Source organism: Gastrolobium bilobum, unplaced genomic scaffold (genome assembly GCF_033153095.1).
Source record: "Gastrolobium bilobum isolate Gb01-03AN ecotype WA unplaced genomic scaffold, APGP_CSIRO_Gbil_v1 utg1421, whole genome shotgun sequence".
In the NCBI taxonomy this organism is placed as follows: Eukaryota; Viridiplantae; Streptophyta; class Magnoliopsida; order Fabales; family Fabaceae; genus Gastrolobium; species Gastrolobium bilobum.
In genome coordinates this window covers 92,917-237,095 of record NW_026897280.1, presented here as the reverse complement: position 1 = coordinate 237,095, position 144,179 = coordinate 92,917, and the positions used below count along the sequence as shown (strand labels likewise).

At 34.8% G+C, this 144,179-nt stretch overlaps 13 protein-coding genes and 1 long non-coding RNA gene across 18 annotated transcripts; 7 read left to right on the top strand and 7 right to left on the bottom strand.

Annotated features, from left to right (window-relative positions):
• Window positions 1-925: 925 nt before the first annotated feature.
• Window positions 926-1,389, top strand: LOC133305694 (uncharacterized). The gene has a single exon (XM_061505934.1). It carries the CDS (start codon window positions 942-944, stop codon window positions 1,305-1,307), a length of 366 nt encoding a protein of 121 aa, XP_061361918.1. The 5' UTR covers window positions 926-941; the 3' UTR covers window positions 1,308-1,389.
• A 13,984-nt stretch (window positions 1,390-15,373) lies between these two features.
• LOC133305700 (uncharacterized) lies at window positions 15,374-16,759 on the bottom strand. Its single transcript, XM_061505940.1, has one exon. The coding sequence runs from the start codon at window positions 16,757-16,759 to the stop codon at window positions 15,374-15,376; it is 1,386 nt and encodes a 461-aa protein (XP_061361924.1).
• A 15,874-nt stretch (window positions 16,760-32,633) lies between these two features.
• LOC133305702 (uncharacterized) lies at window positions 32,634-37,407 on the top strand. Its single transcript, XM_061505942.1, has 5 exons — window positions 32,634-32,913; window positions 34,027-34,289; window positions 34,382-34,593; window positions 34,791-35,055; window positions 36,841-37,407. The coding sequence occupies exons 1-5, from the start codon at window positions 32,820-32,822 to the stop codon at window positions 37,132-37,134; spliced, it is 1,128 nt and encodes a 375-aa protein (XP_061361926.1). The 5' UTR covers window positions 32,634-32,819; the 3' UTR covers window positions 37,135-37,407.
• A 2,195-nt stretch (window positions 37,408-39,602) lies between these two features.
• LOC133305714 (germin-like protein subfamily 3 member 2) lies at window positions 39,603-40,284 on the bottom strand. Its single transcript, XM_061505955.1, has one exon. It carries the CDS (start codon window positions 40,278-40,280, stop codon window positions 39,603-39,605), a length of 678 nt encoding a protein of 225 aa, XP_061361939.1. The 5' UTR covers window positions 40,281-40,284.
• A 10,425-nt stretch (window positions 40,285-50,709) lies between these two features.
• Window positions 50,710-54,047, top strand: LOC133305713 (protein ABSCISIC ACID-INSENSITIVE 5). Its single transcript, XM_061505954.1, has 4 exons — window positions 50,710-51,825; window positions 52,748-52,819; window positions 52,924-52,953; window positions 53,952-54,047. The coding sequence occupies exons 1-4, from the start codon at window positions 50,710-50,712 to the stop codon at window positions 54,045-54,047; spliced, it is 1,314 nt and encodes a 437-aa protein (XP_061361938.1).
• Window positions 54,048-64,246: 10,199 nt separating this feature from the next.
• LOC133305706 (F-box/LRR-repeat protein At1g67190-like) lies at window positions 64,247-66,147 on the bottom strand. The gene is made up of 2 exons (XM_061505947.1): window positions 66,025-66,147; window positions 64,247-65,777 (listed from the first exon to the last, which is right to left on the bottom strand). The coding sequence occupies exon 2, from the start codon at window positions 65,688-65,690 to the stop codon at window positions 64,431-64,433; it is 1,260 nt and encodes a 419-aa protein (XP_061361931.1). The 5' UTR covers window positions 65,691-65,777; window positions 66,025-66,147; the 3' UTR covers window positions 64,247-64,430.
• A 2,492-nt stretch (window positions 66,148-68,639) lies between these two features.
• On the bottom strand, window positions 68,640-70,815 carry LOC133305707 (iron-sulfur assembly protein IscA-like 1, mitochondrial). 2 transcript variants are annotated; one of them, XM_061505948.1, is made up of 3 exons: window positions 70,601-70,815; window positions 70,329-70,466; window positions 68,640-69,080 (listed from the first exon to the last, which is right to left on the bottom strand). In XM_061505948.1, exons 1-3 carry the CDS (start codon window positions 70,792-70,794, stop codon window positions 68,987-68,989), a joined length of 426 nt encoding a protein of 141 aa, XP_061361932.1. In that variant the 5' UTR covers window positions 70,795-70,815; the 3' UTR covers window positions 68,640-68,986. The 2 variants fall into 2 exon arrangements, with proteins under 2 accessions (XP_061361932.1, XP_061361933.1); XM_061505949.1 differs by having other exon boundaries at window positions 70,329-70,446; window positions 70,605-70,815.
• A 1,131-nt stretch (window positions 70,816-71,946) lies between these two features.
• On the top strand, window positions 71,947-72,811 carry LOC133305699 (transmembrane 9 superfamily member 5-like). The gene is made up of 2 exons (XM_061505938.1): window positions 71,947-72,590; window positions 72,745-72,811. Exons 1-2 carry the CDS (start codon window positions 71,947-71,949, stop codon window positions 72,809-72,811), a joined length of 711 nt encoding a protein of 236 aa, XP_061361922.1.
• A 27-nt stretch (window positions 72,812-72,838) lies between these two features.
• LOC133305698 (transmembrane 9 superfamily member 5-like) lies at window positions 72,839-75,647 on the top strand. The gene is made up of 4 exons (XM_061505937.1): window positions 72,839-72,921; window positions 74,602-74,758; window positions 74,844-75,331; window positions 75,428-75,647. The coding sequence occupies exons 1-4, from the start codon at window positions 72,839-72,841 to the stop codon at window positions 75,645-75,647; spliced, it is 948 nt and encodes a 315-aa protein (XP_061361921.1).
• A 232-nt stretch (window positions 75,648-75,879) lies between these two features.
• On the bottom strand, window positions 75,880-76,703 carry LOC133305712 (protein BIC2-like). The gene has a single exon (XM_061505953.1). It carries the CDS (start codon window positions 76,575-76,577, stop codon window positions 76,047-76,049), a length of 531 nt encoding a protein of 176 aa, XP_061361937.1. The 5' UTR covers window positions 76,578-76,703; the 3' UTR covers window positions 75,880-76,046.
• A 14,743-nt stretch (window positions 76,704-91,446) lies between these two features.
• LOC133305701 (cell division protein FtsZ homolog 2-1, chloroplastic-like) lies at window positions 91,447-97,503 on the bottom strand. Its single transcript, XM_061505941.1, has 8 exons — window positions 97,387-97,503; window positions 96,319-97,087; window positions 95,289-95,588; window positions 94,751-94,841; window positions 93,385-93,509; window positions 92,548-92,640; window positions 91,961-92,026; window positions 91,447-91,881 (listed from the first exon to the last, which is right to left on the bottom strand). Exons 2-8 carry the CDS (start codon window positions 96,967-96,969, stop codon window positions 91,750-91,752), a joined length of 1,458 nt encoding a protein of 485 aa, XP_061361925.1. The 5' UTR covers window positions 96,970-97,087; window positions 97,387-97,503; the 3' UTR covers window positions 91,447-91,749.
• A 12,025-nt stretch (window positions 97,504-109,528) lies between these two features.
• LOC133305704 (1-(5-phosphoribosyl)-5-[(5-phosphoribosylamino)methylideneamino] imidazole-4-carboxamide isomerase, chloroplastic-like) lies at window positions 109,529-115,313 on the top strand. Of its 2 annotated transcripts, none has more exons than XM_061505944.1 (9): window positions 109,529-109,842; window positions 110,506-110,629; window positions 110,716-110,777; window positions 111,036-111,249; window positions 112,081-112,166; window positions 112,531-112,632; window positions 113,528-113,661; window positions 114,451-114,499; window positions 114,914-115,313. In XM_061505944.1, exons 2-9 carry the CDS (start codon window positions 110,521-110,523, stop codon window positions 115,088-115,090), a joined length of 933 nt encoding a protein of 310 aa, XP_061361928.1. In that variant the 5' UTR covers window positions 109,529-109,842; window positions 110,506-110,520; the 3' UTR covers window positions 115,091-115,313. The 2 variants fall into 2 exon arrangements, with proteins under 2 accessions (XP_061361928.1, XP_061361927.1); XM_061505943.1 differs by having other exon boundaries at window positions 110,713-110,777.
• Window positions 115,314-121,211: 5,898 nt separating this feature from the next.
• LOC133305715 (uncharacterized) lies at window positions 121,212-121,751 on the bottom strand. Its single transcript, XM_061505957.1, has one exon. It carries the CDS (start codon window positions 121,695-121,697, stop codon window positions 121,212-121,214), a length of 486 nt encoding a protein of 161 aa, XP_061361941.1. The 5' UTR covers window positions 121,698-121,751.
• A 7,671-nt stretch (window positions 121,752-129,422) lies between these two features.
• On the top strand, window positions 129,423-142,625 carry LOC133305703 (uncharacterized). Of its 3 annotated transcripts, XR_009750802.1 has the most exons (4): window positions 129,423-129,607; window positions 129,681-129,766; window positions 133,261-133,845; window positions 141,959-142,625. It is a non-coding gene; the product is annotated as an uncharacterized LOC133305703 (long non-coding RNA). The 3 variants fall into 3 exon arrangements; XR_009750801.1 differs by having other exon boundaries at window positions 129,423-129,766; XR_009750800.1 differs by having other exon boundaries at window positions 129,423-129,766; window positions 141,910-142,625.
• The last annotated feature ends 1,554 nt before the right edge of the window (window positions 142,626-144,179 follow it).

The window sequence follows — 144,179 nt, the reverse complement described above, 5'->3', positions numbered from 1 at the left end:
CTGAGCTAATAAATCAATTAATGTCTAAGAAATGAATTGTTTTTCCAATTCAGTTTGGTTTTTCCAACACCCTTAATTTAACTCTATTTTGACTAGTATGATAATGATTATTTATTAGTGAGTGGTGGATAATATGTGCCGTAAATATCCTTTTTGCTTTTGTATTTATTTTTATTAGGTATTTGAAGCCCTCCTCCTCCTCCAAATTGAAATATCTATGCTATATATAAGGAATTCCGTTCTAGTTTGTGAAGGAACTGTTTTACCTTTTTAGAAATATAATAAATTTAAGAGGGTATTTAGTTTACTTTTATTTGGTCCAGCTTTCAGACCAATTGAAGTTTGTTCTTACATTGTTTAGTCCATGTGGCGTGTTTCAACTTTTTATGAAATTCCCACTTAACCATAAGCCATAAATGCGAATTAATTTTAGGCTATGACAAGCTTAAAGGCAAGTTTGTTGGTTGTTGTTAGGCCCAAATGCAAAGCATAATGACTTTTACATTCTTTAATCTTATAATGTCCCAGTTATGTACGCTTTCTGAAAGAAAATTCGTGACTCTAGCTACTATTATTTTATTATCTAACTGAGATGATGGCAACATTTTTCGATTCTGTTGGGCAGGTAGCTCTACGTTTGACTTCATGTTATGATTTTGGTGAAAGTGAACCGTATGTTACTCATTTTGATTTGACATTTGAAACAAAAAAATAATAATTAAGCAAATGTCAGCAGCACGAGCGTTGAATTATGGTGGAGCAGCTAAGAGGAGTTGCTGCTATTAAAAACTATCACCCCTTCATCATGTTCTTCTACCTATGCATATTTGTTGAGGAGCGTTCTACTTGCCACCATCCACCTTAACATCCATATTATATATCACTATATATATATATATATATATTACATTCCCTTTGATGAATATACCACAAGAGAAACCATGACTTCTTCAATTAAAGGTTCAACAGAGCACAGAGAAGTTTCCAAAGACTTTGGAATGGAAGAGGATGAAGACCTTTTTGAGATTGATCTTGAGGCAGTGAACTGCATTCCACCACCCCATTACTGGGAAAGTTACTACACTTCCACAGGGAATGCACTTCTGGCCAATTGTTTGATGCCAATATCTGAAATCTCTTGTGCTGTTCCAGCTTGTAATGCAGTGTCTTTTGCAGGGAAGAGCAATGTTCTCTTTATGACAGAGGCAATGTCATTGGGGGAATATCTTAGGCTACCGTTCTTGGGGCCTCTTGGACTATTAGATGAGAAAATGGGAGCACCATTTCATTTTCAGTTTCAGCATTAGAGACTTGTAATATATCAACTTGCTGTGTGGTTGATGATATGTTCTGCAACTTAGCAACTAGTAACATAGCACACTTATCTTTTTTCGGTACATTTTATACAATGTTGTATACTCTTAGTTGGAAGAACACGCAAGTCACATGATTAATTAGCCTTTCGCAGTTTCAATTCTGATGCTCTTAATATTACTTTCTGTTCTGATGAGAATACGTCAAGTCCTTCGAAATCATGATCCCTTATAAAAACTATGAAATTAACATGTTAACCAAAGTTATTTATAAACTTTACCATTTGCTCTTTAAATGAGTTATTTGTTGGTTAAGTGGGTTACAAAGAAAGAATTTAGGCACAATCCAGTACAAAAATTGAAAATTGAAAAACCAATTTAGATAGTTTTGGATTATATCAGTTCTAAATTTGAACCAAACCCATCAAATGATAACATGAGAAAATTGAATTAGATAGGATCAACTATTTTTTTCTTAAAGAAAAATACCTGTCCAATCAACCCTAAGCTGTAACGGATCCATCTTTGGAGATAAGTCCAATTCAAGCTTCAGAGGAGAAGGCTAAATGAGCCCGCAAGCAGCCCAGCTATTTAAAAGACTATGAGACTAGTTAAGTGATATTGGGCTCTAGTAACTACCAGCATTACTATGTCTTTTTAAGTTTTTAATGAATTACTGTAGTATGTATTGGAATTGGTGGCCCAATAGGAATAAGGCACTATATGATGACTTGGATTTAGTGGAATAATAAGTAGAATTTGGTTCATCTTTCTCTTTCTCCTTATTCTCTCTGTCATCACGTTCTCTCTTCTCTTCTCATCTACCTCATCTTCTCTGGAGATCTGAAATTGCCATTACATTTGGTGCTCTCATTGCTTATTCAACTTCCTATACCATGGCTGAAAATACCCGGATGCGGGATGTAACTCAACGACTGGAGACATTGGAACAACAAACCCATCGCTTAGACATACTGGAACAGCAACTGCGTTCAGCTGAATTAGTACGTGAACAACAACATTTGGACCTACAAGAGTCCAACGCTCAGTTACAGGAGCCTCAGACTCAAATCAAGCAAGCATTGCAACGTATACTTGATGGGCAACCCTCTGGTGGTTACTTTTATTCTGGTATACTTGGTTCTGGACCGGGTTCAAAATCTAACGCTAGCAACCCAGATCTGGGTAAACAACGTCCATTTAAACTCATTTTTCCCAGATTTTCTTCTAGTGACCTAACCTCTTGCTATTTGTTGTAGACAAATATTGTCAATATTATCAAATTGGTGATGAAGAACGATTACTGACTGTGTCATTCCATTTGGACGACCCGCGGCTTGCCAGTTTAGGGGTCTTAGTGATGAGGGTTTACTCCCAACTTGGGCTTCGTTTATCATAGCGTTACACAGACAATTTGGACCTTCTGAATTTGATGAACCCATTGGTGCCCTAACTAAGTTACAACAACAAGGTTTAGTTATTGATTACCAATCTACATTTGAAGCTGCTGCTAGTAAGGTTCCTGGTTTATCAGCCACCACCTACAAGTGTGGATTAGAATCCAGAAGTTCAGCACTTATTGGGCCAATATAGGGATGTCTTTGCAACTCCATCTTCCTTACCCCCTAATCGGCCCAACAATCACAAAATTCAATTAATCCCTGATGCAAAGCCTGTCCAAGTTAGACCATACAAATATCCTCACTTCTATAAAAATGAAATAGAAAAATTGGTTTATGAGATGTCGCATAATGGGTTACTCTGACCTAGTCACTCAGCTTTTAGTTCCCCGGTTCTGTTGGTCAAGAAGAAAGATGGGACATGGCGATTCTATGTTGATTATCATGCCCAAATACTGTAACTGTGAGTGATAAATTTCCAATTCCCACAATTGATGAATTGATGGATGAATTACACGGTGCAACCATATTCTCAAAGCTGGATCTACGCTTAGGATATCACCAAATTAAGATGCATCCTACAGACATATATAAAACAGCATTCCGCATATATCACGACCATTAGGAATTTTTGGTCATGCCCTTTGGATTGCCAAATGCACCATTGACTTTTCAGGCTACCATGAATCAGGTCTTCTCTGAATTTTTACGCAGATTTGTAGTAATTGTTTTTGATGATATTTTGGTGTATAGTTCATGTCTCCAAGAACACATTAACCATCTACAACAGGTCCTACTAATTTTAAGGGAAAATTCCTTGTTCGCAAAGTTGTTCAAATGTCTGTTTGCCCAACCATCAATTCAATTTTTAGGACATATTATTTCTGGTGAAGGCATAGCACCTGATCCCAGCAAAACATAAGCTATTCAGGAGTGGCCTATTCCCCAATCTGCAACTCAAGTACGAGCTTCTTAGGCCTCTCCAGGTATTATCGTCAGTTTATCCGACATTATGCTTCCATTGCAGCCCCGTTAACAGACCTTCTAACAAAAGATGGGTTCCGTTGGTCATCAGCATGATCAGATGCCTTTGTCAAGCTCAAGGCTTCTATGATTGCCATGCCAATATTAGCATTGCCCAATTTTAAGAACCCTTTATTGTGGATACAAACACTTCAAGATTGGGGTAGGTGCGATTTTGTTACAAAACAATCACCTAAGTGCACTCTATAGCAGGAAATTGGCACCCTCTATGCGCACCAAATCCACATACATACGTGAGATGTTTACAATCACTTCTGCCGTGGCCAAATGGAGACAATACTTGTTAGGAGTACCGTTCACCATTCACACAGATCACAAAAGCTTGCATAAACTTATGAATCAGGTTATCCAAATCCCGGAACAACAATTGTTCCTATCAAAGCTATTGGGCTTTGATTACTCTATTGTATACAACTCAGGTAAAGCCAACATTGTTGCTGACGCCTTATCTAGACATCCAGAAGGGATTTCTGATTCTACAACACCTCATCTGGCTGCTTTTAATGGTCCAATTAGTGATTACAAGTCCTTACTGCTACAAGAATTACAACAAGACCCATATTGTGCTACAATATTAACATAGTTACAAACGGAGCCAGCAAAATGGAATCATTGGAAAAATAAAGAGGGGTTGTTGTTCTTCCGCAATAGAATTGTCATGTCTGCTGCATCTTCCATTATCCCTCATTTATTATATGATCTCCATACTTCGGTGCCAGGGGGTCATTATGGCCTTACTGGTACTCTGCAGAGGATTGTCCAAAATTTCACCTGGAAGGGAATGAGAAAAACCATACGTGAGTATGTGCCCAACTATGAAATCTGTCAAAAAATCAAACCTCTCAACCATTCTCCATATGGTTTGTTAACACCCATAAAACCACAAGAAGAGACCTGGACATATTTGAGTGTGGATTTTATTACTCACTTACCACCTTCACATTTCTTTACAGCAATTTTGGTCGTTGTGGATAGATTTTCCAAAGGAGCACACTTTGCAGCTTTGCCCCTTTGCTACACAGCTACAAAAATCGCACAAGTGTTTTGAGACACAGTGGGGAAAATACATGGTCTACCTCGGTCTATTATCTCGCATCGTGATCCTCTGTTTCTTAGTAAATTATGGACTACACTCTTCACCCTACAAGGAACCACATTGTGTTTCAGTTTAACCTATCATCCTCAATCGGATGGTCAAACCAAAAGAGTGAATAAATGCGTTGAACAGTTTTTGAGAGCATTTACCTTTGACTATCCTTCTTCTTGGTCTAGATATTTGGCTTGGGCAGAGTATCACCATAATACAGCTTTCAATAGTTTGACGGGCATGACTTCATATGAGATAACATTTGGCCAACCACCACGAAACCTCTTATCCTACACTTTGGGCTCTTCTTCCAACGAGGCAGTAGATGACGTTTTGGTTTCACTTGAGGATGCTTGGTCGAGTCACAGATCATCAGGAATCTGTTTATGAACCTATGAGGGTCTTCATCAACTTCTCCACCAAACTGAGCTCTCTCCACCAGTCGAATATTATCAGACTTGAGCTCCCAATTATTGTTGCCAACTTCAGGATGGACAATACTTGAATTGGGCCTATTGAATAGTGGCGTTAGAATGGTATCCATGAGCGGATTGTCCGCATCATTGTTGTCTGCCATCTTGTGTGCTTCTTCGGACAGAACTCTTAACTCGTTGAATGCAAGCTTCTTCCGAGCAAGTTTTCTGTTCCTCTTTTCTGTTTTTGTAATCTCCAAATCTAGTAGAAATTCTGCCTCTTTATCTCGCATACAACTCAGAAAAGGAATTAGTAGCACTGTTCAAGAATCGCAGAGAAATAAAAAAAAATAATATAAAATAAAATCCAGTCTTAAAAATCAAAATCAATTGATATAAGAAACGCCAATCCCCGGCAACGGCGCCAAAAACTTGATGCTCACTGGCAAGTGTACCGATCGCACAAGTAATATAATAGTAAGTAAAGTATTGTCTCCACAGGGATTGGGTCGAATATCAATTATCGTTCCTTTCAAGAATGGAAGAGTTCAAAAGGGTTTTGACAAATATTGTCAATTTGTGTAAAATTGAGAACTGAAAATAATGACTTGTTTTTGTATTTTTAATTATGAGAAAAAGAATAATAAAAAGAATTGATGTTTTGAAAATATGAGAAAAACATTGTAGCTAGAGCGCACTCACCTTATGATCCCAACTTCTTACTTTGGATTGATTCACAATATTCATTTATAAAACTACTCGGATAAATTATTATCTAAAATAATTAGTTAAATCTCAATCCCTTGGAAATTTAACCTTTTAATCTCAATTGGAATCCTAATCCCTTAGCAACCCCTCATGAAAATTAAGCAATGAACTCTATAATTTAGGAATCCGCAATTCAATACACATCTATTCCTAGCATGCATACGAACCGTTATCCTACCCCCTTTCATGATGAAAACTCCAATATCCCTATCTAGGATTCTAACCCTCAGACTATTATCAACTATTAGAGTGATCAATTCTAATAAAGAAAATATAAAATACGCGCAAGATAGAGATAAAGACAATTTATATAAACGAGTAAAAGTAAACCAATCCGTCGTAACAAGGGTTCACATAGGGTTTGTGACCCTACTACAATAAATGGTACTAGCCAAGCATAATCATGGCTAAAAATAATCCAATATTCAAAAGCATAAAATTTAAGGAGAAAGGAGAAGAAGAACTTGATCCCAGGAATCCTCTCTGAGCACCGCCGTCGTCTCTCTTCAGAAGAATAGGTCTAAATCCCTAATTCTGTCATAAGGATCCTATTTATAAGACTATTTTCTTTCTTCCAAAATTACCCTTCGCGCAGCACGGTCAAATTTCCCGCAAACTGGCGCCAGTTGGCGCCGGTGTGGGGCCGGTTCGCGCCACGCTTCTGTCCAATTCAGAAAAGTCGGACCTGATTGCACGTAAACTAGCGCCAGTTGGCGCCATTCTTCACCTTTTTGGGCGCCACTTTCTCTTGTATTTGGGGCGCCTAGTGGCGCCATTCTTCTTATGTTTTGGGCGCCTATTGGCGCCATGATTTTGGTGATGAATGTGGCGCCAGTTGGCGCCATTTTGGTGCCACTGAGCGCCACTCAAAAACCTCCGCTGCAAAGTTCGCAATCCGGCGCTAGTTGGCGCCTGTGTGGCGCCAGTCTGCGCCATTATGCTGGCATTTGTACTGTGATACATCCGTGCGTGTGGAGTTGCGTTGAGAGGATTTTTATAATTTGTAATTTTCACTTCTCTTTTCCCTGTAAAAACACAACCAAAAGGTGAATATTATTGACATAGAAAGAATTAATATAAATAGCAAATATTTATTTAAATTGCTCTCTTATGACTCAATTCTTATCAATTTTAACACAGAAAAACCACACTTGCCAGAGGCACATCAAATCATTCCCAGATTTAAACGTTGTTGTCCCCAGCAATGTGCAAGACTCAATCCCGGAAATATTCAATTAATCCAACATAACATTCCAGAGATACTCTCAGACACAATATGCTATGCATGCCTGACTCAACATCATAAATCCCAATAATGTCATCAGCTTCTTAAAGATGCACGTCTACATTGATTACCCCTCACACAGATAATAATAATATTCACTCAACACTCAGTGTTTAAGGGTATCATAAGCACTCAATTACTCAAAGCTATAACACTACCATAGGCTTGATCATATTCTAAAAAATTCTTAAAAATGAAGAATCAAACACATGCATCAATTGATCAAAAGGACTTCACAGGTTGTAACTTGGCCGGGGTAACAGGTATGAAAATATGGATAGTAGCTCAAACAACAATAAGATTGAAAAACTAAATTTATTTCACTTTAACACATTCAACTCAATGATTTTGCTCCATTGACATTCCCACAGAATTTCAGGAATTAATTCCTTCCAGCCACCTTTTACCTTTTTCCTTTTTCTTGCTTTCTTTTCTTTTTCTCCTTTTTTTTTCCTTTTTTTTTTTGTAAGGGCATAGATGAATTTTTCATCCCTTAATTACTTGAACTTGTAGAGCTTACCTCAATTTCTTTATTTTATTTTTAACACATTCAGTGATTCAATCTCAATCAAAGTAAGTCACATGGACATAGGCTAAGCCATAATATCAGGCACAGGTCATTTATCAACAAATAAGTTCAGGCTCAAAGGGGCTAGCAAGGGAAAATTTCATACAGGTGGGCTATTTTGGCCATAAGCTAATAAGAACAAAATGCCTTTATCATATCAATCAATGCATGCATAACAGAGAAACAGATCAAGTTCTAGAGTATTACAACAGTGAGGCCTCTCAACAAAAATTTCAGTGTTTAGGCTCAAACCTCACAGTTATGGTATCAATGCAGACTCAAGAAAATTGACCTCAGACATTATCAGAATTTCACAATATTAATTCAGACAAACGAGCAATCATGCAATCCAATTATGCCTATGCAATGTCATGCAAGAAAGTCATACAATATATTCCAAGAATTCAGTCAAGCACATTAACTATATAAGCACATTTAAACCTGAGAATTGCTTGAAAATTTTTTTTAAATAAAAATAAAGAGCACACAAAATACTAAAAAAAAATAACTAAGAAATTTAAAAGAGTTAGAATATCTCCCCTGATAGAAGAATTGCAGCAGTTCTAAGATGCAAGCCTACCATTCCCAGATTTAGAGAATTGCTGTCCTCAGCAATAATTAAACCACAAGAAAGAAGAAAAACCTGCACAATGGAACAAACAGTGGCATATAGGATAAACTATAATGCGAACATTAAAACATCAGAGAAAAATATACCAACACAAAGTAACTAAAAAATACAAAACAGAAAAATAAACTAATATACGAAATCTCCGTCAGCAAGGAGATATAATCAACCCTCCATGTCATCCCCCTCAGCAGCGTGGGATGACTCAGCAAATGAAAGATCTGGTGGTACTGGATGCCTTGATGTATGAGACCACCATTCCTAGATTTGTTCCAAACTATGAAGCCATGTTAAGAACTCTTTGAAGCTTTGATTTTTCCGAGAGATAGAGTCTCGGTGTCTCTTGTCAAACTTCAGCTCCTGGTGTCTCTTCCAACTCGTATCAAAGAGTTTCACCACTTCCTTTCTCATTGCCTTCTTCTTGGTTGGATTACGCCTCCTTTGAGGCATCTTCACCTCTTTGACATCATCTTTTAGAGTTTGAGGAAGCTCTTTCAATTCCACTTTTGACGTACCATCGTCTTTGTAATCTTCAACTTTTTCAGGAACCTCAACCGTTACATTTTTGTCTTCTTCCTTAAAGACTTCAAGACTAAAACAATCCTCTTTGTGATAAGACTGTTTTAAAGAATCAAAGACATGAATAGTAACGGTTTCATCATTCATTCTTAGCTCGAGCTTCCCGCTTTCAACATCAATCAGTGCACGAGATGTGGCTAAGAAAGGTCTACCCAGCAAAAGAGGCATCTCAGCTCCCCCTTCCATGTCCAGCACCACAAAATCAGCAGGAAAGATGAACTTGTCCACCTTCACAAGAACATCTTCCACTATTCCACTAGGCTTCCTTATAAACTTATCAGCAAGTTGAAGAGATGCCAAAGTAGGCCTCAACTCGGTGATCCCCAAGGATTTACAAATAGAAAGGGGCATCAAATTAATGCTAGCCCCAAGATCACATAATGCCCTGCCAATTTTTGTTTTGCCAATTTCAATTTGAATATTGAAGCTCCCTGGATCACTAAGCTTGGGTGGAAACTTCTTCTGTATTATGGCGCTACACTCCTCAGTGAGTGTTACTGTTTGGCACTCTTGCAGCTTATGCTTTCTTGATAACAAGTCCTTCATAAACTTGGCATAATTGGGCATATTAGCCAAGGCTTCAACAAATGGAAGATTGATATGAAGCTTTTTGAATATATCAAGGAACCTGGCATACTGTTGCTTCTGAGCATCCTTCTTGAACCTTTCAAGATAGGGTGCCATGGCTCTCACATATTCAGGACTTGTTGGGTAGTAATTTTCGAAAGAAAGAGTTATCGTTCTCAGGGAACGGTTTGTTTAGTTTTCTTTTGTAATTCCTATTTCTAATTTCTTGAATTTAAGTAATCAATCTTTTAAAACTAAGAAAAGACTAAATGAAGCAAGGTATTTATCAGACTTGTATTAAACAAAATTAACAGAGGAATATCTAATCACAAATGTAACAATTATACGGTACTGGAATTCTTGAATCATGGATGAAGGAAAAATTTCGCATTCCTGCGTTTTATAACTGCTACGGCACTTTAAGATCAGAATTTGAACTACTATGGCTATTTTAACTGAAACTTCCCAGTTCCAGTTTTAATCTTTAGAAGGATCTTTTCCCAAAGTCTTCTAAATCTTTAAAAATTATATCAAAGACCTCCTTGGGTTATCCCTAACCTCAAGGTTTCAATTAACAAGGAACATAATCTGATTTCCCAATCACAATTATGCAAAAATATTCAAGATCCATTCCCATGGTGTTCTTGAACTTAAATCAAAATCTTGCTAATCAAATGAATCTAAAGCGAACCATCACAGTATTCAGAAAAATAAAAGATCACCCAATCATCATGAATCCCAGAAAAAGAAACTTAGAAATTCATATTAACAAATGAAAAGCTTAGAAAAGGAAAATGAAGAACCAAAGCTTGCATGTAGCTGAGTCTTGGATCCCTCCAGGAAAGAAGTTTCACGCTTGCTCTTGATGTGAGAATTTGAAGAACAAAGACTCGAACTTAACAAAAAGTAAAGAACAGAAAAGAAATTCTGGAATTGAAAAACTAAAACTTTACAGGAGAGTGCTTAGTCTATATCTCTGTATCTAAGACTCCTATTTAAAACTAAAAATAACCATTGATCCAAAGTTTCATTGCTGTTCATCCATGCATGTCCTCATCCAACGGTCCAGCTCTTTTTTTTTTCACTTCCAAAAAGTAACTCATATGGTTCTCTAACTGCAGTAAAAATAGTAAAAGAGGATAGTAAATCATCAAATTATCTCTTTCTCTCTCTTTTACCTTATTGGGCTGATTGGTACTCATTTGGCCCATTACTTTGCACTTATAACTAGTCTTTAGCTCAAATATTGTAAAAACAAAGCCATTAAAATAATCATAATTTATAGCTAACAAAATACCCCAAACTTAGAGTTTTGCTTGTCCTCAAGCAATCAAGAAAATATTAATTCAGTAAGCACATTGTTAGCTATTGTCTTTTTTAGCATTCAAATCATCATTCAAGCAATGTAATGGCTTTACAGTTCAATCCTCCATTTATCACATTACATGTCATCCATTAACATCAATCAATTATATTGTCTTTTAATATCAATACCAAACAGCAGTCTAGTCCAAACTAAGTTTTAAATTAAACAAACAGCACACTATGTCACAATGCATATCAAACAGTCACTATACATATTCCATATTAGTTCAATGTCATACACTGAGTTCCTCACAAGGCATTTTCTACTCATCTCTCTTATTTTTCATTAAGGATAATCACCCATCATCAACTCTACATTGTTGTGCCTAACATACAATATTGTCTAGACACTTGATGTCTAATGTGGCATTTCCATCAAAGGGGCTTTTAGGCTTATAATGGGGCTGTGTTTGGATATTTGTTTTTCTAGACACTTGGCTAATTTAGGCTAACCTTAAGTGTCTAATTAATCAACATCTAGCCTTGCAAAATATTGTCTAAGTAAGTTAAAGGGAAGCTGCTTGCTCTCTTCTTTTTTTTACTTTTTTTTTTTATTTTCAGCCTCAACTTTTCACATTCATTCTCACCTTCCTTTTTTTATATACAGGGAATTTTCTATTTTTCTTTCTCCCTTTTTATATCCTTTTTTTCCTTCTAATCTCTTCTTGATCACCTTCTATATTTTTCTTCCTTTTATAACCACTCTCTTCAAGCTAGCTTCCCTTTTCCTTACTTATTTTCTTGCATTGCAGCCTAGTGAGAATTAATCAACGACTAAGGCTTGCCTATAAGGATGGATTGGGGGAATTGGCTCTTGATATCATGGTTATGTAAACATAAAAGAAAAGGTTCAAGCTCAAATAAGGGATCAAGGGATTAAAATTAATTAAAAAGGTAAAGCTTTTTGGCTCTAGGCTAAACAATTTGAAACAAGTGCCCTTATCATGTGGAAATAAACACACTAGTCGCCTAGGTGTAATGTAGGTTAAGGACCCCAATGTAGAGTGACCACTCAACAAGAAAGTATATGTGTTTGGGTCCAAATCCTCACTAAGGTTTTTACTCAGTGATATAACATGAACTAAGCTGAGTTATGTTAGGACTGCTCTCATGAAGTGTAACATAGATGATGCATGGCTAATTAACTAACTTAGAATGAAATAGACATAGAGTTAATAAGATATGTAAGATCAACATAGTTGAGTTCATGCTGATGGATGTCATATGTATAGATAAACAGGAAATTGTTGTTCAAGTTCAATAAAAAAATTAATTTTTTTTATTTTCTCAGTATACAAACCAATCAATTCAGCTTGTATACCTTGTATACCCCACCCCAAACTTAAAAGGTAATTGTGTCCTCACAACAAATGGCAGTAAACATTTTTAACAACAGAAAACACAACATTGAAGACAATAATATACATGTTGAGGAGGATAAACAGCTATGGACAGATGTAGAAAAGATAAAACCTGGGAGACCATTAATATGGTGCTCCTAAGTGTGTGTGGCTGATGTGTTTCACATGTTTACCTATCTTTGGAGCCATAGCTGTAACTTAAAGAGATACCCAGAGAATTAGTGAAATGAAGATTATATGTGAATAAGGAAAAAGAACCCAAAGAGTGTAGCAGGTAAGTGTCAAAGTGATAGGAAAAAATGCAACGACAGAGCACACTCAATTGTGTTTTAGTTGGCAATAGAGAAGAGCAGAAATAAATCACAAACTCAAGTAACAGTCCTCAGCTAAGATAATAATAACAATATTCAGCTAGCTAAGCCACAAACACTTCAGACTACATACTCATCCAAAATTACACAACCACGACACAACCAACCAATACCCAGTAAAATTATGAAACTATTTTGGTCATTTCAACCACAAACTATCTTTTTTCTTGAATTCAACCAGGGATTATCAAATGGTGGTCAACCAAACAAACAGAGAAGAACTACCATAAGCACTAAGACTCAATATGCATATCAACCAACAGGAGGAAATTCATAGCAATAAAAGAAGAGTATGAGTGAGACTGTCTGTGGAGACCCAAAGATAGTTTACAATATTTTCATTACAAGTGAAGTCCAAAGCACAATCAAGCTATATAATTTTATTTAATTTTTTTAAAAAAATATATATATATATATATATATATATATATATATATATATATATAAAATAAAACCTGACTTCCTTGCTCAGCAGTATGGGTGCAGTTGACCGGTGAGGAACCAGGTCGTTCTTAAGACTGATGACACATCCAAGGCTTAGTGAGAATAAAGGCTTTGTGGGTCACAATGAAGAGGGGCTGCCGGTGGAGACGGTCAAGCTTGGTTTTTTTCGGTCTTGATACCAGATCAGCAGCGAGGAAGCTTGACAGTGGTGTAGATCGGCCAACTCTTCGAAGATGGGGTTGTGCTTGTGTGAGTCAGTTTGTGTCGAGACTTGAGAGAGAGAGAGAGAGAGAGAGAGAGAGAGAGAAACACAGTATGTTAATGGAGAAGAAAGGGTTTGAATAGAGAGGTGCCAAACCATGATGTTGGTGCATGTGATTTAGAGGAGAGAGTTTTTGATCAAGCTTGATAAGTGGTATAGGGCTGAAATACATGACCAAAATATATGTGGGTCGCAGCGTGGTGGTTCCATGAAGAAGTGTTTTTTTTAGATGATTTGAGAATGAGGTTTAGGTGAAGGAGAGCTACTGCACTCAGAGTAATTAGTGACTTGTCTTGTCACTGTGATATGGGGCAGGTTACTAGTCATAGGGTGCTCAAGAGAGATACAATTAATGGCTGAAAACACCTTATTTTAAACCACTCAAGCATAAGGAAAAATTATGCACAATAGTTGCACTGTAACAATTCACCTCCATAGCACGTATCAAGTAACTGGTAATTGAAAGCACCAATTTGAGGGAAGAAGGAGAACTGCAATTGTCAAATTCAATACCTAGTTGGGCATAATGCTATGTATAGCACTATATGCCAAATAGGTCAGAGAAATAACTTGGGCCACTGTAGAGAAATACATCATGGGCCATACTCTATTATTTATATTCAAAACAGCCTAAATATTTTTTATTTTTTTTAGAGTAAACACCCTTTTTAGTTCCTGGCAATATCTACAAAGTCCTTTTCAGTCCCTGGCAATAAAAAAGGACCAAATTGGTCCCTAAAAGTACAAGAAAAAGGCCACTCTACATATTTGGGAGTTGACATAAGGACTAACATGGCCCCCCTTTTTTTGTAATTTCAGGGACCAATTTGGTCCTTTTTTATTGCCAGGGACTAAAAAAGACTTCGTAGATATTGACAGGGACTAAAAAGGGTGTTTACTCTTTTTTTTTATAAAAAGCATTCCTTCCTTATGTTATTGTTATTGGGTTGTTATTATGTACAGTAGCCAATTAATCCCTTGTAATAAAAATTTATTTTTGTTTTTTTTAAGCCCAATAAAACCCATAGATATATATCACAACCAAGATGAATATGCAGGTTTAAACTAACATATCTTTACTCAATTACAATTTGGATCACAAATTGAATGATTTGGATTTACGTACCTTAACTTTTTTTTTTCTTTTTTAGCTACTCATCACATGTCCACTCAAACCTGGTCAAGCTTTCATCATATCAATTGCTAAAATATTCCACATAGTAGTCTCTCACTCTTAACTGCTATCCATTGTCCTTAACCACCTAAGCTGTTGTTTATCACTCAAATACCAGGAAAGCATACCCAGTATTGCTCCATCTCTGTGCTACCCCAAACTTAATGACTTCGTTAATTCTCATAAGGTTCACTTGGCAGAATAGTACCACTTTAATTCAATACTCTCAGTCAACCAATTTTTTATCTCAGCACAAATTCTCATCCCCTTTTTTTTACGAAGACAACAATGACACTAGAATAATAACAAAAACAGAAAAATGCCACTACCTACTACGAAAAAATTGAAAAATAATTTTTTTCTACACACATTTGACAAGTTAAAAACTACTTAGAAAATTAAACTAAACAAGACAAGAGTTACACATGCTAAACTAGCCTAAGCTCTATTGACACAATTACATATACTAACTAACTAATCAACTAAACTCCTTTTTTATTTTCATCCAGCATCTAGTAAAGAAACAAAATTCTTTTCTTTATCCACATGCCTGCTCCAGCAACGTTTTAACCATCTAAACTTTTTTTTTTTTTGTAAATAAAGAGGGGCACAACCCCATTAACCATCTAAACTTGATTGGAAATAATTTGATTGTTATCTTCAAATTTAGAATAATTTGCCCTGTATCTAACCATTTGATTATTTTCTTTTGCATTATTTCCTTCATGGTTAGACTAAGTCTTCTCAGTTGATATAAGAAGCTGTGCTCAGATTTTTCTCAAGAAATTTTAATGGTTCAAATTTCTTGTCTCCAAAGAATTTGGGTGGTGGGGACACAAAGGCTGACACAAGTTCGCTTTCATTTTGCTTTTCCTCCACATGTTTGAGGCTGCCCATTTCTAAATTGCTAATTTCACTATTTAAAAGCAAGTTGTGAGCAACCAAATGATCATAAAATGAAATAGCAGAATAGTCATTAACATCTTCATCAATGACATTTATTGTATTTAAAACATTAAAAGTCATTTTTTCCTCATTAACTCCCATGGTCAATTTTCCTGTTTCAACATCAATTATAGCATCCTCTTTAACTAAAAATGGCCTATCCAATATAATGGGCACATCCTTGTCAGCTTCAAAATCAACTATCATGAAATCTGTTGGAAAAATAAACCTATAAACTTTCACTAATTTGTTCTCTATTTTTCCATCAGGGACAATATTCCTTTCTTCTAGTGCACATGAAATTAAAGAAGAACCTGTATTTTTCGGCTTGGATGAAAAATTGTTGGAGAGATAGTGCTCTTGTTGCTGCTCTTGGAGTCTCTGAGGAAATGGGATCTGTATTGCCTTTGATATAGGTTGATGAGTTTCAATGTTTTGCATTAGCTTGTCTAATTCGTTTGATTTCAATGCTGCCCATACTGGTTCAGCTGTAGTTTCCTTCTCATCATCTTTGTCTTGAGGTGAGGATTGAGTGGTTGATGGTTGGGCTGTAACAATGTTATCCACTTGCTGCCCATTCCTCAAGTGGAGGGCTTTGCACACTTCTTTTCCATCCCTTTTAGGTATTTCTGTGTCACTTGGTAGTGTCTCCAAAGGTCTACTACTAAGGGAAGAAGCAATCTGCCCCATTTGTATCTCAAGGCTGTTCAAGATAGCTCCATGACTTTGAAGCATAACTTCATGGTTTTCTAGCATTTGATTCATCCACTGCTCATTTGGAGGTTGAGCTTCTGCAACATGTTGTTCTAGCTGTTCAACAAAAGGTGGAAGCATAAAACAAGGTGAAAAAGGCTCTTCTGCTTCAAATGACTGATGCCATCCATGATAAGGCTGCTGGTATTGGTAATTTTGACCTTGATTTTGGGCAAAATTATATTCTTGGTTTTGCCATCCTTGCTGATCAAATTGGTTGTGGTTGATATAATTGTAGTTGAAGTCTCCCACATAAAGAATAGATGTTGGATTGCTGGGGCATTCTTCAAAAGCATGAGCACCATAGCAAAGTGAGCATATAGGTGTTATAGCAACTATTGGAGTAGGTGCTGGCTGCTTAGATTCTTCCATAACCATGATCAAATCCTTCATTGTGTTATGCAAAGCTGCGAGTTGAGCTGCCAATGCCATTGTGATCCCCCTGTAAAGTGTTTAACAACAAATTTTATTTTATTTTTTTAGATTTGGCAGAATGCTAAGTGTATCAATTTGTTTTCACAGTAAAAATTATTGATCTGCAAAATCTACAAGGAAAACGTAAGTTCAAGAAAAATTAAAAATGAAAATGAAAGAAAACCAACTCAAGAACTAAATGACAGAATTTTCAAAAAGAAACTAAATCAAACACCGTTCCCCGGCAACGGCGCCATTTTGTTGGGTAGTAATTTTCGAAAGAAAGAGTTATCGTTCTCAGGGAATGGTTTGTTTAGTTTTCTTTTGTAATTCCTATTTCTAATTTCTTGAATTTAAGTAATCAATCTTTTAAAACTAAGAAAAGACTAAATGAAGCAAGGTATTTATCAGACTTGTATTAAACAAAATTAACAGAGGAATATCTAATCACAAATGTAACAATTATACGGTACTGGAATTCTTGAATCATGAATGAAGGAAAAACTTCGCATTCCTGCGTTTTATAACTGCTACGGCACTTTAAAATCAGAATTTGAACTACTATGGCTATTTTAACTGAAACTTCCCAGTTCCAGTTTTAATCTTTATAAGGATCTTTTCCCAAAGTCTTCTAAATCTTTAAAAATTATATCAAAGACCTCCTTGGGTTATCCCTAACCTCAAGGGTTCAATTAACAAGGAACATAATCTGATTTCCCAATCACAATTATGCAAAAATATTCAAGATCCATTCCCATGGTGTTCTTGAACTTAAATCAAAATCTTGCTAATCAAATGAATCTAAAGCGAACCATCACAGTATTCAGAAAAATAAAAGATCACCCAATCATCATGAATCCCAGAAAAAGAAACTTAGAAATTCATATTAACAAATGAAAAGCTTAGAAAAGGAAAATGAAGAACCAAAGCTTGCATGTAGCTGAGTCTTGGATCCCTCCAGGAAAGAAGTTTCACGCTTGCTCTTGATGTGAGAATTTGAAGAACAAAGACTCGAACTTAACAAAAAGTAAAGAACAGAAAAGAAATTCTGGAACTGAAAAACTAAAACTTTACAGGAGAGTGCTTAGTCTATATCTCTGTATCTAAGACTCCTATTTAAAACTAAAAATAACCATTGATCCAAAGTTTCATTGCTGTTCATCCATGCCTGTCCTCATCTAACGGTCCAGCTCTCTTTTTTTTCACTTCCAAAAAGTAACTCATATGGTTCTCTAACTGCAGTAAAAATAGTAAAAGAGGATAGTAAATCATCAAATTATCTCTTTCTCTCTCTTTTAACTTATTGGGCTGATTGGTACTCATTTGGCCCATTACTTTGCACTTATAACTAGTCTTTAGCTCAAATATTGTAAAAACAAAGCCATTAAAATAATCATAATTTATAGCTAACAGGACTCAGCTCAAACTTCTTCTTTTCAACTGGCTTCTCCACTTCAGCAGATTTTTTAATTTCTTTTTCTTTTTCGGGCTCACCTGCAGTATCTAGCTTCTTCTCAGCTTCCACATTTCTGCTCGGCTTTTCTGGAGCTGCCACCACTTTGCCACTTCTAGTTGTGACAAACATACAATCCTCCTTGGGATTTGTAACTGTGTTACTAGGGAAAGTGCCTGGAGTTCTATCAGCAACTTGCTTAGCCAGCTGGCCAATTTGATTCTCCAAATTCCTGATAGAAGCACTCATGTTTTTAGTATTGGCCCTAGTCTCTTCCATGAAGGCATTGGAGTGTTGAACCATTTGTCCCACTAGCCTCTCCAAATCAGAAGGTTCCTTGGTTTGGACTGGTGGAGGCTGCAAGTAGTTGTTTGAATTGTAATCAAGGCTTGTGCCTTGGATCTTCCGTTGATAATTATTTCCTCCAGGAGCAAAATTCTGACCTCTTTGAACATTTTGCTGTTGAGGTCTTTGATCATACCAGATGCCATTCACTTGTACTTGCCGAGGTGAATCAGAAGGCATCTCAGGACATTCATTAGACTCATGATTGCCCTGGCAATATTCACACACAACAACAGCTTTAGTCTGAACACTAGCAAGATGCATCTTGTCAAGCCTTGAGGTCAGGTTTGCTACCTGCTGAGATAGCAAACTATTTTCAGCCAGCACTGCATTATTACCTTCCAGTTGAAGGATACCGCTTTTAGGTTTGGATGACAACACTTCATGTTCATTTGCAGCCATCCTCTCAATCAACTCAAGAGTCTCATTTGCTCTCAGAGTTTTAATAGTGCCACCTGCTGCACCATTCAACACCATCCGAATTTCCGGTTTACAATCGTTGAAGAAGATCCGGACCTGATCACCATTGGTCATGGGGTAATGAGGACACCTCCTCATTAGATCTTTGAACTGGTTCCAGGCTGCACACATAGTTTCACCCTCAGCTTGAGTGAAATTGGTGATATGATTCACCATTTGATTGTATCTTTCCATTGAGAAGAATATAGCAAAGAATTTATTTGATAAGGTTTCCCATGAAGGAATACTTCTCGCAGGCTGCCTCTCCAACCAATTCAACGCTTTTCCTTTAAGAACAAAAGGAAACAGTCTCAGCCGGACTGCATTATTGGACACTTGAGGATGCTTGGTCGAGTCACAGATCATTAGGAATCTGTTTATGAACCTATGAGGGTCTTCATCAACCTCTCCACCAAACTGAGCTCTCTCCACCAGTCGAATATTATCAGACTTGAGCTCCCAATTTATGTTGCCAACTTCAGGATGGACAATACTTGAATTGGGCCTATTGAATAGTGGCGTCAGAAAGGTATCCATGAGCGGATTGTCCGCATCATTGTTGTCTGCCATCTTGTGTGCTTCTTCGGACAGAACTCTTAACTCGTTGAATGCAAGCTTCTTCCGAGCAAGTTTTCTGTTCCTCTTTTCTGTTTTTGTAATCTCCAAATCTAGTAGAAATTTTGCCTCTTTATCTCGCATACAACTCAGAAAAGGGATTAGTAGCACTGTTCAAGAATCGCAGAGAAATCAAAAAAAAAATAATAATATAAAATAAAAATCCAGTCTTAAAAATCAAAATCAATTGATATAAGAAACGCCAATCCCCGGCAACGGCGCCAAAAACTTGATGCTCACCGGCAAGTGTACCGATCGCACAAGTAATATAATAGTAAGTAAAGTATCGTCTCCACAGGGATTGGGTCGAATATCAATTAATCGTTCCTTTCAAGAATGGAAGAGTTCAAATGGGTTTTGACAAATATTGTCAATTTGTGTAAAATTGAGAACTGAAAATAATGACTTGTTTTTGTATTTTTAATTATGAGAAAAAGAATAATAAAAAGAATTGATGTTTTGAAAATATGAGAAAAACATTGTAGCTAGAGCGCACTCACCTTATGATCCTCACTTCTTACTTTGGATTGATTTACAATATTCATTTATAAAACTACTCGGATAAATTATTATCTAAAATAATTAGTTAAATCCCAATCCCTTGGCAATTTAACCCTTTAATCTCAATTGGAATCCTAATCCCTTAGCAACCCCTCATGAAAATTAAGCGATGAACTCTATAATTTAGGCATCCGCAATTCAATACACATCTATTCCTAGCATGCATACGAACCGTTATCCTACCCCCTTTCAGGATGAAAACCCCAATATCCCTATCTAGGATTCTAACCCTCAGACTATTATCAACTATTAGAGTGATCAATTCTAATAAAGAAAATATAAAATACGCGCAGGATAGAGATAAAGACAATTTATATAAACGAGTAAAAGTAAACCAATCCGTCGTAACAAGGGTTCACATAGGGTTTGTGACCCTAACTACAATAAATGGTACTAGCCAAGCATAATCATGGCTAAAAATAATCCAATATTCAAAAGCATAAAATTTAAGGAGAAAGGAGAAGAAGAACTTGATCCCAGGAATCCTCTCTGAGCACCGCCGTCGTCTCTCTTCAGAAGAATAGGTCTAAATCCCTAATTTTGTCATAAGGATCCTATTTATAAGCCTATTTTCTTTCTTCCAAAATTACCCTTCGCGCAACACGGTCAAATTTCCCGCAAACCGGCGCCAGTTCGCGCCACGCTTCTGTCTAATTCAGAAAAGTCGGACCTGATTGCACGTAAACTGGCGCCAGTTGGCGCCATTCTTCACCTTATTGGGCGCCACTTGGCGCCACTTTCTCTTGTATTTTGGGCGCCTAGAGGCGCCATTCTTCTTATGTTTTGGGCGCCTATTGGCGCCATGATTTTGGTGATGAATGTGGCGCCAGTTGGCGCCATTTTGGTGCCACTGAGCGCCACTCAAAAACCTCCGCTGCAAAGTTCGCAATCCGGCGCTAGTTGGCGCCGGTGTGGCGCCAGTCTGCGCCATTATGCTGGCATTTGTACTGTGATACATCCGTGCGTGTGGAGTTGCGTTAAGAGGATTTTTATAATTTGTAATTTTCACTTCTCTTTTCCCTGTAAAAACACATTCAAAAGGTGAATATTATTGACATAGAAAGAATCAATATAAATAGCAAATATTTATTTAAATTGCTCTCTTATGACTCAATTCTTATCAATTTTAACACAGAAAACCACACTTGCCAGAGGCACATCAACTCTGCAGAGGATTGTCCAAAATTTCACCTGGAAGGGAATGAGAAAAACCATACGTGAGTATGTGCCCAACTATGAAATCTGTCAAATAATCAAACCTCTCAACCATTCTCCATATGTTTTGTTAACACCCATAAAACCACAAGAAGAGACCTGGACATATTTGAGTATGGATTTTAGTACTCACTTACCACCTTCACATTTCTTTACAGCAATTTTGGTCATTGTGGATAGATTTTCCAAAGGAGCACACTTTGCAGCTTTTCCCCTTTGCTACACAGCTACAAAAATCGCACAAGTGTTTTGGGACACAGTGGGGAAAATACATGGTCTACCTCGGTCTATTATCTCGCATTGTGATCCTCTGTTTCTTAGTAAATTATGGACTACACTCTTCACCCTGCAAGGAACCACATTGTGTTTCAGTTTAACCTATCATCCTCAATCGGATGGTCAAACCAAAAGAGTGAATAAATGCGTTGAACAGTTTTTGAGAGCATTTACCTTTGACTATCCTTCTTCTTGGTCTAGATATTTGGCTTGGGCAGAGTATCACCATAATACAGCTTTCAATAGTTTGACGGGCATGACTTCATATGAGATAACATTTGGCCAACCACCACGAAACCTCTTATCCTACACTTTGGGCTCTTCTTCCAACGAGGCGGTAGATGACGTTTTGGCTTCACGAGCGTCCATCCTCGCAACAGTCAAAGAAAATTTGCTCAGAGCCCAAACACATATGAAAAATCAAGCCGATAAGAAAGAAAAGACAGAATTTTTACCGTTAGGGAACAAGTCTTACTCCGACTCCAGCCTTATCGTCAGCTATCCGTGCAGCACAGATCTTCCCAAAAACTTGCCTTAAGGTTTTATGGACCATTTGAAGTAGCTGAACATCTGGGTCTGGTGGCTTACCGTCTAAAGTTACCACATTTCGCTCGGATTCACCCTGTTTTCCATGTCTCGCTTTTAAGACCCTTCAGATCTGACTGGCGGTATCAGATCGATGATCTGCTTGAGTCCTCACGAGATATGCCATTGAATATACCCCAGCAGCAGTTGTAGGCAAACGGGAAATATGGCGTAAAGGAACACGGGTCACCCAAGTCCTCATTCAGTGGCAAGGGTTTCCACCTGAAGACAGCTTATGGGAAGATGAGGACTTGATTTTTACAGAAGGAATTCAAGCTAACTAAGCACACTTAGAACACGATGACTCAAGCAAATTGAAGGAAGATTCGGGTACGGTGAGGGATTTCACCAATCTTAAGAATCCTACCTTCTCTTTAGAACCAAAGACTACACAGGGACACAACCAAACTGAAGACCAGAGACTGATTAAACCCAACCCTCTTCAGACTCTTTCGGCTACCAACTGCCCAATAAATGACCTTCTGCCCAATCCCTTTTCCCGAGACCACTTTTGCGTGTCCCAACCACAGCCTTGCCAGATACATCACATCACCACTTTAAGTGACTTCCCCATCTGTTCCCACAATATCATTGAACCGCCTCTCCATCCCTCACATCCCATTAGATCGCAAGCAGCTCACATCCTTGAGGATGAGGATAATTTTGAGCAAAAGGGGATTGTAACAGATCCATATTTGGAGATAAGTCCAATTCAAGCTTTAGAGGAGAAGGCTAAACGGGCCCGCAAGCAGCCCAACTATTTCAAAGACTATGAGACTAGTTAAGTGATACTGGGCTCTAGTAACTACCAGCATTACTATGTTGTTTTAAGTTTTTAATGAATTACTGTAGTCTGTATTGGAATTAGTGGCCCAATAGGAATAGGGCACTATATGATGACTTGGATTTAGTGGAATAGTAAGCAGAATTTGCTTCATCTTTCTCTATCTCCTTATTCTCTCTCTCATCATGTTCTCCCTTCTCTTCTCATGTACCTCTTCTTCTCTAGAGATCTGAAATTACCATTACATAATCACTCATGCTTATTGATTTATGTATTTAGTGGGTAGTGCGTCTAATCATTTCTTAGAAGGATTAACAACTTGCTTTGTTCAAGTTAACACCTTATTGATTTGTTTTAATTTAGACATCGACCATTGTACCACCTTTTTAAATAAAATGCCTGAATGCAACGACGGTCAAAAATTTTGCCAAAGTACCACGTTGTAGAATTAGCTACAACTGCCAGCAATTATAGTATAGCCACGTGGCATGTTAAAACAGGCCACGAAACTTGCTACTGGTTGTAGCGAGTTCAATGATCAAATTGGTCAATTTGATTTTTGCTTTTCAATGACAAGCAAAGAAGAGAGACAGACTTGGTGATGGTGTAACAAGTAAAGTCTCAACAGTAAAAAAAAAAATTGCAAGTGTGCAGAACTCGCTGCATGTATTGCAACAAAAAATTTGTGTTTTCCTTTGCTTTATTTGAATTTGATTTCCCCCCTTTTCTGTATTCTGCAGTGGAGACCTTGAACGATTATGTTTGCTATAATGGCTTTTTACTGATGGTACACTTTTGTTAGGCTAAGATGGAAACTTCTTTAATACCGCTAAGGGCTGTGTAGCTTGGTGTTGCCTTGCCAACGTTTATGCAAGTAGCGCGCAAGTATACGCAACGACAAGTAATATGAGGCGTATTTGAGACTCCAATAACGTTCCCACAAGGATCTTGGTATTTTTGCTTTGAATGAAAATTGTAATTGCTACTCAGAACAAAAAATAAAATTAAATAAAATTAAACAAACTGCTATTCTAAGCTAAGTGTGAGGAAAATATTTTTTGGAAGATTTTCTTTTTAAAATAGAGATTCAGTTGATGCAGGAAGTTGAAATAACTGGAAATTAATTAAATGAGAGCATTTATATTTTTTATGATTTTCTCTTAACTTTTAGAATAGAAAATTAGAATTTCTGATTCGAATAAAAATAAGAAGCAACAACAAGGGTTGATTAAAAACAGTATTTGAAAATAAGTTGGATTTCGATTTCCCCTTCCCTCATTTGTTATTAAGTTGCTTGAAAGAAAAGAGTTGCTATTTTTTCAACAGTTCCAACTTAACGAAAATACAAAATCAATCATTGTTTCCCAACAACAATTTTTCCTATAAATAACTAGAGGTGGCAATATGGGTTGAGCCCGGCGGGTCAACCCGCCAAAATGGGGCGAGTTGGGTTGAGGTTTTCAACCCACCAATCCACCTCAACCCGCTACGCCTAGAAGTAGGTCAAAACGGGTTCAACCCGCTGTGGGGCGGGTTGACCCGCCGGGTTATAATTTTTACTTTTTTTTACAATTAGGTAGTATTTCATTAGTCCTTAAATTTTTGTGATATCCAATTGTTTTTTATCTTAGTACTTCCTAGAAAAAATAAAGAATAACAATTTTATTTATGACAAATGTTATCTATATATAAATTCCTAAAGATGTTTGACAAATATTAGTATACATTTAAGATTGAGACTAAAAATATATAGAGAAGTGTGAAATAAAATAAAATAATATTAGAAAAATTCATAAAATATAATTTATTTTTGAATTTTAATTAATTTTTTTTAACTGGCGGGTTGGTGGGTTGACCCGCCAACCCACCATAAAACGGGGTGGGTTCATTTTTCTAGCCCATATTTTTTGGCGGGTCAACCCGCCCCGCCCTGTTTTTGGCAGGTTGGTGGCGGGGCGGGACGGGTCGGGGCGGATCAATCCAAATTGCCACCCCTATAAATAACAGATGACACATTCTTGTGCATCCATTAATACAAGACCTTGAAGCACCATTTCCTTAAGTTACTTGGGGTAACTTTAAGTCTGGAGCCATACCCATTGAAAGATATTTCACTCAACTTTCCATGTGCTTAATATGAGGTCTAATGTGGGTTACTTCCCAATAATTCCACACCACTAAGTGTTGTCTATGTGTGACCATCACATATCAAACTCAGAATGAAAAACACAATATTAAGCAAGCTAAAAATAAACATTTAAGTTTTAGAACAACAACTGATAACAAATGAGTTCTGGGAACTCTTCCAACCCAACTCTAAAAAAGTTTAGCTCATAACCATGGGGTTATGAGCATAAAAATAGTAACATAAACTTAAAATTACAAATAAAGAAAACAATAACTAATTCCTAAGGCAGCAGCAACATCATAAGATGTGCTCTGCACATACCTAAAAACAATGAAATGAAAAAAATTAAAAGTTCCTAAAACAATGAAGGAAAGAAATTCAGAAAAGAAAGACCCCTCAAGCCTTTACCCGTTGCTTCTTTATATCTCTTCTTTATAGCAAGCAGCAGCAACATGATCCCTCAGATCAGTGTCCACGTGTCCTCCCTTTTAACTATTTGCTTAGGACCACCACAACTCAGCACTAAAAATTTGTTGCACACATGCCCTCGTCCTTCATACCAATGAGATCATACCCCTATATATATATATATAGGTGTCGAATTTAAAGTTTGACACTTCATCTGAGAGTCGTTAGATAAAAAAAAAGTCAATGGTGTCACATGTTTACAAATCAGAGTCGTTGATCTTTTTTGATCTAACGGCTCTCAGATGAGGTGTCAAATTTCAAATTTGACACTGTTGTCAAAGGATCATACCCCATATATATATATATGGGAAAAGTTATATTGACAAAAAAAATTCTTACAAACTACACTAAGTCTGACTAGTCATACACTCTTGATTGAAGTCTAACCAATCAGACTTAGTGTAGTTTGTAAGAAAAAAGTTTGTCAATATAACCCCTCCCTATATATATAGGTTATATTTATCTCATTTCACATGAGACAGGCCAAGTTCCTACACACACAAAAATAGAGGTGTATCTCTCTATTTTTTTCTATTCTCTTGCATATGGGTCCCGCTTGTGATATTGTCTCTGCTATATGAGATAATTCTTCTCATGTAATATGAAAAAATAATTTACATATATATATGTGTGTGTGTGTGTGGGTGTGTGTGTATAACATGACATTTCTTGTTCTTAAAGAGAAAGAATTCATATTCTTGAACTTCCACCATAATCAAACTTACGTGGGCTAAAAGAAGGTAGTTTGTGGGGCCGCGACCCATTAATAATCACCAAATTTTCTCTAAAGATTTTGCTTTAAACTTTTGAGAATTTTTAAAATATTTTCATGTAATGTTGTATTTGCTAGCGTAATAAAATGAAAATTAATTCTTGATTTTTCCCTTTGTCAAAACAATAGTGCCATATTATGAATATTTATGCATGTTTTTCTTCCTCTACTGGGATAATTATATACATAAATGAGGACTCTAGGTCCATTACAAATTAGCTATCAATCAGCTATGAATAAGGAAATGAAATAACCTGTTACTATTTCTATTTAATACAAAACTCCTATGATTATGTCAATCAACTGCAAATAAGAAAATTAATCTATTTAATACAAATCTCCTGTGATTATGTAATTGTGTAATCAATGATTAAAATTCCAACAACTGTACAACTCAGCAAATATTATCTCATTTCAACACTCCCCTCAAGTTGGTGCATAGATATCAATCATGCCCAACTTGCTAATTGCTTCTTCAAACAATTTTCCTGATACAACATTTGTCAAGATGTCGACTAACTAATCTTCAGATTTGATGGAGGGAAATTGAATAATTTTTTGATCAAGCTTTTCCTTGATAAAGTGCCTATCCACTTCTACATGCTTGGTTTTATCATGTTGAACTGGTTTATGGGCAATTTCAATAGCAGCTTTATTATCACAATGTAACTCCATAGGCTGATTGTAGCAGATTCCTAAGTCTTGTAGGATGCTCTTAATCCACAACAATTCCCATGTGCCATTCCTCTAACCTTACTGAGAACTGGTTGGGTAAACCTACCTAATTATGAACATAATTCAGTAGTAAAAAGAATACCACCTTAAAGTTACCTCTTCCATAGTGATTGGAAATAATCTACAGTTAATGACATCTGAGATGTCTTGAGCCATCATATTAGTTTGGAATTGTTCTGAGTATTCTTGTGGGTCGCATTTTCCTCCAAACTTATTAGTGAAGATTTTGATATCTTTCAAAATGAGAGTATTCATAATATCTAAGATAAATGAGTGAGCTACTTTAAAAGCATATTTTTGGATAGGATGAGAGTTTTGATCTCACAAATGTAAGGAGATTTGGCTATGATGTGGAGGAAGAATTTTAGATTCTTTCTATTTTGGGTTGAGTTGTTTGCGAGATAGAGCTTTCTCTTTACTGTGAAGAGATTGCTAGATATCTACATCGGAAAGTTCAACCAGAAGTGATTGACGTTCATCAGCGACTTACTGTTGGAGTTTCTTAAACTCCAACTACTCACGTTCTTGGTTCTCTAGCCTAAGGTTTTGTTGCTTGAGGGTATCAAGAATTTGGATGTTAGTGGCCATTAGTTGTTGGTAGGGAGCTTGGCCGTTTGAGGTGGTGAGGATGAGGTTACAAACACTCTTCTTTGGCTTAGAAGGCAGTTTTGGGATCTATTTAGGGATTTGGACATCTAGCTCCTTGTATCAACCATGCTTTTAAATTCTTTGGAGTGAGAATAAAAGTTTATATTCCCCACAGACGACGCCAATGACCAGTCAAAGAGATGTTGGGTTTGACCACACACGGTTGAGTCTGTTCCAGTTGAAATCTAGCATGAATTTGCAACGAGATGGACTTTGATGACTACTATGGGATGATTTAACTAGTACTTGAGGTTTTTGCTTGACAAGGACAAATGAAGGATGTATCTGCAAGGCACTCTAATGCTCAAGTCAATATTTGATCAATAAGCTTAAGTTATAATGGAGAAGATAATCATACTTGGGTTTTAAATCTTCTTTATATAGTGATAAGATGACCTGCTTAAGTCGTCTTAGTATGGCGACATTAATCTTATTGATGGATTCAAGTGGCTTTTACGACCTATCTTATTTGCAAGATGCCTATTTATGGGCTATACCTCTTAGGCATAGCTGAAATCATGTGTCTATCCTTTAGCCATTGGTTGTTGAGGAGGCTTAGGAGCTTTGAGTTGTGTTGTTATAGTTATATGCTTACATGATGGCGTATATGCAGGATGAATGGGTTATCTTACTCTTTAAGTTTTGTTATTGGGCATCTTGGGCTATAAATGGGTTGGACCCTTTATCCCGCTTAGTATGGGTCCAGATCAAGAACTATTTTTTGTAGGATTTAATTGAGCTTCTAACTTGCTAGGATTTTGGAGGTTTCATGTGATGGAAGATATAAGTACTAGCTGAATAATGTGGCTTCTAGTTGATTATGGATTTTAATTTGAGTGCACTTAAAGATCTTGATTTAAGTCAATTTAGGGTTTTATTAAAGATTTGTGTTTTAGAAAATTTTCAAAGGAAATATTTTTACAAATTATTATAATTGCTAGTCATTGACCAATAAATAAATAATTGAAATTTTTCATGTGATATATGTAGATACGAGGTATGTTTTGATGGCAAACAAAAAGAGAAGAGCATTAATCAAGAGCAATAAACATCAACCATGTGTGAAGATTGAAGATACATGATTGGATCAAGAGATATTAAAGTGGCAAGAACATAGATGAGCTATGAAGAAAGATAGAAATGGATCAAGAGAAAGAAGGAAGAATAAGAAGAGCAAAATCAATAACAAAGGCAACAAAACAATGGACAATCTTGAAGAAAAGAAAAGGATCAAAACCAACAAGTCAAGTACCAAGTTCTAGTGAGGATCAAGATCCAAGAATCAACATAAGAAGCTAAGTCCTTGTTCCTATTAGATTACACTTTTAGGACTTAGATATGATTGTAAAGGTATATGGTAGATTGCATTGCATGAACTCAAAATTTTTCTCAAAATAAACGTGTTAGTCAAATTACATAATTCATAACTTTTATAAAAACCCATGGAAAAGATCATTGACATGTTTTATAACTTCAAAACATATTTATCAAGTCAATATCTTTCACGAAAAATGGTTGGAAGCAAGTTAGAACATATTTGAACTTAAAATTTGTTGCATAATTTGATTATTGTCTTTCGAACAATTTTTCATACCAAATATGATGGATTTGGATCTTGTGTTCTTCATAGAAGTTGTAGATATTTCTTTTGTCTTTATAGAGAGACCAAGATCACATCAATACGACAAAACTAACCCAAGTTATGCCCAAAATACAAAACTTGTTTCTGTCTTGCTGCATAATTTTGCTATTATCTTCCAGACAACCTTTCATATTGAAGATTATGGATTTTGATCTTGTGTTCTTCATATAAGTTGTAGATCTCTCTTTTATCTTTCCAACGAGACTAAGATCGCATCAATCCGAAAAGTATAACTCAAGTTATGCCAAAATACGTCTTGTTATTAGGGGAGGATTCGAATCCTTCACAAAGAGATTCGAATCCCTTGTTCCTAGAAGCAAGGATTCGAATCCCTTACGAAATGATTCGAATCCTTACTGTCCAGAATGCACATAATGACTATAAATGGCTAGTTTTCAATGGAAACAATATATATGCATTCCCAATAGCTCTAAAACATTTAAGGCATCATTTTTACACATCTTAAGCATGTTTCGAGAGTCTCTACACTATCATTTGCATATTCTTTCGTATCTTTCAAAGATCAAACATATTTGAACTCATATTATGAAAATCCATATACCCATAGTGCTTCAAGTTGTATATCCACACTTTGAGAGTGTATATTTATTTTCAAACACTTCCTCCTTTGTATTCTTGAGTTGAGAAGGTTGTGAGACCCATTGTATTTGAGAGGTACCAAAATACCTAAGTAAATTTGGAGTGAAAGGCATTCAAGAGCCCAAAGTCTTGGAAGGTTATAGAGGTTTGTCAAGCACCTGAGAAGCTTGACGAATAGTGAAAGAATTGATCGATCGACTTTAGTCTGGACGTAGGTCACAAGTGGTAGTGACCGAACCAGGATATATTGAGTTTGGATTTTTTTAAACCCTCTCTCTTTATTTCTAGCACTTTAATTGCTTCTTTTATAACTTGTATGTGCTAGCATAGGCTTTATAATTATGATATATTATATGTTATGGATTGTTTGAATGTATTGATTAACTTTTCATATATTAAAGTTTACTTGAAATGATAACTTAAAAACTCGAAAGGGGAATTTTGCGAAAATTTTGTAATACTCAATTCACCTTCTTCTTGAGTATGGAAGCCACATTCCCAACAATATAGTCATATTTATTGTCCATTTAACACTTTTTTTATCTTAGTCGATTTAATCAAGTTTAAGCACTATTTAGTACCTATTTGCCGGGTCTTCTTTTTAACTTATTTTTTCCTTAAAAGATTAAGCATAGCCAACATATTTCTTTAAAAACTATTATCATAAAAGAGTTTTTTTTCTTCTTGTAATGAATAAAAAATGAAAAAGCTAGAAGCTTAATTTTTTCGGAGTCCTTATATTTATATTTCAATTATATCCTTATTCTCTAAATTTCTATTAACAAATTTTACCGTCTACCTTGATGACAAATCATTTCATCTTCTTATCTCCTCCAAAACACTAAGAATCCAAGAGAGTGTTTTTCCCAAAAGGAGATTTTGCACGCTAGGTTGTAGTTAATTCATCTCAAGTTAGTATGTCAGGTCATAATTTGTATTAAATAAAAAAAAATAAGTAGAGGGTTCAAAACCTCATATACGCCAAAGAATACAAGTTTAACCAGTGTTATGAAACCCGACCTGACCTGAAATCCAGAAAATCAGTAATCGGATTGGCCATGCATCAGACCCGGTCAAAACCTGGCCAAACCAGCCCAAAATCGGTGAACCGGTAGGGTTATGCATTTTTATAATTAAAAAAATCAAAATTATTTCATCTTGTTAGAAAAAATGTAGAACTCATTTTAAATTTTTTTGTAATTGTATTTGTAGTAGTATACTCTTCTACAATGACCTCAAATTTCAGCTTTCAATACTGAAACAATTTGTGAAACAATAAATTAAGAGAATGTGACATATGTCATTTCAATGTAGATGAATTTAAAAAATATGAGTTCACAACATCTGGCCTTTTGAATGTCATTGAGAGGTATGCTTATGGAGATTCTAAGTTGTAATTTAAATTGACATAGTAATAGTGTGCATTTTAATTTATATGTATTTTATGAACTTATAAAAGTGTGATTGGGTAATTTTTGAGCTTATGTAGTAAACCTTGTTTAACTCATTTTAGATATAAGAATATAATTAAATTTATATGTTCATATTTATACCCACCAGTCTGACCAGTTATCCAATACCCCGGTCGGGTCGGGTTTAATAACACTGGGTTTTACATTTTTCGCATAATAGCGGTTGACAACAAAATCTAATAAAGGATAATAATTATTTTTTTATGCCATGCATGTTCTTACTAATTATAAGTTTTTTGAGTAAAATTCTTTTTGGATGAAGCTCTCTCGTAATAACAATTTTTTTTCATTATCGAATCTATTTTCTTCTTTAAAATCTATTTTTTTTTATCATATTAATGCTTATCTAAATAATAGAGGTTTCTAATATTTTTTATTATAATTTTAATTAGAAACATAGCTTATCGAAGTTAATTTAACATTAACTTATCTTTAAACTTTTTGTGTGTGGTAAGCTTTAGCTAGATCTTTAAAATAACTTTCAAGTTAAAAAGTTTATATAATCACAAAAATCTTTTGATTTATTTTTTAACCTCTTTTTTTTTTGAGTAATCTCAAGGGTATCCTCCGGCCGTAATCGAAGATTAATCTCCATCGAGCATTGTCCTTCTAGGAGCGGCTTTCCCAAATTCTTTTTTTTTAATTCTTAGAGCTCGAACGGGAGACCTCTAGTTAAGAAATTTGATTTTTAAGTACTTCTTTAACTTAAACTTAAAAGTAACTTCCAAATTTTAAAAAAATTGAATCAAGCAAGCTCTTAGTATTGAAATAAACTTTCCCAATACCATTTTCTTCTATTTGTAGAATTTAAACCCTCTAATTATAAAGAACAATCTCTTACCACTTCAATTAGTGATAATGAAATGACAAATTATATAGGATCTAAAAAATCAACAAATAGATCAAGTGTGATGTGAATTTTTATATTTAAAAAGACTAAGCTAAAGTTATCTTTCTTTCCCTTTCACTAATCTTACCCCTTTAGTTTCTTAAAATTATTTTGTCATCACTCGTTAAAGAATACAAAATGTCACTATATGGGTTCATCATAATTACAAGTTATCTAGAGTTTTTCACACGAGAGATTGGAGAAGCTAGAAAACGAGGACGTTTTGACCATGTTATTGGAACAAAGTAATTGCACGCGCGCGTAGTCATTTCTCATCGGCATCGCCATGTTCAAAGTCTACATAGCAGTATCTATCTAATCTACCTCTTACCAGACCCTCCCCCAGTTCTTTAGATCTCTTTCTCTGCTTTCACTTTTCCATAATTCTGTTCTGTTTGTGGGTCTTTTTCTTCTCTTCTCTGACTCTATCAATGGCCACCGGAGTTAACAGAAAAGTTTCTGCTGCATCAGCCAGGGCTCATACAAGGAGGGCAAAGAAAAACAACTCTTTTCAGCTCCCTTCAGGTGGGTCTTCACTTTTCCACTCTCTTTTCATCTTTCTTCATCAAAGTTTCGTTTTTTACATCGTTTTAATCGCATGTCTAGTTATATAATTTTCTGGGTCATGCTGCAACTTTAGAATTGAGGTTATAATCCCCACCCATTTTTGTTTAGTTTTATTAAATGAGAACCAAAGAAACTTGGGGAACTTTTCCCTGAGTTTTTTTATTTTATTTTATATATTTATTTTAATTAGGATGAAGAGTTGTCTAGTAGTGTAGTATAAGACAGATACATGTGTTTTTGTTTGGACTCATAAAATGAACTGTCTTGTATGTTTCAATTCAAGAGTAATGGGAATGGCTTGCACAATCACCATATGTTGGTTAGGAATTATGATATCCCTCTCCCCTTATCTTTATGGCAATTATTATTTGTAGCCTTGTAGGTAGAGTTATCACCTTTTATCTTGTTTGTGTTTTTTCTTCTTTAGAAAGAGATTTATTTATTTATTTATAAGTAAGCAAAAGTTTAGGAGAGGGGAGGTATCCCATTTCAAGACAAAGTACGTGATGGAACCCAATTTTATTTACTGTAAATTGAAGGAAACAGTAATGGAGACAAGCTCTTTACAAACACTAATTGCAAAATAATACACCAAAAGACCCCTAGCTCACCCTTAGAACCAAAACACCTAGGCTCTAAGAGTTCCCCGAGTCCACAATATTCACTCAATTCGTGCATACCCCACTCCACCCATTCCCCCTCCTTTTATCCTATACTCTGAGAATATTCTAGAAAAATCCCCTAACTAACTAACTCTTTTCAGGCCCATCAGTATGCCACAAGTCTCAGAGAGCGCTTATGATGGTATTTACAAATCACCTGCCAAGGGGGATTGATGGTTGAAGGAATCAAACCTAAGCCTTTTAAGTGAATTGCTTTGATCCTTACTAGCTGAGCAACCCCTGTTGGCTTTAATAAGAGATTTATAACTAATCCTTCCTGTGTTGGAGAATACCGTAATTATTAATTTGCATTTTGATGTTTTTATGTTTTACTTATGGACTGCAAGTTGTTATTTATGATTTAACATTATATTGATCTGTTTTTCAATTTGGCATTACAATCCCTCAGGAATACTTAGAACGACACTAGCAGTGGTGTTTATTGGGCTTCTAGCATGGGCTTATCAGGTTATTCAACCTCCTCCACCCAAGATATGTGGCGATCCTGATGGACTGCCTATAACAGCAGCAAGAGTCAAACTAAGAGATGGAAGGCATTTGGCATACAAAGAGCATGGTGTCCCTAGAGATGCAGCCAAGCATAAAATCATCTATGTCCATGGTTTTGATAGTTGCAGGCATGACGCTGTGTTTGCCGAAACCCTATCACCTGTAATTATTTATATTACATTTTTCTTGCTTTCATAGCATTCTCTGATATCTTTTTAGTTTTTATAATTTATATTTAAGGTGTGTCTTTCCAGGATGTTGTTGAGGACTTGGGGGTCTACGTTGTATCTTTTGACAGACCTGGTTATGGGGAAAGTGATCCTGATCCAAATCATACATTAAAGAGCATAGCCCTAGATATAGAAGAGCTTGCTGATAAGCTGGGATTGGGATCAAAATTCTATGTAATTGGTTTCTCCATGGGTGGAGAGGTTGTTTGGAACTGCCTTAAATACATACCTCACAGGTATGATTTATTCAGATTATTTATAGTTTTGTTGACACAATTTACAAAAATAAATAAATCATTAATATTTCTTTTTGCATTATTTGCTCTTTTGTTATGTATGCATCTGCATGCTTGCCTATGCATGTTAGCGGTGTGACACAGTTGTTAACCCCTCTTTGTATCTCTCAGTAATAAATTTTTTTCAATGCTAACAGACTGGCAAGTGCAGTGCTCTTAGCTCCAGTTGTCAACTACTGGTGGCCCGGTCTTCCTGCAAACTTGACTAACGAAGCCTATTTTCAACAAAAACTACAAGATCAATGGGCATTACGTGTTGCTCACTACACACCTTGGCTAACATATTGGTGGAACACTCAAAGATGGTTCCCACCATTGAGTATAATCGCTCATAGTCCAGATATCCTTTCGCGTCAAGACAAAGAGATTTTGTCTAAGAGGTCTGATAGAATGAGTTATGTGGTAAGTATCCAGCCTTTGGGTGGTTACAAAATGGTGAATTTTTTTTCTGAATGCAATACAGTAAAAGGCATTATCTGTGAATGATTAGCTGATAATTTGTATTGGTAAAATTAATAAAATTTGATTTTGAAATTTGATGGTTATTGTTTTGCCAAAGATCAGAACTCACCAACTGCACAAATTCAGTTTGAGGAATATATTCTCTTGGAGTTTGACCATAAAAAAAGTGTTTTTCAGCTTTTTTAACTGTTTAATGCTGTGAGTGGGTGTTTGCATTTTCTGAGGTTGGTCGTGAACAATTCTCACCAACTATTCTTGTGTTTCTGAACTCTTGGTACTCACACTATATCTTGTTGTTTTTGATGTTAGACTAATAAAAAAAAACAAAAAATTCAGTCATAACTATTGAAATTAATATCTACAATAGTTTGTATTTAGTTGTGAATATTAAAATACATTATACACAGAATAGACTGGAGTATTTAAACAATAATCATTAATGCATTTTGTTGGTATCAATATCGGAGTAGATGCAACAATTGTAGGCAAAGATTAGACTTCTTGATAATGCCTGTTTCATAAGTATTTGTTTTGGACCATTTTATTCATTCATGGACAATTGTGGCAAAGAATGCCTGAAAATTCATTGCTAAAGATTTATAAAATTTTAAGTTTGTGTCTTAGTTTTTGACTTAAGGAAGATAGGGCTATTAGCCTTGTACTGTAGTTTAAGGCATGTTTTAATCAATAAAAATTTATATATGATGGAAACTCGTCCTGCTTCCATGGGGAGCACGGAATATGGACTATGGAGTGTTGTTGAAACTTGAAATTTGTTTATAACATCTTCCAATTTAAAGCAGAATCAATGGTTGCATGACAAATATCTTGTGAAGCAAATTTCTATCCGATAAGCAAAATGTTTATGCTCGAGGCCTTTGATGCATTGCTCCTGTCAGTTATTCATTCTCTTTATTTAGAAAAATATTAGAGCACTGCTGTGACTTGGTTAGCTCGGCATAGCAAGTAAATGATTCTTCTTGGTGTTATTGTCTAGTATTTATCAATTTTATCTCCTCATCCCAGGGATAACTGCTTGAGGCTTATTGTTTTCACGAATATTAGTATTAAGGTTTGTTTTGCGAATTGTGATGGATCTTTAAGTAATAAATTGAATTTTAAAGGCTCTATTGGAATGAGGGTTGTGGAAATTCTAAATTTTTATGCATGTTATATTCTTTGTGAAGCACAACACAATGGCCATTCGATTCGACTCATATAACTTACCCCACCTAAAGAGAAAAGGCTTTTGTTGTTGTATATTCTTGTTGAAGCAAGACAGTTTGGTACTTGTGCACACTAATTGATTTGATAATGCTTGGTTAGCATGTCGTTTTGGTAATTGAATTTAAAGTGATCTGACACATGCAAAAGCAGCTCTTCACTTCTATAAGCACCCTTCTAGTAAGGATATCTTACAAATTTCATCCACTAATAAAGAAACAGTTTTTATGAGAACTGGATTCATTTGAGAATTGGTTGATTAATTGAACCATCTGATTTCTGATTAGCCTCATTTTATTAGAGAGTGCGTAAAATTACGAAGTTGTTTTGTCTTCAACTAAATATTTTCTCTCATGATATCTAATAACATGTCTTGTTTCAGTTGGAATATTGTATTGTCATGGAACTCTTTTTGGTCTTCAGGTCCCTAAAACATCAATTTCTTACCTCAATTCTCAGTAGAGATTTATTATTATTGTTTATTTTATGTGACTTCCACAGGCACAGGTCAGACAGCAAGGTGATTATGAAACTGTCCACCGTGACTTAATTGTTGGATTTGGAAACTGGGAATATGATCCTATGGATCTTGAAAACCCTTTTCCAACTAATGAAGGTTCTGTCCATCTTTGGCAAGGAGATGAAGATTTGTTGGTTCCTGTTACACTGCAAAGATACATTGCGCAAAACCTTCCATGGATTCACTATCATGAACTTCAAGGTGCTGGTCACTTGTTCCCTCATGCTGTTGGTATGAGCGATATTATTATTAAGTCACTTTTACATGTGAAGTAGGCTTCTATGTTGGTCACTGGCTATCTCAGGTCAGCTTTGGCATGTAATATCTCTGTTTTGGAGAATTCAAACTGTTGGTGGAGGATTGTTTATCCTGACAGTGTTTGATTTTACTCTCCAGCTTTGGTTATCTAAATAGAAATTTTGATTGACTTAAGGAGCTATTTATTCTTCTTGATATGGTTATTTTGATTTTCTAAAAATGCCGTTGTTGTTCCTTTATGTAGTTATTGTGTAAACAATACTTGAACTATTTGGTCGACTAAATCACATTCCAACCATTTTTAAATTTTGATTTTTTTTTTATTCTTTAGACTTTTTGGTTGAGGGCGAGCTTATAAGCTATGAAGTACCGACACTTCAAAAATCCTGACATGTCGTGTCTGACACTCTCTGACACTCCGACACTCTCCGAGCGTTATAGAATTCAAAAAAAGGTTTAAAGGTTGCGTTGCGTTGAGTTTTTAGTTCCAACTATTAGATTCGTTGGATTTCGATTACCATTTTATTTAGTTTAATATAAATATTTGGGATATCTTATGTTTCTTTACAAAATTGATGAATATTATAAGTTTAGTTTCATTTTTTTGTTAACTCATTGAATACTAAATATAATATACACTATATAAATTAAAAATATTATTTAATATCAAAGCGTGTCCTAACGCGTTGAAATCTAACATTTTTTAGAATTAACGTGTCAGAGTGTTGTGTCGTATTGTGTCACGTGTCAGTATCGGTGCTACATAGCTTATAAGGTTGCTCCTGTGAAACCAGAAGGGAAGCCTTGTACACTGAGATTTGTTTTTAGGTTCAAGGGCTCTCAAGAAATTGAAAGCAAATGCAAAGTTATAGAGAGAAGGGAGATAAAGGGTGATCAAATGCTTTACAAAATAGTGTTTGGAGAGCAGCTTTTATTATGGGTTCGATAGTTCTTAGATTGAATTGGATAAAAAAAATAAATTAATTGCCCTTTTGGCCGGATGAGTTTGTCATAAAAGTTTTCATGAGTTTAGCTACTGCCATTTTAGCAATTTTGTGTATAGTTCATGAAAAAAAGATTGTATAGATAGCAACACTTCGTTTTAGCTGGAGTGAAACCATGCAAGCCCGGGTGTTGACTTATCTTTTATTCTCAGAAGAAATGTTCACAACTATACAATTCTTATCAACGTGTTTAGATTATCAAAATGCCCCTATCCAAAATCCTGTGGTGTATATCTAAACATTAATAAATATGATGGAGGAAGAGAAAAAAAAATTTTTTTTTGAAGGAAACACTAAAATAACAAGTGATACGTTAAGAATATAATGATCTGAATCAAACTGCCATGCAAAGCAAATATGGTAGAACATTTTATTGTCAATAAGCAGTCCCTTGTACCCTTTTTTTAAATGTTATTCAACTCACACCGGTAGTTGATCTAGTTAAAGTATTGAGTTAATAGGTCATTGGTCTAATTAGTGAATTATTGGTTGAACCGGTTGTACTATATCTATATATTAATGTATAATGAATATAATAATAGTTGTACCTTCACAAGAAAATTGCTTTGATGTAGTAGTTAAGCTTACATTCCCTCCTCCAAAAGGTGCATGTTTGACTCCCTTAGCTTGCAAAGTCACATGTAAAGTCAAACATATTGTCATCCATCCGCGGTAAATTTGTAGTATTCGGAAGAAATGAATGTGCGTATAAATTGTGTGTAGCAGGACAATGACATTTTGGAGCGTTGAATATGCATATATTTTTTTACGTGTTGAACATGTGCTGGTTGGTTGGACTCATATAGCTTTGGTTTTTCTCTCTGTGTAATCAAAACCTTGTCCTCCACTTGCCAACAAAAGGTAGGGGGGGAATGGTGGTTCTCATAAATTTATAGATTATGATTCTGAAGCTTAATCATGTCATGTGTTTGCTTTGGCAGTGCAGCTTATAATGTCTTTCACTTGCTTTCTGAATTCTCCCTCTCACATCCTTTCCCCTTTTCTTAATTGGCAAAGCCTAATGATTAACATCATCTCTTGTAAAACGCCTTGATGACTTTTTAAAGTAGTGGGAATAAAAAAAATAGTTTGCCGCACATTAGGTTCCCACGCAGATCTATTCATTGTCATCAATCATCATCATCTGCTTAACATTGAACACAACCTCCAAAGCATCATCACCTCAATCTTAATTATCTTGTTTTCTTTCTTTTTTAATAAATATCATTAAGGGGAGAGGGGAAGTGATTATTTGATGCTTCACAGTTTCAGAGAAAAGTTAATGTAACAAAGTTGCGTTCCGTTCTTCACTTATATAATGATGTAGTTGTACTATTACAGTGACACACACAGAGACATATGCAAACACTAAAAGTGGGTTAAAAACTCTTGAAAACAAAGAAAGAATGAAGAAAAAAACCCCAAGATATGAGTCAAACTCTGAAAGATAATGGACAACAGGACTACCTTAATTAAGTGATCTACCTTGCTGTTTTGGGATCAAATTTTTTTCTCATGGTTCCAATCTGCTTAGAACTAAGTCCAAAAGCCTTCTCTAAAAGCTCCTCATCAATCCCTGAACCGAATACAGCAGAAGGTATCTTCTGGATGCCAGGGTTTTGGCTATTGAAACTTCCAAATAGTGTGACAGGTTCATCACCAACATTCATCAGGAAATGCACTAGACCTCTTGGAAACACCATGATCTCTCCTTGTTCTAGTATCCTAGCAAACACCCTATTGCTAGAATCCACAAAACCTGAATACACTTTTCCTTGTATCACATGAACTAGTTCAGTGGCTCTTGGGTGAAAATGTGGTGGATTGATGCCCCCCACTTCAATATCTGCTCTTGCAAAGGACATGCCTAGTGTGTTGAGGCCAGGAAAATTGGTAGGACTTGCAGCTATCACAGCTAGGCCTGTGTCTGAGAAGTTCCCTGCAACTTTCATACCATGAAAGACAAAGTCATCAATGGTAGCCTCAGAGGAATTCTTGCATGGGAGAATGGTTACCATGCCGTGAGTTGTTCTGATGGAACCAAATCTTGGGTTTGGTATGCAAAAGTCTTGAACTGGATCAGGGTCAGAGGCCAATGTTATTGCAACATTGAGGGAGAAAATTGCACACAAAAGCCAAAGGGTCTTTATTAAAAACATTTTTCTCTTGTCTTGAATAATGGGTGTGAGTTAAGCTGGCTTATATAGAAATGAAATCAGATATGTGATATACTTTTCAGAAGCTCTATTATAAGATCAAAATGAACCACACTATGGTCTTGAAATGATTACATGGTATAAGATGCAAAAGCTTTATTACAGGATCTAAGGCACATATTCTGCAATTAATGGTTCTAAAACATAATTCTAGTAAATAGGGTCCTACTAATAGTCAAACTTTTATTATAAGGACATTGTTTGCTTTATTATAAGTAAGTTACTTTAGATAATTTTGTTTAATGTTTATCGAAATGACATTGTTTTGAAGCAGAAATCACCGTGTATTTATAATTTTAATTTATTTCAGAGTAATAATAATGTTTATCATTTTAATTTTTAAATTTTTTAATCTTAAAATAACGTCATTTTAGTGATTATTAGACAAAATTGTCTAAAAGTCACGTAGATACTTTTTTGCCTTATTATAATATACAAACTTTATATATATTAATTAACAGTGATTAAATCATAAGCTATTCCACGCGTTGTATAAAGCGGTGCTGACAAAAACCATGATTAAATTGATTAATTAAGAATATGTGTTTGATTTAACAAGGAAATATAAACACACTTGGTGCACCACCACTAGCACAAAGGTGTGGTGATGTTGGTTCATTAGTAAAACCATTCATTTCATATGCTCATGCATGCCATGTATTGATCGATTGGATGGTGATGTTCTCATTGCTTTGCTTGTCTGTGAAGGAAGGCATGCGATCGAGTTGGCAAATTCAGAATGATGAATTTTAATCCACGCATTGGTGACGTGATTATTTGTCAGCAATAGCAGAGGTGGTCGTGGTCCTGTTGGAATAGTGAGATTCACCCTAGAGTTTTTTTTTTTTTTTTTTTTTTTTGCGTAAAATGATTCACCCTAAAGTTAAAAGGTTTTATTAGTTTCCTTCCACGTAATATGGGTATCTTATGTTGTAGAGAGAAAATAGGTGGATCCCACCACTATAAGAAAAAAGAAAAAAAAAAGGAAAAAATAGGATGCGAAAATCAAAGTGATAGAACATGAGAGAAGTTATCTTATGTGAAAGGAGAGTAATATTTTCCAAAGTTAAATTGCAGAAAATGAGGGAATTTTTTAATATGTTGGAGGATTATCAAATTTTTTGGTAAAAAAAATGGGGTTTGCATTCATCATGCGAATAAATCTTTGGTACTACTGTTGTACCTAGATTCAGTGCATCTCATAAATGAGAACCTTACATATCAGATGAGAGAAAAAAAAATTGACAGAAAAAAAAATATTTTAGCTGACATGTAATATTTTCATTGGTCGGATGCACTGAATCTTTGGTACAACAGTAGTACCAAAGATTTATTCTCATCATGCAATATGACACAAAAAAATTTTCTACTCACACAACATTTTGTGGGGCCCGCACTTTTTGAAGCAAAAAAAAAAGCTAAGGCACGCAAAACGAATCTCTATAACATTACACAATCACTTTTCCTACAACATAACTCTTATAAAACCCAAAAAAAATTCTCTTAAACCCTTCTATTTTCTTATATTTCTCTCTTAATCCCCTTTTATTTTTCACTTTTGACAGGAAGCACCATGCTCCCTGTAAGAACCTGCACCGTTAATTAAGGAATTTAATTAATAAATTATGAGAAAATAAGAAATGATTTCATAATTGACCCTAATAATTATTATGAGGCTTTAATAATTATAGTAAGTGAGTAATGATGCTGAAAGTCGCTTTTCGGAAGAAAAGTGCAGATACCGGTTCTGCTAGTTGGTATAAATGTGTACCGAAAAAGTATCCTGGAAAATTATAATAAGTGCTTGATAATTACTAGAATGATATGTAGGACTTGTAAAACGAGTTTCAAGTCCAAATAATGAGAACTGGTGCTAGAAACCGGTACTGGCTTGGAAAAGCGCGTACCGGAAAGGTGCTCATAAAAATATAATAAAAATATGATAATTCTTAGAAAATTATGTAGTTTCAGATTCCAAAGTTTGGGATTAAAATGCTAAGCGTAGCAATTAAAGTTAATATTGTGTGTTAATTGGGTAAGTGGCTATAAATACTCTAATCATTGGGCACAAAACCCTAGATCAGATTTACTACGTGCCTCCATTTTCTGAAACACCTCCAGCCACCCTTTGCCACCTTCTCCTCCTTTGTGGTGAGCCAAGGAGCTTCCTTTCTCCTTGGTTTCTTCTCCTAAACACTTGTGTTGAGTGAGAGTGGTCTTCGGGAGTGTGTTGGTGGCATTTTTCTGAGTTGAGGGTGCTGACCTTGGTGGGTGGAGCTGCTGTTTTGGGTTGTTTGTGGGGGTTGGAGTCTTGTTCTTGGCTTGTGAGGCTCCAAGTGGTCATCCTTGTGAAGAAAGGAACCACCTTGTTGTGTATTTTCTGCACTCTTCCAAGTCAGAGTTTGAGAGCTGGTTGTGAGCTCCAAGAGCAACCCTTTGCCTCTGTTTTGAGCCTTGGTGAGTTGTATCTACCTTGAGCTTGTGTTTTAATGGGTTAAAGGTGTGATCTTTGCATGTTTAATGGGTTAATCATGTAACCAACTGGGGTGTGGACCTTAATCAGTATAAAGATACATGCTTTAACGTAATTAAGTGTTAAAAATGGAACCTTGGAAGGATATCTTCACGAAATGCATTTTCTGCATTCTGTCGTGAAATATCCGGATATGTGCCCGAGGAATATCCGGATATGTGATATCCGGATATGGGTTTTGAGTATCCGGATATTAGATATCCGGATATGGGATTCTGGATATCCAGATATTGCATATCCGGATATGTCCAGTGAGATATCCGGATATTAGATATCCGGATATGGTCCCGAGGAATATCCGGATATTCTGAGATTTTGTGGAGCAGTAGCTGTGTTGTGTGCATAGTAGGCTATTGGGGGTTTGTGGACCCCAGTTTGATGAAGTTGAACTTCTGTATGTATTGGACTAAGTCAGAATCGTTGTGATTAAGGACTTATGGCTTGGTATGGAGCCTTAAGACGTAAAACGTAAGGAAAGGCGTTGTCTTTAAGTTATATGCTTGTGGTGCATTATTATTGATATAGTATTGCTCCATAACAGATTGTGAATCTGCTGTGTTTGGACTTTGAGCTGTGGACTCTTGGCTTTGGGAGTTAGCTTGCAAGGTAAGCTTTCGTGTCCTCGGTTTAGCAATGTTGTGGTTCCACCATGTCCCATGGGGGTATGGTTGTATGCATGCTGTGTTACATGCTTTGAATATTTGAAATGTTGTTGAGCTTTATGTGTAATGGCTTTTAATATGCATGTGTTGTTTCATCTTGACGGTAAACCTGAGTATGTGGCGTCATACGAGATGGTGATCCGAGGTGAATGCAAGTAGCGTCTTGCACTAGTGTGGGTATTTAGCGTATGTAAATCCTGCATTTCTCTGGCCAGTAGAATAGAATTGACACACATGGCATGATTATCTGCTGCATTGCACTATTTTAGAACTGATGATGATATCTGCTTTTAAACTTATATTGCACATGTAAGTGAGCTTGGGGTGGAAGATCCTTGAGGACCCCTTGTCTTACTGAGATTTCTTGTTTAGAGATCTCACCCCACGTTTGGGGAATGCTTATTTCAGGTTCCAGTAGTTTGGTGACTGATGCCTCTGGCGGCAGGAGGCCAGAGCTTAGTTGATGATATTATGCTGTTTGCTGCCATGACTGGATATGGATGTTGTTTATGTTTTCCGCTATTTATGTCTATGTTGTTGTTAAGACTGATGTTGGGCGTGTTGCCTTATTTGAGTGAGCATGTCGATTGTCCATGACACTTTATGTTAGTGCTTTTGATTTGGAGTTGTATAAACTGTTAGATGGTCCGGTCTACGTTGTTGTAGTTCCGTGACTAGAGCCACACTTTATTTATCTATGTTAAGAGGTATTTTCAGATAGCTGTTTTGTTGCAATTACATACAGGCGATGTTTTATTAATTGATTAATAAGCAAGTTGGTAATGATAATGACATCATAATTGAAAAGAAAAAGATATTCCGCATTTTTAATTAAGCGCTGCTTAATACGATAGTATGATAACATTACCGGATATATACGGGGTGTTACACTCCCGGACCACGAAAGAAACGCTTGAAAATGAGATACATCCACACAAGCATTGTTGTCAAAAACTAGTGTAAAAACGTAAAAATTTACGTTTTTACATTTTTACTAGAGTGGTGCGTGGTAAAACGCAAGTAAAAATGGTCCTTGATAAAAACTGGTAAAAACGCCGTGTAAAAACGGTCAAAACGGTAAAAACGTTACGTTTTTACCGTTTTGACCGTTTTTACTTAAAACGATATTTTTTTAAAATAAAGATTTACAAAAAAAGAAATTAAAAAAAAAACCCAATTTTCGTTTTCCTCAAATCACATGCACATATCTTCATATCTTTTTGTTTGGTTATATGTCTTTTATAATTATGTCTTATAAAACTGCAATTCTATTATAAGTTATGCTATGAGAATTATTTTGTGTTTTTGAATCATTGTGTGCATTGAAAGAAGTGAAATTATATCCTGATGAGCGATGATCCAAAATTGCAGAGTGTATGAAGCAGTTAGAACAGATTGGTTATCCATTACTTGTTAGTTATCACTGTTTACAATTTTGATATTTGGTTATCAAAAATAATTTTCCTTTTTAGATAGATAAGTGGCTCAACACACATCTTTATTATGTGATATTTTTTTTACATATATATATATATATATAATTTTATATCTTGATCTTAAGTAGTATAATGTAGAAACTTTACGTTTCGTGTCGTTTTTACGTTTTACGTTTCTACCACTCATTTCCGTTTCTACGTAAAAACTCGAGTTTGACAACATTGCACACAAGTATAAAATACTTTTACAAACTTCAGTTGACGCATGAGAGCTGAGCAGATAGTGTGGTGAAAGCATGTGTTTAATCATCCTCAATACCATATTTGGGAGAGTGGTTTAAAATCTTATTCATGGACCAACCCTGAAAAATATTACCTCTCGTAAATGATACTTGTGGTTTATAAAAAAAATACTTTTACAAATTATTTTTTTGGTTAATCTCGTAAAAGTATTTTATTTTATTTTTTTAATCTCCAAAAAAATAAAATACTTTTATGTGATTAACCAATTTGTTTTTACAATTATTAGGATTTGCTTCTCAAAAATGTTTTTTTTAATAGAAGTGATTAGAAATGAAATATTATTTCGTAAGATTTGATTTATTTTTTTGTTTTTAAAAAATCAATTAGTTGCCCAAAAATACAGATTAAAAATATTTATTAAATTTGATAGCTTATTTTATCTATTTTTTTCATGTCTACCTTACATATCATTCTTCAATACCGTTAAATCAGAATATCACGAGGAGAGAAAAATAATAAAGATTAGTTGAGATTCTGATCTAACGGTATTGAATAATGATAGGTAAGTAGACATAAAAAAAAGTATGGTAGAATATGTTATTAGTATTAAATACACATTATTTATTAAAAAAATTATTTACATATTATCTTTATGTATAAAAATAAGTTGTATTATTAAATATATTTATATTTTTTCTCAAAAATATTTCCTAAGGATATAAACAAAAAAAAAAGTTTTTTTTTTCTTTCTAAAAACAATAAAAGCAAAATCGTTGTTATGCACAACCTTAGACATGCGAGAATAACAATCTTGTTTGTGTATTTGCCCGCTGCTCGTCAACATCAATGTCCATTTGATTTTGACCAAAAATGAAACAAACATGCCATATTTCATTGTCAATGTTGGTGTCTCCTTCAAAATGTTATGATTAATTTTTAAAGTTATGGAACGCATTTTTAACGTCTCAATTTTTAAAATAAAAATAAAAATACCAAATGCTTCCAAAGGGGAAAAAAGAGAGGACATAAAGGGGTAATTTTTGAAAAGAAAATGCATTAAAGTGTATATATGATTAATTTGATTTGAGTATTTCACTCTAATTAGCCTCCTAGATGCACAAAAAAATGCGTAAGTAGATTTCTCTTTTATTTTTATTTTTATTTATTAAGTATTATTATTATTTTGAAGGGAGCGTGAGCAGAAGTCTGCTTCCACAAATACGTAGCATGTCTACATGCTTAGTTGGGGGTGAAATTTGGGACCACAAAATGATTGGGCAGTGGGCTTGGGCTCATCAGTGAAAGTCCAGCCCATAATCTTCCAGATTGGGAATAGCTCTTGCCAGAATCTCAGGTTTCTGGAAGCACGTTTTCATGCGTTGGTGCGCAGGGTATATTGCCATGCCCATGCATGTGCATCTTTCCACCAAAGCAAGTGATTCTTGGGTGGATTAGAATAACGGTATGGATTTGACGTGAAATTTATGTGGGTTTCATCATATCTAATGTTATCTCTGTTTCAGTGGGGAAATAGAAAATAAAAAAAATAAAAAAAATCTGAAAGAAAACTTACTTTAGTTTTTTTATATTATAAAAGGAGAGAACGTTGAAAATAAATTACCACACATTGCACAAAATATTTCTATCCTACTCTATTTCATTCTTCCCTTATTTTTAATATATTTAAACAAGCATATCCGAAATTGGTCAAGCTTGCACCTTTTTTTTTGTTACCGTGTATCATTATTATTATTTTTGGTAAACAGTGTATATTATTTTAATCTAATATAAAAATCTCATATAATATTATTATGTAAAATAGGTTTCTTGTAGTAGTGAATTTAATTTTTTTAGTTTCTTATCACTCATAAAATTATCTTATGTATTTTTAGTATAATTAACAATTATCTTATTGCTGATATTTTAATTCCATACATCGCACGTGTGTTAATTTAGTTTTGTATAAGAATTTGCTCAATTTTTATATTAATTAGTACCCACAATATGTAAGAGAATAATGTTACAAATTGAGAAATATTTTTTTGATAAAATTCCGGTAAAATTCAAAGATAGTTATTGAACGAAATATTTATGGCACAGAAGTACAAAGGTTATGTAAACTCTCAACAAATTAAATTACTTCTTTGCGTTCTCGGTGTCACGGCAAGAGATATAAATTACTTATCACCTTCATATCAATATATGTAGTACAGATATCTTTGCAGGGCTTAATTAAGATATAATATTAACGATTGAAGTTTGATTTTCTACTAAGAATTTTTTTTCCCTTTCTTATTTAAGAGTTTTCATTTTTTATTATTTTTTAAAAAAAACCACTTATGTTTACATTTTTACAATGTAAAATGCAGTAAACGAGAAAATGCGAAACAAGTCAATAGCCCAAGAAAATTGCCCGGGCAAAAGAAAAAGATTCATGGATCACAACTACCAAGGTATTGTTGTTCACACAGAATATAAATCCTTTTCGTGATTTGTCGTTGGATCAGATACCTTACAATTAAGTGTTTAGAAAATCTTTTTGAGAGAAAATAAAATTTTTAGAGATGGCAAGCTAAGAGTATACGTGTTGATCTCAAAGCAATGACTGCACCAAAACGAGGCTACATAGATGACACCTGTCCTTTACGTGGCAAGTGATGCATTCAAGCTCGGGAATTTGGTCTATGATTTTTTGCTCTCTGTATACGACAATCTGTTTGTGGCATTTGACAACATTTTTTTTTTTATTGTTTAATAAGGCCAATGTTTTGTGGGGTCACTGTCAAGCCGTAATAGATGATATAAAGCAGTGGTCACTAGTTTGCAGGGCTCTCGTTATACTTATATAAACGCTCTGGAGAGTTTGTATTTCAAGTTTCAACACACAAAGTGTGTAAGTGTTGTCATTGCTAACACTCAAACCAAAAGTCTCTTTCTCTTCTTCACCCCTCTTCTTACCCTAAAATTGTTCTCAGGTACTGAAGGAACGTGTTCCGCTTCATCAATAACTCGCATTTGAGCTTAACATAAGAGTTTCCAGGTATCTATCTTTCTCTACACTTTGTTATTGTGTAATGTAATCATACATGCCAATCCTGCGGTTTCCATCTTGGTTTCTTCTATCTATTGGGTTGGATATGAGACAATAAATTCAAGAACAATTTGATAGTGGCTGCCCTTTTTTTATTAGAGTACTTGCTTTGTTACAAGCAGTGAATCGAAACACTGGTAAAGCCTTTTTTTTTTTTTAACGGGAGTGATTTTTTTTTTACTTGGTTTGTTATCCCTTAATCTCGTCTTTCTTTAAGTTTTTCTTTTTTTTTTATACTTAAGTTATTTTTTACAAAATGTTTTGTAATATTCATATGAATTTGTTCTCATTTCTATACTCAGAGAGAGTTTATGAAAAAATAAATGTTTCATAACTCAACTTTATTTTTATATCTAAATTGAGTATTTAATAAATATTTTTTAATAAATATTATATATTTAATGTTATAATATAACTTTATCAAATTTATTTTTAACTATTTTTATTTTGATGAAAAAAATATTTCTTATATACCCCGAGTGTTTTCCCAATACTTTTGGAAATGTTATTATGTATACCCTAATTGTTTTTCAAATGGTAAACTATTCTTATCTGTTGATATCCAACTCCTACCCTCAAAATATCACTTAATAGGAAAGGTGAACTTGATATATAAGGGACCAGACATTTTCATTCCTTTTTATTATTGTTATTTTCGTAAGGTATGTGAATAAAGACTGATGTTTTTCTCCGGATAAAACTTAGGAAAATTAAAACCTAGTATTCATGATCAAGACAAACGTCTATATTTTTTTACCCTTTTATTGTATCAATCATTATGGAGAATTAATGGTTATGGAGGTCCATATCTAGTGCACTTCAACAGGCCAATAAAACTGGTTGATATTTATAGACAGATGGTAGTGGGGCTAGTTTTCAACTTTCCGTGCTAGATGATACTGATTGATAACAGTCTGGGTTTTTTTTTTTTTGATAACAACAGAATTCAGTGAAGAAAAAGGATTTCTCTTCAGTGGAATAAAGAATCAAGATCATCATATATATCCCGATCTAGTTTTGGATAATATTGAATAATACACAAAACATTTTGTTGCACCCAAATAAAGGAAGATTACAGGAGCTGATTTCTGATGGAAAGGCACGTAACCCAAATCATATTTTTAGGAAAACTATTTCTTTTATTTCTAAGATTTTTTTAAAAAAACTAAATATTTCATTTCTAATAGATGATGTTCCTCATTTGCATGTAGTGCAGTTTTGATTCTTGAAAGTGTTAATTAAAGATACTATAGGAAATCCAGAAAAATAAATAAGTCAGAATAGCTGTTAAATAGAAAACCATCCTCATAAATTAAGATTCAATTTGTCATTAACTAATTGTTTGATCATGGTGGATTATAATTTATATGGGATCCATGTATGGAAAAGATAGTGGCAAAGAGGTGACAGATTATCGGAGAAAAGAATTTTCATGTTGATAGAGAATTTTTTTTTCTATTAGTGAGACATCGAATTGTGTGTAATAATTTTTTTATTATTTATTTTTAATGGGTGGCGGGCTTATTATATCTGATGTTTATAGTAGAACTTTTTTTCCCTACAATATGATAAAAAAACCCTAAATTATTATGCATAGAGAATAAGTAAAAAAGTCAAAAGTGTGTCCGTGCGCACAATGACAGAAAATAATAATAGAATTTAATCCTTTATTTATAAAAGAATTTAACTGGGTTTATGTGACAAGTAATTAGATTTATTCTCCAACATTGATAAACCCTCACAAGACTAATACATGTTCAACAATTGTCATTACTCCGAGATCTTGTGCTAGTGCCAAGAGTTGGAGCATATCTCGTGCATGGCATAAGTAAAAGGACTCCGTTGTTTTCAAGTAGCCCACTATTTTATGTGTTGACCTCTTATATTTGTTAAAGTTCTTGGATGTCTATCAATATCATGAACATGACAAACAACTAAATAAAAATTCAAAGTAGTTTTATATTTTTTTTATTGATGTGTCGTTCTCACGTTTCAAACAAATTCGTGTGGTTTGTCAGCTAAAAGAACAAAGAAAAAAATAGGAAATCCCTCTTTATGTTTAATCATAAAAATAAAATAAAAAACAAAAATAATATTTACATATTAAAATTGTTTAATTATTTTTACATTTTACTTATTTAGAAAAATAAAAATAAAGAAAATGTGTTAAAATGTGTATTTTTTTTCTTCATTTTATTATCTAAAAAATAAAAATACTATAAATTTATAAGATCACCTGATAAAGCTTTTATTTATCTACTTATATTTTTCTGCTTTATCTGTTTTTTTTGTAATATATTTTTCTGCTTTTTCTTCTCTTGAGCTTTAACAAATAACACTTGGGTTGCGTTTGACTACAGTCTCTTAACATCTGTTGCATTCTACAGAACATAGTTAAGAAGAAAAAATGGTGGTGCCAGAGCAACAAGGCGAGATAGGATCACCATTACATTTCGAGCAACAACTCAACAAGAACCATCCATTCTCATCGCTTGGAAGACAATCCTCAATATACTCTCTGACCCTTGATGAGTTCCAGCACACTCTATGTGAGAGTGGCAAGAATTTTGGATCCATGAACATGGACGAGTTTCTCAGCAGCATATGGAGCGCAGAAGAGAACCAAGCCATAAATTCCAACAACAATAACAATAATAACTATAACAACAACAACATCAATAACTTGTCTCTAAGCGAAACTTCCACAGAGAAAGGAATAAGGAAACAACCAAGCCTTTCTCGACAGGGATCACTAACTATTCCTGCACCTCTGTGTAGGAAAACAGTGGATGAAGTCTGGTCTGAGATACACAAAGGACAACAATCTCAGCAGCAACAACAGCAACAGCAGAATCAGAACAGCAACAACAATGGTGCCAATGGTGCCAATGCAAATGACAATGGTCAGAGTCAGAATACCGAATCTGCCCCTCGCCAACCAACTTTTGGAGAGATGACTTTGGAGGATTTCTTGATTAAAGCTGGGGTAGTTAGGGAACCATGTGCAATGACTGTCCAAGCTTCTCATAATTATGCAATGTACCCAAATAACAACTCTACAATGGGACCCTCTTTTGTTGGAGGTAATAGGCCTGTGATGGGGATTGCTGGCGGTGCAGGAGGGAATGTTGTTGTGCCGCCTTACGCGGTGGCTCAAGGAGGAGGTGGTGGTGGTGTAATTGGGGAGTCTTCTATGTATGCTGGGAATGTGAAAAGGGATAGTGGATATGCGCCACAACCGCAGCCGCCGCCGGGGGTTGGTTTTGGAGGGAGGGTTGTTAATGGAGGAGGTGGTTATGCGGCCGTTGCGCCGACTATAGGAATGGCGGCGCCGGTGAGCCCGGCTTCATCAGATGGGATAGGTACTAGTGAAAACTCTGCTGGTCAATTTGGGATGGAGATGGGTGTGTTTAGAGGAAGAAAGAGGATGTTAGATGGTCCTGTGGAAAAGGTGGTGGAGAGAAGGCAGAGGAGGATGATCAAGAACAGAGAATCAGCAGCCAGATCCAGAGCCAGAAAACAGGTACCTCTTTGATTTCAAGGTTGTAATATATAACTAAATGCTTTAAATTTATACATCTCATGAAATGTCCTTGTTGCTTACCTGGTTCTTAGAGATTTTATAGTATGCATTGCAGCTTGTATATATAGTTAGGATATTATACTCTTGTGTGATTGCACTAGCCACTAGCATAGTTTTCCTTTCTATCTCATCCCTAAACAAGACACTAGGATTAACTTTTCTTTTTTCCATAAATTAGAAGTAGAGGTAATTGATTCAAATGATAAAGAGTCCTCTTGATCTCTACGAGCCTTGGGAATGGAAAAAAAAAATTTATTGGAAGGACCATCCCATGTACGGGTAAGACAAAGCTCGAACCCAATTATCTTATCAAGATTGTGATTCTTATTAGAATGCAGATTGATTTAGTTTTTTTAAGTAGCTTGGTGTGTAAAGATGTCAGTAAGTGTCATCGAGTGCATTTTGTGGTTTTCACTTGGAGAGTTCCAACATGCATAGATGATGATTTGGTCTGGTGGGAGCATGAGACGGAAAAGTGGTTTGCAAAACTTGTACAATACTATTTAGGCAAGTTGGGATCACTTTTGAGAGCTTTTACGTTATTTTGTCCTTTGAGAAAGGAATAAAATTACACGAGAGGGATGACACATTTTAAACTTCAAATAAACAAAAATGTTGCATTAACAGATTTTTCATAATAGCTATATCAATCATTAGATATAGGAAAAAAAGCTGAAGATAGAGGAGTTCTAAAGATGAAACATTGTGAGGAATTTGTATTTAAACTTTTTGTGCTTCTAACATTTCCCTTTAATAAATGATTAGATTTTGTAATCTTGTAGTATAAATATTTGACAAAATATTGTTAATGAGTAATGACCTTTCTTGTGTAACATAACCTTTTCTATTTTTGACTTGGCAGGCATACACAGTTGAATTAGAAGCAGAACTGAACCAATTAAAAGAAGAGAATGCCCAGCTTAAACAGGCTCTGGTACTGCCAAATAATTTGTAAAATGTTGAAAGTTTTTCTTTTTCTTTATTGTCCTATATTTTATTTACTCAGTTTCTGACGTGCATCATACTTCTATTCTCCAGGCTGAGCAGGAGAGGAGAAGAAAGCAACAGGTAACTAATGCTAAATTATTTACAATTTACAAACCTTTATATTTGTAGTTTCGGATTTAAGGTAGAAAAACTTGAATGTATGATTGTCTTTTCAATTTTCATAAACCCCGTGACTAGGGGTGTAAATGGGTTGGAATGGACTAGATTTTGGCTCAAATAGGTCATGTTTATATAAAATACTTTAGCCATGACCTAATCTGTTAGCCTTGTATAAATCTAAATTATAAATAGTCTAATTTATATTTAAATAAATAAAAGCATTGACCAAGGCCTGCTTAAGCCTATTAGACATTTAATAATTAAAATAATATTATTTTATTATTTAAAATCATTAAAATAATAATTTTATTTATTATATTTAAAAATAATAATGATATAGACTAGTCTATAAGCTTATAGGTCCGATATGTAAAAGAAAACATATGACATGTTTTCTAAATAAGTTTTTTTTAGGTCTGAGACTACTCTATTTGACTATATGTAATAGGCTGATATGTAATAGGCCGAGTTTGACCTGACGTAGTCAAGCCGTAGGTTCCTGTTAAGTCGGTTGACTCATTTACACCTTTACGACAGCTGTGACGGAAAGGTGCAGGTTCGAAATTAAGAAATAATCTCTTTTGCAAAAATATAAGAACAAAGTTACATGTAAAGATTGTACTCACCCCTATCTTTATTAATTAGGGTTTAACCAGAAGTGATTTTTATTTAATATTTATACCGCAGGGTATGCACAAGCTGCACGCAAATAGCTGATATACTGTGCAACTTAACGTGGTTAATTTATTTCTCATAAGCATATGCTATAGAAAAACTTATGTCTTCAATTTAACTAACCAGCTATGGTTGTGTGAAAATTTATCATGGCACTGAGTTAAATTGGAAGCAAAAAATTATCATCTTTTATCTTTTCATTGTCTTTTGTTTCCACCCTTTCTTCAAACCAAATAATGTAAAAGCACATTTAAATTCTGATCTTCCGTTTTCATGTGCTGCAGTATTTAGAGGAAATGAACGGGAGAGTTCAAACCAATGCTCAGAAGACCAGAAAGAAATTGAGATCATTGAGAAGGAACCTAAGTTGCCCTTTATGAATAAACTATCCACATGTGCAACCACTAACGTTCTTGAATTTTAGTATGCGGAGGAGTTGGCTATGGTGCATCTTCTTGTGTATTTGCATAAAGAAAACTCTATGATGCAAAGCAAGAAAAAATGAGAAAACTCATACTAATGACGAAACCAGCCAAACAGAGACACCGGGAAACAAGTGGAGTGTTGTGAACTTTAGAACAAAATTCTGCTATAGTAAGTTTGTGATCAATTAAGGATTAGATGACTCTTTTTCAAATGATAAGTAGTTAGTCAAATGTATAAAATATAGCTGTCTGTGTTATTAATGACATTCTTAATGTTGTAATTACCTTGAGTGTAGTGTTTAATCTTGGTTTGCGCTAACCATGCCCTTGTTGAGTTTCTAATATGATCAATCATCAGCGGGCACGAGTGTCTGTTATACATATTAGTGATGGAAGAATATATTCAAAAAGAAAGTAAAAGAGGAAGATGATTTTCTTATTTTCGAGATAAATATATCTGAATTGTTTTATGATTATTAAGAGAGAAATAATGCTAAATTAATTATGTGGGAAGGGTGATAATTTTCAATACAACCCGATGTCTACACAAACATTTTCAAATTCATGTTGTGTTTTGTGTTGCCAAAAATTTACATATAAAATTTCGTGTTATGTTACGTGTCAACTCGTGAATTTAAAATTGACTTATTTTAATCATTTTATAGGTTATTTATGTCATGTCATAAATAAGTTATTTATATTTTTTTTTGTCATGTCAACTCGTATAATAAACAATACACTTTGAAGTTAACATGTTATTCGTGTCATGTTGTGTAATGTCAATAATAAGTGACACTTTATGATTGTGGGTTATTCATATTGTGTGAATAATTTGTGTCGAAAGTTTTAAACTGATTTTATATTTTCATTGTATTTATATTAAGTGTATTTGTATTCGTATCAAATTCGTGTCATGTTAATTCGAATTGTCACCCACCCTAGATGTAATCTATCATGTATATAATACTTCTGTTTAGTTTTGAAATTTAATTTTAATACATTTAAAATTTCATTTGACTATCATAATTAATACTTAGGAAGTTAAGTCTTTAATAATGTGGAAGTACAGAATACCAATATAAAAAAAAACTCTTTTCTAATAAAATTTTAAAAATATTTAACGTAATTTTTAAACTTTTTAATGTGTGTTTTTTTTTTTACTCTTGTTTGATTTTTGTTGAATTCAATAGAGATTGATACATTGAAATCACATTTTTGAAGTTCTAAAACTAAAACTAAAAACACACAATCCTACCCTAATGGAAACATTTTCCTTGAAAATGAACTTTGGATTTTATGGTCATGAAATATTCAAAACATAAATATTTGATTCATACAAGTTTCTGCTAAATTTACCGCAAAATGTGAAACATGCCAAATATTTTGTGGAAAGTATGCCATTCACATGGTAATTATGATACATACAAATATGTAGTTATGTACACAAGTCCGCCTTCTAGACTAGAGAAAATTTAGAGAGAACGAAGCATAATCTGGGAAAAAACCTACAAGGGCATGGCCAATGTGTTCCACAGAATGCCCAGGTTGCAGTAAAGTAAATTTTTATTAATCTCTTCAACTTCTCTTGCATGACCCTTAAAAATATTATCAAAATTCAATTTATGAAGCTTAAGTTTTAATATAGAATCTCCCGGTTGAAAATTATAAGAGCCCGAAACAAACTGTAAATAAAGACAAGGCCATAAAACTCAGATTGAATAAGCTGCTTTTGGTTTCTTTTTTAGGCTATTCCAAAACTGAAATAAGTATAGTTCAATATTGCTTTAGTAGTCATGTTTGCTTGTTTGTGACGTTAGATTTGAGTTTCTTAGATCACTATGTTAGATCACTCACCCCTTTTGCTATTTTGTTAGAGGGAGTTAACGGGAAAGTTGAAACCAATGCTCACAAGGCCAAAAAGAAATTGAGATTACTGAGAAGGAATCTCCCTTTATGAATAAACCATCCACATGTGCAACCAGTGATTTCAGGATACAGTGAAACACAATAGTCTTTTGTAACTGTATGCTCAATCTGGGTACACTCAATGTATCTCCACTAGTTTAACCTTTATATATATACTTGTCAAATTCTTACTATAGATTACAAGAAAAACATAAACTAATGGCATTTCCATTTTATCCATCATTATAATTTTCTTGATCTAATCAATTATCACTTTGATCTTTCATCTACTCTGTGAATTTATGAAAAATTAATGTACAACTGTATATTTTTACACAAAATTATGCAGCAATTTAATTGCAGAGACAAATGTAACCTTCTGAAGTCACGGGAAAGTGGCCCAATATTTTCTTTTACATAATTATGATTCTCCTTATTAGTCTCATTTTTACCTTCATCTTTTTGCTTTCCTACTGGCAAACAACAAAACAATAGAAAGACAAACATTTTGAAAATGGCAACACCAACTTTCCGGAACAACAAAAGGGAGAGGGAGAGTGCCGAATATTGCAGAGTTACACCCAACCAATCTCAATTCTTACCAAAATGCTTCAGATATTATGAAAATAATGAAATTGTAAATATCACTTAGCCCCCAAAAATATATTATTTTATTTCTTCCCTCCTTTTGCCTTAATCTGTGATGAGGTACCTGATTCGGTCAGGAATTTTGGATTGGTCACACACGGTTAAATTTGGGCTGGACTTATAGTGGCTGAGAAGACTCTTCTAGTGGTGCTGCAATGATGTTTCTTCACAATTCTTAGGAAATAGGTATGGTTAGAATACCTGAAAAACACTCCGACGTTCATGTCAGTTATTGGTATAAGTTTAAGTGTTAAGGAATGAGTTATGTATCTTTCATAGGAGCATGTTTAAATGTTAAGGAATGAGTTATGTATGTTTCATGTGAAAAGATATTGTAACAACCAATTAGTGTTACTATCAATCAATTTCACCATTAGATCGATTATGTTGATCTAACGATTATATTTATTTCCATCTTTGTATGGTTATGATTCCCCATATTTAATACTTTATATTTATTTTCACCTTTGTATAGTTATGATTTTTTATATTTAATGTTTTCACATTAAATATGAGTAATCATAACCATACAAAAGTGGAAATAAATATAACCGTTGGATCAACAGAATTGATCTAACGATGAAATTGATTGGTAATAACACTAATTGGTTGTTATAATATCCTATCTCATGTTTCATAGGAGCATTTATATTTATAGTGTATGAAGAGATCGTGTCACCGCCTCTAAGTGAGTAGGTGTCAGAATCTTTGTGGCTTTGTCCTTCTCTTGGCTCCCTATGTGGTGGCCGGGATGCTGGTACTATGACCAGGATGTCTATTATGGGTTACCGTTGTAGATTGAGCTAGAATAACCTTTCACGTAGTGTTGTCATGGCTACTGAGGTGCTGATTTTGTCCTTTATACGAGATGGCACTGCCGTGAAATGATTCTAAATCTTCATGTTTCTACAGTATATTTGATGATATGTTTGACACGAGTGAAAGATGAATTGGTCAATAATCATACGATATCGAAGCATTTGCAGTACTTAATCATTTTTTTTTAATCCTTTTGTTTTCACTCCTTGAGCAGCATGCTTTGAGGGTTCACACTTAACGCTTTCGCATCAAACAATGCATAGCATTATATTATGTCCACATTGAAAAGAACTACAAGAATCCAACCTTTGATGAATGTACTAAATGAACTAATGGCTGAATAGCTTTTGAGTTGAGCATAAACTAAAATCAAGGGTCAATATAGTTGTATCCGGCCTTTGATTTCTTCTGTTCTTGGGGATTTGGAAAAATTCAAATTAAACAACTTCAAGCCTATAAAAAAAATAAAAAATAATCTTTATATTGGCCTAAATTCCCACAAGTAACCGCAGTTTTCCACTCTTACTAACATACATACTAAATTCCCAAAAAAAAACAAAAAAAACGAGAGAAGGGGGGGGGGGGGGGGGGGGGGGGGGGGGGGGGGGATTAATCCCAAGGCTTTCGATTTGGTAATAAGGGAGTTTAAACACTTTAAGCTGCCAGCAAGGGGTAACCATAGGATATCTACGGATCTTTGATCCTTGCCTCTGTATTAGAAAAAGTGGAAGGGTGGTATGCATGTGCAAACAAGCGAGCCTGTGAAGGAGAAAAGTATCCTTTCCAGGCCTACTACATCTATCACTATCCAAAGCATAGTTCACCAAACATGATTCATACAAAAAGTGTTGGAAATATAATAGTAAAAGACAAATTAATGGAGACTGAATAACACTTTCTTATTGAAAAACAACACTCAAAGTTACAAAGACTTTTCTGCACTTTCTTTTCTCAACAGTGCTGTGGCTCTCTTCTTTTTTTTCACTTGATTTTTTTCACATATTGAATACATATAACACCAATCTATTTATAACTTCAATTCAGCCAACGTAATGCTTCTCCAACCGCTTCACCGATTGACCGATTTAACACATGGATAACACCACACATTACTTAGTCTTAATACATAACACCTGACATCATGACTATTAACTAACCGATTACAACATGCACGGCTATTACATTTACTTAATACAAGGACAGCAATAAAACAACTTGACGCCTATTAATTTTACAAACGGTGCAAAGATGAGTTTGGTATTTCTAACACTCCCCTTCAAACTCCATCTTTCATGCCAATCATCTCTTTGAATTTTTGGAATACATTCACCTTCAATGGTTTTGTAAAAATATCTGCTACCTGTTCTTCAGTTTTGCAGTAGATTAACTCCACAACTCTATTTTTGATTTGCTCCCGAATAAAATGATACTTCATGTCAATATGTTTGCTTCGGCTATGGGAGACTGGATTCTTTGCAAGTGATATAGCCGACTTATTGTCCACAAATATAGTGATTGGACCTTCTTGTTCCTGATGCAACTCATTCAAAATATTCTTCAACCAAATTGCTTGACACGTACATGCTGCTGCGGCCATATATTCTGCTTCACATGATGAAAGAGCTACCGTCTGTTGCTTCTTTGATGACCACGAAAATATTGCCGAGCCAATATGAAACGCATAACCAGAAGTACTTTTGCGATCAATCGTATCTCCACCATAATCACTATCTGAATAGCCAATCAACTTTAATTCTTCAGAATGCGTGTAAAATAGGCCATGATCTACAGTTCCTTTAATGTATCTCAAAATTCTCTTTGCCGCACTGAAACGATCCTGCCTTGGCTGCTCCATATATCTGCTAATTAAGCCAACTGCAAACATAATGTCAGGTCGAGTAAAAGTCAAATACCTTAAACTCCCGACCAAGCTTTTGTATAGTGTAGGATTTATTGACTTTCTATCTGAATCAACTTTCATCTTCATTCCTGTTTCTATTGGCGTGGAGACCGACTTGCAATCTTTCATTTTGAACTTACTCAACATTTCCTCTGCATATTTCTTTTGTGAAATAAAAATTCCTTCTCCCATTTGCTTCACCTCTACTCCAAGAAAATAAGATATCTCTCCAATATCTGTCATTTCAAATTCTTTAGTCATTGCTTTCTTAAAATCATAAATCATACCTGGATTATTACCAGTGAATATCATATCATCCACATATAGGCACACAATCATCACATCTCCATCTTTATTTTTCTTTGTATACAACGCATGCTCGTATGGACTCTTCACAAATCCACTCTTCTGAAAATACTCATCTATTCTTGTATTCCAGGCTCTCGGAGCTTGCTTCAACCCATATAGTGCCTTCTTCAATCTATAGACTTTATCTTCTTCTCCTTTTTTAATGTATCCTGGCGGTTGCTCAACATAAACTTCTTCTTCCAGGTAACCGTTGAGGAATGCTGATTTCACATCCATCTGGTATATTTTCCACTTTTGTTGTGCTGCAACTGCTGTGAATAACCTGATAGTATCTATCCGTGCTACTGGTGCAAAAACCTCTTCATAGTCAATACCATATTTCTGCTTATAACCTTTGGCCACCAATCTTGCCTTATATTTCTCTACCTTTCCTTCTTGGTTGGTCTTTGTCTTGTACACCCACTTCACTCCAATTGACTTGTGATCTTTTGGCAAAGTTGTAAGCTCCCACGTGTCATTTCTTTTGATTGCAGCAATTTCATCATTCATTGCTTTCTTCCATTTTTCATCTTTTTCAGCTTCTTCATACATCACTGGATCACATTCTGTCATTAAACAAAATAATGAATAATCAAATGGTATTTGTACCTCATTATAAATTTCATTTAGACTTCTCATCTTTACTGGTGCTCCCCCTGAATTACTGCTACCACTCCCTGATGTTGATGGTGTAGTTACTGGGGTTGTTGGAACAGGACTTGGTGGAGGAGTTTGATCATCTCCTTCTTGAACTGTCTGCTCTTCTGAGTCATCATCATCTTTAAAAAATAAACCTTCAACTTTCTTTTCTTCTTTACTCCATCTCCAGTAATCTGCTTCATCAAATTCTACATCTCTTGAAATTATCACCTTTCTGGTTAGAGGATTGTAGAGTCTGTAAGCTTTGCTCCTATGCTCATAGCCAATGAAAATACATTTTTCCCCTTTGTCATCTAGCTTTTTTCTCCTTTGATTTGGAATATGAGCATATGCTATACAACCAAAGATTTTTAAATGACTTACCTCTGGTTTATAGTCGCTCCATGCTTCGTTTGGAGTCTTAAACTTCACACTCTTGGTTGGACATCGATTCAGCAAATAGGCAGCACACTGAACAGCTTCAGCCCACAACGTTCTTGGTAAGTGCTTTTCTTTGAGCATACTCCTTGCCATATCAAGAATTGTGCGATTCTTTCTTTCTGCAATTCCATTTTGCTGCGGAGTGTAGGCCGTTGTCAACTGATGAATTATCCCATATTGCCTGCAAAATTCTTCAAATATCTTGGAAGTATATTCACCCCCTCTATCTGTTCTGAGTGTCTTCAAATACTGACCACTTTGCTTTTCTGCCATTGCTTTGAACTCTTTGAATTTTTCAAAAGCTTCTGATTTTTCTTTAAGAATATACACCCAAGCTTTTCTACTGAAATCATCAATAAAAGTAATGTAATATCTGTTTCCACCAAGTGATGGAATATCAATTGGGCCAGCAATATCTGAGTGAACCAACTGCAATAGTCTTCTAGCTCTCCATGATTTGCCAACTTCAAAACTTTGTCTGTGTTGCTTTCCTCTCATACAGCTTTCACACAGCTGATCTGGATGATCTATCTGTGGCAATCCGCTCACCATTTTTGCTTTGGATAACAGCTTCAGGCCAGTGAAACCAAGATGACCAAATCTGTGATGCCACAACCACGAACTATCTTCTGTGATGGATTTCATGCACCTTATTGCTTCTGTCTGGATATTCAGCTTGAAAAGACGATTTCTTGACATATCAACTTTTGCAATCAGCTCTCCTTTTTGATTTCGTATGACAAGAGTGTTGTTTTTCAAGTGTATATCATATCCCTTTTCTAAAAACTGGCCAATACTGAGGAGATTGCTTTTCAGAGATGGAATATAATAAACATCTGAGATATATGTCTTACCTCCATTCTTTGTGAAAATCATAATCTTACCCATGCCTTTGACTGGAGTCTTTGATGAATCTCCAAATGTAACCTCTCCTTGAACTTCCTCATTCAGCTCCGTGAACAACTCCTTTCTTCCACACATATGATTGCTTGCTCCAGTATCAAGATACCACACGTTTCTGCTACTATCTTCTTCACCTCCGTAGGTGAATAAAATAGTTGATTCATTAACTCTTTCTTCATTTGATGTAAACTGACTCCTCTCTTCAACTGGAGGCGTGTCTTTACATTCATAGCTGAGGTGACCAAATTTATTGCAATTATAACATTGTATCTGAGATTTGTCACCTCTTTGTTGAAATCTACCTCCTCCTCGAATCATAAATCCTCGGCTTCTGCCACGACCTCTACCTCGTTCACGATTATAATTTCCTTGTCCACGTCCATATGCTTCAGTATCATTTGCAAATCCTCTACCTATTTGACCACGTCCACCGCGTCCGCCATGACCACCACGAGTGTTGAATCCACCTCGGGTGTTGAAGCCTCCTCTGTATCCACCACGATTTCCTCTACCACGTACAAAGCTGTTACTGGCTTGGTTTTCATCAAGAGACATCTTGGTCTGCATAGCTTGCTCTATATTACTAGAGCCTTCATTCAACTTCATTCTTTGCTCATGAGCTTGAAGTGAACCCACAAGCTCATCAATTGACATCTCCGTCAAATCTTTGGCTTCTTCAATAGCTGTGACAACATAATCAAATCTTATTGTTAGAGATCGAAGAACTTTCTCCATGAGTCTAACATCATCCAAGACTTCTCCATTTCTTTTCATCTCCTTAGCCACCTTTTGCACTCGAGAGACATAATCTGTAACTTGCTCTTCACTTTGCATTTTCATGTTTTCAAACTCGGCTCTAAGTGATTGGAGCCGCACCTTTTTAGCTTTGTCAGCACCTTGACAGGATTTCTGTAACGTCTCCCATGCCTCCTTTGATGATTTTGCATCTGATATTTTCTCAAAGGTTGATTCATCAACACCTTGAAAAATTAAGAATAGAGCCTTCTTGTCCTTCTTTCGTGAATCTTTCAGCGTCTTCTTTTGTGCTTCTGATAAAGCTGCTTCAGCGGCAGCATCAGCGGGCTCCGTGTATCCATCTTCTACAAGGTCCCATATATCTTGAGAACCTAGTAGAGTCTTCATCTGGATGCTCCAATTTCCATAATTTGTTTTTGACAACTTTGGAATTTGTGGCTGCATCATATCCGTCATTGTTGGATCGAAAGTGGCTCTGATACCACTTGTTGGAAATATAATAGTAATAGACAAATTAATGGAGACTGAATAACACTTTCTTATTGAAAAACAACACTCAAAGTTACAAAGACTTTTCTGCACTTTCTTTTCTCAACAGTGTTGTGGCTCTCTTCTTTTTTTTCACTTGATTTTTTTCACATATTGAATACATATAACACCAATCTATTTATAACTTCAATTCAGCCAACGTAATGCTTCTCCAACCGCTTCACCGATTGACCGATTCCACTTACTCACCCATTTAACACATGGATAACACCACACATTACTTAGTCTTAATACATAACACCTGACATCATGACTATTAACTAACCGATTACAACATGCACGGCTATTACATTTACTTAATACAAGGACAGCAATAAAACAACTTGACACCTATTAATTTTACAAACGGTGCAAAGATGAGTTTGGTATTTCTAACAGTAGGTTCAAATGATGAAGCAAACCCATTCTTCATTTAATAAATAATAAATAAAATAAAATAAGAACTGTTATGTCATTTTTAACACAAGTGTCTGACATAAACATGGCTCATCATCTTAAGTGTCTGTACAGAATAAACATTGCAAAACATGCACACACAAAAAGGTGAAAAGCAACAAAATGATGCAAACTTTTTGAGATTCTATAAAAAAAGACCAGGAACGCAACTCCCAAATCTCAAAAAGAGAGGAGGCAAAAAACTTAAATATACATGATATGAACAGCCATAAAGTAAATATCCATCGCACAGCTTGATTGAGTAAAATTGTATATTTCTTCTGCAACATTTATGATATGATAAACTTCTTTAATATGATGAGGTTAATCATCATTCATCAATGTCCCTCCAGGTATCAAGATTGGTCAAATTATCCCAGCTTCGTGAATATGGAAGCATCAAATCATTTAGTACGATTAATGGAAGCTTTAAATGCATTGCAAATTACTTAAACCTGAAACTGCCATATCAGGAAAAAAACAAAGAAAGAATATGGAGTATGATTTAGATTATCTCAAAGGGATACAGAAAGAACACATATGTTCAGGAAAGAAAGAAAGAATATGGAGTACGATTCAGATTATCCCAAAGGGATACAAAAAACACACACATATGCTCAAGCATGTAAAAGTTACCATATCTCGAATAATGGGATCAGGATAGCAATGTGGTAAAAGGAAAAAGAAAAACCATGAATTCATAGTGCACCCTGCTCCCTGCTCCAGAAAACAATAAATAAATCATAAAAAGAAAGGAGATGTGATAGTAGTATATCCAGGTTTAAGATCTTAGGGTAGAACTGAAGATATGGAAATCAAAATTCTCTCTTTTACACAAAGAATCTGTCACTTTACAATTGGTGCACTCTTATGCTTCAAACTTTAGAAAAATGAACAACAAGTAAAGAAGAAACTCATTGGGTATAGAAGTACCTTCTTGCTGAATGATATTAAACAAAGATTTTGACAGACATGGATGAGTATGGAAGAACTCACTACTCATATTCAAACTCAAACTTTACATGCATATATTTTCTTCCAAGATGAAGAATGATTTCAGTAAATTTGGCCAAAATTTGGCACTCTTCATGTGTTTTGACCTCTGAAACAAAACCATAAATGACCAATTTTTTCAAATTGGGACATCTTTCCAAATGTCCAGCTACCCATGCTGAGAAAAGATCACTGATTGAAGTCCATCCAAGTTCTAACACCACCACATTCGCCAAAGTAGACAAACCCTGCAAGCCATAATTAAGTACACCATCTCGTAAATCATAACTTAAGGACAGGTGCATCAACTGAGGAAAACAAACGGAAATGGTCTCTAAGTCCACAACTTCATCCTCATCATCAAACACAACACCCCACAACCGAAGCCTATGTAACTTTGATGCTTTTGAGATCATATGATAAAATTTTGGCCACATAATTGTGAAGTTGCTGACATCTACGATCTCAAGGTTCTCCGTATTCTCGCCAATATCAAGATGGATGACACTCACGTCATCAACCTTCAACACTTTCAATGTTCCCTTGCCAATTAATTCAAAATCCTCAAAGGTACAGTCTTTAAGATGTAAATTCTCAAGCAAATCTGCCTCTAATACAAATTTGTCTAAACCAAATGACTCAACAGAGAAATTTTTCAAAGTAGAGCTGCTAAGCTCCATGGAAGCCTGCGAATCTGAGACAGCAATTTCTGGACTGAAGAGAGACAAGGTTTCAAGCCTTGGACAAGCAGAAAGTAGAAGGCTCAGATCCAGTGCCGAGATGCTAACAAAACTCAATGAAAGTGACTTCAAGCAAGGAAACTTCTGATAAAAGGGATCCACACCCACGATAGAACTGCGAGCCAATTCCAACACTTCCAGCTTCTGCCTACCGCATTTTTCGATGATGTTGAAATTCGGGGTTGTCCTTACATTATAATGTAACTGGCGCAAGAAATCCCTGGTATACATAAGCCAAGCAATGACAGGAGCAGCAGAAAACTCGTGGACATCATCCATGAAAATTTTTAAACACTGCAGCGCTTTGGTTTGGAAAATTGTTTGAGTGATCAGTATTTCTAACCTATTATTGGTTAATTCATGATAAATGGGCCAATCACAAGAATTGAATGAAAGAGTGTGGAGGTGGCTACGCCAAGCTTCCCTCCATTTCTTGCATGTTGCTGAAGCAATCACAACATCCCGGGCAGACCCAAGATGGGATAGTATATTACCAATCACTTCAACAGGAAGGTTCTCCATAGTTTAAGAGAGAAAAACACCATAAATCACAAATACTTAACGGTCCATTGTATCAATTTCCTGAATTAGACTTAACCTGGATACCAACTGAAGAAAAAAAAAATTAAATTAAAAAAAAAAAAAAAAAAAACTTTAGCAGTGAAATTACAACCCAAGTGGACTAAATAGGGTAACACACACTGATAGTGATGAATCAGTATCTGGGCACACAAAATAGACTAGCAATATTGTTGAATCGAAAAACTGTAGAAATTGACAGTTCTCAAACACAAGCATCTGATGAGAATAGATTAGACAAGAAATAGAGATGATTTGATTAATGAAAGTGGCTTACCAGGAGAATGAAGCTATCATCTACTTGCAATTGAAATTTGGAAACCGATCATCCAAATAGCCAAAGCTCGAACGAAAGGAAGAAAGAGAATTTTGGCAGGGTCAGCTTCGTGATTTCGTCTTGATTCGACGAATATCTTAAAGAAGAAAAAGCCAATCAATAATATCATCTTTTTTTTTATCTCTCTCTCTCTCTCTCTCCGAGGGAATTTTGGTTGTGCTGGAGGTAAAATGCTGTACATGATTGGACTTGATTATTTAAAAAAAAAATTAAATAATTTTTTATTATAAACCATTTTAATCACATTTGTTATAATTTTTTAATTTTATAAATTTTATTATTTTTTTAGTGTGTTATTATAAAAACATAAAATTCACAAAATGAGATGATGGTAATATGTCAAATATTAAAAATAAAAAAATAGTTCCTGGTATAATAAAATTGAAATTTTCTGCACAATGGTTAGGTTTAGAATTTTTGACTATGTGAGTCCCTGAAAGTCCACCTCATAAGTTAAAATTGTAATCAGGCCAAACATAACATGACAAATTCACAAAAGTTCCAACATTACGGACCATGCTTATGATACTACTTTGTCTCAGTTGAAGCTTGTTACTGTTTTGTGAATATTAGAGAATCAGTAAAGTGACAACCTCATTTGTATTTAATCAGAGTACAGTACAGTAGTGGTTTCATCTACCTACTTAAACTTATCAGACTAAAAAAATCATCATCTTATTCATATTCAAGAAATCTTACGAAAATCACTTGTAGCGTGTTTTTTTTAGGTAATTTTATTTATTTGAATCATTTCACAAAATTACTTTTGCCATTGTAGCAGGTCATCATTGCTCTGAGAGCCCCCCTGGCAATATTTTTAAGAGTTAAGGGGGCATTTGGTACGCGTCATTTTCCAAGATTTTCAGAAAACTAAATTTTTTTAAATTTAAAATTTAAAATTTTCGAATATTATCATAAACTGAATGTAAAAATTAAATTTTTGAAAATCGAGATTTTCGGACAAAAAAAAAAATTCTCCTCTACCAAACACCCCCTAAGAGTAATGCACATCTTTCTTGCCAACAGTTCTAATCACTGTTGTCAAACTCGGTCCGACCCGGCCGGGTTGACTCGGAACCCGGTGAACCGGTCATCAGACCGGTTCGGGTTAAGCATTGGATCGGTCATGCATCGACCCGGTCAAACCCGGTCAAAACTCGGACAAACCCGGTGACCCGTCGACCCGGTGACCCGGTCGGGTCATGCATTTAAAAAAAAAAAAAAAACTAAAATTGTTTCATCTTATAAAAAAAATGTAAAACTCATTTTAACAACTTTTTATAATTTTATTTACTAGTATACTCTTCTACAATGACCTCTTAGTTTCCAATACTAAAGCAATTTGTGGAATAATAAATTAGAGAATGTAACATATGTCATTTTAATGTAGTTGAATTTAAAAAATATGAGTTCAATGTCATTGAGAGGTATGCTTATGGGGATTCTGAGTTGCCATTTAAATTGACATAGTAATAGCATGCACTTTTATTTATTTATGCTTCATTTTTTTAACTTATTTAGTGAACCTTGTTTAATTTATTTTAGATATGGAAGATATAATTGAATTTATATATTCATATTTATATATATTTTTATATATCTATATATATCCGGGTCAACCGATCCGACCAGTGACCCACCGGTCCGACCAGTGACCCAATGACCCAGTACCCCGACCGGGTCGATGTCCGGGTCGAGTTTAACGACACTGATTTCTAATTGCCCAGCATGGATATTGTTCCTGCACATTACTTACTCAAGTAGTATAAGAAGTAGTATAAGAAATGCCATAACATAACACAATTCAATCTCGTTACTTGTTACTACCCTCTCAACAGATGCTAGAGGGTGTTGGAATTAATTTTTTAAATTATTATTTTTATTAATAAAAAGTTTGATTTGAAAATGTGAGTCTATTTCGTGTCAAACGGATGTATTAATGTTTCGTCGATGAATATGTACCTTTTGAATCGTGACCTTATGTTTTCTAAATATATATAAAGAGTCAGGATTTTTAAGATAGTTTTTCTATTGGTTTTGTACATGCATTTGTATTCTTCCACTCTAATACAATTGATCAGATAAAGGTTGAGTTCGATGAGACTATTCAAAATATAAAGTGCTGCCACAAGAATAGAAACAATTCATTCTATCCTAAGAGACATTTGTCCACAAATTTTGAACACTATAGAAAGGACAAAATTGTCTTATGAACATAGTATTTAACACTAGGCTCTAATTTTTTTCTTATTACATTTATATATTTCTATAAAGTATGCTTTAACTTTGTATTATTGCATATTTCAATTTTTTGTATGTATTTCATGAAACTTGTATTGTCGAAACAATTTCTTTAACAGATATTATCCTCTCTCTCTGGATGATTTTTAATATCATTTTGGTTAATAGAGGGAAGGTACTGCACCATCCCAACATGATAAAGACAACCAATGTCATTCAACCTTTCATGAGAAGCAATGCTACCATAATCATTAAGAGAAAGTACGATCAAAGTTGGCCAAAAAAAAAAAAAAATTGAAAGAAAAATAGTGCTGAATATGCTGATTGTTATAATAAAGTAAGGGGAAATTATTTCAATGATTTTCTTAATCTACAAACTATACAATTCCCATAATACAAATTTTTTTACATAAAATAAGAATCGTCAGATCAAATGATAAGAGTACAAATTGTTGTCCTAAGCCGTATTAGCATCAGCTTCAGAGAACTCATATCAGTCATTAGTTTGCCCAAGCTTTTATTTTCCTCCGTACTCGCAGGCAAAATTATGGAAATCCATTTATGGTACTTGTATAGTTGTATGTTCATCGAAGAAATCATGAAACAACGACTTCATAAGTGTGGATCAACACCAAGTTGAATAGAAATTCTAACCATTTCCTTACTTAGCAGCTCCAGTACTTGTTGCTGTCATGAAAGATTCACCACAGCCACACTGGCCTTTAGAGTTTGGATTGACAAAAATGAACTCAGATCTGGCAGGAGAAGGGGAAAAAAAAAATTAGTATTTAAAACACAAGCACTGAAAAGTAGAATACAACACCGACTACAAAGCAGCCGTTATTGTCTCACGCATAAAGAAAAAAGCAGTTGAAGCAAGTAGCAGGATCAAGCACAACATATAACTAACACAAATACTCGTGCCACATTTCATCTAACTTCCTTTCTTTTTGTTACAAAGGAGGTCCAAGGCTAAAATAGAGGTAAAGCAGCCTCAGAAGGATTCAATCTGGGATCAAGTAGAGTCACTAAAGGGAATTGGTGCCAATTAAGCTAAGGCTCTTGGGAAAATCTTCTTTTAGTGAAGTAGAATTTTACCCATGTAAAGTTGGGATTGCAAAATCACTTACCATTCCCAAAACCAAGCACGGCATATGGATTATAATATTCATGCAACATTTCATCAAAAGCTTCCGGTTCAGTAATGCAAATTCTCGTCCAAAACCCAGGATTTGGAAAATCTCACAGACTATCCCAAAAGTACAAATTCATGCATGTTAAAAGTGAGGGAGCCAGGGAGGGAGCAAAGTTGCAGACTCAAGCCAGTCAATGCCCAAATATCATGTTTCTATATAGAAGCGTTAAGTTTTCCCATTGAACAAAAGATCAAGTTCATAAGAACTAAAAAACGAGATTAATAAAAAGACAAAAGAATAAGTTATTAACAGTGAGGAAGTGGAAGGGCAGAAGAGGTGGCAAAAATTAACTGTGGCAACATCAAGGGGAAGAATATTAATTGTGAAATTACAATAAAGTGTGTTTAGCATTCTAAGTTCACCTCAACATGAAAATATGAATATTTTTCAATTTCAGACAACACAAGTAAATACAATTAGCGGAGAAACTAAACAGAAGTATGCTTTCCTCCATCCAAAAGCAACATAGAGGATAGTTATATACCTTAATAAGATTCACGAGGGAAGAAAATCAATTACTTATGTGTTTGAATTAGCTTATTTTGAGTTCAAAACAGTTACATCAAAACCTTACTGAAAAAAAAATATATATATTATTTACTAAGAAGATCAAATCCAAACATGATACCCCCTACAAAAATAAAAAAAATAAACACAATAAAATCTTTTGAGATTTGTGTTCCCCAATAAATGTGATTGAATATAATGTTTATAGAGATTTCCTCACCACAACAACCCACCCCCCACAATCCCACACACAACGGAAAATTCAAGAGAAACATAAAGAAGAATAAGTAAAACAGTTACCTGAGTTTGTCATCTACGAAATCCATCTTCGTTCCAATGACATGCATAAGTGCCTTTGGATCAATCAATATCTTAACGCCCTTATCCTCAACCAACTCATCGAATTTCCCTTTTTCATCTGTCAAAGCAACACGAGATCTAAATTGACAAACTTCAAAGCACAATTCATTTCATCATCTCAGATTTGTATCAGTTTCCTTGAAATTTTACTTTCATACTTCAATCTCCCAAAAACTCGTTACTCAAAAAAATTCAAAGAGGGCGCAAATAACATACCTGCATAATTTAGGGTGTAAGATAAGCCGTTACAACCGCGTGCCTTGACGCCGAGCTTCAAGAACGGCCTCTGCCGCTGCTGCAGCAAGCATCGTATTCGGGAGGCAGCGGCGTCGGTTAACGCCACAGCTTGGCGCCGCGCCGCCGTCCCTATCTTCTCCGCTGCCACCGTCATCGCCTTGGAAGCCATCGATAGTTAGTTAATTACGAAATTGCCTGAAACCGAACCGCCCCTGCTCCTTTATAACCATTAGGATAATTACGTCATTTCAACAAGTAAGGACGGTATCTCCGTCATTTCGTTTCCCTCATCAGGCGCGTGGCCACCACACCTTCAACTTATTCGTAAGAAACCCTTACGCTTACGTGGCTTAATCAGAACTGTCGCTGAAAGCAAATATATGGTTTTAAAAAATAAATAAAGATTTAAAAACGATAACTGCGTAACAGAATTTCCCTCCATTTTTTGGGTCTGCAAGTGTAACATCCTCTCTCTCTCACACTCTCTGTGTGCTTGTGTTTGCATATGCATCCATGGCTCCAAAGCAATGGAGGAATATACTACTGGTGATTTTGATAGCTCTGCTACCTCTTGGGATCTCCATTCGACGCATTCCCACTTCATCATGCGTTATTCATGCGCCAGGCGTGCCGTTTGAGCACCAAGACGGAGATTACATCCCTCTCTTCGCCAATAAAATTGCACCTGTCAATGATTCCTGGTGAATAATTTCCTTCTTCTGAATCTCATCTTCATTTTTCTTGTTCACTAAATGTTTATGTCTTAGATACGCATTGGCGTGGCTATATCTCTTCTTGTCTCTTCCTTTCTATGAATGTCACTTTCTGCTTTGAAGCTGAGAAAATAGGAGAGAAAGCAGAGACAGAACTTTTCAGTACGGATGCATAGTTAATTTGCTTTCCTTGTAGCTTTTTCAATCACAGTTACCAAAAAACCGATCATTAAGTTTGCTTCGGAAGTTTTGAAAATCACTTTAACAGATCCACGGCTATGCAAATCAAACCATTTGTTACTTACTGAGTTAGCTTAATTAATTGATGTGCATTTTGATTGGTAAAGCTTGAATGGAGTGTATACATATATGCGTGTGCGCCCGTGCGTGTGCTTAATTAATTAGCTTGATTCCACGCAGTTTCCAATTCTTTTCTTTGAATATGTACTTTGCAGTGAGGCATACTCATATTATGAACTGCCTTTCTGCCCTCCACGAGGTAAGAGATCACTCTCAAAGCATTTGCTTTGTGACGCATGGATATGGCTTAAGAGATTATATATTTATCCTGCATATGCTTTTATAACTGCCATGTGCCTTAACTTATCATGTTGATCTGTGGCGGTCTGCAAATCGCAGATCCTATAAGCAAGAGGAAGATGTCATTCCAAGAGCTTATATTAGGGGGATGTTTTACTGACACTCAGTATGAGCTGAAGTTCAAGGTTAAAGCCGAAGGTAAAATCCTTTGTGAGAAATATCTAACGAAAGATGAAGTTGAAGTTTTCAGATATGCTGTCAGAAAAAAATTTGAATACCAAATGTACTATTCCAACATTCTCGTCAAGGGCCCTTTGGGAAGAGTAGTTGAAGAAAATGGCCACACTCGGTATTATCTTTTCAAGCACATCAACTTTTATCCCCTGTACTCTGGAAAAGAAGTGAAAGCCATAGATATTTCAAGTAAAGACGATGTTGATTCCGCTGTGGATATAACAGAAGATGCTGGAATTTGGGTCAGCTTCACTTACTCAGTCTTCTGGGATGAATTTGAAGAGAATCAGGATATTCAGGGTCAGCAATATTACGTCTACCGGGAAGAATGCAAGTTAGATAGGTTTCGGAGGCGTAAACAAGATCATGGATTCAGGGATGATGTTGACATAGCATTGTATCTCTGCATTATCATTGCTATTTGGTTTGGTTTGCTTCTTGTGGTAACTTGGGCATTACTTAGGAACTCTTTCAAACGGTACCACAAACTTTATTTATTTTATTAGGAACGCCTAATTATATGCCACAGCTTTGTTTCACCAAAAGCGCAAATCTTCCTGCAGGAGAACTCTTCAAATTTCTAACGACACAAATTCTAATTTACACCGAGGAATTCATGGTGATGGATGCAGATGTCCTCCAAATTCGTCCTTACTTGGCGCCTTTCTGGGCAATGGAACTCAGCTATTGATTATGTAAGCAACAGCCAAGATATTTCCGAATTCCATGTCTATTGAATATCTTCCTAGGCCAGTTGGCATCAACCCAAACCCAAATACCCCTCTAATAGCCATCTGGTTTCCCTGTCTGTAAGTGGTGCATTGTTCTCCTTCGCCATTGCATATCGTTAAATTTGCATTATTTCCACGGATTGTCCTCAATTATAACTCGAGCCCTTGAACTTTCTGATCGTTTCTCTTAAGTCTTGCCATTGTAGGCCATTATTTATTTATTTTTACTTTTTTGTGTGAGTCTGTGAAATCTTTAAGGTATAGGAGTTGCCATAAAGGCATGTAACTTGTTCTGATTCTGATTTCTCACTTTGCAAGCGCCATATATGTTAAGCATTCAAAGTCCTCAAACCATGTAGGATTCTAACGATTCTGATTAGATCAGATGATTTATCTTACTTCCGTTGGTCTGTTGTATGATCTGGATCGGTTGCCACAAATCTATGTGGACTTTACTCTCTCCAATAAAGTGATCTTATCTCATTGTACCGAAAATGACAGATAAATTTCGGGAGAAATTATGTGCTTAATCATGTCACTTCTTTGTGCTGTATCGTATATAATATTTTATATTTCCTTTCAAAAGCTAATGTGTTTGACGTATTCTGGATTCCTATCTGAAAATTGTATTTAGCCATTATATAGAAGACATGCTTGGTCTTTACACACTTCCTAGTTAAGCCGAGAATAGTGGAGCTGGAAAATTTGGTGAGGTGAGAGGGGCGGGAAAAGTAAAATCTATACTAATTTAGGGAGAGCAACACGATAATGGGTTAACACACAACCAGATTTAAAGAATTCTCTTCGTATATGAATAATAATAAAGATGAAAAAAAGCTCGAAGACTGGGTTTGAGAGAGCAACTTATGCTACACTACTTTTTTTAGGTCAGAGTCGAGTCTAAAACAAACGTTTCATAAACTTGAGGGGGCGATTCCCTCCTAGCCCCTCACTATCTCCACCAAAGAGTCAAGAAGTAAACAGATGCTAGTCATTTAAACTTGGATTAGGTGAACATTTTGTTGGGGTTTTCCTCATTCAATGCATGACGGTTGAGCATGCGAAGCATTTATTGTTTTATGACTCAATGTTTGAATAATCACCCCAATAAATGCATTAACCCCATTTATGAAGAAGATTCTAGGAGAAGGTGAAGAGTCATTCCCCATTGTATAAAATGGGATAGGAATCATTTCTGTAAAGTTAGACACTTAAGAATAACTACCTGATAGTGAGTGTATTCCTCTAAACAGGAGTTTGACAGAGTGAGCTTTTTAGAGAAAAGCTTCATATATTACCATTAGTCCATTATAAAGTTTGAGTGTGTACCTCTAGTGCTTATTAGGAAAGTACTATTGTAATCTCATTATTGTTATAGTGGAAGATTTTGTTGGACTAGATTCCATGGTTTTTTACTCTTCTACTTTAGAGGATATTTTTCACATTAAAAAGTGTTGTTGTGTTTCTTTCTTTCTCTTCATCTTCCTGTTTTTTGTGTTTTTTTTTTTTTTCTACATATAGGGCCGACCTACTGACTATAAATCGACCTCCAAGTACCAAGCTATAAATTGACTTAGACGATTTGCCAAAACATTTTTCTAAGTTTTAGCTGTCTTTAATTCTGTGCTACAATAGAAAAATAAAGAAATTATTTGAGTACAGAATCTCTTATTCTAGATCTTTCGCAGGTTGATGCTTGCCCTTGTGTCATTGTTTATTGTGGTATAGTAGAATCACTTGAAGTTTGCTTATTTGCAGGATATGCTCCTTTCTCTTTTTGTCGTATCAAGGTGCCCTGTATCCCTGCAATGCTAAGGCGGTTTCTACTTATATTCTTGCAGCATATGGTTTAACATCAGCTGCTGCAGGATATGTGGCCACAGCATTTCACGGTGATTTTTCTCCGATTGGATGGGTAGTTATTGTTTCAAAATTTGCATTATTATTTCTCATCATTCTCCGCTGTTAAGTTTGTCATTTGGCTGCAATTTTTCACGCAGAAAGCATGTATTTTCCAGACTGGGGCACTTTACTCTCTTCCATCAACCTTAACGTTTCTTCTCCTGTACACATTGGAAGGCAACACTTCCGGATTTCCTGATTTGTTATATCCAGGTGCAAGAAACTTCCTTCTCCAAAGTGTACTCTTCGCTATAACTCAACTGGGTACGGGTGGCATAATAGGGCATTTTGTAACACCTAGAGTCGATCAACCACCCTGCGCAATCACTCGATCTCAGAGGCATATTTCTGGACAGCCTTGGTACTCAAGGACAACAGCTCAGATGTTCTTCGGGGGCCTTCTACCATTCACTGCAATCTTTTGGATGATGGATGACATATACGCAAGCTTGTGGAACATAAAAGTCTGTGGTGCATTTAGCACGATGATATCCGCTTTCGTTGTGGTCGTTTCACTCACTGTCCTTTTTGCGATGGCTTTTACTCGCTATCAGCTGTCTAAGCAAGATCATGATTGGAGGTGGAGGTATCTCTTTTGAACACTACCTTCTCCAATTTCTGTAATTCTAAATCCATCTGCCATAAACTGAAATGAATACACTCTCTTTGTCTGTTCTTGCAGATCCTTGTTACGTGGAGGGTCACCGGCCATCTTCATGTTTGTGTATGGAATATATTTCCATGCCAGAATCAGTGGCGACGATTTCATGAACATGGTATTCGTTATGGGCTACAATGCCTGTATATTCTATGCTTTCTTCCTGGTACTGGGAACCATAGGTTACTTTGCCTCGTCAGTTGTGTTCCAACATATGTACCGGGACCAGCAGAAGAACGACTGATTGATTCATCGTTTTCCACTAGTGTAATTCAAAAACAATCTCAATTTTTTTCTGTTTGAAACTTTGACGACTCGCTTACAACTAATAAACAGAACCTTACCACGTTTTTGAGCAAGTATCTCTTCAGGTTAATCTACATTTTGTGCATACTAGCAAGAAAATAAACAATATTTAAAATTATGAATAATCTATAATTAATTCACAAAAATTAAAATTAAAAATAATATGTAGTGTACCACGCTTTAAGAAGAAGAAATTTTTTTTTTTTCCAAAATCAAATTCTTACGGGTGAATATATATACAAAACAAAAAGGATCATATAAATATCTCGATTAACAAACCATCCATAATCAATATATGGTAGTCATTAAACTTAAACTGAATCACAGAAATGAAAATTCAACACCCGAACTCAAATCTAAATCCACCAGTGGTCGTTCTTCTACCCTCTTCAACCAAAGATGCTCGAGCTGTCATGATCCTGCTAGAATTCAAAGGAGCATCAAATGCAGAGCAATCTATCCAATCCTTCAAAAGGTTCTCCTGGCCCCATAAATCAGGAATCCAAACCCTTCCAGCCACTTCAACTCTATGCCTCTTCAACCTCTCGCGTCCACTATCCTCTGCCATGGCCTCAGGCTCAACAACAGTTCCTTCTGCAACATCCAGTACATGAGGTAAAACCAGCTCCTGCAATGCAATTTCCATGTTGTTACAGAAATGGGTTTTTGAAGCAGATGGGGTTTGTCTATGATGTGTATCTTCTTTGTCACTATCATCTTCTTGTTGTTGCTCCATATTCTTGTTGTCTTTGGGTTGGTGAGGTTTTTTCTTCAATTCCAGTGGTTGACAAGGAATCTGGTCATCAGATTCAGCAGAGGATTTGTGAGCCATTAAAGGTGTTTTCTCTTTCATGCAGCAGAGTAGCATAGAAGAGATTGTTGCTGTTTCCGTGTGCTGTGTTGCTTCTATATTGCAAGCTTTTTCTTGCGGAATGCAGATTTGGAGAGTGATGTTATGTGTGGGAGGAAAAATGCCAAGAGATCGGGTGGGGAATTTGGTCACACGTCACCCACAAGAGTACTTTCTATTTTATGGTAAGTGACAAAGGTACGTGTCTTGTTTTAGGTGGGATTCTGATAACATGTGGCTTAGTTCTAAGTATGGAAAATACCAAGTTGCTATTCGCAAATCACGATTTTTAGAAAAAAAAAAAAAATTTATAATGTTATTAAAATGTTATTTAGTAGGTCAAGATATTTTTTTGAAAATATTAGGTTCATTTTCTTGATATTATATTTGGTTGTGTTAAATTTTTTCTTGTTATAAACTCCTAAGATACCACCCCCGAGTGATATTGTATTTACAAAAAAAATTATACATAAAATAAAATCATGTAAAAATTAGATTCCTGTGAAAATTTTAAAATTTCATGATAAATAAAATTATCATACGTAGTTTATGGGAATCCTAACAAAAATCTTCTATCAAACGTCAAAAAAAAAAATCTTGAGAAATTTTGTAAACACCAATAAAAAATCGTGACTTTGTTAGAAAACCCATTCGAACGATTCCTTGGACAGATTTTTTAGAGGAATGTGAGGTTGAAGAACATTTTTTATACCACCTCGTGCGACGGTCATATTTGTTTTATATATTTTTGAAAATATATAATAAAAATAAGGAGAGATTATAGTTATTATTTCTTTTTCTTATTACTTCTTATTATCAAATCTTAATTGTTGATTTCCGTCAATCTAACGATAATAATTTATTATAAATTAATAATTAATTAATAAGTATGACCCAATAAATTACAACCGTTAGATTCACAAAAATCAACGATTAAAATTTAGTAGTAAGAAGTAATAAGAAAAAGAGGTATTAACTATAATTTTTTCTATAAAAATATTAAAAAAAAATTCTCTATATATCAGCCAATAATTTTTTAGCAAAGAAAAAAAATACTTTTAACATTTATATTATATATTCTCGAAAATATATAAACTGAACACACTCATTGCAATGCTAATATACTATTTTTCCATGAGGTTGATGTTGATATGCAATAATGTGTGCAATATAGTTAAAATCGAGTTTCTATGTAAAAATGAAAAGGGTAATAGAAATGTAATTCGTAGAAATAAGATGAAACGTAAAAAATTTTACTACTTGAGGTCAAGATACAAAATTTTATATATATATATATATATGCATGCAAAAAAAATTCACATAAGTCACTGCTCAAAATTTAATAAATAACTTCATATTCAAAAAGATATAAGTCACATAACTATATAAGATATAAGTACAAAAATATTAAAAGAGAAAATTGAATTTAAAAAATGGAAAATAGGTTTTTTTAAAAATAAAAAATAAAAAAATTAAGTTTAAGTAAAAATGATAAAAAAAATATCGTAAAAACTTGTGTTTCTACCGTTTTGATGTTTCTACACGACATTTTTACCTATTTTTATTAAGGACCGTTCTACGTACGTTTTAACATATTTTTACACTCGTTCTTACAATTTTAAACTAATTTTTTACGAATGTGTGTATATTATTATTTTATGGGGAGAGATCTTTTGACTCTAGAGTAAGACTTACAATTCTTACTCCTCATCTCAACCGTTGATTTTCGTTCATCTAATGAATATCTATAACAATTAATTATTTATTTATTTCAAATAAATAATAACCGTTAGATGGACGGAAATCAACGGTTGAGATGAGAAGTAAGAGTTATAAGTCTTACTCTAGAGTCAAAAGATCTATCTCCTTATTTTATTATTGGCTTCTAATTCAACCAACGAGGATCGACGATTTGATTTTTAGATGCGTTCTATTATTATGTTCAACTTAACATTGAAAATTATAAATATGAATAACTTATATATCATGTACTTTAATGAGATGGAGACCTTTTTTAAGATAGCCGAAAAGATACTTTTCCTTTATTTTTTGTACAAATTTTAGGGCACAATAAACTGCTTTGTTAATTTCTTTTCTTATTTCACCCTCTGAAATAATTGCATTTTTTTCCACCTGGCTAGTCCTTCCTCATGATGGTTAAATGTCTATTATGACATTGATGACTACGTTATGTACTTATGTGGTTTTTACTCAACCTCGTATTAAAAAATTGTTCAATTTTTTATATATATTAAATTAAACAAAATTTTGAGTGACTTAATCGCTTAATTTATTTATTTTTTAATACATATCTCTTAATTTATTATTCTACACATGCTATTTCTTATTTTTTAAAATTAATTATACATATCTTTAATAGCTTTGAATATTTATATTTTAAAATTATATATATTTTTAAAGTTTATAAGTTATAAATTTTATTCAAATTTAAAAATATTTATTTAGTGCATAAGATATTTACTTATATAAAAAAAAAACTATAATTAAGGTTTCGAGAGGAAACAAATAAAAGAAAAATTGTGGAATAAAAAATAACATTTGCATGATCTTATGTCTGATCAGACCAAATACAATATGGGCTGGCCAAAGTGTACTGGACCATATCACACACGGTTGAAGTGAGAAGGTTTTTGGGTAATCTGTCTTTTGGGCTGGTGGTTGTTAATGAAGATGAAAGGACTTTGTTCTTATGTATTTGGGCCTTTGATGGGCCTATCATATTTTATCCAAATCAGTTGCCCCCTAGCTCGCAGTTTAGGTATTTTGGCAAAGTTGGGAGATACATATATCCTTTTATGCGCGGTATGTTGTTCTGGCGCGTTCATTTGATGTCGCTCATGTTAGGCTGAAGAGTCATCATTACTTAGCCGCTTAGAACGGTTGATTAGATGTTTTAACTGTAAGACGCATTTAATGTCACCGTAATTACGTGGGTGCTTAATGACAATCGTGGGCTATTTTAAAATTTAAACGTTTTACATTCCCTCCACGTGTCCCTCTTTTTTATCCATTTTATTCAACACGTTTTAACCTTTTGGGTTTTCATGCTGTATCTTTTCATATTTGCATTGAGCTATTTTTTTTTTTGTTAACAGTACTGAGTTTGGTTTGGAGGGAAAGCACACTAAGCACTCACTGTTACTGTGAAAGATCTCTCTTCCTCAACATTCGATCTCTACTTTTTCTCTTCTGGTGTTGACATGTCCTGCTCTTCTTCCGTTCATCCGAAGTATATATCTCAGGTATGTTCTTTCTTCGATTTTTATCCTTTGTGTTCTGCTATGTCTGATAATCGCAAATTTGTGAATTTCATCAGAATTGCCGAACGGTCTGGCTCTTCTCGTCCTCCACCCAGGTCCTTACCTAGGTCGAGGTCTTTAAGAACTGGGGAATCGTGGCTTACTGGTAAATGTGCTACCCCCTGGAAGAAAGTGATTTTGAACGATAACAGTGCGTCTTCTGTTCGACGGTTTGAAATAGGTTCTTCCTCTCAAGAACCTAACTGCGGGATAACTAGAACTTTGTTGCAACAAAGTTCGTCCCTTTTTCCCAAAAGTTCCCTTTAAAATGACCAGTCCTATTTTCATATCGAGCGATTCTACCTCAAATTCTGGTTGTAGTCATAAGTATGTTAATACCCTAAACTCCAACTCTTCCCTTTCAATTTCATCGCGCGATACTTCTCCTTCCATTGTGCAAGATCAACCTGGCCAAAGGAGTCCAAGCCCCTTGCCTTTAAATGTTATTTACCCAGCTGGGTACCCATATAAGAAAAGGAATTTTGACAACTTTAAATCTGCATTTGTTGTCTCTTCTTCTTCTGACTCTTCTGCCTCTACTAATTCTTCCTCTCCTGAATCAGATTTTATCTCGCCTAAAATTAAAGAAATCATGGCCAAGCGCGGTGCTAGTGATGCAAAGAAAAAGCAAAAGCTTAACCCGGACGCAAAGAAAAAACAAAAGCTTGATCCCGAAGCAACTAGACCGGTCAAGCGTGGTATTCGGGATGAAGAAGCTCTGAACTGGGTATCTGACATCGTTTTGGACACTGTCTCAATATACAGTTCTCTAGAAGAATTGGTGCAATTGAAGGTTTCCATCCATGTTACCCTAGAGAAATCTCATGACGACTAGTGGGAGTTAGATGTCGTTCCTTTAAATGAACATGCTCCACGCGCGCTGAAGGATCTTCCAGACATTTCATAATGATGTATGCCCACTTATTTTTGACGTTAGGAGTACGTCTGCCTTTTTCATCCTTTATCTGTAGATTGCTAGCGCATATTAATGTGGTGCCTTCACAATACAAGATGGTTTGTAAGGCCTATAATCTATTTCAATCCCTAGAGTTTTTTTTATGTCTGTATAGTGTTATGGGGCTGCGTTCCAGCTGGGTCTCTTTCAAAGGAAAGGATAAATTCAAGTTCTGTAATTCCTATCAAAGGAAGGTTCACAAATGGTCCACAGACTACTTCAAAATTTTCCCCGCAAAAGGTTCCCAAGCATTTTTCTTGAAAAAAGAAGATAATTCACCATTTTTCCTTTATATTGGACACAACATTCGTTAGAGGGTCAAAAGTTGAGCTACAGTTTTGATGATTTGAGTGATTACGAGCAACATAACATACTGTAACCATCTTATGCAATATCGCGCGAGAGGCTTCCCGATACGGGTTACCTAAACACTTATACTATTTTAAATGAATATACTGATGATGATATCAGGGCTTTTTTGGGTAAGTTTGTTTCTATCCTTTTAATTTTATCTAAAGGAATCTTTTATATATAACTGTTCATTTCTAACGCGCACACTTTGTCCTTTGGTTTTCAGATAGTTCGATGTCAGTCATGTTATCAAAGTTGCAAGCAATAGTGGCGAGGGGAGCTGCTGAAGATGCCATTCCCTTTGACCCTAATGTGCCATCAATCACTACCTCTCCAGTTGGTGCCGAATCGAGTCATGGCGCCGTTGCGCGTTTAAAGTCGCCTGGACCATGAGCAGCGACCCACGTCTCCTCCCCAAAAAGAAAGAAGTGGTAAACTCACCACAGGGGCAGAAGAGAAAATTCGCAGAAAGTGATAAGGGTTTTCCGGAGTCTCCCTACTTTGGGGATGGTTGGGGGTTTAACGCGGACTTGTTCGCGAAAGGAAGGGAAATAGGCCCCCAGATTGAAGAACTTCCTATGGATAAGTGGTTGACTGCATCTGAGAAGCTCAGTGTTGCCAACCAGTACATAATGTCTGTGCCTGGTAAGTATCACTATATGTCATTTGTTGTGTAGAAGACTTTGTCTTGTCTTTTAACGTAATATTTTTTGTGTGGCAGGGACGGTGTCTTATCTGAAGGAACACATTGTGGACCTGAAGGGTGAAAAGGCCATTTTGCGTGCTGAGTTTGAAGAAAAGGTGAAAAAGGCTGAAGATGATCAAGCTAAGTTGGTGCAGGAGTTGAAGGATTTGAAAGTAAGTAATAAAGAACTGAAGACGAAAAAGACCAATCTAACTAAGGGCGTTATGGATCTCGAGGCCGGTGTTGATACCTTGGAGGAGGAGAAGACTCATTTGAATAATGAGGTAAAGAAGTTTCAGGATTTATTTGAAAAGGAGGCCGAAGGGACCTACGTGAATATCCTGAAGCAAGTGCGTCTCTTCAATCCAACTGTGAAGTTGGATAACGTCCATTATCTTCATTTCATAAAAGATGGCCAACTAATGACTTTGAATGATAATGATGACGAGGTACTGGTGGATCTAGTCAGCGTGATGGATACAGAGACTCCGCCCCAAACAACCGCGTCATCCACTCAAGAACAATCCACTCAAGGGCCAGCCACTGAAGGTGGGAACCTAGCAGTTTTAAATGAGGATCCTCAGGATATGTCCATCCAAACAATTTAAAAACTTTGTTTTGGCTATTTCAGAATCTGGTCTGTAAATGGGTTGTCCCATGAATGTTTTATTTTATTATCTTTAAACAATGGCTAAAGTTTCTAAGATTTTTATCACTATGCCGCGAACTGTTATGTCGCGAGCTAAACATATGAGTTTATTTTTCTTCTAAAAGATTCTTTATGATTGCACACTATGCATATACCATTACGTAGGATGATTTTTGATCTACCTTGGTGTATATCACAGCATCTATCTTCACAAATAACTTTAATGTCCTTAAAGGAGTACCAAATTAAAATAATGTATATTCATTGTACTTTATCGTCATACGACGTTTCGCCATAATCAAAGGAGGTTGCTGCATTGGCAACGTCAGAAAGTTATAACCTTTGAGGGTTGTTACCCTCCTCGTCCTTCTTTTCTTCTTTTATCCAGATCTACCTTTATCACTTTGAATCTTCATCGTTCTTTGGAGGAAGTTTTAACCGGTTAAGATTTTACCTTCCTTGATCTTCATCTCGCTTCCTTATTTCTTCATCGCACTTTGGAGGGAGTTTTAACCAGTTAAGGCTTTACCTTCCTTTATCTTGGAGGAAGTTTTAACCAGTTAAAGTTTTATCTTCCTTTATCTTGAGGAAGTTTTAACCAGTTAAGGCTTTACCTTCCTTTTTTCTTAGAAGAAGTTTTAACCAATTAAGGCTTTACCTTCCTTTATCTTGGAGAAAGTTTTAACCAATTAAGATTTTACCTTCCTTTTTTCTTGGAGGAATTTTTAACCAGTTAAGCCTTTACCTTCCTTTTTTTCTTCATCGCACTTGAACGAAGTTTTAACCAGTTAAGGCTTTACCTTCCTTTATCTTGGAGAAAGTTTTAACCGGTTATGTGTTGTGTGCTATGCGTGATGAATGACATGATCATGTATAAACCTGCAAGCTTTATTTGTACGAAATGAAGAACAAAAAATACATATATTGAATTGAAGAAAGGACTCAACTATAAAATATTTTAAGTTTATCTGCATTCCATGTACGTGGAATTGTGAGTCTAGATAACGTCTCAATGACGTATGCGCCTCTTTCGGTATTGCTTTGGACGCGATATGGCCCTTCCCAATTCGCGGCCAATTTACCCTGTCGCGCATTTTTATTGCCAATGTCTACTCTGCGTAGGACTAATTCTCACATGTTGAAACTTCGTTTAATGACTTTTGATTTATAACGCGTTGTTATTCTCTGTTTCAATGTTGCTTCCTTGACATGGGCAATCTCGCGCATTTAATTGATTGTATCTAAGGTGTGCAGCAATGCCTGAGAATTGCCTTCTTCAGTTGCATACATCTTTCTCCAAGATGGCTCTCCAATTTTTTTTATTTTTTTTTTCAATAAACCATGCGAAAAGGAGTCTCCCCAGTGGTTGAATGTGGAGTGGTTCTATAGCCCCATAATACATAGTCCAACTGCTCCGGCCATTCTTCTTTTGCTGCTTCCAATCTTCTCTCCAATCTTTGTTTTAAGACTCTATTCGCTCCTTCAGCTAAACTGTTTGTTTGTGGATGTTCAATAGATGTATATCTATTTTTGATGTGTAGATTTTGAAGCACTTGATTGAATTTTTTGTCCACAAACTGTGTTCCATTATCAGTTACAATGGTATTAGGGACACCAAATCTACATATGATCTTGCGATAAAAGAATCGATAAATCTTGTTAGCTGATATTGTGGCTAAAGCCTCAGCCTCGATCCATTCGGTGAAATAGTCAATAGCGACTATTAGCCATTTTACTCCCCCTACCGCAATCGAAAATGGTTCTAATATATCCATACCCCATTGGTAGAACGGCCATGGGGATATGAGCGAAGATAACTCCTTAGGAGGAGCGTGGTGTAAATCTGCGTGCTCTTGACATTTGATACAATGTCGCACGTGTTGTTTAGAGTCTTCTTCTATAGTAGGCTAGAGATACCCTGCGCGAAGCAGCTTTCTGGATAGGGATTCCCCCCCCATGTGGTGACCCCCAATTCGTTCATGAACCTTAGTGATGAGATACTGAGCTTGTTGTGGGTCCAAACATTTCAGCATGGGGGAAGAGAATCCCTTTTTATACAGCTGATATTGACGATGGTATAAAATGAATCCTTGCACGCTAACTTCCTAGCTGAGCGCGGTTCTGGAGACGTCATTCCTCTAGTCAAATAGTTTCAAATTGGAGTCAACCAAGTTTCTCTATCGTTTGGTTGTATCTCGACATCATCTATCATGTGTTCTGCATCATGAGAGGGACGAGCTTTGCGTTTAGTAACGGCCATCACGATGCTTGGATTGGGAACACTTTGCTGAATGACCGATCTATTATTTCCAGGTCCCTTTGTGCTAGCAAGTTTAGATAAAATATCTTCCCTGGAGTTCTTTTCCCTGGGGATGTGCTCAATTTTAAAACTTTCAAAGTTAGCTAATAATAAACGTACCTTATCCAAGTATTTTGCCATTAGAGCCTCCTTTGCCTGGTAGGTTCCTTGAACTTGTGCAACCACCAGTTGTGAGTCACTTTTCAGGATTATTCTTGTTGCTCCTAAGTCTTTTGCCATTATGAGTCCAGCGAGAACTGCCTCATACTCAGCTTGATTGTTGGAAGCTTGGAATCCAAAATGGAAAGAATGCTCCACAGTGACGCCCTGAGGACTTTCAACAATGACTCTTGCCCCGCTTCCTTTAAGATTGGAAGATCCATCAACGAAGATTGTCCAATCGTCATCTGGCTGAGTCTGTTGGGAGTGTGTCATTTCTACAAGAAAATCAGCTAATACCTGGGCTTTAATAGTCTGGCGCGGTTCGTAAATGATGTTGTGTTCTGATAATTCTATTAACCAGGTAATCATTCGTCCAGCCAGATCAGGTTGACGTAAGACTTGTCTAAGTGGCTGATTAGTTCTGACTTTGATGGTGTGCCCATGGAAGTAATGTCGCAAGAGACGGGACGTTAGAATGAGCGTGAAAGCCACTTTTTCAATTTGTTGATAACGCAATTCTGGACCTTGAAGGGCTGCTAACAAAATAAATTAGTTGTTGTGCCTGGGCGTCTTCGCGCAATAATACCGCGCTAATGGCCTCGCTATTGACCGAAAGGTATAAGACCAAGGCTTCTTCCGGTTGAGGTCTCACCAAGACTGGGGATTAGCCAAATGTTATTTAATAGCAGTAAATCCTGCTTCGCATTCTGGAGTCTAATTGAAATCTGTTTGTTTACGCAACAGTTTGAAAATGGTTAATGACTTTTGTGCTGATGCTGGCCGGAATCGAGTTAGAGTTGTTATCCTTCCAGTCAACTATTGCAATTCCTTAATATTTCGAGGGCTAATCATGTCGAGGACTGCTTTGCATTTGTCAGGATTTGCTTCTATGCCTCGATGTGTTAGCATGAATCCTAAGAATTTTCCAGCAGGAACCCCAAATGCGCATTTGGCTGGACTAAGTCGCAATCTATATTTGTGCAATTGTTGAAACACCAGCTCTAAATCGTGAGGGTGTTGTGGGGTGGTCATTGTTTTGACAATCATGTCATCTATATATACTTCTAGCATCTGACCAATCTGTTGGCTAAAGACCTTGTTCATCATCCGTTGGTATGTCGCGCCTGCATTCTTAAGACCGAATGACATCAAATTGTAACAATAAGTAGCCTTTTCGGTAATAAAAGCAGTGGCTTCCTCGTCCTGTTTAAACATGGGGATTTGGTTATACCCTGAATAGGCATCCATGAAGGAGAGAATTTGGTATCCTGCGGAATTATCTACCAATTTGTCAATGGTAGGAAGAGGATAGAAATCATTTGGGCAATGTTTATTAAGATCTGTGTAATCGATACACATGTGCCACTTGTCATTGGCTTTTTTGACTAACACGACGTTAGAGAGCCAAGTGGAATAGGTGATTTCTCAAATGATTCCTGCGTCGAGCAACTTCGTTACTTCTGTATCTACCACTTGTTGTTTCTACGGAGATATTTTACGCTTCTTTTGCGCGATTGGTTTGGCTTTTGGATCAAGGGTAAGATGATGGCATATTACCTCAGGATTTACTCCTGGAATATCAGTTGTTGTCCAAGCAAAAAGATCTTTATTTCTTAAAATACCGCTACCAATTTTTTTTCTCGATTTCTGGTAAATGATGTCCAATCTTGGAAACGTTTTCAGGGAATGGTCCAAGTTGAAGATCTTCTAACTCACCGTCAGGATGGGGTCGCGTATCGCGTAGATCTTCATGCATGTCTAAGTCAGTCATATTGATTGATGCCTTGCCTTTCTCATCACGTTGAGTTGCTGATTTGACGCGTAAGCTGGTGTTGTAACAGCTACGCGCTGCTTTCTGATTGCCTCTGATGGCAACAACAGCACCAGTGGAGTCTCAAAATTTCATCAAAAGATGAAGCATAGAATGAGTGCCTTTAAGGTGGCAATGGTGGGACGTCCCAAGATGACGTTATATGCTGACGCATATTCAATAACATAAAAGCGTACTTTGACAGTACGAGCCAGAGGCATGACCCCAAAGGTTATCCACATTTCTATGGTACCTTTAGGTTGTACACATTCACCAGAAAAATCGATCAAATCTGTGCAACCTGGAATTAAATGTTCTTCTGGGATATTCATCGCGCGGAACGCATCCCAGAAGATAATGTCAGTAGAACTGCCATTATCAATCATAATTCATTTTACCTGGAGATTGGCCATGCAAGCAGAGATCACCAACGGATCGTCATGGTCTAGGATGATGTCACCATAATCATTATCGTCAAACTTATGGATTGACGCTTGACACAGGATGTAGAGGGTTGTGCATGATCACGAACTATCATGACTGATTTCAAATGTTTCTTACATTGTGAGCTAGAAGCTCCTCCTCCGGTAGTTCCGCCAGCGATGGTGGCTAACACTCCGGCAGCGTTATTGGGCAGCTGGTGTTGTTGCGCGGCACGCTATCTATTCTGCGCTGGAGTTCATTGACGTCTATCAGTGGGGTCATCGCGTGCGTTCCTGTTATCATTATTTCTGGCAGGGTTATAGTCTCTCCTGGGATATGCCCTTTGTCAGTTAGGATTTTGATCACGATCAGGAATTCTGTCGCGCCTTCTTTGTGCCTTATACTCTCTGCAACTAGAAATGAATTCTTGGAGTTTGCCTGCTCTGATAAGTATTTCAATGGTGTTTTTCAAGTCAAAACACTCATCAGTGGTCTGACTGGTATCATTATGAAACTCGCATAATTTGGTTTCGTCACGTTGTCCTCTTGTTTTCAACGGAGGGGGTTTGGCAACACGCACGTAACCAGTTTTGAAGACTTCTTTCAAGATTCCTCTTCGGGATGTGTTCAAACGAGTGTAATTATCAAACTTTTCCCATTTCTTTTTCTCGCGGAATCGTCTTTGAAAATTCTTTTGGACATTCTTTTCAAAATGGTCTGATTCTGATTTGGTGCCAGACGTATCCCGTGATCGTTTATAATCTTCAAGATTAATGAATTTTTCAGACCGCGCTCTTAGTTCCTCTATGTTACATGGGCGTTGTTTAGCCAACGACATAGAAAAGGGACCTTCAAGCAATCCCTCTATGGTAAGATGTAGGGAAACTTGTGGATCTAAATCTCTTACTATGAGCGCTTCATCAAAAAACCTTTTAAGGTAATCGCGTAGAGTTTCATGTACTCCTTGTCGTACAGTTTTCAAGGCATGTGTGGATTTATACTACGCTTTGCTTGTTGCGAACCGTTCAAGGAATTGGTTGGTTAGATCCTCCCATCTTTGAACTGAATTAGTTGGTAAAGCGGAGTACCATCTGAGCGCCACTTTCTTCAGGGTTGTTGGGAATAGCCTGCAGCTATTGGATCAGCAACGTCTTGTGCCATCATGTTCGTCTGGAATTGTTCTAGATGTTCTTGCGGGTCTCCCTTTCCGTTATACTTCTCGGTGGTAATTTTTATGTCCTGGGTATGGGGATGCTCATGATACATGGGGTAAAGGGATGGAAGACACGTGAAACTGTTCTAGAATTGCCCTGGGATTTTTCATTGGTTTCTTTTCTTCTTCACCTTTTTTTTTATGACCAGAAGGTCCAGGATCTTGTTTTGAATGTTCATGTACTAGCTCACTCTCACAAGAATTCTCAAACTCCTTTTCAGCTTCTTTCTCAGGTTCTTTTTGTTTTTCTTTTCCTTTTTCCTGGTTTTTCTCTCTAGTTTTTTGTAATTTTTTTAATCGAGCTAAATCTCGATTCTGCTGGGCGATTTTTTTTGTTTTGCTGAGTGATGTGTTTCAGCAAGTGTTGAGTTGTGGGTGGGTTATCGTGGTGCACGGAGATTGGTGCAACCAACGAGGCTGATTTTTCACATGAGACAGGTGTCTCTTTCTGCTTCCCTTTGGAACCGTTTTGAGATTTTCTTCTGGTATCAACCATATTTTTAAATTATGAATGGATGGGTTCTAAATGATAGATCCCCACAGACGGTGCCAATGATCAGACCAAATACAGTATGGGCTGGCCAAAGTGTACTGGGCCAGATCACACACGGTTGAAGTGAGAAGGCTTTTGGGCCGGTGGTTGTTGATGATGATGAGAGGACTTTGGTTCTCCTTCGGCGCGTTGAGCCTGACTGGGGGGGGGGGGGTACCTGCCATGACACTCCAAAGCTCAAGTCAGTATCAATGTCAGGTTTATGTGTATTCTTACTAAATTAGATGATAATACCTGGGCATGTACCCTCTGTTTATATAGTGGTTTTGATGCCGCCTTAGGAAGACGGTAAGGCCTCTGATTGGTTGTGTCAGGACTGCAGGTTCAGCTGGTGCTTTCATAGCCTTATCTCTTTATGTCAGGCTATCTTGGTAGAGTGGTGGAAAGCAGATGTTGTCTTTTGTTAAGTTGTTCAATGGCGTGGTGGACCTTTATTAGTTTCTGTATTTGCTTCCTTATCTCTGAAGTTATGTTAAAGGGCGGTTTCATGCGCGATGGTAGCATCGTGCCCTGTTATGCACGATGGTAGCATCGCGCCCTGTTATGCGCGACGGAAGCCATCGCGCCCCACTCTGGGTCTTGTGAGCTTGGGCCTTGTTCTTATGTATTTAGGCCTCTGATGGGCCTATCATATTTTATCTAGATCAATGTCTTACATATATAAAATATTACCAATTGAAATAGAAAAACGATTTGGATCTAATTTGGATCTATTAGCACAAAGTTGCACAATACAAAGACCCATTGGCCTTATGCTCAAATTGGGTGTATCATAAACAATACTGGCAAGAATAAATGATATATATAGTCATGAAGGAGAATATATAACTCTTTCCGTGACTTATAATAAACCATAAAAAAATGTATGGTTGTATAATAGATTCTAACATTTTAAAGTACTTGTTCAAGAATAAATGATATATATAGTCATGAAGGAGAATATATATATATATATATATATATATATATATATATATATATATATATATATATATATGGAAAAAATATTTATCCTTTTAAATGACACAACTTATATCATTTCACTCTTACAAAGAGGTGGGACCCACACCTTTATTTTTTGTTGTCAACTCTCTCTCCTCCTTTATCTATTTCTTTCTCTCTCTTAAAATGATACAACTTTATATCCTTTAAAATAATACACACTTTACCCTATATATATTGGTATCCTAAAAGTTTAAGTTGTTAACAATATATAGTTTTTTACATAATTATCAATATATTGTATGATATTATGTGTTTAAAAATTTATTGAAAAAATTCACTAATAAAATATTCTTACTCTAATATTCTTTATAAAATTTAGTTATACATTAGCAATTGAAATTTAAACCCAATCTTAATCAGTTCAATGGCACTATTGTAATCCTTTGCTACTTCCACCCACTTTGTTGGTTAACAATCTCCTTTATCCATTAGTTCATAAGCAAGTCGCAAATCAGATATTTTAAAATCTCAAATTTTTTTTTTTTAAATTGACATATTTAAATTAATAATTTTATTATAAATATATAAAATCATTAATATAACCTCACGTAATAACTTAAGTTTTTGGGTTAAATTGGTTTTTTATAAATTTAAATTTCACCATTCTACTTTATGCCTGTTTTATCTTTACAGAAGTAGACAAAAAGAAAGGTTAGTACAGAAGAATATAAGAATTTTTTTTTTTGGTAAAGGAAGAATATAAGTATTTTGCTTAATCTTTTAGGCCTAAAGTTTTGTCAATTATTATAAGAAAAAACAAGCACTTAACTCTTATCTTTATTTTAAGAGTTTATTATTTCTTTGTTATATTATTTTTTATATACACATAAAAATATGTATGACTTATTTTATTTTATTTTTCTCTTTCTTTTTCTCACATATAAGCCTCACACGTTTTTACATATACGTAGAAGATAAAATTTATATCTTATAACATAAAAAACATTAAACCCTTTTTTTAAATATATTTAATATGTTGCAATGACAGCACAATTTTAATAATAAAAAATCCTTTTAGAATAAAAAGATGTGTAAGTTGAAAATACAAGATAATTGCACCAACAACTAAAAAGTGATTTAAGTAGTAAACAAACTTAAATTCAAAGGTGAAAGGGTTTATGCTATGTTACCAATTCAAACCCACAAAAACATCTAAAGGAGGACCGACATCAACGTATATGAAACATATTTTTTGTACAATGGTGACCCTGAAGATTGAAATTATAACCTCATATAAACTACTCAAATCCCTCTACAATAGACCAGTTCTAATGGCTTAATGTATATGAAACATTGAGCTCTTGGGTACCTATGCTCTGCATTTTGCTTTAGTATTAGATAATGTGTCAAATGATATCATAAGACTTATTATTATTCACCAGAAAATTAATACAACAGAATATAGTTATCTTGATGCGCAATAATTACTTTTCTATAACAAGTCAAATATTTATTAAACAAGGCACAGAACTATAACAAGCTCTGCGAATTACTGAAATATTCTCTGTACAAGAATCCAAGCTAATAAACTAATTAAAATATGCCAACAAAGAAAAGCATAAATGCTGAAATACCTCAAGTTAGGCGCCACAAGTCTGGAAAGTAATTATTTCATGAACAAACTGTATGCACAACTCTGAATAAAAGCTAGCAAAGGGCAAGACATGAACCTAATACCTAGACCAATGGTACTTATATCCTAAAGTAAAAATTGATGCATTGGTGAAGAAATGCAAGGGACTAAAGAAGTAGGGGGAAAAGAGTATCAAGTCCTTGGATAGCGTGAGCGTCCTTTCTTCTTTAAGAATTCAGGGATGTCAACCAAACCACCATCAATGAAAGAGGAAGATCTCCTATTGATACCATTGAATGTATCTCCCTGTGTGAGTTGACTGGCCTGTGTTTAGAACAAAAACCAGAATTTATGGGGATGCATGACAGGGACAGAGGGATAGAGGGTGAGAATTGAGCCATACCTGTATAGCCCTCCCTTCATTTTCCTCTTGACGCTTGAATCCAGTAGCAATTAATGTTATGCTTACCTATACCAAATCAAATGACATAGTTCATTATGCTTATCATTTATGATAGGTTATCTGACTGGCAGTGACATTTAATAGGCAGAATGAGAAAGGAAGAGAGAAAGAATGATATATGTATTCCGAGAAAAGGGTTTAATGTTTCTCCTATCACAGGAGATAACTTATATCCTGTGACCCTAAAATGATGTCGTTTTGAGGTTGAGAGAAAGATATTTTTATAACTCTAATTTATTTTGGGATTTTTTTAGTCTTTATCATTATAATTTTTTTTTCTCTCAGTCCTAAAATGACATCATTTTTGGGTAATAGGAGATCGGACAAGAGAAACATTAAACCCATGGCGATTACACGCCCATTTCATCACACTGACTTTTATATCCAAGATAGGGTTGCTGTATATTTTCTTCTTCTAGGAATACACTGGAGTGGGGTACGTTGTGCAATTCCTTTCTGATAGAAGAACTGCATATCATGCACAAATTCATATAATTAATGTTAAAGGTTAACATAGTTTAACTTACTTGACCACTGAGTGATGGATCTATTACTGCTCCAAATATTAGATTAGCAGTAGGGTCCACAAGGTCATATATAACCTCTGCTGCAGCATTTACCTGTAAATGATTATATAAAAAACCATAGCATACAAAAGGGGCATCATAGTCATACACAGCAAGTCTGCAAGAGCATGACAAATTCAACGGATACCAGATCACGAATGCCAAGTATTCCTCATACAAGTATTAGCTCAATTAAGAATCGATGTTCACAAAATACTTAACGGAAAAGCAAAACTACGCAATTGCAGCAGCATGACAGAGGTGGAATGTCTTTTCACGAAGGAATTTATAAGCATCAGATTTTGCTCTCTCAAGTATCAACTTAGTATTATATCCATGGAAAACCAATACAAATTGCAATCTAAATTATGCAGGACTCTACTCCAACCATATTGCACAGTGACAGGGAAAAGTACGATAATTTCACTATGTGCCATGTAGCTCCTATTAACTTCCCATGGCCTTTAGGTGAACCAAATTCCAAAGGGGCAGAGTAAAACAAAACAAAGCAATAATAATAATAATAATAATAAAAGGGAGGTTATACTTACAACCTCTTACAATCATTTTTGTTATCATTGGATCAAAATCAAATCAATAGTTATAAAATAGGATCCAGTGAGAGCCGTTGATTTGATTTTGATCTAATAATAGCAAAGAGGTTATAAGGGAAAAAAAAATTGTAAGTATAACCTACCTCTAATAATAATAAAGAAAAGGAAAAAAGCACCATGGGGACAGCTGAAACAAATATTTAGCAAATATATATATATCAGAGCCAGAGGGATAGGTAGCCACCTCAAACAAGGTCAGATCACTCCCACCAGTTATGTTCCATACAATTCCAGTAGCCCTCTCTATACCAATATCCAGTAAAGGTGACTGAATAGCATTTAATGCAGCATCTCTTGCCCTTGTTTTCCCTTAAACACAAAGAGACGACACAAAATAAGTTTAAAAAATATATGTAGTTCAAAAATTAGAATGCGTTCATAATCCTGAACCAAAAAAATGGCAAAAAAGAGCCTTAATCAGAAGATCATGCATTTACAATTTAATATTACAAAAATGAAAAATACAGACGAGGTAAAAATTGTAATATGAGAAGCATACTGTTAGAATATCTTATAATAGCTTGAGAGTATTTTAGAATATCTTAACATATCTTCAAAATAAATTAGTAATATCATAGAATATCTTTAGAACATATTGTGGAATTAATTAGTCATCTAATTGAGGAATCAACTTTAGGAGTTATTTTCTATCATTATGTTACCTGATTTATTTCCTTATTAAATTAGGGTTAGTAATCTTATTGTATTCCAGGGCTTGGGCTTGTAATACTACACTAGTACTTGACCTAATTATTAGTACAAATAGGATCATTAGGTTAGTAATTTGTATCATATTAATACACGCCCTATCAATATAATAGAATATTATTCAGAGTTTCTATCCTCTCTTTTCCTCCTTCCATACCTAAAACCTTAAGTTTCAACATATATTCACCACCAATCTCTAATAGAACTGGATATAGAAAGAAAACAGAATGTTTATAGACACAAACCTCTATCTCTGGGTATCAGAGGTGAGGAATTGAAGATACAGTGATAGAGCAGAATAACAGATGCACTAGCCCTCCTATTCCAGATATTTGAGAGACCCAGACTTTCCCCTAACTTCTCTCAATCAATGACCCTCCGAATTAACACTCCAGCTCCACTTTTATTTCTAATTACATGTGTGAGCCTCAACTGTCTGCTAAACAGACTTGGGTCCCAGTTCCCATCTCCCCTTTCTAATTATACTAGGTCTGCTAACAGACTCATCGGCAGACTTTTTTTGTGGGGTGGTTACACACTTATACCCCTCAAATTGCTTGTTCAGTACAGGAAAAAATAGTTACAAGGCAATGCCATCTATGCCTCCAAAACCACTTTGGTTGTCTAATTCTTTCCTTTTGGACCTGTGCGCTGCTAAGCTGATACATAAAACTGTCCAACATGTATAGTTTTGTACCGCACTACCCTCTACACACATTATACAATTTTTAGTAAGCAAAACAGAGGATCAAGAGCTGCTTCTGATTCCAATCATTGCATAATTATTTGAGTCAAATAGAAGATCAAGGCTTGGGGGCTACATTTGCAGTTTCCGTACATACCAGTTGCAGTTCCTATCCCCATTAGTGAAGAGCCTGCATTGGCCATTACAGCTCGAACATCAGCAAAATCTACATTTACCATCCCGGGTATCTGCAATCAATTAGTAAAATCAATGAGCATTAATGATTTTACAGAAAGATACCATCAACTTTAATCCATGCACAATAAATCAATGAAATATAATCAGGATATCCTACTAGTGAGATGGCCAGCATATATTTAACCACATGCATTGAATGGTGATAAACAAAATATATGACTTCATGCTCTAAAATAAAAAGGGACTAATAGTTGACAATTTAGAACCAACATATCAAACAACTTTATGCCCCATAATCATATGTATTGTGCAGAGGCCAAGGACTAAGGGCTATTATAAAACAGATAATGGCACAACAGACTTAACGTAACAAGCTTCCCTATTCATTCATCCTTTTTCTTTTACTCCTTTAAAATCATTTTTTGATAGGGAGAAAAAAATGCAGAAAAAACAGGAAGGCATGTGTTAACGTTCAAAGATCATTAAGGATTTCATACCGTAATTATATCAGATATGCCGCGAACACCCTGTCGAAGAATATCATCAGCCAGATTGAATGCTTCAGTTACCGGGGTAGATTGAGAAACTGCTGTTAGTAGCTTGTCATTTGGAATCACTATTAGCGTGTCAACATTATCTCTTAGGGCAGTAATTCCTTCTTGAGCTTGAATAGCTCTCTTTCGTCCTTCAAACGAGAAAGGGGTGGTGACAATACCAACAGTCAGTATACCCATTGACTTCGCAACACCAGCAATAATCGGAGCACCACCTGTGCCAGTTCCTCCACCCATTCCAGCCTGCAAAAGTAAATTTAATTTTCAAGTTTAGCAAAATATACGAATAAAAAACAATTTAAAAGAACTGACAGCACACCTGTTCCAAATTTTGAAAAATTTACATATATGAAGATTTCAAATATCAAGAATTGTTGGTTCCTTATCACAAATAGAATCTAATTATCAAAAACCAAATAGTAAATACTTCAATTTTATATTCTCCAATATTTTTCTTCCTATTCTTTTAAATAAATATCCCAAACAAGCAAATATGTACTTGATATCACAGTGTACTAAGCTAAATTAACTCACATCATAACAATAACAAATTTTTATTAAGAGCATCTTTTGGCTTTGACTACCTTTGCCCTATTATGAGCTATTATCTTATAAACATATTGTTAGATACAAAATTCATTCATAGGCCTTCACATAGCATCTTAAGCTTTTAATACAATTAGTACTTAACATGCTAATAGTAATCACTGAATCATAACAGTCGCACTTCAAGCTCAAAGAGCTATTGTGTGTGGGGACGTGTTAGATATAAAAATCATTCACGAGTCTTCGCCTAACAAGCTAAGCTTTTAGGAGAGTAGGTCCTTAACATATATATTTTTATATTCTAATCGAGCATGTAAATCATGTCCAACAGTATAACATTTAGACCCATACTAAAAAGAAAAATCATAATTCCAAACTGTAATTCAATTAGCAGAAGCTATAATTGGAGAAAAGTAGTTGAACCTACAGTAACAAAGACCATATCAGCTCCATAAACTGCCTCTTCTATTGATTCTTTGCTTTCTTTTGCAGCATTCATGCCAGTCTCAGGGTTACCACCGGCGCCAAGACCTCGCGTAAGCTCTTGACCAATTTGCAAACGGTTCTCAGGAAAGGCAGGCGACATTCTCATGGCTTGAACATCAGTATTAACAATCCAAAACTCTACACCATGCATCGAGCTCTCTATCATGCGATTGACTGCATTCGAGCCACCACCTCCCACACCAATAACTTTGATCTTTGCTGCACTGTAACTACTTTGACTAGTCGTAGCTCCTAAGCTCTCGGGGAAATCCCCACCTGAACTATCCTTTATTGGGCTGTTCACTGTATTGCTACCTTCTCCTCTAAGCATTGACACCACAGGATGAAGATCTAGAAAAGGGTCTTGGCTATGATATGGACTCACACTGTGGGAATTGGCTGAACACTTAACTTGAACTAAACCCAACTTTTGAATGCCACCCGAAAATCCATTCTTGCGGTCATACATTTTCATAAAGCAAGCTCTCCCAGGGTAATTCTCTGTCAATGTTCTTCCTCTAACAACATCCAGCACCCCTGCTGAATTTCTAGCATTAAAAGGTGCAAAATTTGTTGACACACAAGTTGCCATTTTGATTTTTAGGGTCTCCAAACTTCAAAGTTGGAATATGTAGGTCAATATATGGAGGAATTTTAGTGGCCCAAAAGATTCAAACTTTCAATTAGCCCAGAATTGTTTCTTCCAATACCTGTTCATTAAAATCAAAAGGGCCCAGAAATGTTACACTATCAGGTCACTAGTCATACTAGTAATAAAGGTGGAATACACAAAAAAATGGGTGATTGGTGAATTACCACAAAGTAAAGCTAATAACTAGGAATATTTAAAACCCACAATGTGCAAGCTCAGTGAATTGATTTGATCAGAAGTGCAAATGCAGAAAAAATGTAGTGAAGAAGAAAGAGGTAAACAATATAGCAAAGAAAGAAAAAAAAAAAAAGCATAATTGGTGTGAGAAGAAGAAGAGACATGGTTAGAGGGAGAAACCTGAGAAAGTTGAAGAAGAGCGAAACAGGGAATTTGTGTGCAGCATTTGAGTGATGAACCCAAATGGAAATGGTGAAAATAACAAAAGGGTTTTTCAGTGTTGAGCACTCACTTAGCAGCACCTTTGCCTTTGGTCTTAGCTATAGTCCCCATTTTGTTGATAATTCGTTTTTAATTTAAAAAATCATTCCCAATTTTTTATTTTTTGTCATATTAATATTTCTACACTATCATCTTTATAATTTTTTATTGCGAAAACAAAAATAGAGAAACTGCATTTAATAGTTTTTTATGGAAATATTGTTTTAGAGAGAGGGTGTGTCTATTTTTTTAAGGAAAAAGTGTGTGTCATTTTAAAGAACATAAAGTTGTGTCATTTTAAGAAAGAGAAATAGATAGATAAAGAAGAAGAGAGAGTTGACAAAAAAAATAAAGGTGTGGGTCTCACCTCTTTTGTGAGAGTGAAATAATATAAGTTGTGTCATTTTTTCTTTTTTTAATATGTAAAGAGAAAGTGATGTAAGATGTTTTTCCCTTGTAATTGTTCACCTAATTCTGAGTCAGAATAGTAATTAAATAAGATCTTTAAAAGTGATCATTTCAAAATTTAAGCTCATAATGTTATAAGTAAGCTTTGCCGGAGTAATCTAATTAAATAACATAATTGTTAAAAAAATATTATAATTTTTAAAAATTAAAATTCTAAAGACAAAATCATATAAGTTAAAGTTGAATAAAATGATGTTGTTTCTTTCACGTATTACTTTTTAAACAAATAAAAAATATGATAATTAAGCTTTATAGGGTCATTGTAAAATATAAGCAATTTACTGTAGCAACTTGTATTAATATTTAGTACCCTTACCGTAAATATAGACGGAACGACTACATTATAAGAAATTTTACGTTTAAAAGAAGGGGATAGTTATACTTACCACCAGATAAGTTTACCATCCTTACAACCAATCTCATCACCGTTGGATTATAATTAAATCTAACGGTTCATAATTACTCTTGGTAATCTTAATTTTTACTCTCTATCTCCTCATTGTCTTTCTTTAAGTTTGAGATCTGCAAATCTCTTCCTCTCATCTCCTCTTTGTCTCACTCTAGGTTTGAGGATCTCAAACCTCTTCCTCTCATCTCCTCTTTGTCTCACTCTAGGTTTGAGATCTGCAAATCTCTTCCTCCAAATTTTTCTGGATTCAAGTTTCTATTGGTCCGTCTGTGTTTGTGAGTTAGTGCTCGCACATATATAATTTCGGTGGAACTAAAGTTGTTTTGTTTATCAGGATGTTCAAGATAATTTTGATTCTGATCGTGATCAAGACCCATGGGAAGAATGGTTTATAAAGTAATGAATTTTTAATAACGAATGAAATAATGAATTTTTAATAACTAATGAATTATTAAAATAATGGAAGAATTGTTTATCAAACAAAGAAAAAGTAATGGAAGAATTACAATCAGCGTGCAATTCATTAGATATGTTTAGGGGTGTAAATGGGCCAGGCTGGCCCAGCCCAGCCTACGACCCGGCCTACATTAAGCCCAGCCCAGGCTCGGCCTTTCAGAAAAGTAGAGTAGGCTTAGGCTTATAAAAAAACTTTTTTAATAAATAGGCCATAGGCCAATTTTGTCAAGCCCGGCCTACAGCCTTGTAGGCTGGCCTATTTAATTTATGAAAATAAAATAATAAAATAATATTTATTTTATGTGGCAAAGACAAAAAGTACTAAATACCAATATCTCTTACTTTTTGTGCTATTTTATTTTATGAAAGAAAAACTTGTCTAATGTCTCCGAATTTTACATGCTGTTGCAGCTTAATACCATGGAGCAATGGGTACCTTTCTGGATTATGATGTTACTGATGAAGATCTTTCAATAATACTCTTCTTTCCCTTATCTTGATGGTGGTTTAAAGATTTTTAAATGAATGACATTCTCTTGTAGACTTTATTTCAGCATCCAGTAATTGTATTTTTCTTATTTTTCTCATTTCTTTGACTTTATTCCTCTATGATATACATTCTAGAGCTGAGGTATTATGTTGACTCTTTCTTGTTTGTCATCTTTTTCTTATGAGAAGTACTAGCGCATGGATGAATGAAACTTTTTTTGCTCTATACAATTTTTTTTTTTTGCTTAGTATATATAGTGGGAAGCCTACAAGGCCTGTAGGCCATGTCAGGCTTTCTTATTTTTGAAAATGGGCCGGGCTTGGCTTACAAATAAAGCCTTTAATAGGCCAGTAGGCCAGATAGGCTAGATTTTTTTTTACGTAGGCTTGGGCCAGGATGGCCAAAGCCCAGCCCAGCCCATTTACACCCCTAGATATGTTTACGGAATGAATTCCGTTAAAGTAATGACTTATTAATAATATACATGTGGATGAAAATGTACATATGGTTTAGAAAAAAGGAAAAAATATTTCTGCAGTTAATGCAGATAACTTATCTGCATTTATTCCCAAAACGACGTCGTTTTGGTATTGAAATCTTAAAAAATTATAAATATAAAGACTATTATAACCTTGAAATAAATTAAAATTACAAATACACCATGATTTCCGCCCCAAAATAACGTCGTATTGGGCTTACTGCAGATAACTTATCTGCAATAACTGCAGAAAAAGCGAACCCTAGAAAAAAATTGCGATCAGCGTTGATTCATGATAAGTTGTTTAAAAAGAATTGCAATCAGCGACGACGATGCAAAAAATTAATTCAGTGTCCAATTATTTGTTTTGATGAAATATTTTTGTTGGAATTGAAGATCAAATCGCTGTAACGATGAAGAGAGGATGAAAGAGGTGATTCCCAAACCTAGAGAGAGACAAAGAGGAGATGAGAGAGTAAAAATTAGGTTGTAAGAAGTAATTATGAACCGTTAGATTTAATTCTAATCTAACGGTGATGAGATTGGTTGTAAGGGTGGTAAACTTACCTGGTGGTAAGTATAACCGTCCCCTTAAAAGAAATAAAATTTATCGGAACAGTGACCGTACTGCCACATTTGGCAAAAAATTTAACCATAATGCCACGCCAACAATACATTTTGCCAAAATGCCACGTGGACAATTTCGCTACACAGTGTAGCGAAATATGTGTGCAAATATTTCGCTACAGGGTGTAGCGAAATATACCACGTCAGAATGCCCTGTCACCAAGAATGATATATGTCAATCAGGGAGTATTTCGCTACCCTGTGTAGCGAAATATGGGGTCAAAGAGTCAGTCATGTCAAGTCCATGTCAGGACACGTGTCAAGCAGATAATATTTCGCTACACAGAGTAGCAAAATACGTGGTCATAGACTCAGTCATGTCAAGTCTGTTAGGCCACGTGTCAATACCCCAATTAATTCGATGGGGTACATAGCGAATTATTTCTGGATTTCGCAATGACGCATAGCGAAATATGGACTTTTCTGACACGCCAAAGCCAAGTGTCATCTCTCCACTAATTTCGCTGGGGAGTCTAGTGAATTATGTCATAATTTGCTAGTTCACCTAGCGAAATTATGTACTATAAATCACCCAGCCATTCCATTTTTGGTATGAACCACCAAGTGCGAAAAACAGCCATTATAAACACCTTTTTACTACTTTTGTGTTATCTGCTTGAATGTTTGTTTTTCTTTCTTCTTTTGTACAATGAGTGAGAGTAGGAATAATTTAATCGCCACCGTTTATTATAATGGGAGAAAATATATGGGAGCGAACGGTCAAGTTTTTGAAGGTGATGCAAAAATATTTCGCATGACCCCCACGTGCAATCTTCATGAGCTGAAGAAAATAATATACAAGAAGTTAAGATTACAACGCGGTGAAACTTTAGCTCGATTGACTGCTAGATGTGCGTCGGGTAACCTCGTGCAGTGGGTTGGTATGGAAATTGTTGAAGATGAAGATGTAGCGTTAGTGATAGATGCAAGCACTTTCGAATGTGGGGGGTCAAGGTTGATTGAACTGTATGCAGAAGTCAATTATGGTGGACAATCAAGCAGTCAAATTTCTGCACCATCCACTGATGCCATCGAAGCAAACATGGAGCCAGTGGTCAATCCGGAAGATGTGGACGCGTCACCCCTGCTTGCACCACCAACTCAGCAAATTTGTGATGAAATCGTGCTGGCCCACGACATGTGGGATCCATCGTGGTGTACGGATAGTTCCAAAGAAGAGGTTGACGAAGTTCTAGTTCCAGACAGCGAATCATCAGGTACGGATGTCGATGGTGATTTTGATCGTTGTCCGTCTACTGCAGTTGGTCAACCAATTCCATCTCCAGGCATTGTCGGAACGCATGACCCACCAGTTGCTGGTACGTATGTATTAATGCTATATTATTGCTGTTGAACATTATATTAAACTACACAAGGAGGGTGAATGTTATGTTATTATGCAGGATCTGAAAATGTACCCTTTTGGACGGGAATACCCCATTTCACGAATGTTAATTGGGAATACCCAGATCAAGAGTTGGATGACATGCAGGGAGCACAAATACCGAACTGGGAGATGGGCCACGAGCTATATAAGGATCAAATGTTTGACACTAAGCAAGATGTACAGATGGCAATCAAACATTATTGTATGGCTAAGCATCGCACAACAGTTGTAGACAAAAGTGATACGAAAATATTGATAATGGTTTGTGAAAATCATAACACCGGTTGTCCATGGAGAATGAGGGCATACCAAAAAAAGGGTGGCAGTGAATGGGTTATAGGCATCTGGAACAACGACCACACATGTGTTAGTCAGAGTCTTACCCAAGATCACAAACAGTTGAGCTCAAATCTCATATGTTCATTGATCTTAGGTGCGTATAATTGTATCAGCCTGTCATTTTTAATATTTTTTCCACTATGTTCTAATACTAATATTGTTTGACCACATACAAAAATGATAGGAGAGGAGCTCAGTGTCAAAATTGGGTTAATCCAAGAAAGGATAGCAGCCAGTTGTGGGTAATGGATGTCATTCACCATCTGCTTAAATGGATGTTGTCCATGGCGCCCCGACACAACCTCGCCCTCTGTGGGTAATCCTAGTAGATGATGAACATCCTCTAGGGTGATGGTGACCTCACCCATAGTCATATGGAATGTCTGTGTCTCAGGGCGCTATCGCTCCACAAGCGCTGATGTAACACCCCGCGTATACCCGGTAATGTTATCATACTATCGTATTAAGCTGCGCTTAATTAAAAATGCAGAATATCTTTTTCTTTTCAATTATGACGGCATTATACTTAGCCAAGTTGATTACTTAATCATTTTCATAAAATATCGCCTGTATGTAAATTGCAATAAGACATCTAACTAAAATACCTCAAAATAGATATAATTGTGAGTATCTAAGTCACGGCATTACATCACGTAATTCGGACAATATCATGATACATTAATACAACTCACCAAATCAACAGCATAAACGACAGAGTCTCAACAAGATAATCCAAAATCATAAAATGAAGCTAAAAGCATAAAAGCAGCAAGCATATCCAGCATCCAACATGACAACATATAATATCATCAATATCTAACTCAGCTTCGGCCTCCTGCCGCCTGGGGCCTCAACCCCCACATTACCTGATCCTGAAATAAGCATTCCCCAAACGTGAGGTGAGATCTTTAAACTAGAAATCTCAGTAAGACAAGGGGTCCTCAAGGATCTTCCACCCCAAGCTCACTTACATGTGCAATATAAGTTCTAAAAGCATTTATATCAATATAAGTTCCAAAACTATGCAGTGCAACAGATATTAATGCCATGTGTGTTTAAACTATTCTACTGGCCAGAGAAATGCAGGAATATGTCTATTACCTACATATAGTACAAGGAACATCGCTTGCACCTCACCCACAGCCTCACCATATTGTATGTACCACATACTCAGGCTTACCGTATAGGTGGAACACCACATGCATATCAATAAGGCACTAGCATATAATAGCTCAATAGCATTTCCAAAACATCAAAACATGTAACACCGCATGCATATAACCATACCCCCATAGGACATGGTGGAACCACAACATGGCTAAACCGAGGACACGAAAGCTTACCTTGCAAGCTAGCTATCCCAGCCAAGAGTCCACAATCTCAAAGCCCAAACACAGCAGTATCACAATCTGTTATGGACCAATAATACATCATTAATCAAACTCTACAAGCATACACTCAAAGACAACGTCTTTCCTTTACGTTTTACGTCTTAAGGCTTCTAACAAAGCCACAAGCCCTTAATCACATGATTCTGACTTAGATCATTAATTACAGAAGTTCAACTTCATCAATCCAGGGTCCACAAACCCCCAATAGCATACTGTACACACAGCACAACTACTGTTCTATGAAATCCCAGAATATCCGGATATCCCTCGGGGAATATCCGAATATCCAATATCCGTATATCTCACTGTACATATCCGGATATCCATATCCAGATATCCATATCCCCATATCCGGATATCAATATCCGGATATTTCACGATCTGATATCCGAATATTTCACGACAGAATGCAGTTTCTGCATTTCGTGAAGATATCCTTCCAAGGTTGGGTTTTTACCGATTAAATACACTTAAACATGCATTTCTATGTGTGTTTGACATTACCCAACGTTAAGTTATCATTTTTTAACCATTACATGCATCAAGGTTTCATTTTTAAGCATAAAAACTCAAGTTCAAGTGTGTTAATCATACCACCAGCTCAAAACAGAGAATGAAGGTGTTCTTGGAGCTCTAACACAGCCCCTCAAGTCTGACTCAGAGATGTGCACGAAAAAGCACCACAAAGGTTGGTTCTTTAACACTAAAGACCACCACTTGGACCTCCAAATGCCAAAACAAAGCTTCTCACAACCCAAAACCACCAAGTCAGAACCAAAGCTTCCTCACACAGCCCTTCAAACTCAGAAATGACACCCCCTCAACACTCACAACATACTACACTAAGTGTTTGATGAAGAAACCAAGAAGAAAGATGTCTTCTTGGCCCTTAAAGTGGTGAAGAAGAAGGGAAATGGCAATGGAACAGTGTTTCTGGTCAGCCACCAACACAAGCCACGTACATGTAGTCTGATCCTAGGGTTTTGTGCCCATAAAAAGAGTATATATAGCCACTTAAGCATTAAACACGCAGTATTAACTTTAATTGCTACACTTAGCATTTTAATCCCAAACTTTGGATTCTTAACCTACTCAATTTTACAAGAATTATCATATTTTTATTATATTTTTCGGAGCACCTTTCTGGTACGCGCTTTTCATAGCCAGTATCAGTTTCTGGCACCAGTTCTCATTATTTTGACTTGAAACTCGTTTTACAAGTCCTAAATATTATTCTAGGAATTATCATGCACTTATTATAATTTTCCAGGATACTTTTTCGGTACGCGTTTATATTGACTAGCAGAACCGGTATCTGCACTTTTCTTCCGAAAAGCGACTTTCAACATTCTTAATCACTTATCATAATTATTAAAGTCTCTTAATAATTATTAGGGTCAATTATGGAATCATTTCCTAATTTAACATAATTAATTACTTAATTTCCTTAATTAACGGTGCAGGTTCTTATAGCTGACACAAGGTGATGGTCGATCTGTAGTCATAAAATTAATATTCATGTGAGAAATAGAAGGACATTATTATCACAAAACTCATTTACAAGGTGATACAAAAAATGCGTACTAACCTCATGATTGCGCAAGCGCGCAACATGGTAGAACCCTGCCTGCATAAGCCAAGGCCTAATGTCCTCCGTGATGTCATCGTGATTATGTGTCGCAACATGTCGCACATTCAGCACACGATCCTCAGCATTTGGATTCTCACATGTATTCCACACATGTGTCGACACATGCTTATCCTGTAAAGTTAAAAGACTCTTGTCTTCCGGCCCAGAGTCAATCACGCTACGTGGAGACCTCGGTCGATGTGCATCATCATGGTCCATAGATCTATGTATCTGGAGTAATAATTCATATTAGCGAATGTTCTAAAAACTATGATAGCATAAATAATATAATAAACACAAATTACATATCAATTAATAATTTACAAATATTCGCATTACTTAACACTAATTAATTTCGTACCATAAAATATAAAATTATTAACGCTACACAATATTAGTAGCAAATGACATACAATGACACTAACCAATTATGCATGAATTAAAATTAATACATTAACTAACCTAATGTTTCAGATATCAACATTAAATAAATTAACACATTTAAGCGTTAAATAATTTTATAACTAACCTAAGGTTTCAGTACTAACGTTAAATAATTTTCAAATATAATTAAAGCATAAATAAAAATTAAGTAATAAATGAATTACAACTAACCTTTTATGTAAGAAATAAATTTATATCACCCCTAAGTATTGATGTATCAATTACTAACATTGAATAATATTATAAAATTATTAAGGCATAATAAAATATTACATTAATAGACCTACTACACATTTAAGCATAAAAAAATATAACAATTTTACTAACCTAAGGTTTCAATTATCAACATTAAATAATATTACAAATATTTTAAACTATAAGTCACAAATTACATACAATACAACCAACTAATTATGCATTAATTAAAATTAATACATTAACTAACCTAATGTTTCAAATATTAACATTAAATAACCTAATGTTAAAAATATTAACATTATTATTATCAAAAAAAAAATATTAACATTAAATAAAATAACACATTAACTAACCTAATGTTTCAAATATTACTATTAAATAAAATGACACATTAAATAAAGCATAAAATAACAAATTAATTAAATTATTAAAGCAACATAAATTAAATAAAAAAAACTAACCTTGAAGAGAGAGAAGTCACTTAGAGAGAGAGGCAGTGAGGGAGAGTGGTGGGGGAGGGGAGAGGGAACGAGGGGTTTTTATAGGCAGGGAAATGCACTAAATTCGCTACACAGTGCAGCGAATTTGTGCATGCATGACACTTGAAATAAAAGGGTATTTGAAATATTATTGAATCGTATTTGAATCTGTACATAGGGGTCTCTATTTATAGAGACTTCTTGACCTAATTTTGACCTAATGGGCCTGGCCCAATATACAAGTAACGGACTAAATAAATACAAATAAATGACTACATAATTACTAATAAATGACTACATAATTACTAATAAATGACTACATAATTACTATTTACAACACTCCCCCTCAAGCTGAGGAATAGATATTTATCATTCCCAGCTTGCTAGCAAGTTCTTGAAATCTATCTGAAGGAAGCCCCTTTGTCAATAGATCAGCTAATTGACGCCCAGTGGGATGTATGGAGTGGTAATCAACCCGCTATCAAGTTTCTCTTTGATGAAATGGCGGTCGACCTCAATATGTTTAGTCCGATCATGTTGAACTGGATTATGAGCTATACAAATAGCGGACTTATTGTCACATAACAGCTTCATAGGTCCCTCACATTTTAATTTTAGATCATCAAGTACAATTTTCAGCCATAGTAACTCACAAATGCCTTGAGCCATAGCTCGAAATTCAGCTTCTGCACTTGATCTGGCGACCACATCTTGTTTCTTACTTCTCCATGTCACCAAGTTACCACAAAGAAACATGCAATAACCAGTGGTAGAACGACGGTCAGTCACGGATCCAGCATAATCAGCATCTGTGTAGACTTCTAAAGATAGATTGCCCTCACGTCGGAATAACAACCCTTTACCAGGAGTACCTTTCAGATACTGAAGAATTCTCTCTACTGCCTGCATTGTTTCTCCTTTGGATCGTGCATAAATTGACTGACAACACTAACAGCATAAGCTAAGTCTGGTCTAGTATGGGCCAAATATATCAATTTCCCAACTAGCCGTTGATATTGTCCTTTATCAACTGGAGGACTCTCCTCTTCATAGCCCATCTCTACACTTTGTCTCTACTTTAGTCTAGCTACAAATTACCCAAACAAACATGCAACCCGACAGGCACGTTGCTCGAAGGTCTTCTCATTACAGCAGGGAGGGGGATGCAAGAAAGAGGGTTTATTTTGAAAGCTTTAAAAAAAAGGGTAGTCTGGTAATGATGCTCAAAGGAAAAATATGAAGTTTGACTACTAGTGATGGTCTGATGGAGTTGTTTCCCCTCATCCTCATCCTCTAGTAGTCTGGTAATTGTTTTTTTATTGTTTTTTTTATTTCGGTGAGCTATTGACGATTATCAGATTATGTTTATTTTTTTGCATTTTCTTGATTTATTGTTATGTGGGTTCCAACGTTATGTACTTTTGTTGATGTTTTACTTGGTTTATTTTATTGGTTTTAAGGTATCAAGCATTTGGAAGAAACTTAGAACTTTTCGGTGAGCTATTGAGTTATTGTTTTATTGATTTTATTTAATTAAGGTTTGGCTGCTTGAGTTATTGTTTTATTGGTTTTATGTTAACACTACCAGTTTCAAAGCAAGTAGTGAACGTGCATTCTCAGCAATGAAAATCGTGAAAACAAGGTTTCGAAACAAAATGGAGGATGACTTTCTTGCAAATAATTTGGTTGTGTATATTGAAAGAGAGATTGCTGAAACTTTTACTACAGACTCTATCCTTGAAGATTTCGTCAATTTAAAAGAGCGTCGTTTATAATTTTAGGTATGCAAATTTTTTTATTATATTTAAATTATTTATTAAATGTTATTGTACATATAATTACTACATTTGTATGCATTCATATCCTCAGGACAATACTTGGTTCATTACTTATTATGCTGTCGGAGGAAAGTGAAATGCTTACCAGAAAGGTTAGTTTCTTTTTATGTTTGCTTTGATATATAATTATTGGCAATTGTTTATTTAAATTTTAATGTTACGTGACATTACTTAGTAAATAATTTAGATAAACTTGCTAGAATTCATAATAATTTTTTTTCGTGATAAATTTGGATAATTATGATAAATATTTTGATATGTTAAATTTTTTGGCACCACCTAAAATTTATTCTTGGCTCCGCCACTGGTGGAGTTCACTTCTTTATTCATGATGCAAGTGATCTAGGTACTCTCAAAGAAAACATTGTAATACACTTTTTTTTCTTTTTTCTAGGAGAGTATGGATAAATTAAACTTATAGGATAGGCAAAACTTCGTTGGAAAGATTGCCACCAAAGTATCATTCAAAAGATTTCTTTACACAAAGGCTATAATTCTTGAACTCTAATTTATACAATTACTCTCTAACAATAAAAGGGGTATTATATTCTAGCTTTATATGTAATTTTACATATACATATTAGATAGATGTTGTATTAATGAGGTCACTTTGACTGAGGGTGTTACAGCTTAACATGTTGTTTCGAGTTTGAGTATTTATGTATATAACTATATTAAAAATTTGATGGGAAAATTTTATCGTAACGATCATTTGCCGGGTCAAATGAGACTAATCGAATAATTAATAAAATATTAAAATTAAAACAAATTCACCTTAAATTCTAAAAAAAAGCAATATACTTGAACTTGACAATACAATTATTATTATTTTTTATTATTATTTTTTGGTAAGCTTATTTTTTATTATTTTATTGTTACTAATAGTTGTTTGAATTTTGAATAGTTTTCGTTTATTATTATTATTATTTTTAAATGCACCAAAGTAAAATATTTGATCAAATAATAATTCCCTCGAAATATTTATTCAATTTTCTCCAACAATGTTAATAACCCATAAATCAGTGTTCAAAAATTCGGATTGAACCGGTCAGATCGACATGAAAACCAATAAAATGATCATATAATCAACTTAGATCGGTCAAACAATCGAATTGGTGTAAACCGGTTAAATTTGGCCGATTTTGGTCAAAACCAATAACACTGCTATTTTTATTTAAACAGGAGATGTGGGTGGAGCTCAGTTGGTTACTGAATGTATTCTCGGTAAGGAGGCTGAACCTTTAGCCATCACCGATCCCGCACTTTGAATTAGTCCCATAGCTGATTCAAAGAGTCAAAGTTTATGGGGATATCGAAAAGAGCCAACTCGCCTCAAAGAAATAATTAGAGTTAGGTAACTCAAAAAATAAAAAGAAAAAATAATTATAAACGATCTCGTTTTTTTAATAGATAAGCCATTTCATTTTAAGCGTTCTTTCTCCATTTGTTGACTGACATAGGAACCCTAGCATTTTTGTGTTGATTTAGAGTTATTGGGGTACCACACTCATGAAGATCTACCGTTATACCCTCTCCGCCATCGGAATCGGCGTCGCCATCAGCATCTCCATTCTCTGCGCTACTTGAGCATTTCATTTCTAATTTTCCATTTCCATTTCTATTTTTCGTTCTTCTCATATTCGAATTCGCATGAAGGGGGATTTACTTATCCGGTAGTAGCTTGATCGGTGCCGCAATCAAAGCTCTCAGAATTCTTTCCAACTCCCAAGAATCTCATTAGGTAAACCATCTAATCAACCTCACTGGTCTGTTGATCTGTTGATTGTGTTGCTCGGTAAGCCTTTTCCGTTTTCGTTTTTTGTGTTGCTTTTTTTTTTTTTTTTTAAAAAAAATCTTTATGATATTTGTCAACATTACTAAGAAATAAGAACTTTCACAACGGTCAAGTCTATTGGTCTGTTGCTTTATGCAATGTTTGGTTAAATTTACTTGAGATAATTTAGCAGTTCTTTATTTACTTGAGACCATAGTTTTCCAGTGGCAGTATTGTAATCTTCATTTGATAAAATATTGGTTGTCTTTCCTGATCATTTTGAATTATTTTTGTAGCAATTTGATTTGTTTGTTTTCTCCGACGAGAGCTAAGACTTGTGATAGATATAAAATCTTTAAGGACAGACAAACATTATATGTTTGTTTGATTCTTTGTTGGATAATGGTGTGTGATTTATTGTTTTTAATATTAGAATATTTGGAACTGGTATCATTTTTTACAGGTAAATTTGAGAATGTTTATAGTTTTTTTAATATAAATTTTAGATTTGTATATACTTAGTAGGTCATATGGTTCAACCAGTGACCTAGTACATCGACCGGATCAATGACCGGGTCGAGTTTAATTATATTGCCATAAACCTTTGGCCTAACCTCCGTTGCATCATAGCTTTGAAGATTGAGAATGCGCAATCTCACAGCAACTCGTTCCTTCGGGGTTTTGGGGAGTTCACCAATCTTTGGCCCCAACAAGCTTGCTTTTGTTACTCTCAAGCCTCTCTCCTCAGCTTCCAGTAACCTCTCTCTCTCTCTCTCTCTCTCTCTCTCTTCTGTTTCTCTCTGAGTCTTTTCCTTTCTAATCTGCTTTTCTACTCAGCAGGAAGATCTCCAACTTTGATTCAATGCACTCTTCGATTCCGGCCCTGCATTGACATACATAAGGTATGCCACCCTTTTTGTTTCAAAATTAACCGTTATTATTGTTTTTTTTTTTAACTATGTTGAAATCATCAATGATGATATTGTAAAATCATTAATGAAGATTATTCTATTTTATTTTATTTTACATAAGGTTTCTAGCGCTTGCAAACTTATGATATTGTGAAGGCAAAAAAGGAGCTTATTATTATTATTATTTATTTTTTTGTATTTGATTGTGCTTTTTGGAGGATGATATTTATAGCAGTGTGTTTATGGCAGGGGAAAGTGAAACAAATTGTTGGGTCGACCCTTCAAGATTTGAAGGGGGATGGTGAAGGGTCAGATCCTGTGACCAATTTTGAGTCTGATAAGTCAGCAGCTGAGTATGCCAGTCTTTACAAACTAGATGGACTAACCGGTGGTCATGTAATCATGCTTGGAGCAGACACTTTGAGCAAAGCTGCTGCCTTTGAAGCATTGCATGCTTATCCCGGTATTATTATCCATTGGGACTTTCTCTATGCTGCCACTGATTTGTGTTTTCTGTGTTTGATATTAGCAACTAATTAGTTGTAGAAGAATGTGATACAAGGTTGATATAGGTTGTTTTCTTGATTTTAAATTTGATAAATGCTAGTAACACAATTTTTAACATTCTCTTTTCAACACACCCTTTGTTATTGGGTGGAATCTGGTGCTGGCCCTATTAATAGAAAGTGGACACAGGTTATTTGGTAGCACCAGTATGGGGTTTCACCCAATAATAAAGTGTGTGTTGTAAAGAGAGTGTTGAAGAGTGTGTTGCTAGCATTCCCCTTAAGAATTTCGATCCACTTTCTATCTTTAGAAGTTTTGCACTATCAGGTAATTTTATGGTGTGACCTATCTTAACAACAATTACATGCTTTTATTAGTAGTAAAAATTTAGTTATTATAAATCTATAATGATATGGCACCTCTTTGTTTCCTGTCCCTGTAGAGTGACACTGGATCAAATTTAAACTCCAAAAAATGGAAAAAATAAAAAGCTACAGGTCTTAAATTATATGGCAAATGTCCAATTTCATATTTTGTGTAATTGTTATTGAGAACTTGCTCTCGGGCTACTTTTTTCTGCTCGGCCTTTCTGTTGACATGAGACCTTTATATGGCAGTTAGCCTTGGAAGTGTCTGCTTTGCCTTGATTTCATGTTTATATACATAACATGGGAGAATGTTGTCTTAGCAAAATATGCATCTCATTGTCCTTTATGGTTGATTATATCTTTAAAACTTACAGATTTTTCCTCTGCTGAACTTACTGTGGAGGACTGGTAAAATTTAGGCGGTCTCCAAGTTGGAGGGGGAATAAATTCTGACAATTGTTTGAGTTACATTGAGGAAGGAGCAAGCCATGTCATTGTAACATCTGTAAGTTGTATCTCTTTTATCCTTCTTTGGTTGTTCAACTTTTTATTTCCCATTAACGTTTATCCATTAAGAAAACATGTCTCAATAAATGTGTATAGATAGGGCTTCCTACTTAAATCCACTTTGAAGTACCTTTGAACATTATATCTGTAGGGCTTGGCCTGCAATCAAAGAACAGTTTCCTTTTCATTTTGATATATATATAATGTAAACATAGAAAAGCACAGCAATTTGCATGGAGGTCTCCAATCTTGATTTGTAACTCAACCCATTGATTATGTTATTGAAGAAAACCAGTGATGTGGCATTTTGTTAATGGAACAATATGTTAGATATATAGTATTTATTAATTCTGTCTTTACAGTATGTATTCAACAATGGACAAATGGATCTTGGACGGCTAAAAGATCTTGTTCGAATTGTTGGAAGAGAGAGGCTTGTGTTGGATCTCAGTTGCAGAAAAAAGGTATAAATGGTTATCTTTATATTCAAAGGTAAGTTGTGTCCTAGAAAAGGCTATGCAGGAAGAAAGATGAAGTATTTTAATAATTTGGTACAAAAATGCTCAAGAGCAATCCCATGTAATCTAAGGGAGGGAATTAATAAGTAATTCAGACAAAGTTGCATGTATTGATAATTTGATATGCGTGTTAAGAGTGGAAACAATTTTATGATGTTATCCAAAAGTCCTAATACTTGTATGCTTTTGATCATATTGTTAAGTGGTACAAAGGAGCCCAAAACCCTTACAGGGGATCCTTCCCATCAATGGGCTAAGTAATAAACCACAATAAGAGGTGTTGACACCACATCTCAACCCAAAATCTTAAAGCATTAAGTTTATGGGTCTTTCCGCTTATATAGTTCTCAGTCACTTGATCTATTCATAACCAATGTGGGACTTCACCTCCCACACTTGAATTTCCAACATTCTACCCTCAAGTATGAGGCCCAAAATTATGCTCCTCTCAAGGGCAAGCCTCTGCGAATGCCTCTTCAAGTATTGGAGTTACACCACATAAGTGTGAGCTTCTGAAGAAGCCTCTTTTATTACAGCACCATCTCCAAATACTTGGTCTGGCCAAACCTTTGCTTTTATATCATGTTGAGTGGTGCGATAGAGCCTAAAACCCTTGCAAGGGATTTTTTCCATCAATGGGTTAAGCGACAAACCACAATTAGTGGATTCTACACTACATCTTAATCCAAAACTACAAGGCATTAAGTTTAATAGGCCTTTTCATTTGTATAGCTCTCACTTGGTCCATTCTTAACCAATGTGGGCTTCACCTGTCATATTTGAATTTCCAACACATAAATTGGACTTTTATTTTTAAGCACTTATGGTTTTCAATGTTCAGGAAGGTAAATATGCAATTGTCACTGATAGATGGCAGAAGTTCAGTGATGTGTCACTTGATGCCAAAGTAATGGAATTTCTTGCCAACTTTGCTGATGAGTTTCTGGTTCACGGTGTTGATGTTGAAGGGAAGAAGTAAGTAACAATTCTTAATTTCTTTAGATAACTACATATAAGGACAAAGATTCTAGTTATAGAATTAATTAGGAGAGTTAAAATTCCATATATGATAAAATAATTAATCATCTATTCCCGAAAGAAATAGAAAATTGTTCTATATGTAGCTTGTTCTATGTGTTTCTTGGTTTCATCATTGCTACTAGAAGACATATTAAAGTTCATTATATTCTATTCTTGCATAGGTCTCATTCTCGACATACATCATTGTTTGATATTGATCTCAATTTTTCTATTATCTGAGAGGCTCCCACTTTCTATGGTAATAATGACAATCAATTTGAGAATAGGTGCATTTAAATGTGTTTCTAGATTTTTCTTTAATCCAACAATAGATATGAATTTTTATCTCAAGTGCACTGGACTAATCAAATAATTTTTGTATTAGTTTTTATTTGGACTGTTGAACTCAAACTGTGGTTCAGTATGAATGCCATCAGAGTAGTTTAATTAAAAAGATAAATTTAGTAGAATGTTTTTGGTTTTGGTATTTGTTTACGTCACTTATCACTTGTCTTGTGAAATCATTAGTTGATTAAACAAAAACTATGAATTTCGTACTCCAATCAAAGAATTGTGAAAGTATGTTTCAAATTATCTGTGATGTAAAATCTTAATTAAAGAATGTAGCTAGCAATTGATGTTTTTTTCTTTCAAAATCAACATAATTCATACGATGAAATGACAAAAACAACTCCATATGTATGCATTATAATACATCTGATGGTAAATGATTACTCCTCGTAGGTTGGGAATTGATGAAGAGCTTGTGGCTTTGCTTGGCAAATATTCACCGGTTGGTAACTGTATTCAGCTACCTTGACTTTATTTTCACCTCTTAACTTTTATGTTGCAACAAAGTTTTCAAATTGCTTGAACATCATAACAAGTGAAGGATTGGGAAAGAGAAGTGTTTGAGATATGTCATGTGACACATTACAACCATTGGAGGTATAGACTTAGAAAATTATTATATATAGTCTCTGCCTAGATGATGTGCTGAAGGAGCATCATTAATTGAGGCTTATGTTCATTTCTGTGGAGGAGTGGTAAATGTAAGAAAACAACGTTTCACTGTTTGAAATTTTATGGCTCTGGAATACTGACCGACAGTTAAAAACTCACGTCTTACATCAGATATCCATTGTGTTTCTCTTTGGAAACCATATGAAGTGTGCATATTATTATTGATGCATTTTGATTTTGTCAGATTCCTGTTACCTATGCTGGCGGTGTGACTGTAATGGCGGACTTAGAGAGGATAAAAACAGCTGGAATGGAGCGTGTGGATGTTACCGTGGGCAGTGCCTTGGATATTTTTGGGGGGAACTTGGCTTATAAAGAGGTTGTAGTTTGGCATACCCAGCAACAGGCCTCCATGGTTTAATTAGTATGATTGAGATTTGTTGGGGGGTGGGAGTGTGGTGGCAAGGACTTGTTTAATTGTTTATCTAAATGTGTAACCATGTATCCAGTGATCTTTCTATCAATATTTTTGTGGTTCTAGCATTTTCCTCTTTCATTAACTTGTCCTGGGATTTGGACGTGATCATCATCTACAACCAAACTTATTCCCTTCTTTGTGCTGTGTGTATAAACAGTGTTATTAATGGTGGATGGCAGTTTTTGGCGTGCATGCCAATTGGCCTATGGCGGAAGAATAGCGCGGTTATAATAAAAAATTATATACATACACAAAATATTCTATAGTAACTGCTGAATATGATAAATAAGAAAAACTAGTAACATAGATAAGAACAATAAATTAGAAACATGCAGGAAATAAGTTCACCAAAAGTATCACGAGATAATGTCATAAGCTATTAGAAAAAGGATAGAAACAATCATTTGGTCCTCATATGACTGTCCACGTCCTCTAGCACCTTGACTCCTTCCTCTTCCATGTCCTTCACGCTTGTTGGGGTAGCCATGCAACTGCCAACAACCAGAAACATTATGTCCAGGCTTCTTGCAATATGAACATCTCCCACGTTCCATACCTACATCTGAAATTGACTTTTGCAACACATTTTGAACTGCATAACCGATTGCTTCTCCACGGTCAGGATGAGCACGAGCAATGGACTTGTGTGTCTCCTCTTGAGCCCCCATTGAATTCACCATGTTCATGCTTGGCAGTGGTGTAGTGTTGAGGATTTGTGTGCGTAATCACCAAACACTTCGCTATCCAACCCCATGAGGAACTGATAAACATGTTCCCTTTCATTTTCCTGGGCAACATACCTCAAAACAGCACACCTATCTGCAGTGGTACAAGCATCAATCTTTCTGTTGACATCCAACTCATCCCAAGCGACTCTCAGCCTTGTATAGTAGTTGCTCACGGTTGATCCTTGCTGCTTTATGGACATGATGCTGCATTTTAACTGATAAATACGTGGGATGTTTTCCACTTAATACCTTTCCTTCAAATCACCCCACAACTCTTTGCCTGTGTCAAAGTCGTAGTGAATGTAAGGTTGTATTGATGGATCTATCGCATTGTGGATCCACTCACTTATCATCTGTTTAGCTCTGATACCGTAATAAATTTGAATATCAGAGATGTCTTTATTGAAGGAAATGCACCTTTATTATATAGACGCTCAGGTACATGACTATTACAAAAGATTAAAACTAAGGGCATGTTTGGTGCATAGTATTGAATAAGGTTCTGATAGTATAAGACCTGATTTTAATACTATCTAGCATTTGGTATAGTATTGTATAAGATAATATCTTCTAATATTTTAAAAATTAATATATTAAAAAAAATTATTTTAATATATTAATATTGAAATGATATATTAGTTCTTGAAAATTGTACTTGTAAGCAATATTAATACATCAACTCCTTATCAGGCCTAATCCCACCTTCCAAGACTTGATTAAATTATACATCATTTTGATGTATTAAGGAATCTTGCTGTATAAACTTATACTATACGATGGTCACACCAATCAACCGAAAATGTCATAACGTATAATATAAACTTATACTATCAAGCCTTATATATCACGTCAAAGAGACCCTAAATAGTTACATAACTGTTACAAAATATTGAAAACAAATTATTACAGCTGTTATAGAAGATAAAAAACATTACAGCTGTTACAGAAGATAAAAAAACCAAATGATTGTTTTTATCCTTTTTCTAATATAAGCCTTGTAACAAAGTAGAAACTAGCAGGGAAGTGAGAACAAACAGAAATGAAAAGTGAGAGAGAGAACATAAACAATTAGAATCAGAGAGGACATAAAGGCCAGAGAGAACAAAGAGTAGCCGAGTATAGGAATAGTGTCAAGAGAAGTATTGACATGCTCCAATAAAGTATTGGAGTTCATTCATAAAGCTAGATTATGTAATTGTCAAATTTGCATTTATTTTATTTTATTTTAAAAATGATTTCCTCTCAGCTTATGTCCTGTATGTTGAAAATGTTATCACTTTATATATATATATATATGAAAAAAATATTTATCAAGCTCTTTGAGATAAATTTATCTTCGATCTCCTTAAAATTACGTCGTTTTATTTATTTATTTCTTAATATTAATTGATTCACCTTTGAATGGTTATGATTTCCTTTTCTCTCTCTTCTTTTATCACCATTGATCTATCTTTGTACGGTTATGATTTAGTAGCCGGAGATAAAATTATCTCAAATAACTTGAGAAACGATAAGTCCATATATATATATATATATATATATATATGAGGTAGGATCCTTTGACACTAGTGTCAAAATTCAAATTTGACATCTCATCTGAGAGCCGTTAGATCAAAATATATCAATGGTGTCACATGCTTGCAAATCAGAGTCGTTGATCTTTTTTGATCTAACGGTTCTCAGATGAGGTGTCAAATTTGAATTTTGACACTGGTGTCAAAGGATCCTACCCCTCTACGAGGTAGGATCCTTTGACACCGGTGTCAAAATTTATTTTTGACACCTCATCTGAGAGCCGTTAGATCAAAAAAGATCAATAGTGTCACATGCTTGCAAATCAGAGTCGTTGATCTTTTTTGATCTAAAGGCTCTCAGATGAGGTGTCAAAATTGAATTTTGACACCGGTGTCAAAGGATCCTACCTCTATATATATATATATATTGGTAGTTCACTTATTTATACATATAAATATGGTACAATTTTTATTTTATTTTATTATTTAGGTGACAAAATATAATAATTTGTAAAATAAGTATTTAAAACTTTTTATTTTATAGCATAGGAGATCAAATTTTTTTTTTTTTTTTGATTCATTCCATTCTTTGATCTATTACATAGCATGCCAAACGTAAGAAAGGTATTGGAATAATAATTTCATTCTTAACCATACCGATTACCGACATAACATGGTAATGTTTTTAATCCCATTCCTATTGTCATTCCATGAAAAACTATTCCATCAAGCCAAACATTACCTCTTGGGATCATATAAGGCTTATTTACCTATTGTCTCAAGATTAAAAAAAAAAATGTATATACAACTCGAAGCAATTATAAAAAAATGCGATCGTTTATTCGTTTCACTCTTTGGTGGTAACTACAGACAATCCTGGTTTTTATGGTTGGCTGCCCAAAGCCTAATTTTGTTAATCAACTACCTAATATTCAGCATGTTATGGTTCTGACCAAAACTGAAAAGAAAAAATAAAAAAGAAAAATAGGGGGACATAAGTGTATATTATTACTCTTACTGTTAATTCGGGAGTCAGAGTGAACATGCATTGGGATACGCAAAAGAACTAAAAAATTAAATTAAAATACACCTAAAAAAAATAATTTTTTAAAAAATAGTTCTTGAATCAAACTGATTATTTTTTGGCCCGTACATGAATCGAACTGATTTAAAAAATTATGAACAGAATTATTTTTTTTCTTCTCTTATTTATTTATTTATATTTTTTCTCTTTATTTTTCATCCTTATTTTTTTTTCTTCTTTTATCTTTATTTTTATTTCTTTATTTTTTCTTTTCTTTTATTTTTTCTCTTATGTAATTTCCTCTCTTATTTTTACTTTATTTTATTTTTCTTTTTAATTCTTATTGCTTTTTTTTTTTTCAAATTTGTGGTATTTTTTTTAAAAAAATTTCAACAATATTTTCATATTTTTCATTTGGGTTCAAAACTTGTTCAAAAATCAATTTTAAGGGTCTGCAAAAAAATACAAAAAACACTACATTTAAGAAATTAATTTTTAAAAATGGAAGACCGAACTGATTATGAACCTGATTAGAACTGAACCTAATTAATAAACTAATTCAGTTCTAAAAACTGAATTTTTTTTAATTAAGTTTGATTTAACAAAGAAAATCAAACCGAACTTAACTATACACATATGATAAAAATGGAAGACCGCTCTTTCGTCAGATTTAGACACTTATTAGAAGTTGACCTGTGTCATCAAATTGTGTTTGTAGTGCTAGTAATCATGTGAAATTCCACTACTGTCACCAGTAAGAAGCAATAGCGACACAGTTATAATCATATTTTCTCGATTAATTCTCCTATGCCATGGTTTTAGCTTTTAAAATCTATGATAAATGCATACTTAACAGTCCCATCTTTTTTTTTAATTTATTTCTGTTGCTAGTCTTCTAAGGGATCGGGATGGAAGATGAAGGGCTCACATGTGTGGTCATGGAGATTATTTATACTAGTTCTGACACACTTACTCCTTCCATTGAGGAGCTGCCACTTAGAGAAAAAATAAAATTTCTCTCTCCTCCCTATAAGCAAGTCAGAAAATACCAATTTTTCATTGGCTTGTCATAAATGAGCGCAGACCATATTAAATATTAAATATTTCCGTGGTCATGTGGCTGTCATATATGGAACGCACTTTCTGTTGCTATTCTTGCTGCATGCATGTTAGCTAGCCCCCAGCTCTTCACAAGGATTATTTGAATGAAAACAAAACAAAAGAGTAATTAAGAAAATTAACTGATATTATTGGTCCTAATCTATTTGTTCATCCATAATGATTTAACTTTTATACCACTAAACATATAAATCAACTCTCACGTTGTTTCACCTTAATCATTGATGATATGTTTGAGTTCTAAATATGCAGAAAAAATAAAACTTTTATTGTTTTGGCCATAATTAAATTTGAAGAGATATTCATACTATTATTTTTTTTTTCACTACATTTCCAATAATATTTGGATCAGCACTTTTTCTTTGAAAAGTTTCTGAAAAAAAAAAACCTCTAATATTATAACTATGTACTCCCTGAAATACATAGTTATAGTGAATGATAATAGATAGTAGTGAAAAAAGTGATAGTATGAATATCTTATCTTATTAAATAGGGTTTGTTTTTTCTAAAGTTACTTTAGATCAGTGTTTTAAAACCTCAACCCGCCTCCCGGGTTGACCCGGGTCAACCCTGACCCCTCCATTCTGAGGGTTGGGGTCATAAGTTGGACCCTATATGCATATCGACCCCTCCAACCCCTAAAACCCGGCCGGATTTCAGTGACTTTCGGGTCAGAGGGGTCAAAGGGGGTCATAAGTTGGACCCTATATGCATATCGACCCCTCCAACCCCCAAAACCCGGCCGGGTTTCAGTGACTTTCGGGTCAGAGGGGTCAAAGGGGGTCACTGCATGTTTTTTTTTTTAAATTCCACGAAACAACATCGTTTTATTAAAAATAAAAAAATAAAAATGCTCGTAAACCTAAATCTAATTGTTCTCTTCTCTCCCAGCGACCTCCTAGACGTCTTCAATCTTCACTTCGCTGTTGTGAATCTTCTAGAAAAGGTAAGAGAAATCCTTACGGTCGTCGATGGAAAACAAAAACGCATTGTTACTTCCTTTGAATTTTCCTTTACGGGAGACCTTCTCAAAAGAGGCAGAACCGGGTCAGCGTAGTTACCCCATTAGAATATGAATACTTTTGTACTTTGGTATCTTGATACTTTAATTAGGTTGTATAATATTAACTTGTGGTTGTAATTGGTGAATTATGTTAAGTATATTTTGAATCTTTGATGATTGGTGGTTTGTTTTTTAATATTTTCATATAGGATATAATATTTATATTTTTTAATATATAAAACCAAGTCAGCGTAGTGACCCCGTAATCCCCCGGTTGAACCCGTGACCCCATGACCCCTGACCTCAGCCGGGTCGATGGCTGGGCCGGATTTTTAAACACTGTTTTAGATAACTTTATCTAATGTTCATCGAAACGATGTCGTTTTGGAACGAAAATCATGGTGCTTTTGTAAATTTAATTTATTTCAGGGTTATAATAGTCTTTATCATTCAAATTTTTTAATTTTTCAACCCCAAAACGACGTCGTTTCGATGAACATTAAACAAAGTTATCTAAAGTAACATCGGAAACTTTTTTCCCTATTAAATTTTATGTAATATGTTTTTGGTAAGTAAACCATTTAATGTATTTATACATGTTAGGAAAAAGAAAAAGAAAAAAAAGAAACAGAGAGCTAGAAAGAAAAAGTACTGAAAACTTGGAATATACATATAGCTAGTTTACTTCAGCAATGCTTTCTAACGCTGGTTTCCAACCTTGAGAACCATCGTCACATTTTTTACACTCATCTTGACCATCAAATCCCTTTTCACCATGAACTAGAGATAACATCTCGTGAATAGAAATCCCTTCCTTTTGCAGAATATCATGCAGTTCTTGCTTACTAATAACAAGCTTAATCCTAACCACGCCACTTTCATGAGCACCTTCTGCTACTTCTGGTTCAGCAAACCTCACCTTCTTCTTTGTAGCTTTTGGTGAAGGATGTGGCAGAGGCACTAGATAATATAATTGACCGTTATGCAGTGTGGTGTTGGGGTGAAGATGGTGTAGGACTGGCAGTGAGTCTGATATTGCATGGCCAGGAAATTGATTCAGAACCTGATGGACTTTGATGGGTGTTTTTTTGTATTCAAGAATTTTCCCATCTGTTTTCATGATCCTTACCATGTTTTCTTGTAGAACTAAGCAATTTCCCATGGCTTTCCTTGGTGACTGCTAAGTTTAGTTTTGAGCTTAAAAGTGAGAAGTTCTTTTTTGACAATTCTCTGAATGGACGATGGAGCAATCTCTGGTGCTGTATTTAAAACAAGTTGGGGTGGAAAATGCCCTCATAAGGTTCCAATATTACGCAATAGAACTTTTTTTTGTTTTTTTTCGTCCTTTTGGATTCTGGATGGGTCCCCTTTACCTATACGGCTATACTCTGAGTCAGCAAAAATGATATATAGGGGGATTTTTTTTAGACTACGAGGGTGGATTTTCAAGAAAATCATATTTAATATCATATTTCAAAAAAATTACTCAAGAAAGTAATTTACTTGGAAATCCATTTTGTGTGTAAATTATGAATGAAAATTTCATGGAATAATACCACCCCTTGGATTGATGTGAAAATAGAAAAAAAAAATAGGTGAAAAAACTGACAAGAATAAGGAAACTTATCCAATATTCCTCGTATTATTTTTTACCCATCAAACAATTTTTTACTAACATTTTCAGAAAACTCATTTTCTTATCATATTCTTAAAAATTATGATTCTCGGATAAAAAAAATTATCATTTACCAAATGCCACTTTAGTAAAAATATTTACACTATTATTTAGCATTGATTCTATTTAGGGAAAGGATCTTTTGAGTATGATATAAGAATTAAAAATCTTATTCTTCATCTTAGTTGTTGATCTTCGTATATTTGAAGATTGTAATTTATTAATTATATTTATTAATTAATTACTAATTTTTAGAGTAAAATTTCTTATTTTTACACTGGAATAAATTCCTCCCCTTCTATTTATAATTTTAGTGAAAGAGAATTATTTGATGTAATTAAGTAAAATCAACGTTACCGAAGTATGTAAGAGTTTTTAAACTTATACTAATGTAAGTTGATTCTTCTCATTATAAATTATCTAAAAAAATTCAATTATTAAATGAAATGGTTTAATATTTCTCTTGGATAAAGTTATCTCCTAAGTGAACTCCCTTTTTTGTCTTCCTCTTCTCCTAAGACGGTCTTATCTATTCTCCAAACTCCAAAGTTTACCCAAGATAACTTTATTTCAATTTACAAGAGAAAATACTAAATCCTAACTGAAAATATCATACAAGAACCATTTCAACTTAAAATATAAATAATACACAAATTCATTTATTTTGTAATGAAATTCAACTTTTTATATATATGATGCTAAACTCTCACACCATAATATGAATCAACTAAAAATTTAAACTGTTAGAGTGAAAATATATAATGATTTTATATCTAACGTCGAAGATTGTTTGAGCAATAACCGAGTTATGAAGTTTTAATGTGAGTTGACTCGTTGTCAATGACTCACTGAGTCATATAAGGATTGTATCTGAGGTGATTGTGGAGCAAGTGGATTATCACCATATGGTTCATATCCCACTATTAGTGAGAAAGATCGTGTTGGATGGATTGGGCCCCACGAGAGCCCAAGTGGTTGACTACTTCTTTGTGGGTTGACCAAATCGAGTGCAACATTGACTATCCGCTCATCTCCTTTCCTATGATGATTGCACAAAATATGTTGATTGACTCAAAATGAAAAAAGAGGAGAAGAGAAAAACATGTTGAATTAAGGTCGGCCAATAATAGAAACATGTTACAATCTTTTCTCCTCCTCCTCCCTTTTGTGCCAAGTGCCAACGAATCATTTTGAGTTATAAACATATTGTTTGCTAAAGAGAAATGCAAATATACAAAAAAGAAAAAGAAAAAAAAAAGACAACGAAATGGGAAGACCAGCATGTTTTATTATGTCTCAACTTTCAAACGTGTTAATTCATGTACAAGAGATAGCTAGGTTTTTATTTCATCAAATGTACGTGGTTTGTATAGCTAAAGTTCTCATATAGTCTTGTTAAGCTATATCTTTTTCCAAAGAGCGGGTTTATTATCATATTAATTAGTTTAATCATCTTAACATTTTTTTTGGTATGAAAATTGATATTTTGATGCGTAAGAAAGTAAGTAGAAGTTAATACCACTACATTAGAAGGATAATACATTTAATAGCTTTTAAAATTTTGAATTCAAAAAATGATATTGTGAACAGAGCAGATTCTTTGTACAGCACTCTTTGTTTTCTACATTTGTTATTAATGGTGACAATTTTCATCTTCATATTATGAATTTTTCATATTTATTTAACCTGTTTAAATTGAACAGTTAAATAATTACATATTTATCTCATTTATTCCATTTTTATTTATTATTTTTAGGTTAATTATCTATTTTTTTATTCAAAAAGTAAAATTAGTGAATTATTTATATTATATCATATCAGCCAACATAACATGTGTTCGATCCTCTCTAATATCATCTTTGAGAGGAGTTTAAAATCTTAATTTTGGGACTCATCTTGAACCATACTAGTCACTAGGGGTGTAAATGAGTTATGCCGGCCTACAAGGACCTATGACCTAGCCTATATTAAGCCAGACTTGACTTATTACAAATAGTAAAATAGAACATGCCTAGTCTTTTAAAAAAACCTATTTAGAAAATAGGCTATAGGTTTTTTTGTACATATCGGGCTTATAAGTCTACATGTCGGTCTATATCATATTATTTATTTTAAATAAAATAAATAAAATTATTATTTTAATAATTTTGAATAATAAAATAATATTATTTTAGTTATTCTTTTAATTGTTGAATGTTTAATAAGCTTAAACAGACTAATAGGCCTAGACCAAGACTTTTATTTTTTAAATATAGGTCAGACCAGACTTGTAATTTTGGGCCAACATAGGCTAACAGGTCAGGTCAGACCCAATGATTTTTACATAGACCTAACCTATTTAAGTCAAAGCCTAACGTAACCTAGCATAGCTTATTTATACTCCTACTAGTCACAAGTCGATGAACTGATTAGAATATCTCTAAAAGAAAAACTAATCATATTAGTGTCAAGGATTTTGACCCAAATAACTATTCTTATATTGTTTTTGAACCAAGGGTATTATATTCAAATCGAATTCTTGTTGATCTAACATGAATTGTCAACTCAAATTGCCAACTATATATGTATATAAGCGATAGACTGAGATGTTAAACGCATTGAGTACTATCAAATAATGGTAATTTAGTTAGTATACGAGAACTGAGCAGGTGAGGATGAAAGTATATGTTTGATCTTTTCCAGTATTATCTTTGGAAATAATTTAAATCCTTAATTCTAGATATACTAAGAATGGCGCTGCCCAAGTAAAGTCATTAGTTTTATGGATTTTATTTTTCTTATGTTGCATGAGACAAGTTGTCTCATGCAACACACAAAAAGTGAATGGGACCCACTAAAAAAGAAGAGAGAGAAAATAAAAAAGCGGGTCCCACCCACTTTTTGTGTGTTGCATGAGACAACTTGTCTCATGCAACATAAGAAAAATAAAACCCTAGTTTTATTAGTTGCATTTTTATTTTATTTTTGGTGGTTTAGTAGATGCAAATTTAATTAGGACTTTAAGGTCACTTGGGTGTCCTGTCACTATACCACACCATTTTTTTCATGAAGATTATGACGGACACCTTGGCACGCTGTGGTCCAGGTTAGAAATTTTGTACGATAAAGCTAGTTAAGCTGCAAATGGAGAAACTTAAGCGTGATAAAGTGGCAATATTGGAGCAGACATGGTCAGTTCGAAGAACCTGAACTGGAACTTGGGTTTTGGAGCTCGAGACTTATGTCTTGTTTGAATACCGTATTTAAAAATAATTTTTTGATTTTCAGAATAAAAAAATAAAAAAAAACTAGTTTAATAAGATCTATTTTATAAAAAAAAGTTTTAAAAACTGTATTTAGAATTAAATTTAGAAAACATATTTAAATCGTTTTTGTTTTGTGTTTTGACTTTTAATTTTTTTTTAAAAAAAACATGTTTTCATAATTATTTTTATAAAATAGTTTTAAGAATAAAAAAATTAAAACACAATCAAACAGCACAATGACAAATTGGGGTAATACTTGGAGAAAAGAAAGGCTTGGTGCTGGGTGTTGTTGTCAACACGCATGCATGATTGAAATAATGAAACTTGTGGTATGTTATTGGTTGCTAGTGGAGGTAGGAGGTTGGATTATTTAGTTGAAAAATTTGAGGCACAAATATCATTGTGTTAGAGAAAATGAACAATTCTAATTATTAAAAAATCTTCCTTAAAAATATAGAATTATTCTGCTTATGGTAAGTTTCCATAATTTCTTTACTGGGGGCATTTTTTTCTCCGTTATGTACTCAAGTTCTTACAGATAAAGTTTCTTAAAAAATAATAATTGAAAGTTGGTTCAAGTGAAAATATGAATCATAGAACATATAAACTGTCAAAAAAGCAAGGGCAAGGACATTCAGGAAGCCTGACCCGTCACAAAAGGATAATTATGGCTATCAAATAAAATAATAATAATTACATAATTATATTTATTTTATCCACTCTAATGTGATATATACACTACACACATCGTATTTCTTTCTAAAATATTTAGGAATAATGAAAAATCCTTGTGTCCTCTACGAGCATCTTATAATATTTGTAAAAATAACAAAACTTACATAAAAATGTGAATCTTCTAAAAAGTGGATGCTGGGGTTTGGATCAGATGCATTTTAAATAAAAGAACTGCACCTCTGGCTGTTGTTATTCAATGAATAACAATTACTTTTTTCTACTTTTTTTTTAAAAAAAAATTATTATAAAACATTTATTTTTAAAAGGTAAGATTCGTTGTAATTTTTTAAAAATTGAGAGGATTGCGATAAGTGGATAATGTGCATGGTGATGATTTTTATTTTATTTTTGGCATTTCTGCTACATAAATATTAAAATATTCTAACTATAATAATAGTTACTTCCAAAAATATGCATTGGATCTCTCGTGTATCCGTAGAAATGGGTTCTATTACATTTGGTTTTGTCTGAATCAACTGAGTTATTTTGCAAAATGTCGATTTTAACTTAGTCTATTACTTATTATAGATCCTTATAATTAATTTTGATTCAGTGTGACATTTTTATGAAAGCATTTTTGAAACGACTTAAAATTTTATTCAGAAGTCATTGTATAATTTTGTTAAATAAATTAAAAAAATTCAAACCATATAACCATTCATAAAATTATTATATTATGTACAAGATGAAATTTTTGACATATAATTAAATTTTTTTATTTAAGTATCATAATTTTTATGTGTATATTTAGATAATAAGTAAATACACTAATTTGTTTACCAAAAAAAAAAAATACACTAATTTAGAAGGTGATTTTCGTAAAAGCTTGACCCTCACATCTAAGAATAATTTTATTGTATTTCTTGTAAACTTAGTATATGTAAATTGTGTAAATTAAATTAATAAGTATTTGACATATTATTATTTTCCGTAATATTTATTCATTCAATAAATTAGACAATAAATTACTTGGTAGGCTAAATATAGACTCATTAATCTATTCTCACCGGTACTCTCACGTATACGTGTATATATATATATATATATATATATATATATATATATATATATGAGGTAAGATCTTTTGACACCGGTGTCAAATTTCAATTTTGACACCTCATCTGAGAGCCGTTAGATCAAAAAAGATCAACGACTCGTTAATCTATTCTCACCGCTACTCTCACATATACGTGTGTGTGTATATATATATATATGGCTTATCGTTTCTCAAGCTACTTGAGATAATCTTATCTTCGGCTACTAAATCATAACCGTACAAAGATGGATCAATACTGACAAAGGAAGAGAGAGAAAAAGAGAATCATAACCATTCAAAGGTGAATCAATTAATATAAGGAAATAAATAAATAAAACAACATAATTTTAGAGTAGCCGGAGATAAACTTATCTCAAGCTGCTTGAGAAATATTTTTCCAATACATATATATATGTATGTATACGAAGAATGATGATCATTTTTATTAGAGCTTTTATTCTTTAAATTACGAAAGTGTAATATTTCTTATGAAATAGAAGATAAAATTATTAGATAACTAAAAAAGAAGAAGATAAAATTATCTTTTGCGGTTTAAAAAGAAATTTTTTTTTTTTTTGAATTACGGTTTAAAAAGATTTTTACATAAACACATTAACGAAAAGGATTTTTAGATAATGCGCGCAGAGAATATTATAATTTGTTTCTTCTATACACAAACACATATTAAAGAAAAGGCTTTAATGTTTCTAAAGTGAATGTAGATAAATTATCTATATTTTTTTTTAAAATGATGTCGTTTTGGATTGAAAAATTAAAAAATTATAATAGAAAAGATTATTATAACTCTAAAATAAATTATAATTATAAAAATATCTTCATTTCTGCCTCAAAACGATGTCGATTTAGACTCAACGTAGATAAATTATCTACCGTACAAAAAGTGAACCCTTCAACAAAAGGTTAAAAGTTTATTTGTGCAGCAGTACATCAACCAGTTCTTCATCAAATTTGGCTCTTGCTGTTTGTTTTGTAAGGCAACCATCCTTCTCGAAGAAGAAAGATTCTATTTGTATGGTTATTCACGTTGGCTTCAAGAACTCATAGGAAACTCCACTATAAATTCAGAAAACTCAAATGGAAAATAATGAAGTGCACTATCTATCCTGAGACTATTCCTTTCTCACCCTCAAAGTCATAAAAGCTACACTATTTTTTCTTACATATAGACGCACGCCCAAGAGACCAAGTAATTTTCTCCAACATTCTCTCCCTCTTCCTTTTGTCAATGGTTGACGATGAAAGGGGACCATGGTCGGTTGACAAGGGTCACAAGATGGTGACACTTGCATCTCAATGGTTGGACGGCGCCGCTTAGTAAAACTGGCTTTACCTTAGTGATTGCTAGCTGATACAAAAATCAAACTCGTATTGCAAGAATATATGTGCAATAAGAACTGATTTCAATTACAATTATTGTTGTTGTCAAGCTCGTAATTAGATATGTAAACTTTATTGAGATTATGGACTTAAATGTCACACATGTTTTCTTATCCATATCCTCGGTTTTTGATAAATTTGGTCGCCTCACTCATAAAATTCAATGAAATAGTGCCAAATTATTAGTAGAAGGAAGAATAAGAGGCAATTGGCAGAGGGAAATGAGTATTAGAATTATGGAAAAGAGAAATAAGGGAAAAAAAATTGATATCATAGATTGGTAATAGATTTGTACATAATTGGAGCTTTTATATAGAAGAGCAAAAGAGGAAATAGAAAATTCTCGAATATCACAATAGAGGATATATAAAGGAGTGAGGTTGTAACAACTCTACAACTTACCTTAAAATAAAATAACAAATATAATAATCTAAAATAAAATAAAATATTATCTATATTTCTAATACTCCTCCAAATGAAGGGTGAATAGCATGAATACCTAGGAAGCATGGACACCTCAACAAACAGGGAGTGTCGTGTCCGACACACCAACACGCTTCGACATGATGTCCGACATGCGGTCAACTTCCCGACATGTTGACCATTTCGACACGCGAATTTGATCGTGTCCGACACGGTCAAATGACATTTTTGTAAAAAACATAATATTTTTTAAAAATTATATTTTTAAAAAACTAAAGTATATTAATAAAATTAATTTTTTTAAAAAAAACATTTAATAAAAACTTATCGCTATGGTCTGGCTCTTTCTTCTCTCTTCATTATCGCTGTGGTCTCCGTCTCACTAGTATGTGGTCTGCTATTTTTCTTCGTGACTCTTCATTCTCGATGTGGTCTCTCTGGCATCTGCCTATCTTCGTGACTCATTCTTCTATTTTTCTTCTTGGTTTATGGTTTGTAACGATCTGCCGTCGCTTTTCTCATTTGTGGTCTGTGGCTCTTCGTGGTCTATAATGATAACGGTAAGTGCTCTAACCTCTCTCTTTAATCTGGTCTCTCTCTAATCTCTTTCTCTCTCTCATCGTTGTGTTTCAGTTGATTAATATTTCCCACTCTCTAAATCCCCTCATTCCCGATCTAAGCTCTATTGCCCCCAATTTTGCAGATTCGAGCGATATCAGGTTTTGCCATTTACTTTTCATTTATCACAATTTTCTGTCCGATTTCTAACAGCTATGGTCATTTCGATTTACTGGATTGATTCCTTGACTGCTTGCTCGTGTTAATCTCCTTGATCTTTTTCCACTTTTCTAGAAAATTGCAATGATTTTTTAAACCCGTGTTTCTTGTAGATTTGGATCCTTCTTTTGGTATTAGTTTGATAATCTGTTGAAGGAGAACTCGGATTAGTAGGATGTAGAACTTGGAATTAATTAATATTTATAAATTTTTTAAATACTTTTATACACTTGAAGTTGAAGTTGCCTACAAGTCTAAAACCAACACCTATGCGCACCATTAGTCACACCGTCACAGAATGGATTAATTGGTTTTGAAGATGAAACTAAACTAATTGTTATCAATTAATTTTCTTATATTTAATCAATTTAGTTCAAAATATAAATTAATTCAAACTAGTTTAAATTAGTTTAGATTGAACTATTTTATTTTTCCTACAGTTTTTGAACACAAAAGGCCACAATGTCTTTATTTTATTTGTCTTATTTTAACAGTTTGTCCAATTGGTTTGTTAATGGAATTCTTATGCTGCTGTTTTAATTTAATTGTTCTATTTGCAGAAGTCATTATTTTATTCATAGTGTTTTATTTTTTTTTTAGAATGAATTCAAGCATTGCAAATAGTGGAGACGATGAGTTTATAAGGAAGCCATTATGGAAATATGTTACCAAAGTAGGCACCGAAACGAAAGCAGGAGGGAATATATCTTGGAAATGCAATTTTAGTGAAAAGGATTTTAAAAGTTCATATACTAGAATAAGGGATCATTTGCTAAATATAGCAGGTAAAGGAATTGCAAAATGATTACATGTGTAGACAAAAGACTTGCTAGAGATGGAGAAATTAGAACAAGAAACTAGTGAGAGATTGAAGAATAATGCCCCCAAAAATGTGCCTTTACCCCCTTCTCGTTTTTTTCGTAGAATTAAACTCAAAAAGAAGAAGAAGTGGAAGTGAGGGTGGAAGTTCATCTAGAAATCCTATTGAGAGGGCATTCAATGTTGGGGTGTGGGAAGAATTGAACCACTTGATTGCTAGGATGTTTTATTCAGCAGGATTGCCATTCACTTTAGCAAGGATTATCACCAGGATATAACTCCTTACGAACCACTCTTTTGCAGAAAGAGAAGGAAAATATCGATAGGTTGTGTGCACCTATTCGAGCTGGGTGGAATGAGAATGGTGTTAATATTGTGAGTGATGGATGGAGTGATTCATAAAGCAGGCCACTTATTAATTTTATGGCAGTATCTGATGATGAAGCTATATTTTTGAAATCAGTTGATTGTTCATGAGAGACTAAGGATAGGCATTTTATTTACATGTTGTTAAAAGAAGTAATTCAAGAAGTTGGACATGAAAAAGTGGTTCAAGTAATCACAGATAATGCTGCAAATTGTAAGGGAGCAAGGCATCTTATTGAGCAAGAATTTCCATATATTACTTGGACACCATGTGTTATTCACACACTAAATTTAGCTGTGAAAAATATTTGTGCTGCAAAAAATGTGGAGAATAATCAAATAACGTATGAGGAATGTAGTTGGATTTCTGATCTTGCTGGAGATGTTTCTGCAATAAAGCACTTCATAATGAATCATTCTATGAGACTGTCAATGTTTAATGAGTTTGTGGGATTAAAGTTGCTTTCTATAGCTGAAACCCGCTTTGCTTCATGATTGTGATGCTAAAGAGGTTCAAATTGATAAAAAGGTGGTCTCCAAAATACAGTAATCAATGAAAAATGGAGTTTATATAAAGATAATAATCTAGGGCGGGCGAAAATGGTTAAAGATAAGATATTGGATGATCTTTGGTGGGATTCAATTGATTATATACTTGTTTTCACTGCTCCCATTTATAATATGATTAGGATTTGTGACAATGATAAATCTTGTCTTTATTTGATTAATAATATGTGGGATGAGATGATTGAGAAAGTGAAGAAAGCTATATACTTTAATGAATTGAAGAGGATGGATGAGACCTTAACTTTTTATGAAGTTGTGCATGTGAAACCAATGCACTTAAAATGAAGAGTTCATTTATACAAGAGTCTTGATGATAACAAACAAGCTTAGAAGCGACATCAAAGATAATACAACTCGCAACTTTCAAAAGTCCAAGGAAGCAATTCAACAAGACAACAAGAGAAAATCATTCAACACACAAGATCAAGATTGCAACATGTCCTTGAGAGCTTAGATCTAAATGTAAAGGTAATTGATTAATGATGCATAAATAAGCTCAAAGGATATTTAACTCTATGCATGCATTATCCATGTCATCAATGACTTGAAAGCTTTAATATTTATGAAAAAGACCCTTGACGTATTTCGTAACCTCAAAACGTTCTCAACAAGTCAAGGAATTACATTAAAAGTAATTAGAGACAAATAGGAATGCCTTACAACTCAGAAAAACTGCACAATTGATGTTCTGTCAAGAAAGTATTCGAATACTTTCTTGCCTGTATTCGAATACTTGTGCTGAGAACAGAGTATTCGAATACCTTAAGAAAAGTAGTCGAATACCAGATGAAGTATTCGAATACTTCACGAAAATTATTCGAATACTTACTGGACAGTAAACAGTCTAACTCATTAATTACGAACCAGCAAGCCAAGTTTTACTGTTCCATTAATTTAGCAATCATCTTTGATTAATCTCATTAAATCAAACTCATTTCATCACTTGTTCTTACTCATATTGATCATAAAACTCCTTTGAGCTTCATTCTTGTGTCATTGATCAATACCCATAAGCTTTAACTTGTATAATCTGTACTTCAACAAATCCATTTCTAAACACTTCCATTATGTTTATTTGAGTTGAGGGTAGTGAGATCCTAGTGTAAAGGTTGCTCATAACCTAAGAAAGTGAGTGTAAGTGTAAGGGTTTCAAGAACCGAAAGTCTTGAAGGTTGTAGTGGTTTGTCAAGCACCCTTGAAGCTTGATCGATAGTGGAAAGTTGAATGAGCGGCTTCAATCTGGACGTAAGTCACGGTGGTGGTGACCGAACCAGGATATATCTTGTTTGCAATTTCTCTAACTCTTTATCTCTTTACATAAGCATTATTAGAATACTTGAGTTTATTTAAATCTACACTTTGCATACTACTTGCTTGTATTAATTTCTACTCGTTAAGCTTTGCTTGTGTAAAAATCATATTAATTCAAGAAAATATTTTTCAAGAAAGAAAGAGAGGCATTTTGCAAAAATATTTTTAAAACTCAATTCACCCCCCCTCTTGAGTTTGAGGCCACTTGTCCAACAGTGCATGGCATTCCTGTGGATCATTGAACCAAAAATTCAACTCCACTTCATTGTTTGGCACATACATTGAATCTCGGTATAAGCTTTTAAATATGAATGTATTTAATACTTCTCTTATTTGATAGAATCTGTTAATTGTTTTTCTTTTTTTCTTTTAGATACTATAGTGAATAATGGCTTAATGAATATTCTAGTCGAGCTCCTCCGGACAAGGATCTAGAGATTAATCAAGAAAGACAAAAATGCTTTAAGAGATACTTTTCTAACTTGGAGGACCGAAATAAAATAAATTTGGAGTATATGGACTTTGCTAGTATGAGTGGGGGTTTTAGAGATTATGATGCCATGCAAAATCGATGTTCTATGGAGCCCAAAGCTTGGTGGGTGCTTCATGGTGCTTGTGCACCTATGCTTCAAAAGATAGCATTGTGACTTGTTTCACAACCTTCTTTTTCATCTTGTGCTGAACGCAATTGGAGTACTTATTCTTTTGTGCATTCTGTAAGAAGCAATAAGATGACTCCAAAATGTGCAGAAGACTTGGTTTATATATATAGCAACCTTCGGCTCTTATCAACAAAGACCACAATATACACAAGGGGAGAATAGAATGTGGGACATTACTGGAGATACATTTAATTTAATACATTTGAAGATGTTAGAATTCTTGAAGTTGCTACTCTTTCACTTGATAAGCCTGAGGTGGAGTCAAATATTATTCTAGATGAAAATGCTCCATGAAGGTAATCCGTAATCTCCATATTTTTTGTTTTTCTATGGATATGCTATTATTTTTGCTTTATATTAATATAATGGTATTATGGAAATGATTTATTTATTTTTGTTAAATTGATGGGTATTATTAGTTTAGTTTATTTTTTTGTTAAATTATTGAATATTAAATGAAATATACACTATATAAATTAAATTTGTTATTTAATATTAAAATATGTCCCAACGTGTTGAAATCCATATTTTTTTAGGATTGACATGTCGGAGTGTCATGTCTGTCACGTATCGCATGTCAAGTTGGTGCTACATAAATGAACACTCCATCTTGGAAAGAAAGAAGAGTAAAGCGAAGCTTCACAGAATATAAGACGGAGAAATCGGTAGCAATACAAATCAACTAGAATGACCATTAGTTTGAAGAGCTAGTAAATAGATAGTGTTGGAATAGACATCATCTAATATATGTTGGAATGGACATCATCAAAGGAAAGGCTGGGAAGGATATCAAGCTGAACAACATTGATGCAATAGGGATAAAAGTCAACAGATAATCCGTGGACCAGGCAACAACCAAGATAAATGCTCCCCCTGAATGAGAGGCCAAAATAATGCTAAATAATGGAAAATGAAAACCAAATAGAAGTCAAAGTAGACTCGAGACACCACAAACATGTGAAAAATAAGCTAGAACCAATAAACTTCCAAAGAAATCAAAGCTGGAATGGCTAAGTGAGAAGATATAGGGAGAAGATACAAGAACAGATAGAACTAGACGCTCGATTGCATGTATCAAGTAAACCTAGAGAACCTTTTTGTTAGGATCTTGATAGAAGTGGAAAGTGTGGTGCTGGTGATGGCAAAGAGAAAGTTGTCGGGAAAGTCATTATAGAAGACAACCCGAAACCAAAATTAGAAAATAGGACAAACAAAAATAAAGGAGAAAAAGACAAAGAAGCTCTGATGATAAAAAGAAAAGAAAATTCATAGATCGAGATCAAATTTGAAAGAAAGGGAGAGAAAAGTGTGAGATATCAGACCTTTGAGATGAAAAGGAACTATTCACACACGGTGTGAACAAAGAGAAAACAGAAGCAATAAGAGAATGAAATATTTGGTATTTGATTAACATGAAGAGTACATGATGGGCTGCTTTATATAGCAGAAAGGGAAGCTAAAATAACAGAAAATAACTGTAAATAACTACTATCTATCATCCCCCCTCAAACTCAGTGGCAGAGGAAAGACTCTGAGTTTGTTTCTAAAGGATAGAAAAGTGGCAGCGGAAATAGGTTTCGTGAGGAGGTCTGCTATTTGTTCGGTGCCAGGAATATGCTGAACGAAAACTTGCTTTTGAATAACTCGATCCCGTACAAAATAGAGATCAATTTCGAAGTGCTTTGTACGATTAGGAAGAATAGGATTTGCTGCTAACATGACAGCACTTGCATTGTCACAAAACACAGTGGGAAGAGTAGTACAAGGAATATGCAGCTCATGAAGAAGTGACTGAAGCCAAGTGATATCAGCCAACGTAGAGGCTAAGCTGCGAAATTCTGCTTCTGTGCTGGATCGAGAAACAGCATGTTGCTTTTTGCTGGACCAAGATATAAGATTTGAACCAAGATATATACAGAATCCACTAGTAGACTTGCGATCATCAATATCAGACCCCCAATCAGAATCACAAAAGGCAAGTAAGCGAAGGTCCTTGGATTGATGAAAGACAAGACCGTGTGTTCTGGTTCCAGCTAAATATCGGAGGATGCGTTTAACAGCTCTCCAGTGAGTTTCCAGAGGTTTATGCATGAACTGGCTAACTTTATTGACAGCAAAAGAAAGATCAGGTCTAGTGATAGTGGCATATTGCAATCCACCAACAATGGACCTATAGAGAGTAGGATCTGGAAAAGCAGTGTCACCTTCCATTGATAACTTCTGACCCGTCAGCATTGGGGTAGGCATAGGTTTTGCAGAGGTCATTTTGGCTTTCTCTAAAAGATCAGTGATGTATTTGGTTTGACTCAGATGAATGGTGGTAGGAGAGGTGTAGACGGCTTCCAACCCAAGAAAGTAATGAAGCTGTCCTAGATCTTTAAGAGAGAAGATGTTGTTTAGTTGAGATATAAGAGAGGAAATTTCAGTAGAGTTGTTGCCAGTAATGAGTATGTCATCAACATACACAAGGATGTAAGTAGTAGAAGTGGAAGTGAACCGAGTGAACAATGAAGGATCAGATTTGGTGCTATGAAATCCGAATTTGTGAAGAGTAAGGTTGAGAGTATTGAACCACGCACGGGGGGCCTGTTTGAGACCATAAAGGGCTTTGTTTAACTTGCAAACAAGATGAGGATTGTTGCTGGGAAAGCCATCAGGTTGCTGCATGAAGACAACTTCATGTAAAGTGCCACAAAGAAAGACATTGTTAAAATCGAATTGTCTGATGATCCAGCCTTTTGTGAGAGCAATGGAAAGAATGAGACGAATGGTGGAGGGTTTAATGACAGGACTGAATACTTCATCAAAGTCAAAACCCTCCCTTTGTTGAAACCCCTTTGCAACAAGACGAGCCTTGTATTTATGAATTGTTCCATTTGGTTGTCTCTTGATGCGAAAAATCCACTTGCAGCCAATGGGTTTGATGTTGGGTGGAGGAGGAACAAGGGTCCAGGTACCATTTTTGATAAGAGCTTGAAATTCCTCATTCATGGCTTGCTTCCAATGAGCACAATTAAGAGCTTGAGTTACATTCAGAGGTTCAGAATTGTGAAGATCTGAAGAGGAATCAAGCAAGGCAGTGGCATATGTCTTAGGCTTGTGAATGCCAGATTTGCTTCTGGTCTGCATAGGGTGAGAATTTTGAGGAGTGGAATTCTGATTAGTGAGGGAGGAAGAACCATCAACAGGTGTGGGAGTAGGAATGTGGTGCAGTACCTGAAGGAGAAAAACTTGACAAAACATTAGTAGCATCTGGTGATATAGTGAGGGGAGAAGAAACAGGTTTAGTATGCCTAGTGATGCAAGGTATCCTAGGAAGAGAGGAAGGTAGAGATGTACAGGATGTAATGGAAGATGTGTTAGAAAACAAATCAGAATAAGGGAAATCAGTCTCATCAAAAATGACATCTCTAGAAATGAAGACTTTTCCTGTTGGGGAAAGGCATCTGTAACCTTTTTGATTTATAGCATATCCTAAAAACAAGCATTTGTGAGACCTGAAATCGAGTTTATGCTTGTTGTAAGGTCGAAGTAAGGGAAAACATGCACACCCAAATACTTTAATAAAACTGTAATCAGGTTTATTGTGATAAAGTAATTCAAAAGGTGAGGTAAAACTTGTAACAGGTGAAGGCAATCTGTTTATTAGATAAGTAGCAGTAGAGAAGGCATCTTCCCAAAAGGATAAGGGGAGTTTGGCATTTGCTAAGAGAGCCAAACCAACTTCAGTTATGTGCCTATGTTTTCTTTCAACTCTACCATTCTGTTGATGGGAGTAAGGGCAGGTGAGTCTGTGAATTATGCCATGAGTGTGCAGAAAATGAGTGAAAGCATTGGATATGTATTCTTTGCCATTGTCAGTTTGAATCGATTTTATTTTCAGACTAGTGAAAGTTTCAATCATAGACTTGTATTGTAAAAAGGCATGAAAAACTTGAGACTTATTTTGTAAAAGATAAATGCAACTGTATCGAGTAAAAGCATCTACAAATAACACATAATATCTACTGCCAGTAGATCCAGAAATAGGGGCTGGTCCCCAGACATCCGAGAATATAAGGTCAAGAGGAGCAGCATAATAAGTTGTAGAAGGAAAATGAGGCAATTGATGAATTTTGCCTAAACAACAAGCTTCACAAACAGAGCTATGCAACATAGTTTTATTAGCAGAAACAGGAAGGTTACATTGCTGCAATACAGAAGTGACAACCTTAGAGCTAGCATGGCCTAATCTTTTGTGCCAAAGATCAAAAGAAACATGTTTAGAATACAAAGCAATAGGTGGTGAAGAAACAGCTTTATTTTTATGCACTAATACATTGGAAAATTGATAGAGACCATCTTTAAGCTTGCCTTTGAGGACAATATCCTTAGTGACCTGAGATTTGACAAGGCAATAATCAGGAAAAAATTCAAAAAACACTTTGTTATCTCTAGCAAACTGAGATACACTGACTAAGTTTTTGGTTATGGAAGGCACATGTAATAAATTATCAAGTTTGAAGATAAAAGGAGATGCAGATGATGATATGAAAGAATTTCCTACATGTGCAATACGCATACCTGTGCCATTTCCAATATGAACTTGCTCAGAGCCATTAAACTCAGAGCTAGAAGAGAGATTACCAAAATCATTAGTGAGATGATGGGTAGTTCCAGAATCTGGATACCAAGAATTGTCAGTGAGAGAGGCTGGTCCTGCGAGATAGGCCTTGGGGTTGTGGAATGAAGGAGGTGGAGGTGGAGGAGGTTGTTGATTCTGGGTGCTGTGAGATGATGGTTGATAATTGGAATCAAATCTGTAAAAGCATTTTAGAGCGGGGTGTCCTACTCTTCCACATATTTGACATTGCAAGCGAGGTTGATTCCAAGAATTCCAAGACTGACTTTGAGATCTTCCACCTCTAAAGCCACGGCCTCCTCTGCCTCTTCTTCCTCCAAAGGATCTTCCATCATTACTGTTGAACCTTCCTTCAGTGTTGGTGGTCTTGTTTTCTTGCTGCAGATTGGTTTGTGTAACATTTGCTTGAATAGGGAGAGAATCTGTCTTTTTGAATCTTTCGAGCATTTCTTCTTGAGCAAGGAGAAAAGCTTCCAATTCTATGATTGAAAAGGGTGGGAATCGTGACATTGCAGAAGTGATGAGAGGAGTATATTCTTCACTCAAACCATCAAGGATGGCTTCAGAATATTCTGCATCAGTTAATGGAGAACCTACAGCTCCCAAAGAATCAATGATTTTCTTGATTTGAAGGAGATATTCAGATGCTGGTCCTTTCTTCTTGATGGACTTCGGCTGGTTTTTCAGTTGTTTAACTTTTGCTTGAGTGTGTGAGGCAAAATACACTTGAAGCCTTGTCCAAATTTCATAGGCGAATTTGCATCCTACCATTCTGTTTTTGAAGGATATATTCATGGAGGACAACAGCCAGGATACAAGAAGATGGTCTTGTTGATGCCAGGTTGCATATTCTTCAGATTCTTTTTCACTTTCTTTATCTTCTTGAGTTGAAAAACGGGTGGGGATCTTGTCTTTGTTGAGATGATCCTGCAAGTTGTGCCCATGTATTGAAGCAAGGGCAAGTTCTTCCCAAGGAAGAAAGCTTTCTTCATCAAGCTTGTCAGCAATGGGATTTGAGAAAGATTTCATAATGAGCTTGACTGATTTTGCATTTTCATTGCTTGTTGCGGATCTTGGAGATGATTGATCAGAATCCATGGATCGTTGAATAGCTCTGATACCATGTGAGATATCAGACCTTTGAGATGAAAAGGAACTATTCACACATGGTGTGAACAAAGAGAAAACAGAAGCAATAAGAGAATGAAATATTTGGTATTTGATTAACATGAAGAGTACATGATGGGCTGCTTTATATAGCAGAAAGGGAAGCTAAAATAACAGAAAATAACTGTAAATAACTACTATCTATAAAAAAGATACAAATCTTGACAAAACCGACATAAATCTGGAAAAAGAAAAAGAAAATCGACCGATGAACCTGGACAAAGTAAACATAGCTGGAGAAGAAGACACAAGAAAAAAAAGTGTCTAGACAGAAGGCAAAAAGATGACCTGCAACAAATGAAAAATGAGAAGAACACATAGCTGGGTAGATGGAGACCACTGATCTGAAATGCAGTGAGAGAAATCTGGAAAACGCATGGAAATTTAGCATGACTAGACCGGAGAGACAACATGGAAGGTGCTGGAATGAGAGACATCTAGCAACTAAAAAAACCCAGAGAAGAACACGCCAGAAAATCATGCGAGGCGAAAAATAGCCGAAAAAAAGGACCAGAATAATGATCGAAGAAATTTACTGAAAGTGACATAAAAGGGAAAGGAAGATAAATTACGGGAACAAAGAAAAAACAATAACAGCTAGCAAAAACCCCTCGTAGAAGATGATATCGCTATGATACCATATTAGAATTATGAAAAAGAGAAATAAGGAAAAAATTTGATATTATTGATTGGTAATTGATTTGTACATAATTGGAGCTCTTATATAGAAGAGCAAGAGATGAAATAGAAAATTTTAGAATATCACATAGAGAATATAAAAAGTGGGGATTGTAACAACTCACCCTAAAATAAAATAACAAACATAATAAATTAAAATAAAATAAAATATTATCTATATCTCTAATAATTGATACAAGTTACTTCAATTTCTTTCACCTGAATGTTGTTTCCGTAAAACATGCTAACAATAAACATGTTATCACTTTACTGTTTCGTGAAAAGTGTTTCATAAAACGTGCACTATTATAGTGCAACTTCTAGCGATATTTTTTTTTGAAAATGATAATTCATTTAATTTTTTTTTGAAAATAATTGAATAGGTGAAGTTTGTTTCTTTGACGTCTTATCTAATTTTGATCTCATCAGTTCTGTTGTTATTTTTTTTACTCTTTGTTAAGATTTTCTTTTAAATAAAAGAAACAAAGAATCTTATCTATTGTTGCACTTATTTCATGGAAGTTTTGTTGTGAACATTTGTTTGTTTGTTACAATATACTGTTTCCTTTGCGAACTACTCAATATATTGTTTACTGGTTGTGAACTTTAAGGCATTTAATTTTTAACTCCTATTCTATTCACAGATTTTAAGGCACTCAATATTCTTTCAGTTGCGGTTTGTTTTGTTTTGTTGTTTTTTTAGATATTCAAACATAACAAGAAGATATATCTATAATGAATACATAGCATATTATGATAACAAATGCACAATATAGTTAACTGCAAAAATACTGTGCTTTTTGTTAATTGTATAACACAAGTGATATAGCAAACTTAGCGGTACTGGTCAAACATCATATCATGATTTTTTTGTATAGTGCATGGTATACTATAATAATATTTTGTATTACTAGTACACAAAAATAGTACAACGGTGCTGACAAATCGCAACATATTCAACTATAAATTAATTAGATATATATATTGCTGTTTTTTTTTTTTTTTTGAAAATTACATAGAATCGAACACACTACCACACACTAACTCACACTCTATTATATACACCCACACCACTAGGCTAGCTCTAGTGGATTGATATATATATTATTCTATATATCACATGTTCCCATTTTTATTGGGTCTATCCACAACTATATGTTGTTAACGTAATAAATTATTATTAATATTCAAAAAAAAAACTATAAATAATGATATATTTATTTATAAAATTATTCATTTCCACCACTAGCCAAATAAATTATTCATAAAATTTATCTACCAAAAGGGGATAAATTTTAGATAATTATATATAATTCTCTCTGTTATTAAATCTTCACGTGATGAAAAATAATTATATATGATATACTCTGTCCAAAGAGGATTTTATGATATTTAATTATTATTTTTATTGCTCATGACAAATTTATTGAATTATGTGTGTCAATCAGTTAACTTCGCTCTTAACAATAATAATGCCACTGTCGAAATGATGACTGGATCAAATTACAAGAAGTGAAAACAAGACATAAAATTTGCGTTGGGAATTGTTGATATGGACTTGGCTTTACGTGAAAATGAACTGCCTAGGCCCACTGATGAAAGTACTGACGGTCAAAGAGTCTATTATGCTAGATGAGAGAAATCAAATCGTTGAGCCTTATAGCTATAAATAGGTCAATTGCTAAGCATCTGCTTAGTACCTTAGGATTTTAATGCTAGAGCTTTTCTTAATGTTGTTGGTGAGAGATTTAAAATTTCCAACAAAGCTGAGACGGAGAATCTGGTGAATGAACTTACTAATATGAAATACGATGCTTCTTTCAAAATCAAAAAATTTATACTGAGGATGGTTCACATTCAGGACAAACTGAAGGCCTATAATATTATTTTTCAGGATGATTTATTGTGCATCATGTTCTGAATGTTTTGCTTGCTGATTTTAGCCAGATTAAGACTGCTTACACTACGCAGAATGAAATTTAGGGTGTTAATGACTTGATTGAGAAACGTGTTCCTGAAGAAGACAAGTTAAAGAAAGAAAATGATGAGTCTGCTTTTTCTCTTCATTCCATTAATGATAAAACGAAATTCTTCAACAAGAATAAAGGGAAATTCGAAAGGCACAATTCTCCTGCTCCTAAACAATCTCAGAATTTCAAGAGGAAGGGTAATAATGAAAAATATGAAGGAGAAGTTATGAAATACTTTCACTGCAAGGAGGAGGGTCACAAGAGAATCAATTGTTACAATGAGAAACAAAAGGGCAAATGGTCTAACAAACCTAAGGAAACCAACCCTGAAGGAGGCGAAACTTAAAGTTGGGAACAATGCTGGTGTGGATATGTTGCATGTGAGCAATGTTATTTCGCTTCCAGATTCTGAATTAATTTTTTTTGAATAATGTGTTTTATGTTCCTGACTTTAGAAGGAATTTGATTTCTTTTTCTTTTCTTGACAACGAAGGATATTGTTTTAATTTTGGAAATAAAAGGGTGACATTGCTATTGGAAATATTAGAACTGAGTTCATGTTGGCATATCCACTGACAAAGGGGTTGTGACCCGTATTGTTCAAGGAAGATGTGATGAATATGGGTATCTTTGATTCTTTTCATTCCCTTAATTATTGAGAGTCATGTTTATTTATTTGGCTTTCAGTTATTTTGCATGCAGACTGATGTCTTTTTTATGAGAATTGTTGATGTTTTATGATTGATGATCATCGTTGTTTTCTTATTATTTTTCTTTTGTTGACCGTGAAGTATAATTGTCTTTAAACATATTCTAAAGTTTAAAGATATATAGTTGTCACTGTTGAGATCTCATGTTGTACTGTGAGATACTGGCTTACTTAAGCAAAACAATTTCATATTGTTTAGAAATTGCAGTGATGCAATTTTATTTAATTTCTTGAGAGTTTGCATTTAGAAGTGTAATTTCATGTTTCTTGGAAATTGCACTAATGTAATTTCATTTTGTTGAGAAATTATATTGAGGACCGATAAGAATTATGTGTTACATTGTTGATCATATTTTGGCACTAATTCTTACTACACTACTAGGCTCATGATTCATAAAGATATAATACTCATTGTATGTGAGTGTGGAAGGTCATATACTATGATATTTTCGGTATATTGATCGCCATGTTCCTATAATGGGATTATGTTGGATTGAATCGTATTGAGATGCTGGTATTGGAATATTGCTTTTCAAAATCGTGCCACGTAAAATTAATTTTTAGTTGTTAACCGGCGTTGTTTTCGAAATAAAATAATTTTCAAAATAATATTAAACTAATTAATATAGCCCAAGTAGGGGAATGTTAGAAACTTTCCTTTATGTAGGCAATATTAATTAATTAATTTTATATTTTAAATTAATCAGATTAATGGATATTCCAATATTATTATTTTGACTAGCCCATTGTGATAATATTGAGCTAGGCTTCTGATATCTTTTGTTATTGGGCCTAGTTATGCAGCTGCAAAAGTTTTAGTGTGACCCTGATTTTTCATGATGAGTGGATTCAATAGACACAAATTCATTTTTGAGTAATTGGCTAGGTTTCCCTCTCTAGCCTATTTATATTGGGGTTAAGCCCTATGAGCTATCATGCTTTCATCGCAAGAAGGCTGCCAATCTCAGAATAGGCGATAGATTGAAAGACCCTAACATCTTGTTCCCGCATTTCCTTTGGTTTTGTGATGGCCCATCAAGGTATATACATTCATAACTCGAATTTATTGTCATTTGGTATTTTATAATCATATGCATGATTCATTATTTTACATTTAACATTCTTAGTCTCCGATAGGACATTTATAATATATCCTACTTTAATCGTGAAATAATATATCAACTTCCAAAATTTTTTTCACCACAACTATATCAACATGAACTGATATTAATAACAAACCAAGAGGTCGAGAGAACCAGCCGAGGGGCATTAGTATGACCCATTGGGCCACACTTTCGGAGTCCATCTCTGCTCGGACTCTATATAAAGTTTTTAACTTTCAACAAATATTTTTAATTTTTTAATGATATCATATAATGTTATTAATTGATGATAATTATTTATAAATATTTTTATATAACTTTCATTATTTTTTATTTATTTTTTATTTTACAACTTTCATTAAACTTTTTCTGCATAAATTAT

Excerpts from the sequence above, each read along its gene's own strand:
- LOC133305694 (XM_061505934.1), top strand. The coding sequence starts at position 942 with ATGACTTCTTCAATTAAAGGTTCAACAGAGCACAGAGAAGTTTCCAAA.
- LOC133305700 (XM_061505940.1), bottom strand. The coding sequence starts at position 16,759 with ATGGCATTGGCAGCTCAACTCGCAGCTTTGCATAACACAATGAAGGAT.
- LOC133305702 (XM_061505942.1), top strand. The coding sequence starts at position 32,820 with ATGGCCACCGGAGTTAACAGAAAAGTTTCTGCTGCATCAGCCAGGGCT. Across the intron at positions 32,914-34,026 it reads CTCTTTTCAGCTCCCTTCAG|GAATACTTAGAACGACACTA; the intron begins GTGGGTCTTCAC and ends ACAATCCCTCAG. Across the intron at positions 34,594-34,790 it reads CTTAAATACATACCTCACAG|ACTGGCAAGTGCAGTGCTCT; the intron begins GTATGATTTATT and ends CAATGCTAACAG.
- LOC133305714 (XM_061505955.1), bottom strand. The coding sequence starts at position 40,280 with ATGTTTTTAATAAAGACCCTTTGGCTTTTGTGTGCAATTTTCTCCCTC.
- LOC133305713 (XM_061505954.1), top strand. The coding sequence starts at position 50,710 with ATGGTGGTGCCAGAGCAACAAGGCGAGATAGGATCACCATTACATTTC. Across the intron at positions 52,820-52,923 it reads CCCAGCTTAAACAGGCTCTG|GCTGAGCAGGAGAGGAGAAG; the intron begins GTACTGCCAAAT and ends TCTATTCTCCAG. Across the intron at positions 52,954-53,951 it reads AGAGGAGAAGAAAGCAACAG|TATTTAGAGGAAATGAACGG; the intron begins GTAACTAATGCT and ends CATGTGCTGCAG.
- LOC133305706 (XM_061505947.1), bottom strand. The coding sequence starts at position 65,690 with ATGGAGAACCTTCCTGTTGAAGTGATTGGTAATATACTATCCCATCTT.
- LOC133305707 (XM_061505948.1), bottom strand. The coding sequence starts at position 70,794 with ATGGCTTCCAAGGCGATGACGGTGGCAGCGGAGAAGATAGGGACGGCG. Across the intron at positions 70,467-70,600 it reads ACCCTAAATTATGCAGGTAT|ATCTCGTGTTGCTTTGACAG; the intron begins GTTATTTGCGCC and ends TTGTCAATTTAG. Across the intron at positions 69,081-70,328 it reads TTCGTAGATGACAAACTCAG|ATCTGAGTTCATTTTTGTCA; the intron begins GTAACTGTTTTA and ends TTCTCCTGCCAG.
- LOC133305699 (XM_061505938.1), top strand. The coding sequence starts at position 71,947 with ATGTTGATCTGTGGCGGTCTGCAAATCGCAGATCCTATAAGCAAGAGG. Across the intron at positions 72,591-72,744 it reads CTTAGGAACTCTTTCAAACG|ATGTCCTCCAAATTCGTCCT; the intron begins GTACCACAAACT and ends TGATGGATGCAG.
- LOC133305698 (XM_061505937.1), top strand. The coding sequence starts at position 72,839 with ATGTCTATTGAATATCTTCCTAGGCCAGTTGGCATCAACCCAAACCCA. Across the intron at positions 72,922-74,601 it reads GCCATCTGGTTTCCCTGTCT|GATATGCTCCTTTCTCTTTT; the intron begins GTAAGTGGTGCA and ends GCTTATTTGCAG. Across the intron at positions 74,759-74,843 it reads ATTTTTCTCCGATTGGATGG|AAAGCATGTATTTTCCAGAC; the intron begins GTAGTTATTGTT and ends TTTTTCACGCAG.
- LOC133305712 (XM_061505953.1), bottom strand. The coding sequence starts at position 76,577 with ATGCTACTCTGCTGCATGAAAGAGAAAACACCTTTAATGGCTCACAAA.
- LOC133305701 (XM_061505941.1), bottom strand. The coding sequence starts at position 96,969 with ATGGCAACTTGTGTGTCAACAAATTTTGCACCTTTTAATGCTAGAAAT. Across the intron at positions 93,510-94,750 it reads GGGGATAGGAACTGCAACTG|GGAAAACAAGGGCAAGAGAT; the intron begins GTATGTACGGAA and ends TTTGTGTTTAAG. Across the intron at positions 91,882-91,960 it reads ATGAAGGGAGGGCTATACAG|GCCAGTCAACTCACACAGGG; the intron begins GTATGGCTCAAT and ends TTCTAAACACAG.
- LOC133305704 (XM_061505943.1), top strand. The coding sequence starts at position 110,521 with ATGCGCAATCTCACAGCAACTCGTTCCTTCGGGGTTTTGGGGAGTTCA. Across the intron at positions 110,630-110,712 it reads GCCTCTCTCCTCAGCTTCCA|CAGGAAGATCTCCAACTTTG; the intron begins GTAACCTCTCTC and ends TTTTCTACTCAG. Across the intron at positions 112,167-112,530 it reads GCCATGTCATTGTAACATCT|TATGTATTCAACAATGGACA; the intron begins GTAAGTTGTATC and ends CTGTCTTTACAG.
- LOC133305715 (XM_061505957.1), bottom strand. The coding sequence starts at position 121,697 with ATGGGAAATTGCTTAGTTCTACAAGAAAACATGGTAAGGATCATGAAA.